The 111,770-nt window shown below is 50.9% G+C and overlaps 5 protein-coding genes across 9 annotated transcripts; 3 read left to right on the forward strand and 2 right to left on the reverse strand.

Moving 5' to 3' along the window:
* Positions 1-1,553: 1,553 nt before the first annotated feature.
* SLC66A1 (solute carrier family 66 member 1) lies at positions 1,554-7,457 on the reverse strand. Its single transcript, XM_082295677.1, has 8 exons — positions 7,150-7,457; positions 6,337-6,524; positions 5,611-5,740; positions 5,044-5,131; positions 3,880-4,028; positions 3,047-3,139; positions 2,421-2,606; positions 1,554-2,148 (listed from the first exon to the last, which is right to left on the reverse strand). The coding sequence occupies exons 2-8, from the start codon at positions 6,504-6,506 to the stop codon at positions 2,050-2,052; spliced, it is 915 nt and encodes a 304-aa protein (XP_082151803.1). The 5' UTR covers positions 6,507-6,524; positions 7,150-7,457; the 3' UTR covers positions 1,554-2,049.
* A 109-nt stretch (positions 7,458-7,566) lies between these two features.
* On the forward strand, positions 7,567-12,051 carry AKR7A2 (aldo-keto reductase family 7 member A2; the record flags this gene model as incomplete). The annotated part of the gene is made up of 7 exons (XM_082295610.1): positions 7,567-7,792; positions 8,701-8,888; positions 9,424-9,528; positions 10,057-10,153; positions 10,252-10,351; positions 10,665-10,794; positions 11,316-12,051. The coding sequence occupies 7 exons, from the start codon at positions 7,567-7,569 to the stop codon at positions 11,475-11,477; spliced, it is 1,008 nt and encodes a 335-aa protein (XP_082151736.1). The 3' UTR covers positions 11,478-12,051.
* A 120-nt stretch (positions 12,052-12,171) lies between these two features.
* MRTO4 (MRT4 homolog, ribosome maturation factor) lies at positions 12,172-14,636 on the reverse strand. The gene is made up of 8 exons (XM_082295611.1): positions 14,595-14,636; positions 14,301-14,359; positions 14,096-14,199; positions 13,931-14,012; positions 13,646-13,713; positions 13,174-13,325; positions 12,663-12,739; positions 12,172-12,474 (listed from the first exon to the last, which is right to left on the reverse strand). The coding sequence occupies exons 1-8, from the start codon at positions 14,620-14,622 to the stop codon at positions 12,322-12,324; spliced, it is 723 nt and encodes a 240-aa protein (XP_082151737.1). The 5' UTR covers positions 14,623-14,636; the 3' UTR covers positions 12,172-12,321.
* Positions 14,637-14,768: 132 nt separating this feature from the next.
* Positions 14,769-26,262, forward strand: EMC1 (ER membrane protein complex subunit 1). Its single transcript, XM_082295554.1, has 23 exons — positions 14,769-14,900; positions 15,017-15,141; positions 15,365-15,430; positions 15,573-15,666; positions 16,288-16,416; positions 16,547-16,673; positions 17,004-17,153; positions 17,470-17,637; positions 17,986-18,057; positions 18,493-18,552; positions 18,764-18,886; positions 19,101-19,197; positions 19,868-19,984; positions 20,805-21,004; positions 21,248-21,397; positions 21,684-21,845; positions 22,086-22,205; positions 22,416-22,553; positions 22,901-23,074; positions 23,657-23,867; positions 24,346-24,430; positions 24,965-25,094; positions 25,288-26,262. The coding sequence occupies exons 1-23, from the start codon at positions 14,794-14,796 to the stop codon at positions 25,465-25,467; spliced, it is 2,985 nt and encodes a 994-aa protein (XP_082151680.1). The 5' UTR covers positions 14,769-14,793; the 3' UTR covers positions 25,468-26,262.
* A 683-nt stretch (positions 26,263-26,945) lies between these two features.
* On the forward strand, positions 26,946-109,719 carry UBR4 (ubiquitin protein ligase E3 component n-recognin 4). Of its 5 annotated transcripts, none has more exons than XM_082295681.1 (107): positions 26,946-27,082; positions 30,640-30,737; positions 31,587-31,690; positions 32,353-32,482; positions 32,589-32,728; positions 33,070-33,172; positions 33,700-33,841; positions 33,947-34,071; positions 34,729-34,853; positions 35,089-35,148; positions 35,278-35,468; positions 35,704-35,803; positions 35,914-36,051; positions 36,528-36,645; positions 37,064-37,251; positions 37,833-37,992; positions 38,119-38,204; positions 39,184-39,353; positions 40,007-40,289; positions 40,870-41,002; positions 41,429-41,508; positions 42,005-42,133; positions 42,587-42,769; positions 42,943-43,065; positions 43,155-43,384; positions 44,008-44,132; positions 44,576-44,673; positions 44,794-44,951; positions 45,644-45,853; positions 46,382-46,483; positions 47,374-47,474; positions 47,652-47,850; positions 47,971-48,159; positions 48,657-48,720; positions 48,910-49,101; positions 49,652-49,722; positions 49,848-49,995; positions 50,449-50,676; positions 50,874-51,044; positions 51,142-51,324; positions 53,284-53,442; positions 54,046-54,198; positions 54,489-54,716; positions 55,499-55,656; positions 56,755-56,926; positions 57,070-57,271; positions 57,512-57,675; positions 57,885-58,101; positions 58,482-58,698; positions 60,040-60,072; positions 61,187-61,250; positions 61,676-61,810; positions 62,128-62,302; positions 62,534-62,671; positions 63,104-63,225; positions 63,802-63,913; positions 64,448-64,578; positions 64,716-64,893; positions 65,083-65,187; positions 65,670-65,825; positions 68,828-68,996; positions 69,822-69,918; positions 70,311-70,418; positions 70,899-71,015; positions 72,669-72,878; positions 73,554-73,703; positions 74,337-74,564; positions 74,646-74,724; positions 75,409-75,651; positions 76,522-76,690; positions 77,239-77,383; positions 78,119-78,204; positions 78,675-78,762; positions 79,275-79,468; positions 80,495-80,734; positions 82,817-82,955; positions 83,447-83,572; positions 83,730-83,858; positions 84,591-84,934; positions 85,210-85,300; positions 85,662-85,746; positions 85,914-86,041; positions 86,708-86,837; positions 87,320-87,477; positions 87,950-88,059; positions 88,577-88,718; positions 89,415-89,496; positions 90,406-90,579; positions 90,990-91,111; positions 91,985-92,182; positions 92,313-92,393; positions 94,603-94,690; positions 95,074-95,201; positions 95,566-95,673; positions 96,075-96,194; positions 97,297-97,487; positions 97,780-97,953; positions 98,424-98,523; positions 99,337-99,555; positions 99,790-99,903; positions 100,318-100,460; positions 100,786-100,911; positions 101,852-102,046; positions 103,824-104,048; positions 107,533-107,623; positions 108,459-108,621; positions 109,281-109,719. In XM_082295681.1, the coding sequence occupies exons 1-107, from the start codon at positions 26,952-26,954 to the stop codon at positions 109,343-109,345; spliced, it is 15,540 nt and encodes a 5,179-aa protein (XP_082151807.1). In that variant the 5' UTR covers positions 26,946-26,951; the 3' UTR covers positions 109,346-109,719. The 5 variants fall into 5 exon arrangements, with proteins under 5 accessions (XP_082151807.1, XP_082151808.1, XP_082151809.1 ...); XM_082295682.1 differs by having other exon boundaries at positions 65,688-65,825; XM_082295683.1 differs by having other exon boundaries at positions 65,694-65,825.
* Positions 109,720-111,770: the final 2,051 nt, after the last annotated feature.

The raw sequence follows: 111,770 nt of genomic DNA on the forward strand, positions 1-111,770 counted from the left end.
TTGCTGTCTCACGGTTCTGCCCCAAGACAAGCCTCTTTTGAAGCTGGAGATGAGTTCTGGAGCCTGGGAGGGGGAGGCTCCTGTTGAGGTTCTCAGTTACCCTCTCCCCCAGGGCTGGTTGTTCCTGCTCAGCCTTTTCTGGTTGAACATTTGCCTCTGCAAACTCCTGGACGCAGGGACAGGGCTGCAGTGATCACCTGGAGGGAGGCGAACCTCAGGAAGAGCCTCCGGAATTTCCAGCCACCCCCGAGACTGCTGCAGGTGTGTAACCTCCTGCTCCTGCCCTGCCTGAGTAAAGTCAGAGTAAATCAACTTCGTACCTAACTCGTGCTTGGGGCACACCTGTGGGGACACACTGTGTGGGATAAATATATATATATATAAATGTGTGTGTGCTCTCCTCCTTACAGCACAGGTTCTTTGTCGAGGTTTAACAAAAGCCAGTATGTGACAGTAATTTAGGGTTGTGAGTGGCAGAGATGAGGGCTTTGCTCATGGTTTGGATTAGTACTGGGTATGAATTGTTCCTCTACAATTCCTAGGGAAAGACAGGAGAGGAAATCCTGCTGCCTTCAGGATGAGGTGAGCAGTTGCTTTGCCTGTGAATCTGGAGGGGCAGAATGGTGAATTAATCCAGGAAAAACCCACTCACTTGGTCCAAGGGGCTCAGAGAGACTGAAAAATACTTTTCCTTTCTGGAAACAGCTCAGTCCCAAGCACTGGCCCAGCTTGTGTTTCAGTGAACCTGCTGGTGCAGCTTGGTGGGCACTGAGCAGTCGGAATCCCATTTCTTGTGAGATCCAGGCTGAGCTGGGTAACCACAGATTGCTGTCCTTGGTGTGAGGACAAAGCAGAGTGACTTCCTTGGGAAGGACAAATGTCATGGACTGGCTGAGGAATCATAAATTAATGATAAGGGTGCTAAAGCCAAAAGGAACACGATGTTGGGTATCAGAAGGGAGCTGGAGAGGGGAAAGGGAAGCAAAAGGAAGAGCTGATAGCAAGTGCAGGAAAAGGAAAGCTCTTGTTTTCACAAGGACAAGGTGTGATAGCTCTTCCTGAAGGGTCTCCAAGCTTTGGTTGATTTTCCTCGTTTTCCCAGGGAGATTGAGCTGCTCATCCCCAGCAGGAAGAGCTCAACACACGGGAGGGAGCCTGGCTACACCTCCGCTCTGTCCTGCTGGAGACACAGCTTTTCCCAGACCACCCCTGCTTCCCATCCTTCCCTGGTCAAGGAGTGCAGGGCCCTGAGAAGGGGATAAACTCATCAGTGTTGGGGATAAACTCATCAAGTTGAGGATAAATTCATCAAGGAGAGACAGCAGGAACCGAAAACCAGAGCGAGCAGAGAGGCAGCTCTTTGGCTGGGGAACAGCAATGGAGCAACTTCACCAAGGAATCTGTGCAATTAAAACATGGGTGAGGCAAAAAATGAGAAGTCAGAGAAATGGGACTGTGAGACTCATTAGGAAAGAGGCAGGAGCTGCCAGGTAAAGCAGCAAAATGAAACCCAGGCAGGCAGGTGGGGAAGGACGTGTTTTATAGACGGGTGAGCCACGCTAATTAAAACAGGTGTGGACTGAACACTTGGGCTCTGCTGCTCCTTCCCCATTGGATCCAGCCCTGGGTGGAAGGAGCTGAGTGGGGAGTTGTGAGGCCACAGTGGTGCTCATGTCTGTGGCAGGTCCATCATCCCTGTCCCCTCCCCACTCAGGCTCTTCCCACATTTTTCAGCACCAAGGAAGCTCCAGATCACCCTCAGGAGTCGCAGCAGTGACTGGGCTCAGCTGTGGGGTACCAGAGCAGCGAAGAGCAACTGAGGTATCCAAAAATTCCCTTTTATCCTGAAAGCATCTTTGGTATCAAAGCGGCACGAGGTGTCCCAGCAGCATCCTGTGCCACCGCCTTGGCAGCACAATGCGTCACCCACGGGCTTGGGGCCTCTCCTCCCAGGAGCCACCAGGATGGAGGGGCCGGTTTGCCCGGCCCTAAGGCCACCTTCCTCACATGCATCCCCCTCCTGCAATCCCTGCGGGGCAGGGCCCTCTGTCAGCTCTCCGGGCTCTCCTCCTGCTCCCTGAGGAGCGCATCCCTCTCCTCGAGGGTTCCGGGCCGTCCTTTCCGATACTCCAGGAACTGGAAGGAGATCTGGGGAGAGGTCAAGGCTCTGCACGCTCACAGGGAGGGTCTCTGCATGCACTGGGTGCCACCACCCAGAGGAAAGGGTTTGTGCCAGGAGAGGTGGGAACGGGATAAGGAGCTCAATGCAAACCAGGGGCTGAGGCACGTCCCAGCTGGTGCAACACCACAAAATCACCCATGGAGCAGCATCACCCCACCCCTCCTGCCTGTCCCTGCCTGTTCCACTCCCTGCAAGGCCCTGCTGGCAGGATGGGATCCCATCCCAGGGGAAAGGATACAACCACGTCGAGGGCCAGGACGCCCAGGCTGCCCACGAGCCAGGGCAGGTGGTGCAGGATGTAGTCACCCCGGCCCTGGCCCGGCTCCGGGTTCTTCAGGAGGACACTGAGGCCGTACAGGGAATTCCCCAGCATCACCAGGGCAAAGAGGAAGTAGGAGACCCCGCTGGTGGATTTCCTCTTGTACTGGGAGAAGAGGGAGAGGAGAGGAGCTTGGCTGCAGCTGCCCTAAATCTCTGTACAAAGTGATAATAATCATCCTCTCCCCCAGCATTAAAAAAAGAGAAGAAAAGAGGTGGTGACTCAATGCTGAGAGTCTTTTAGTTCCCCTTTGGCTTGTAAATAAGACAAAATGAAAGCCCCACCCTGAAAATATTGGTAGGTTAAGGGGGGAGAGGGGAGAATAAATACAGAGAAATAGTGGAATGGAATGATGGGAGATGGGGCATGGGACCTCCGAGCAGAGAGGAGAAAGGAGAACCCCCCCCGAGGAGAAAGGAGACCTTCACCAGAGGAAGAGAACCCCCCCAAGGAGAAAGGAGAACGCCCCAAGGAGAAAGGAGAACTCCCCCAGCCCCCTTTGAGTGCCACGTGAGGAGCCCCAGGGTCCCAAGCTGGGCACTCACGTTGGTGCAGATCTGGGGCACTCGGGAGCACAGGTAGAGCACGGAGGAGATGGAGCCGATGGTAAATCCAATGATTTCAGTCCTGGAGAAAGGCTGCAAGGCAGGGGCAGGGACAAGGGGCTCAGAGCACCCAGCCTTGGCTGTGCCCAGCTCCCCCTCCCCTGACAGCCCGGAGATAATTACAGCTGATCATCATATTTCACTTTGCCACAGGAAAATACCCAGTGCAGTCTGTTATCACAGGATTTGGGTTCATTTGCATTGCTTGGAAAGGTCCTTTTCTATTGCCACTGCAAAACTATTTTGCAAACCTCCCTTTACTTTTAGCAAGCTGAGTTACCGTGCTGCACTTTCTTGCTTGATTTCCAATAATATATATAAATGTGGATAATTGGAAAGAGAATTAAAGGGGAGAAGTCTTCCAAATTTCCTGAAAACAGTCTCTTAAAACCACATTTTTTACAATATGTCCATCCTATGCAGCTACCTGAGAGAAAGTCTGTTTGCAAACAGAGATGTGGGAAATGTGAGGTTTGCTGACTCTCGAGCAGCTCACAGAAGTGCTTGAAGTCTGAAGTGAAAATGCCCTGAAATGTCTGAAATCCTGCAGCAAACTCTTCCTGAATTTTGGAACAATCTCTGGAAAAGTTTTCTTTCTAGTGTCACCTTCCTAGACTGTAACAGTCTCCTGGAAGGTTGGCCCTAAAATAGGAATAACCCCCAACCCCAAAACGCATCGTGGGGTCCAGGGTGGTTTTTTGGCATCACAGCATCAAACAGGACATCCCCAAGCAGATCTCTATCCCATCTCCCAGGTTTAGGAACTGGCTCACCTTTGATCCAAGCTCATCCCCAGGAGCTGACAGCAGAGACCTTCCTTTGAAGGTTCCTGGATCCTCGGTGCTGGCACTGCCCAGGAGGGAGAGGCCGGACAGGGACCCCACGGAGAGGAACACAAAGGCTGCGTTGATGGGAGCGGGGACTGCAGGGAGTCAGACAGAGCCTGATGAGGGAGAACCCAGCAACCCCCAGCAGCCCCGGGGGTTCCAGGACCCCCTCGGGGTGAAGAAACCTCCAAACTCTCCCTTATCTCACCAAGGGATGGGCAGTGGCTGCTGTGGGTGAGTGATGTGATTTATCTCCCAGTGATGTGGCCAATTTGTACCTTATCAGGGAGGAAACTGCTCCTATCTTGGTTTCTTCAGGTTTAGGGCTCTTAAAAATCATCCCCTCTAGAAGATTTCACTGTCTTAGCTCACACGATGGCCACTCTCAAATCCCTGCCACAGCAAGCTCTGCTGTAGCTTACTTATTAGTAGTAATTTATTATTTTTCAGTCATTTTTTAGTGATTATATTCAGCAAAGAAGCTCTCCAGCTTAACAAAACTACGTATCTGATGGGTCAAATATCAACTGATAATAGTGGCTAATAACTTTACATGTCTTTACCATGTTAAATAATTATCCGTGTTTGGGGTTCAGCAGTGCTGGAAAAGGGATTTTCTCTGTTTTCTCTGGCTGTTTAAACCCTGCCAGAGCTGCTCAGGTTCCCTTTTCACTGCAGTTGAACAGACAGGAACTTCCCTGTCAAGGCTGGAGCACTGACCCCAAAACAATTGAAAACTTCCCCCTTTGCTTCCCAGCACTGCCTGAGTCAGGAGTTCTGTAGTTCCCAGCTCCCAGATGGATTTATTTCTCAGGATTTATTTATTTCTGTGCCCAGTGAGGCTCATGGGGGAGTGGGGGGGGGGGGTATTTTCAGCCTGGACACTGTGGGAGGTTTGTAGGGTCTGCAGAAGCCTCAGGCCCAGCCAGTTGTTGGCTCTGGCTCTCCTAAGGGCCCAAATTACCCAAGGAAAAAAACCAAAAAGCCCAGCAAGCAATAAGAGGCATCTAATAACTGGAATCTCCCCAGGCTCCCAGTGCCCCCTGGAGTCTCCCCCTCTCTGTTCCCAGTGCCAAGGGGAGCAGAGACCCCAGCCCTGCCCCAACTCACACGCTCTGCCCCCGCTCTTCACCCGGTAGTAGCAGTAGAGGGAGAGCATCCCCAGGTCTGCCAGCACGTAGTAAATGGCTGTGTACACCTGCGGGAGGGGACACGCTGGGCACACCCGCAGGGACCTGCCCGGGGGCTGGGATGGTCCCTCAGGGATGCTCCCTCCTCTCCCGGGGTCCCTGGGGGAGAAGGGAGTGTCCTGGGATGGAGTAGGGAGCAACCCCGGGGAGGAAAAGGGCAGCAACCCCGGGAGAGAAGGGTATCCTGGGATGGAGAAGGGAACAACCCCAGCGGGAAAGAAAGGAGTAACCCGGGGGGTGAAGAAGGGAGCATCCCTGGGAGAGAAGGGAACAACCCCAGAGGGGAAAGAGGGAACATCCTTGGGAGAGAAAGGAGCACACCCGGGGGTGAAAAGGGAGCAACCCCAGCAGCAGCATTTCTTGGGGGGAAAGAGGGAGCATCCCGGGCAGTTTGGGTCTCTGGCTCGAAAGTGCTGGATAAAGCAGCTCCCAGCCCCTCCCTCCTCGCTGGAGCTGGGGCGTTTGAGAGCCAGCCCGGCCCCGGTACCTGCAGGGGCAGCTGATCAGCCAGGAAGGAACCGATGAGGTTGAGGAGGTCTCCGCCCAGCCACCCCAGCAGGAAATAGATGGAGAGAGCCTGGTCCATGATGCCCGTTCTGCAGGCCTGGTAAAACTGCCTGCAGAGCATTGGGCAGAGGCACAAACATCACCCTCAGCTGGTTCAGCGCTACCTGGGAGCCATCCCCAGGATTCCTGTAGATCCCAAAGCAGTCAGGGGAGGAAAAGCAAGGCCGCATGCTCCCCTGACCCCAGCTGGAACTCCAGAGCCCCACTGCTGCTCACCGGGCGCCCTGTGGGAGGAGCAGGGAGGATGATCCCAGCTGCAGGATCCTCCCCTCTGGTTGCGAAAGAGCCGTAACCCCTCACGTGCCCCTCTGCCACCCTTGTGTCAGCACTTCCAAGCACCCCAGGGCTCCTGGGGACATTCCTTCCGCAGGATGACCTGTCCTGCTGGCCCTGCACGTGCCTTACGTGGGACATTCCGGCTGCCAGGCACAGCAACAGCACCACGGCCGCCACCAAGGCTCTGGGGCTGTGCTGCCGGCTCCCCTCACCCGAAACCCGCCAAGCCCTTGCCGGGGGGATTTAATAATTCTGGCACCTTGTGCTGGCAGGTCGGGTTGGGCCGTCCCCCGGGAAGGGCTGGCCGGGATCTGGGGGCGATACTGCGGGATTTGGGAGCGGTACCCAGGGATTTGGGAGCGGTACTCACGGGAAGGCTGCAGCGATGAAGCAGCCGATGGAGCCCAGCCCCAGGACGACGCTGGCGACATCCCAGCCGTCCTGGGCACACTCGTTGAACACATCCATGATCCAGCGGGAGCCGTTGGGGCAGTCGGAGAGATTCCCGAAGGGGAGACCCCTCCAGCGCCGCGCAGCCATGGAACCGCTGGGATAACGCTGGGGAGAAGGGAATAATACAGATAAAATTAATAACACTGGGGAAAGATAGATCTGTGCGAGAGACAGGGCTGGGGCTCCTCCGGGAGCTGGCTCCTGTTGGAAAAATGGATCGTTAGTGGATAACACACCTTTATTGGCTTCGGGTTTGCATCCGGTGGGAAATGCGGGCAGCCCGGCAGGGTTTGGCCTCAGAGGAGAAACAGAAGAAATGAAAGAAGAAGAAATAAAGAAGAACTAAGAAGGGAAAAAAGGAGGAAAAGAAGGGAGGGAGGAGGAAAAAACAAAAAAAGGAAAAAAAGAAAAGGCAAAGATGAAAAAAAGAAAAGGAAAAAAGGAAATGGAAGGGGGAAAGAAGAAGGAAAAAAGAAAAAAGAGAAGAAAAAGAAAAAGAGAAGAAAGGGGAGAAGAAGAGACGGAGAGGAAGAAGAAGAAGAAAAGAAGAAGAGAATGAGAAGAAGAATTTAAGAAGAAAAGAAGAAGAAGAAAAGAAGAGGAAGAAAAGAAAATAAGAAGAAAAAAAGAAGAAAAAAGGAGAAGAAAAAAGGTGGGGGCGGGGAGGGGAGGGAATAAACAAAAGAAGCCGAAATCCAGCCCAACCTGTCCTCGCAGCACCGGCACTCACCTCCTCACCGACGCGGTTCGGAATTTGACTTTATTTTTCCTTGGAAACCCCCTCTTTTTGAAACTTGGGCTGTTTTTTCTTTGCAAATCCACAACTCCTCAGACACCCGCCGGGTTTCCTTCGCCGCTGTCCCAGCTCCTGCCCTGTTTCTTTCGCCGTTCTCCCAAATCCTGCCGGGTCTCCTCTGCCGCCTCAGGCGCTTTCTCAGGAAGCTGCCGGAAACCGGCAGTTTTTCACGGCCCCGCGGCGGGCAATCAGCGAGCCTTTTCACGAAGTCGCTGCTTTTCCCCACACTCCCTATGGGTTCCCAGCGCTGCCTTTCCCAAAGCCGCCGCTTTTTCCCGAGCTCGGGGCGCTCGGCCCCGCCGCGTGTGGGGCCGGGCGGGGCGCGGGGCGGGCCGGGGCCGCGCAGGCGCGATGGCGGCGCGGGCGGCGATGGCGGCGCGGGCGGCTGGCGGGGCTCGGCCCGCCGTGGTGCTGGGCACGATGGAGATGGGCCGGCGCGCCGGGCCCGAGGCGAGCGCCGAGCTGCTCCGCGCCTTCCTACGCCGCCAATACCGCCTCCTCGACACCGCCTTCATGTACGCGGGAGGCGAGTCCGAGCGCATCCTGGGCACGCTGCTGGCCGGCGGCACCGAGCCCGGTACGGCCGCGGAGGGTGGGCTGCCGTCGGGGGAAAGGGGCTGCCTTGGGGCTCGTGTCTGAGGAAAGGGGGCTGCCCTGAGGAGGGGGGTCCGCTTTGGGAGGCTGACAACTGTCCTTGAGGAGGAGGGACTTGGCGAGGACGCGTTCCGTGAAGAGAGCGGTCTTTCCTCAGTAGAAGGGACTTGCTGGGAACCGTGCCCTGAGGAGAGGGCTCTTCCCGTAGAAGGGTCTTCCCTGAGGAGAGGGTCTTGTCTCTTCTGCCAGGTTGACAGAGTCCTTGAGGAGAAAGGACTTGGCCAGGACTCGTCCCCTGAAGAGCAGGGTTTTCCCTGTTAGGCTAATGCCCTCCCTGAGAAGAGACTTCCCTGAGGAGTTGGGACTTCCCTGGGGAAGGAGGAGGGTGTTTCCTGCTAGGCTGAGACAGTCCTTGAGGAGAAGGGAATTGCCTCAGGACTCGTGCTCTGAGAAGAGGTATCTGCCCTGAGGAGAAGGGTCTCCTCTGCCGGGCTGACTCTGTCCCTGAGGACAAGAGGGCAAGGGCCTTCCCCAGGATGCATTCCCTGAGGAGAGGGATCCTCCCTGCTGGGCTGACTCCCTCCTTGAGGAAAAAGGACTTGCCCCGGGTCCATCCCCTTAGGATAAGGGTTGTGCCTGCCAGGCTGATGCCATGCCTGAGGAGAAGGGACCCCCCTATTAGTGCTGATCCCCGGACCTTGAGGAGCAGACCTTCCCTGTCCGGGGCAGACCCCCAGTCCCTGCAGAGAGGAGCCTCGCCTGCTAGGCTGATGTGATTCCTGAGGAGAGGCACCTTCCCTGGAACACCTCAAACACTTGGGTTATGTGCCTTATCCCCATTCCCCTCCTCAAAGGGGAAACGTCCTTGCTCATTCCTTCTCTCTCTGCCAGTGGAAGTGGCCACCAAGGCCAACCCATGGGATGGGAAAACGCTGAAGCCGGAGAGTGTGCGCTCCCAGCTGGACACATCCCTGGAGAGGCTGCAGAGGAAGAGTGTGGAGCTCTTCTACCTCCACGCTCCCGACCACGGGACCCCGGTGGAGGAGACCCTGCGTGCCTGCCATGAGCTGCACAAAGAGGTAAAGTGCAGAGTCCAAGCCTGGAAAATCCTTGATTCCCTCCTTCCCACCACTTTTAATAAACCAGGGCTGCTTGTTGTGCCCATCTGCAGCTCTGGGTTTGTGCAGCTGTGGCAAGAGGAGACAGAGCCCAGGGCAAAGCCGAGCAGCCGCTGTTCTTTGTGTGCTCACGTGGTGCACTTTGTTCCCAAGAGCTCTTGGAAGCATTGGAACATCTGAACTTTGCTTCCAGCCCTGTTAATCCTAACCTGTCTGGGTTAGGATTAGTGCTGGTAATGGGTGAAGAACTCCTGAGTTTCATTTATCTGCTTATGTCATTTAAACTAGAAGATGTGAATTCCAAATGAACAGCAAATGGGAAATATTTTTGTCAGGTCTTAATAATTCATGGTCTGTCAGAAAAGGTGGACAGGAATTAACCCTTCTGGACTAAAATTTAGTCACTGACTGTCCTTTTCACTGTACCCATCTGTGCTGTCTGGGTCCAGATGAACTTTGAAACACTGGAACTGAATTCCCTTTCATTCCTCTGCAGGGAAAGTTTAAAGAGCTTGGCCTGTCAAACTACGCCGCGTGGGAGGTGGCAGAAATCTGCACCATCTGCAAGTACAACAACTGGGTGATGCCAACTGTGTACCAGGTGAGGGAGGGGGGAATCTTGGATTTGGGCTCCCCGAATCTAGGACCAGCCCCCAGTGTCCCAAATATAAATGCAGAGAAGGAATCTGCTGCATTTAGTCTGAGAAGTCACAGAATCACTGAGGTTGGAAAAGATCTCCAGTCCAAACTGTGACCAATCCCCACCTTGGCACCCAGCCCAGAGCATTGAGTGCCACGTCCAGGCGTTCCTTGGACACCTCAAGGGATGGGGACTCCAAACCTCCCTGGGCAGCCCCTTCCAAGGCCTGACAGCCCTTTCAGTGAGGAAATTCAGGAAGCTGAGCACGGTCGCTGCTCAGAAACAGCTCGGTGTGTTCGTTGCTGGAGCCAGTGACTCCCCTGGCATGGAACTTAAATTATTTGCAGTCCTTCAGCGAGTGTTCCTAAGCAAATCATAACCTTGTGTGAGCTGAAGCTGCTCTCCCAGATGAGTATGGCCAGGGAAGGGTGGGAAAAGGCGGATGCTGTGCCCTGAGCTCTGTTCCAGGCTGTCTCCCACCCGGTGCAGGGAATGTACAACGCGACCACGCGCCAGGTGGAGGCCGAGCTGTTCCCCTGCCTGAGGCACTTCGGGCTGCGCTTCTACGCCTACAACCCGCTGGCAGGTACAGGGGGCAAGGCCAGGCTTTGGGCCAAAGCCCAGTGGAAGAGGGGCTGTGCAGAGCTGGCCCATCCCTGAAGCTGCTGCTCCCTTCCTTCGCAGGGGGGCTGCTGACCGGCAAGTACAAGTACGAGGACAAAGACACGAGCCAGCCCACTGGGAGATTTTTTGGGAATGACTGGGCTCAGGCCTACAGGGACAGGTATGTCCTGAGCTGACAGATGAGCAGGGATGGCTGCATTAAAAAAACACTCTAATAGGCAGCTGAGAGGAAGCAGATTTGCCCAAAGTTTGGGAGTATGTCAGCACACATGCTTGGGGCTGTGGTGTGTGACTGAGCTCTGCAGGGTGGTTTTTAGGCTAAGCTTCCTCACAACTTCCAAGGGAGATTGCAGAAGTCCTCAGAGGCTACGAAGAGTTGTCTGAGGTTTCCTGAAAGCCTTTTGATTGGAATATAGATGTACCACTGACTAGAGGTCCCAAGGCCAATAACAATGATTTTTTTTTTTTTGCAGGTACTGGAAAAAACACAATTTTGAGGGAATTGCACTGGTAGAAAAAGCTCTGAAAGAGGCTTATGGCTCCACTGCACCCAGCCTGGCGTCCGCTGCACTGCGCTGGCTCTACAACCACTCCAAACTGCAGGTGAGAGCTTCACCTGGGCACTGCTGCCAGCACTGGGCACTGCTGCCATGGCTCACAAACAGGGAAATTTCAGTGTAGTGTCTTTTCATCCTGTGGGATTGTGGTGTTCCAAGGTGAATATTGGTGTACAGACTCTGCCAGGCAGCAGGAGTGAGGCAACTCATTGCCTTTCCCCATGTGGTCAGAACTGGAAGATTTTAGGTGCCAGTTACTGGGGTCTTGGCTTCCCACGCACTCAGCTTCCCTGCGAGGAGAGGACTCGCCCTTCACTGGACTAGGAAACTAATGTTTAATATTCCCCATCTCCCCTAAATGTTCCTGTAGCCCATCATAAAGTAGGACTTGGCAGCTTTTGAGGAGTTGGCATGACCTGAGGAAGTCCAGGCCTAGTGAGCAGAACTTGTGGTGTCAGTTGCTTAATTGCTGGGTGTTCTTTAGTGGAAAGATGCTTCGTTTGGCCCACAGTGGCTTGGGAGGTGAGCTTCCTTTTGGGATCAGCACCACCTCCCATCTCTTTCCAGGGTTCTCTTGGAGATGCAGTGATCATCGGGATGTCCAACTTGGAGCAGCTGGAGCAGAACCTCAACTACAGCGAGGACGGTCCCCTGCTGCCGGCCGTGGTGCAGGCGTTCGACGAGGCCTGGAACTTGAGTGCACACGACTGCCCCAACTACTTCCGCTAGGGACGGCCTGGGACACCCGGCACAGGCTCTGGGAACTCGGGAGAGGTACTCCTCACCCTGCCCTCCCACCCACGTCTGGAGGGCTGGAGATTTTTCCTGAATCAACGAAGCTTTGTAGGATCCACACCCGTGCCTCAGTTGTTCCTCCCTCCCGGCCCCTCAGCTCTCCCAGCACACCCCGTGATTCAGGATGCAGCTGATCAGGAAAATGAATGTGTTAACGAGGTGAAAGCCCCTGTTCTGCTTTAATGTGAAATCTTAAGTAACTACATACAAGAATAAAACCTCTTTTTAATGCAGACCCCATCTCTGACCTGCACCTGGAACCTGGCATCTCTTTGGCAGCACTTGGGGCCTTTGAATCACAGAATTCCAGAATGGTTTGGGTTGGAAGGTCCTTAAATCTCATCTCGTTCCACCCCCTGCCATGGGCAGGAACACCTTCTACTATCCCAGGGTGCTCCAAGCCCCATCCAGCCTGACCTTGAACACTTCCAGAGATGAGGTAAAATTCCAAGGATTGAGCTAAATATCTTCTTCCGTGTCAGAATAACAAACTCTCAGCATCTTTCCTATTGTGCTGTATCAAAGTTGCATTACATTTACACCCTTTCTGCCCAGTTTTCATGTTTGAGGTGGCATTTCCTCAGATCCCAGGATCCACCAACAGCAACAGGCAGCAGTAACAACCAGCTGGAGTTTTACATAGATATTTATATAAATATTAAAAAAAAGCGTAGTCAGGTCATTTTATATAAAGATCATCCCAGTCCAGGTGCACCCAGGAAAGAGAAATATGCTCCTCTTTTTGTCCCTAAAATAGAACTCTCTGGTGTCCAAGCTGTTAGTCCTCATTGCTGCCATCGTCGTCATCCTCCTCTTCCTCCTCCTCCTCCTCTGCTGTGTCTCCCACGAGCTTCTGGAAGTCTCCCGTCTCAGAATTCCACAGAAACTTCATGGTGACTTTAAACTCTGCCATCTCGTAGCCAAAGAGTTTCTGGGAGAGGAGACAAATCTGTCATTCCTGCTTTACTGTCTCCATGCCCAGCCTAGCAAAACAGTAAATTCCGCTTCCAGGTGGGAAGTGGAGCAAAGCAGGAACCAAATTAATTGCTGCTGAGTTTTAGGAGTTGTGTTAATTAATTATTAGTTGTTTTGTGTCAGGAAGCAGGGCCTGTTACTCACCAGTACACGGGCCTGTTCCGGGGTGAGAACATCCCCTTCCTTGCACACTTCGTAATCCGAAAGCAGCGTCACCACTCCTGCAGAGCAAAACCCCTGGAAATAGGCTCCCAGGCACTGGGAACTCCCCTGGAATGTGGGGGGCAGAGCCAGGACCCTCTCCAGCACCACCCCCTGGAGCTGACACCTTCCCAGGCAGTATCAGTGCACCCCACGGAGATGGGTGAGATCAGCTCCAAAACCCCACACCTAGTTCCTGAGTGGGTTAATCCGAGCTGTTTCCACTGGAGAAAGGTGGCATTGTGGAGAAATCTGAGGGTTTTACTCAGCCTTTGACACAAGTTTGGGAACAGCAGCACAAGGACATAAGGACTCCTAGCCCCAGCCCAACAAGGACAAAGTTGTCCCTGAGGTTTTCTCCAGGCCTAAACCCCACTCTGTATTTAATGTTCTCCGTAAGAGCTCCCAGCTGCACCGACAAGCCCGGAGCTGACCCTCCCAGCCCCTGCTGTACCTTTCTTCAGTGCCGTGGGCAGTCCCAGCTGCCGCAGCTGCGGCTCCATGGAGTGGGGGAACTGCTCCAGGGGCCCCGTGTCCAGGCTCACCCCGTACGGCGCCTTGTTCCCAGCGCGGGCAAAGTCCAGCTCCCGGAACTTGGAGAACCACCTGGGACAGAGACGGGCAGGGAGAGCTTCAGCTGTGGGAGAACAGCCCTGGGCTGAGGCAGGGATTGAGGCACAGCCTGCCCTACAGTCCTTAAAGAGGCTGTGGCTGCCCCATCCCTGGAAGTGTCAAAGGGGGTGGAATGAGATGAGCTTTAAGGTCTTTCCCAACCCAAACCCTTCCACGATTCTGCCCAGCTGTCGCAGAAATGGCTGACAAAGATGAGTGGAAAAGGCCCATGAGACCATCCCTGCTTGAAGGGAAGCAGCAGGGAGTGAAGGGCTTTTGTGGCAACAAAGAGGCTGTGCCAGGCTGGTACTTACTCATCCACCTCGTCCCTGGTGCGGTTGGTGAAGAGGAGCCCGACCTCCCCTCTCAGGTGTTTGCTGACCTGGAAGAAAGGAGCATCCATGGGGACTGGGGAGCACCGGGGACTCGCCTGCAAGGGCTCAGTCCTGCACAGCTCCACTCACAACAGAGCCTTTGTGGCAGCACATGGATGGGTTCAATTAAAACACCCACAGAACGGTGACCCCAGGACGTTATTCCAGGATGTGGAATACGCCAGGTGAAGCTTTAGGACACCCAGAGGAACCCCCAGCAGGTACCTTGTGCAGGTTCTCCTTGTACTCGCTGCTCGGCTCCCGGCCCAGCGCCACCATCATCACCTTGTTCTTCCCGAAGAAGATCCTGGCCCAGGAGGAGCAGGAGAAGGATGTCAGCCCTGGAACTCATCCCCTTGGGCATCCCCCGGGCACCACCCCCCTGCCCACCTGCTGTGCTTCCAGGCGTTCCGCACATCCTTCAGCTTGTTGTTCCTCATGTTGGCCACGGAGAAGACGAAGATGTACTTGTAGGTGTCCACACAGCGCCGCAGCTGCGAGGGGGCCGTTACCGGGACAGGGACGGGCACAGGGGGCGGGGGGAACGGGGAGGACAGGGAGAGGGGAGAGGGGCCCGGGCCCGGGCCAGACTCACCTCGGCGATCAGCGCCTGCTTGGCCTCCAGCCCCTTGCGGGGCGTCCGCGTCAGGGACACTGCGGGGAGCGGAGAGAGCGTCAGGGCGGGATGGGGAACAGGGCGGGGAAGGGGACGGTGATCGGGAAGGGGACGGGGTATGGGCAAGGAGTCGGAAGGATGAGGAAGGGGATGGGAGATGGGATGGAGAAAGGGATGGGGACAAGGGATGGGAAAAGGACGGAGAAGGGAGTGGGGAGAGGGACGTGTCCGGGCAAGGTGTCCGGGACCGGGGCTCGGGGGTGCCGCTCCCACCTTTGCGGTCCCGCTTGGACTTGGGCATGGTTCCGCCGTGCTCCGAGGCCCCCGAGCGGCGCGCGGGCTGCCGGGAGCGGGCGGGACTGCCCCGCGCGCTGCCTGCGCTCCCCACGGCGCTGGCGCCCTTTCCCCGCGCAGGCGGCAGTGCGGGCGGTCCCGCGGTGCCGAAGGCCCCCCGGGCGCCGGGGCCGCTGCCATGGCGGCGAGGCCGGGGGTGCTGCCGCCGCCGCTGCTGGTCCTGCTGCCGGTCCTGCTGCCTTTGGCCGCCGCCGTCTACGAGGACCAAGTGGGCAAGTTCGACTGGTGAGCACCGGGGGTCCCGCCGGGCTGGGTCCCCCCTCCCGCGGACAGGCCCCGCGCCCGCCGCGCCGCTGCCGCCCCGGGTCCGATCTCACCGGCGCTCCTGTTCCCTCTCGCAGGAGGCAGCAGTACGTGGGGAAGCTCAAGTTCGCCTCCTTGGAGGCCTCGCAGGGCTCGAAGAAGCTCGTCGTGGCCACCGAGGAGAATGTAGTAGCCGCCCTGAACTCCCGGAGCGGCGAAATCCGTGAGTGCGGCGGCTTTGGGGCCGAGGGTCAATGCGGTTGTGCTGGCTTTTCCTCCAGAAAGGTTAATGCTGCGGGTTGGGCCGTGGCGGGCGGGAGGGTTCAGCCGGCAGGTTAGAGCTCTGTCTTAGGACTGGCTCTGTGAGCAGCCCAGGTTTAGGCATAATAACACAGAAACGCCTTTGTGGGATAAACGCTGTTTTCCTCCGGCCCTGTCTGTTGCAGTGTGGCGCCATGTGGACAAGGGCACCCCGGAAGGAGCCATCGATGCGATGCTGATCCATGGGCAGGGTAAGGGGAACGTGCCGGGGCTGGCAGCGCTCCTGGAATGCGGAGCCAGAGTTAGAGCACAGGCTGGACCTGCAGAACCCATCCCTTCTTTGGCCCACGGTGGGTACGTGTTCTGTGTTCATCCCCCTCTCCTCCTTTCCAGATGCCATCACTGTGTCCAATGCTGGACGAATTCTGCGTTCCTGGGAGACCAACATTGGGGGCTTGAACTGGGAGACCTCCCTGGACACTGGCAGGTGGGATTTCCTGTCTGCACGGGCTGTTTCTCCTGGTAGTGCTGCTCTGGGAAGGAAAAAAAGTGGGTCATGGTCTTGGTCTGGGCTTGCATTGTGGAGAAAGATTAGTCAGACGTAGAGTTTCTAAAACAAATGTTGGGTGAATTCTTTATGGATGCCTGAACCTTGCACAGAATCCCAGAATCACAGAGGTTGGAAAAACCCTCCCAGACCATTGAATCCAACCTGTGCCCAATCCCCACCTTCTTCCCAGCCCAGAGCACTGAGTGCCATGTCCAGGCCTTCCTTGGACACCTCCAGGGAGGGGGACTCCAAACCTCCCTGGCAGCCCCTTCCAAGGCCTGAGCACCCTTTCCAGGAGGAAATTCCTCCTGATAACCAATTTTAACCTCCCCTGGCACAGCTTGAGGCCATTTCTTCTCATCCTGCCCCTGTCCGTGGGAGCAGAGCCCAACCCCCACCTTGCTGCCCCCTCCTGTCAGGGACTTGTGCAGAGCCACAAGGTCCCCCCTGAGCCTCCTTTGCTCCAGCCTGAGACCTCTCAGCCACTCTTGGTGCTCCAGACCCTTCCCCAGGGTAAAATAGGAAAGTAATCCCCTCACTCCTTGTGTCTGTGCTCAGTTTCCAGGGGGCTGCCCTGGTGGGGCTCCCCGAGGCGGTGAAGTACGTGGCAGTGCTGAAGAAGGCGGCCCTGTCTCTGCACTACCTGTCCAATGGGCACCAGAAGTGGGTGGAACACCTGCCAGAAAGGTGAGAACACCTGGAAGGAGAGGTGTGAGCCCCTGGCACGGGGCAGAGGGACAGGGGCTGCACCTGCCTTGTGCTTCTGCAAACAGCAGTGTCAGAAGGTGATGTTTGGTGGTTGCTGCCTCTCTTGCAGTGAGAGCACTCAGTACCAGCTGCTGTATTCCCGTGGGACTGGAGTGATCCACGTGGTTGGCATCGTTCCCCAGAGCCACCTGAACGTCTTGACGTTCAATGTAGAAGACGGAGAAATCACCAAACAGGTAGTGGAGCCAAAATGCTGGATTTGATGTTAACCAGTGCGCTCCCAACCCTGCGGTGTGGTGGGCAGAGGAATCAACTGTGGTACAGAGAACCCTCCCTTTCACTGAGGCATTGCCTCCAAACTCAGGGATTTCATGGCTGAATGTCCTGAAAGCCAAACTGAATTAGACTGGCAGCTGCTAGTCAAGATTGTTCCATAACCCTCAGGCTGACAGGTAGCTCCTCCCAATCACGGATAAAAACAATCCTGCCTTAAACTGCTGTTGGTGTGCACACTGTTTCTGTGAGGGCTGTGTCCTGCTGAGCCCTGGCTCTGTGTGTCTGTGCAGGTGAGGGTGGCAGCCCCGTGGCTGCAGGCCTTGGAGGGCTCCTGTGGCGTGGTGGGGGAGGCGGTGCTGGTGTGTGCGGACACGGCCACGCGCTCGCTGCGCGTCTGCGCCCTGGACACGGAGCAGGACATGAGGCACATCCCGCTGCAGGTGAGGAGTGCTGCAGGAAAATTCCCTGTAATTCCTTGCCCAGCTGCTCTGGTGCCTGACCCAGCCTGCTGGTGAACTGGGGAGTGATTGGAGGTGGGGGATCGTGATCTGTAAGTTGAGGGGAGGGTGGGAAAGCTTTTTGTCTGTTACTTCTTCTGGATCGATGTCTACAGCGCTTTGCTCAGGTGGAGCCTCAGCCTCCCTGCTCCTGCTCTGTCCCCTGACCCAGGGAATCTCTCACTGCTGCTGAGGGGAGGAAGGTGTTGGTCTCAGTGAAGGACAACTCTCCCAGCACACGTGCTTGTCTCCCTTGCAGTCCCAGGAGCTGGAGTTTGAAGATGACTTCCAGGCCAGGATCTTGGCCACTCAGCCCAGTGTGACCAGCGCCTCACGGACTCAGTTCTTCCTGCAGCTGTCCCCAAGCCATTTCTCCCTGCTGCAGTACAAGCAGGGGCTGCTCAGCCACCTCCGGGACTTCCAGCAGGTACCCAAGACAGATGTACCAGGGAGAGGGCCAAGTGCAGCTGAGCATCCTTCGAACTGCTGGGCCAGCTGGCAGGTTTAAAATATCTCAGTAACTCTGAGCATAATGGCTCAAAAACCTGTGGCAGGCCAGCTGTTCCCATCTCTTTGAGAAGTACTTTCAGTCTTTTTTTTTTTTAATTTTTTTTGTTTGGGGAAACAATACAATTTAAAATTTGGCTGTGACAATTCATATGTTTTTAATTCCCCTGTGGTTTGATTTACTTCACAAGTCATTTTTGGTGAGGTTTGAGAGTTTCTTGAGGTTTTTCTTTTTAATGATTTCATGCTATTTTTTTTTCCTTTCCAGGCAGCTCTGGTGAGTTTTGCAACAACCGGGGAGAAGACGGTGGCCGCAGTCCTGACGTGCAGGAGTGAACTGGTCAGCACAATTCCTGTACTCTGGGACCAGCCCAGCCTTGGCAATGAGCACTGGGGGTGGGTTCCACAGGTGTTTCACAGGCCCAGGGATGGGGAGTCCCTTGAGGAAGAGGAGGATTTGATAAGTTTCAGTGATAACACAAGCAGGGCTTGATTATGTCCAGCTCAGGCTGTGTCTGGCTCAGTGAATGTCCTGTTTCAGCCCTGTGGAAGGTGGGCATGTGACAAGGAATTGGCTTTAGTGATCCACAGAGGATTTCAGTTCTTGGGTATATGAAACACAGTTTCATTTTTATCAGAAACAGAACAGGAGAGAGCTGTTTCCTGCCTGATGTCACAGGCGAGCTGAGACTTGTCAGGCAGTTGGAAACCTAATTTTTTTATGCTTTTACTGGCGTCTGAAGCCATGTTACATCTCTTCTCATCCTCGCTTCAGAAACCTGGAAGCTCTGATGGCCTCCATGCTGGCAGTGCTCTGGAGGATGCCCGGAGGCAGGTATGGGCTGCTCTTGTTCCCAAGTTCTTGTCAGTCCATTTTATTCCTTTGCCTGCAGGAACAGAATGACAGAGGTGTTATACCAACTATACAACCTAAAAATAAGGCCTAAAAATATCTTGAAGCCCCAGTTCTTGCTGGGCATTGAATCCTGCTGCAGAATTTGGTGTGATCTGTGTGTAACCCCTGTTCTCTGCCCTGTTTGCTACAGGATTCCTTAACCTGCTCCAATCAAACCTACAACATAAATCTCTACCTGGTTGAAACTGGGCAAAGATTGTTGGATACCACAATCACCTTTAACCTGGAGCAGGGAGGGGCCAAGCCACAGCAGGTGAGCAGGGAGGGGTTGTTTCAGTCCTTACAGTGCCATCCCTTCCCTGATTTGGCAGGATGGGAGCCCTTTAGCCAAGGGGAAAAGCATTCCAGGGATTACAGCATCACCCTGCCTGCTCTGCTTTCACCTGATTCCTGCTTTCTCCAGGGAGATGATGTGATCATTAATCTTGTTGTTTTCCTTGCCTTTTTTTGTTTGGTTTTTTTCCCAGCTGTACATCCAGGTTTTCCTGAAGAAGGATGACTCCGTGGGCTATCGAGCCTTGGTGCAGACAGAGGACCACATGCTCATGTTCCTGCAGCAGCCAGGTAACTCCCACAAACAGCTTCCTCCATTCATAACAGTCACCAGGAGAAAATTCCACGTCCTCAAGGATTATATTTTATCATTTCTTTCCTTGGAAGCTGAAAAAATTATTTTAACTCTTCTGAGTCCCATGGAAGACACAGGAGACTCTTTCACCCTCGCCCAGACAAACAGTTCTGCCTTGTTTTGTGTGGGCAGAGCTTTTGGATTTCAGGAGGTTTCTGCAGATTTCAGATCTGTTCATAGGATGAGAATGTAAGTCCTGGTGTAGATCTTCCTCAAAGGTTTTCAGAAAAGATCCTCATGGCAAAAATGTTAAATTTGCAGAAAGGATTGAAAGTCCCATCTCAGTGATGGGAATTCTCTGGGGCTGTAAAGGAATCCAGGAGTTCACGCTGTGATTCTCTTGTTTTAAATGGACTCAATGACTGTAACCCTTCTGAAACACCAGATTGCTTTTACTGACCCTGATGTTTTCTTCCCAGAAGTGGCTCCAGTTGCATGAAGGATTTGTCTTTTATGAAACAGTTAATTTAATGATATTAGATACTTAGACACTGTTCTGCATTTCATCAAGAGGCAGTTTGAATTTCCAGGTTGCACTCTTACGTTGAGTGAGTCACTTCACAGATATTAAGTTGATTTTTGATAAGATTCTGCTCTTCTTTCCAGGAAAAGTTGTATGGAGTAGGGAGGAGTCACTGGCAGAGGTGGTGAGCCTGGAGATGGTGGATCTGCCGCTGACGGGTGCGCAGGCTGAGTTGGAGGGAGAATTTGGAAAAAAAGCAGGTGAGTTTAACAGAACTACCTTTGTGAGTTTGTTTTCCTTCCTAAATAAATGTATGTATTGTTTTCTCTTTACTCTGAGCTGAGAGATTAATTTAAATCTCTACTGATACCAATTAAAATGAGCAGAAATAAACCCTTTTCTGACTAAACTTTGGATATCCAATCCAGATGACCTGAATGTATTACACTGTTACATTAAGGAAGCAGTCAGCAGCAGTAGGAGGGATTTTGGCCATGTCTCCTAAATGTTTCCTGTGACTCTTTCTGGAAGACTTGTTTCCAATAGCTTTTTTTTTTTGCTTTGTTTTGTCTTTCCTTGCTGTCCTGGATGCAGCCATCCAAGGTAACCCCATCCTGCATGGAGTGTGCTCTGCTCCTGCCTAATGCTTCCTGGTGCCACTGGTCCCCTCTGCTTGCTCTCGTTGGGGCTGAAACAGAGTTGAAATCCAGTGTTTTGGTTATTCTAAGAAGTTAAATAAAAGCCTTGGTTGGGCAGAATTAAGTCTTTTTAATTCCTCTGGATGCAGAGGGATTTTTGTAGAGGTGGGGGAGCTCTAGGTGGGCACAGTGAGAAGGAGCACGAAATCCTCTGCATGAAGGTTTGCTTTCCGTCGATCAGGGTGTATTTTGGAATGAGTGTGGAGTAGGAAAGGTTGGTAAATGCCAGAGTCTGTCACAGAAATGGCAACTGTAACATTGCAGAGTGGGAGGCAAGGAGTTACCCCAGGTTTGTGCATGGCAGCGTTTGACACCATAATTTCAGCTCTGGGTGGGACGTGTGTGTTTTCCCTGCTGTTGTCACTGTGGGTGCTGTCTGCAGATGGTTTGCTGGGAATGTTCCTGAAGCGACTCTCATCCCAGCTCATCCTGCTGCAAGCCTGGACTGCTCATCTCTGGAAGATGTTCTATGATGCCAGGAAGCCCCGGAGCCAGATTAAAAATGAGATTAACATTGACAATTTGGCCAGAGATGAATTCAACCTCCAGAAAATGATGGTGATGGTCACTGCCTCAGGGAAGGTGAGGAGGCTGGGATAGGAATCTGGTTCTAGGCTGGAGCAAAGAGTCTCAGCTCTGAATTCCCAGCCCTGTTTTTAGCCAGTCTTGGACAGAAATCATGGGAAGATGCACAGGATTTTCTGTGGTGGCTTTAAAGGGGGGACTAAGACCCAGCTTTCTTTGGGATACGACAGAGGACGATGCAGTGTTTGAATAGGAGAGGTGTTTCCCTAAACTTCGGCTTTCCCATGTGTTTTTCCTCAGCTTTTTGGCATTGAGAGCAGCTCTGGCACCATCCTGTGGAAGCAATACCTCAGGAATGTGAGACCTGGCTCCTCCTTCAAGCTGATGGTGCAGAGAACAACAGCCCATTTCCCCCACCCTCCACAGTGCACTCTGCTCGTGAAGGACAAGGTGAGGCCCTTTCCCTGCCCCTCCACTGGACAGGGCAGTAAAACATCTTCTTGGGCATCATTTGGTTGTCACTGATGGGAGGGGAGAAAGATCTGGAGGGAAGCAGACACAGAAGCCTAGGAAACCTAAAAATGATCATGGCTGTGATGGACAAATGTGTGTGTCCAAACAGAATATTTTCAGGATGGAATAGCTGAACCCCAGTTATGAACACCAGCAAGTAACAGTTAGAAAAACACCCTTTTTTTTGACTTAGACAAGAGGTAAAACTTAACCTGTTTTTCAGGAAACCAGAATGAGTTTTCTGTACGTCTTTAACCCCATCTTTGGGAAGAGAAGCCAAGTAGCTCCTCCTGTTCTGAAACGTCCAATTCTCCAGACTTTGCTTCTGCCTATTATGGATCAAGACTATGCCAAGGTGCTGCTCCTGATTGATGATGAGTACAAGGTAAATTGCTTTGCCTGGAGGCAGTTTTCTTCACATTCTGGTTAATTATTCCCCTCCCTTTCGGAGCAAGATGGAAAAAATGCTATTGAGCCACATTTCACGCAAAACTATGAGGTTATTCTGGTAAGACAGACCTTATCTTGATAAACATGTTAGAAATCGTCTTTCTGGCTCATTTTGGGGTGGTTTTTTTGTCTGTGTCAGTTGTTTTCAACCTGTGTTTCAATTCTCTTTTTCCAGGTTACACCTTTCCCAGCCACTAAAAACGTCCTTCGCCAGTTAGAAGAAATAGCCCATTCCATCTATTTTTACCTAGTTGATGCTGAGCAGGGAAAACTCTCTGGATTCAGGTTGAAAAAGGTATGGAGGACCCATTACACTTCCCTAAATGCCCTGTGGATAATGGCAGATCTCCATTTCTTTCACGGAGCTTTGCTCAGAACTGGAGCGTTCAGCCTCAAAACGCTGTGAAACTTGTGAAATCCCAAAGCAAGCAAAGCTGCATCCTGCTGGTGGAGATGGTGTCCTTGGAGGACAAGATCCAAGCTCCCACGTGCTTTTTCCCTGCAGGACCTGAGCACAGAGGAGAGCTGGGAGGTGGCCATCCCCACGGAGGTGCAGAGGATAGTGATGGTCAAAGGGAAGAGGTCCAACGAGCACGTGCACTCCCAGGGCCGCGTGATGGGCGACCGCAGCGTCCTCTACAAGGTGCTCCTGCTGCTCTGTGTGGGCTTTTTGTTGAGGGATTATCCCACAGGAAGGTCCCAGTACCATTCCCTGCTGCTACGTTGGGATGAGCTGCCCTGTCGTGCCACTTTTGCTTTATGGGCACCAGTGTCTCTGCAGAAAAACGCTCATTTTGGAGGTTTCTTTTCTGAAATGTTTTCATGCAGCAGTTAAGTCAGTCAGGGTCTGATACTGGGGAAATAGCAGCTTGATTTCTTGAGGTGATTTACACTAATTTGTTCACAATATGTCCAGGGCCAGATGAAGTGCAGAAAGGAGGTGTCTGTGGCACTGATAGGGGGTCTCAGCTGTTTCTCCTTTGTCCCTAGTCCCTGAACCCCAACCTGCTGGCCGTGGTGACCGAGAGCACGGACACGCACCACGAGCGCACCTTCATCGGGATCTACCTCATGGACGGGGTCACGGGCAGGATCATCCACTCCTCTGTGCAGAAGAAGGCCAAGGGGCCCGTGCACATGGTGCACTCCGAGAACTGGGTGGTGGTGAGAGCTGCTTCTTGTTTGGGGTGACCCCTAAAAGCACAGGCTTGAACAATATTAAGGTGATAAAAAGTGGTTACCTGTAGTGAAGGTCCTTCATGGTGCAAAATGCACACGTAATGCAGGACTCTGACCATTTTATAAGTTTAACAAGCTAGCAAGCTTAACAGAAATCATCCAGTTAGAGGCACAGTTAATTAAGTAATCCCCTCTTTTGGTTCTGCCCCCACTGCAGCCCCCCCTTGCTTCTCACCCCCCATTTATTATGTCTGTGATATATGGAGAAAATGAGATGTCTTTGGATCACTCTAGAGCAGAGACTAAATGAGATTCCAGCAAGGTTAGCTTATTGTTCTGAAATCTAAGGGGAGGGGTAGGAAGGTACCACAGTTCGTTAAGGAGCTATATAAGTTTATAGTAGTAGTCTAGAGAGCTACAAATACATGGAAAATGTGTAAAAAGCAAAGATCTTCTGGCATCAGGGGCAGTTCCTGAGTCTGCATGGAGGCAGTTTTCTGAGCACCCTCTGTGATTTCCCTGCACCTTTGGCTGCTTCCCTGATTCTCCTAAAACTCCTGGTTGCAGTACCAGTACTGGAACACGAAGGCGCGTCGGAACGAGTTCACCGTGCTGGAGCTCTACGAGGGCACGGAGCAGTACAACGCCACAGCCTTCAGCTCCCTGGACCGCCCCATTTTGCCTCAGGTTCTCCAGCAATCCTACATTTTCCCCTCTGCCATCAGTGCCATGGAGGCCACGATCACCGAGCGGGGCATCACCAGCCGCCACTTGCTCAGTGAGTACCTGCCCCGTGCGCAGTGGGCAGCGCTGAAATCCAAGCAAAATGCGCTTTGCTGCCAAAAACCCGTGCCTGGGGGTCATCCTGGGCTCCTGCAAGTGCAGTGATAAGCACCAGGAGAGTGTTTCTGCTGGCTGTTTGGAAAATGGTGTCAGAAATGGCCATGGAGTGCCAGAGTTTCCAGTGGTGCCCAGAGCAGCAATGGCCATAAACTAAAACCCAGTAAGTTTCATCCCAGCGTGAGGAAGAACTTTTCCTTGAGGGTGGCAGAGCACTGGCCCAGGTGCCCAGGGAAAGCGTGGAGTCTCCCTCTCTGGAGACATTCCAAACCCACCTGGATGGATTCCTGTGCCGCCTGCTCTGGCTGACCCTTCCTGGGCGGGGGGGTTGCACTGAGTGATCCCCAGAAGGCCCTTCCAACCCCAGCTGTTGTGGGATTCTGTGATTTTTAAGATGCTTTTCCTTTAATGCACAGTTGGGCTTCCCTCCGGGGCCATCCTGTCCCTTCCCAAGGCTCTGCTGGACCCTCGGCGCCCAGAGATCCCGACGGAACAGAGCAGGTAGGGAAGGAGTGAGAACCTCTCTTCCTGGGCTGCGGAGAGGGCTGGATTTTGTGTGTCATACGTTGTGTGGAGAGCAGCAACTCCTTCTGGCTGGACTCAGGGCAGTCTTTGCATGGAATGAAGGGTGGTTCCTTCAAGGTCAAAGGTTGGACTCGATCTTGGAGGTCTAAAGGATTCTGTGTTTCTGTTCCCAGTCTGGGATGATGGGATACTTTTGTCTGTATTACAGCAGGTCAGTCATTAAACCAGCCTGGGCTCTGTATTCTTCAGGAGGAGCAGGCAGAGGACCTGGATTTTTTGGAGTTACACTTATTTTTAAAACTTTCAAAGCCTGAAAGGAGGCAGCTCTTGTTTAGCCTGACCTGGCTGATAGATTGGATTTTCATCCTGCAGCAGTAATGAATCTGCACTGAGAAAAGCTGCCAAATGTGCTGGTTTAGGTCAGCTTTTGATAATCAGGGTAGGAAACACAGGTGACATCCCCTGTGGGCTGCTTGGCTGGGGTTTGATGTCTCTTGTGGTGCCTTGCAGGGAGGAGAACCTGATCCCGTACTCGCCAGACGTGCAGATCCACGCCGAGAGGTTCATCAACTACAACCAGACCATCTCCAGGATGAGGGGGATTTACACAGCCCCCTCTGGCCTCGAGTCCACGTGCTTGGTGAGTGCAGGGTGGAGGCCTCAGTGTGGAATCTGGGAGTGGATTCCAATGTCAGGGAGCTCTGTAACTCCCATAAGGCGGCTGCTCACAGCTTAAACATCGTTCCTTTCCATCAGAACTGTAACCCTGAGTGCATCATTTTGGGGTTTTATGCTCCAAGCTGCATCCCCAGCTCCTGATTTCACCCCTGCAGGTTGTGGCCTACGGGCTGGACATCTTCCAGACCCGGGTGTACCCCTCCAAGCAGTTTGACGTGCTCAAGGACGACTACGACTACGTGCTGATCAGCAGCGTCCTCTTCGGGCTGGTCTTTGCCACCATGATCACCAAGAGACTGGCCCAGGTGAAGCTGCTGAACCGGGCCTGGCGCTGAGGGAGGCCCAGCCTGGAGAGCAGCTGGGCTGGGACTGCCTGGAGGGCTCTGCTGGGATCCCAGCCCCCCTGAGTGATGGATCCAAACGCCTCTATTCCATTTGGCTGGGAGATATCTGTGAGGAAAAGCTGCTGGTGGAACAAAACCTGCACTGCCCACGTGTCTCCTGTGAGGAGAAACAGAAGAGATGAAAAATAGAGACTTTTTTAGTCTGTTCTGACTGAAAAAGAATGTCCCAAACCTCCCTTGAAGCCCCAAAATCAGTCTCCCTGATGTTGGTGAAGAGATTATTAAGGATGTGTGTCCTGCCCATCCTGGGCTCTCCCTCAGTGCCAGCTGTGCCCCACATCTGGCAGAGACGAGGGGTGAGGGTTGTTGGCTGCTGACATGTGGTAACGGGCTCCTGGTGTGGGGAAGAGACCTTGGGTGATTTCCTTAGGAAAAACGTTGGGAATTGGGTGTCTGTCAGTGGGAAGTGGCCTCATGGAGCCACTGACGAAGCTGCAGAGCAGTGGGAAGAATTTGAACCCAAAGTCTCTCCACGTTCTTTATTTATTATGACAACATCAATTCCTTCCCATTTGTTTCTAAATTCTCCTGCATTTTTTTTGTGTGCAGCACTGGGGTTAAGGTGGGGGTGGTTCGGGAGGAGGAGCCTCTCAGCGTTTCCCTCGGGATCACGGCTCTGCACTCCGGGGTTAAATTGTTAAGATACCGTTTGGCATCGAGTTGTTCCCCCAGGAGAGGCTGTGTCCCCCCCGCCCCCTCCCAGTGTCCAGATCCCAAATAAAAGCTGCGGAGCAGGGAGTGGGTTTGGGCTACTGAAGTGTTTCTTGGGCTGTTTAAAGGGTTTGGGGCTATTTAAGTGGTTTTGGTGGGGCTATTTCGGTGGGGTTTGGGGCTATTTAGGGGATTTGGGGGGGTATTTAGGTGGTTTTTTGAGGCCCTATTTAAGTGGGTTTTGTGGCTATTTAAGTGGGTTTTGGCAGGCTATTGAGGTGTTTTTTGGGGACCATCGACGTGGGTTTTGGGGCTGGTTAAGTGGTTTTACGGGGCTATTTCAATGGGATTTGGGGTCTATTTCGGTGGATTTTGAGCTACTTAAGAGGGGATTTTTGGCTATTTAAGTGGGGATTTTTTTGGTATTTAAGTGGGGGCTGTTATTTAGTTATTGAAGTGTTTTGGGGGACTCTTGCAGCGGGGAGTTTTTCGCTGTTCGAGTGTTTTTGGATGATCTTTGGGTGACTTTGGGGTCGCTCCAAGCCCTCCCTGGCCCGGGCGGGGGCGCACAGGGCGCATGCGCGGCCCCGCCCCCGCGCCGCCTTCCCCGCGCCGCGCACGCGCCGCGCGCCAAAGTTGCTGACTCACGCAGTGCGCACGCGCCCGCGCCGCGGGCCAATGGGGCGGCGCGACGTTGCGCGGTCGCCGCCCCGCCGGCAGGGGGCGCTGTGCGCGCCGCGGCCCCCGGCCCAGCGCAGCCCAAGATGGCGGCGGGCGGCGCGGGGGCCGCGGCCGGGCCCGGCTGGGACGTGGCCGTGCGGCCGCTGCTCTCCGCGTCCTACTCGGCCTTCGATATGAAGGAGCTGCCGCAGCTGCTCGCCTCGGTCATCGAGAGGTGAGGGAGCGCGGGCGAGGGCTGCCGCCCCTTGGCGTCGCCCGCTCAGGGGGAGCGCTGGGGGTGCTGCTGCGGGAGCAGCTGAGGGGCGGCTGAGGCGGGGCCCGGCACGGTGCCCGGCTGGGTGTGAGGTGCCCGGTGCCGGGCTCGGTGCCCGGCAGGGCAGGCGGCGGGGCTGCGGCTGCCCGGGCAAAGCCCCGAGCTCCGTCCCCGGCTCCTCCCGCTGTCCCGGGGCCGCAGCTCTCGGAGGTGCCCTCGGGCCCCATAACGGGCTGAGGGTGCTCGCCCGGCCGCAGCACCTCGGACAGGCGCCCGCCGAGAGGCTTCGGGACTGTTCTTGTGGTTTTGCTTTTGTCCAGGCGTGTCACAGTTTGCCCGGTTGGGCCGTGGGAAGTGTTGTCTCACCGGGCTCTGGGGGGACCAGACTTCCCTCTAAGTCTTTACCACTGCAATACTTTTGCTATTTTAAATACAAATAAAGCAGAACCAAATCAAGTCTGCCTTGTCTTAACCACATAGGTTTGACTCTGAGCATAAGAGTACTTAATTCAACTTACAGCTTGTTTTATGATCTAAAACACGAGATGTGAATGCTACATCACGCTCAGTTACAGAGATCTATAACCCCGGCCACAGCAAGTTGTTAGGAAACATAAAATAAATACTGCACTGAGGAAGATGATAAAATAAAGCCTTGTGGTCTTTTGCTTAATGTAGAATGGCTGAGTGTGCAGTGGATGCTTTAGACTCAAAGAGTTCAATTCACAGAGTTCTGTGCCTGCACACACAGAGCAGTTGTTCCCCCAGAAGCTGCACGCTCAGTGTTGATGCATTTGGGCGGTTCTTTGGCCAGTCTTTGTTTTAGGGACCGTTCCAGTGTCACTTTTCCCCAAGCAGCTCTGCTGTCCCTTTGCCTAAAGTTCATTAGTGGAGTGTTCCATCAAAATATCCCAGGGACACTCGAGTGGATCCACTTGAGTTCTGGGAGAGGGCTGCTTCCTCCTTTGGAGGGAATGTTGGTTCTGTGTTCCACTTGAGACAGCAGTTCGTTGCCTTCAAGCAGCGCTTCCTGAGGTTGGAGTTGTGTGTCTGATGATCTGGCAGGATTTGGGCTCTTGCAGGATGGTACTTTTTGTTTCATGCCTTGGTGTGGCGTGCTAAATGACAAAGGAATAAATACGACTTGTTCGTGTCTGGAGCTGTGCTTTTCTGTGCTGAACAAGAATCTATCTTTAGATTCCTGACAGAAAATCTTTTATCTGTTCAAGTTATTTTTAGAAGGCAGTCGCTAAGCTCTTGATGGTGTCAGCCAACCCCAAAGTGGCTGGATTTCCCCTTAAATAAACTTGCTGAGATGGCAGTGAAATCACTGGTATTATTCTTTTCAAAATAAATCAATAAACTCCTTTTTTTAAGTACTCTTGTATTTCATTTATAAGTGTAAGGTTACTGGTATTCCTCTGTTAGCAGGTGTCTTCAAGAATTGATAGAAATTAGTCCCTTATTTGACATAAATGATGGAAATGCTGACTTGGAAGGGTGCAGCTGGAGAGGACCTCTGGGTGTGTGAAGTCACTCCAGGCTGGTCTTTGGGGAAGGAGTTTCCACAGGGGAGAGAGAACTCCTGCACCTGGAGCAGTGCCTTCCCGAGGAGGAGGCTGCTTTGTGCCCACTGCCCTAAGGGGCTGGTCAGGGCTGGGGAGCAGAGCTGAGGCAGGAGGTGGGATTTGGTGCTGATTAATGTTGATAGTGACACGCAGGCTTCTCCTCAGCCGGAGTAATGAGTTTCCCTGGGAAGCAAACCCCTCTAAATAAGACACAGTACAGAGGCTGAAAGTCATTATTAAATCTCACTGTATGCTCACAATAACGCTCTGGCACATCACAGATTGAGCTGTTATCTTCTGTTGATGGTTATTTGCAAGGATTGATGATTTCTTGACAGCAGCCTTCCACTTCACATTATCATAACATCCACAACGTGTTTTAGTAAAACTCAAACCTCTTATTGCCCAATCCCTATCTCGTGCTGGATTCTGCACCTCTGTGTTCTTTATGCCCTGTGGGCACTGTGCATTGCACAGCTTGACCTGTGCAGTAATTTAGGAGCTGTCAGCCTCTCCTGTACTCTGTTATTCCCCAATTGTTCTAATTTGTTCTCTTAACAATACTTACATACCTACTGCTGCTGGGTTTGAGTTGGGCCTGAGAGGTAGGTGAGCAAAATTAGTGTCTGAAAAGGAGAGAGCACGGACTGTTTCGCATGTTCAGTCTCTAGGCTCGTTCCTCACCAGAGCAGTTCTGGCAGGAGAGGGTGAGGTGAGGCCTGAGGTATTGGAACTCGGTCGTGTGACGCTGCTGAATATCTTCCAGTAAAGCCTCTCTCTTCATTTTCTGTTTTTCTATTTCAGCTTTCTAGGCAGACTGAATAAAACCTCAGACTTAGGAAATCAAACTACAAAGCTGATGAGTATTTCTTTCTGCTCGTTTTTGTGGAGAAATTGTTCTGTTCCAGAGTTGTTTCTGTTTCAGCTGCATCTCCCTTAGAGCTGGAAACGATGGCTTAGGGTGGAAAAAGGGAAGGTGACTGGGTATGAACTGGGCTTTGTTCAGGTCAGCAGGGAATGGTGAAATCGTGGTTGGAGTTGGGTACAGCCTGTGCCATGGGCTGCTGCCCTCTGCTCCCCACCTGCCCTCCAGGAATAACCTCTGTCCCACAGGTGGAGAAGCCTGGCTTGGTTTGGAGAGGCAAAGTGAAGCTGAGTCAACTAATCTGTTCTTCCAGCTTGCTTGTTCACATCACTGCATGAAAATGTGAAAGAAAGTAAATTGATCATTCGATAGGCAGATATGCACATCCCTTAGTCTTGTCACAGGAAAAACGAGGGGCAGAACGAGATGTGGAGGCAGAGCAGTTTGTGTTCTCCGTGTCTGTGCAGGTGGGATGTGGTGGGACACCTTTAGGGTGTCACCTCTGCCATAAAAGGCTGATGTCCGAGGTCAGTGAGTCTCGCTGAGAGGCCTCAGGGGCTTTGCCTTACCTGGCCAAACCCTCCCCTCCCCAGGTAGTCGCAGGGGCTGTGCCTGTGTCTGTTGTGGTTCTGCAGTTGCCTGGTTTGATCCCTCTGATTTGCACACTTGCACAAACTCCAGTTGCCTCCATGCCATGACAGAAAGGGAATGCCTGTGCTCCAGGCCTGGCAAATCCTGCTGGCGTTAGCAGAACACACAGTCCAGGCACTCTGGGCAGCTGAGTTTAGGACAACTTAAAGGTTAATGAGCCTCTGGCAGGGAGTGCAGCTGGTAGAGCCTGACCTGTTGATGCTGTGGAGGAGAAACACTGGCAGCAGTGGAACTATTTCCTTAAATTTCCTGTGCGGACAGTGATGCTGATGCCGTGATCCGTCTGCGGCTGGAGGACTCGGTGCTGGGGACACAAGGGTTGTGTTCCCAGAGCTGTCATCTTGCCTTGCCCCTGTCACTGGACTCATTGGGGTGCTGGGTGGTGCTGCTGCTGTGCTGGGTCCAGCTGACCTCTCTCCCCTTCTCCGTTGCAGTGAATCTGAGATCCTGCACCACGACAAGCAGTATGAGCCCTTTTACTCCTCCTTCGTTGCACTTTCCACACATTACATCACTACTGTGTGTGGTCTCAGTAAGTGTTCCTTTGCTTCTCGTGCTCCTGTGTAATGACTGGGTGCAGTAAAAGTAAATCAGAACTGTTGATTTTTGTCTTTGTTTTTTTGCCCTCTTGCTGAATCAGACTTTAGGGCCAGTGTTGCTGGCTTTTGTACCACAAAATGTCAGTTCTTATGGAAAGGGAAGCTTGTTGATGGGAGTATTTGGCCACCAACTACTGGACAGCAGTGCCTTTTTGGCTGCTTATTCATTGACCGATCTAATTTTTGGTCAAGGGTTTAAATCCGTTTTCAGGATTTTTAGATTATCCTTCAGCAGTTAGAACGCTGCTGTCCCTGGAAATGTCCGAGGCCGGGTTGGCCGGGGCTTGGAGCAGCCTGATCTAGTGGAAGGTGTTCTGGCCATGGCAGGGGGTGGGACTGGATGGGATTTAAGGTCCCTTCCAACCCAAACCATTCAGGGCTTCTGTAGTTATGTTACTGCGTTGGAGTTAGTGATCAAAACATTGTGACTCAAAATATTTTCTGTTATTTTGGCTGACAATTTAGCAATTACAACAAAAAAATGGGTTTTGTGAACTTGTTTCATTTCTTCAGAGCTTCTGTCACCATTAAATAATGTTGCTGGGGAAACTGTTTTATCTGTCTGAATTCCCCTGTCTGGCAGAAGGAATTATCCTTCGCTTTGCTGACATTTCTTAGGTTACATTGTAATGAGACTGAGTTTATATTGCATCTGTGTCAGGCAGGGTAGATTGAGTGTGTACCCACACTGTGGAGCTTCCTGCTTTACTGACAGCATTGGGAGCTTATTACACTGGACTATTTTAAAACTTGCTCTGAATACAAGGATCTGCTTTTTTCAGTACCAAGAAACCAGTTGCAGTCAGTGGCAGCTGCCTGTAAAGTCCTGATTGAATTCTCCCTGCTGCGGCTTGAGAACCCAGACGAAGCATGTGCTGTTTCACAGGTGAGCACAGGTTTGGACCTCCTGGGCCAGTGTCAGTGTGAAAATGGACTTTGGGCTCTAATTCTGAAATAATCTGCTCTAATGTTCAGTGCATAAAGCAAAATTAATGAAGCTCTTAAAATATTTAAAGTTACACTTTGGTGGACACTGATTCCTGCTGAATCTTCCCTCTGCATTCTGTACTCAGAATCAAAGCTTGCTCACAGCTCGAAGTAAAGGTGACCTGAAGCCTCGGTTAATTCTGTTCCAGTTTCCTACACTCTGGTTTGGTTTTGTGCAACAACCTGGATCACAGCTATTTGCTGAGTTTTTAAAGATGTTTTCTTGCCTGCTTGTATTTCTGTCTTGTGGGAAAGCTTAAATCTGTTTGAAAGAGGGAAGGCCTGTGAGGAGTGTTCCCATGATGTAGCGTGTTGTAGCAGAGAGAGCTTTTCCAGGTGTTTTCCATAAGAAGCACAGGCAGTGTCAGTGACCTGGATTACCTGCAGTCAGGGATGTGTCAGGATCCTGGGGGGGGAGAGCAGAGTGGCTCAGAGCTGTTGCAGTGGCCTCGCCAGCTGAAGTTGCATTACTCTTAATCCATCTGCTTAGAGTAAACGATACGGAGGAGTGATTGGAATCAAGAGAGTTTAAATGGTACTTGATGTCTCTGTTTTCTGTAGAAACACCTCATTCTGCTGATCAAGGGGCTGTGCACGGGCTGCAGCCGCCTGGACCGGACGGAAATCATCACCTTCACAGCAATGATGAAATCAGCCAAGCTGCCTCAGACTGTCAAAACCCTCTCTGATGGTAGGGAGGAGGCTTCAGCTGTGTGTGTTTCACTGCAGCACTGCAGTTAGGCACAGAAAATCTGGGGTTTGCTGTCTGAAATGGGGGTTTGTTGTTTTCCCTGCAGTTGAGGACCAGAAGGAATTAGCCTCCCCGGTGAGCCCGGAGCTGAGACAGAAAGAAGTGCAGATGAACTTCCTCAACCAATTGACATCAGTCTTTAACCCCAGAGTCTCATCATCACCATCAATCACAACAGAGACACAGGTAAAAAATCCTCTAAAACAGAAAGAGTCTGAATTTCAACGTTAATAACCCAGTGCGGGGAAGGACAGAGGGCTCTAAGTGGTACTTCTTAATACAAATGTAAAAAGAATCTTTCTTAAAAATGTGAATCCTGCTTGCACGTGATCAATGGCAAACAACCAAAAACTGTTTGTGCTGTATTGGCAATACTGGATTTGCTTCCTAGTGGAAGGCGGTGTTCAGTGACATCCATGGCTGTTTGGAGTTGTGCTGCTGATACATCTCGCTTCTGTGTAGAGACTTAGAGAAATACCGTGTGGTTTTAGTGCCTCCATAATATATTTTGTATGTGCTTGCTTTAGGTGGAAGGAGAGAGCGAGGATCAAGCTGCCACAGATCAAACCTCTGCAACAAAAACCAAGAGCATATTCATTGCTCAGAATGTGGCCAGCCTGCAAGAACTTGGTGAGAATCAGGTTTCTAGCTTGGGACCAAAAGAGTGCTGGAAAAATCTCTGTCCAGTGTTACATCTCACAGCTCTGAGTGGGAAGAAGCTTTCTGACCTAAAAGGTTCTCTGGGTTGCTGGTGATTGCCGAGGGAGGTTGTGGCTGGAATGAAGTTTTCATTGCAGAGATGAGCTCAGTGTATTTGTGTTTGGAGGGGTAGATAAGGTAGATGATATGACATACGTTATGGGATGGATTATTGAGCAGATGTGGATTAGAATCACAGGATCCTTAAGATTGGAAAAGACCTTGGGATCATCAGGTCCCACCAGCTGGACCTGGTGTGCCCTGTAGCATGGACACAGAGCTTTGTGACACCCGTTACAAATGTGGGCTGGAAACTTCACCAGCTGGTGTTGTAAAACAGCCTTTATCTTATTGCCTCATCCCTGATGGCATTTTCTCACCACCAAGAGCAATTAAGTCAATTATTGAGGACCGTTAGGGCTGAAGCAGTGACACAGCCCTGCTGCTGTGGTTGGCAGGTGGCTCTGAGAAGCTGCTGCGCGTGTGCCTGAACCTGCCGTACTTCCTGCGCTACATCAACCGCTTCCAGGACGCCGTGTCCGCCAACTCCTTCTTCATCATGCCCGCCACGGTGGCCGACGCCACGGCTGTGCGCAACGGGTCAGTGCCACCCCTGCTCGGGGCGTCTCTGTGTGCCTGGGGCAGGTCACTGTGCTGGCAGGGCAGCGCTCGCTGGCCCGTCCTCACCGTGTGTCCTGCCCGCAGGTTCCACTCGCTGGTGATCGATGTGACCATGGCTCTGGATACGCTGTCCCTGCCCGTGCTGGAGCCCCTGACGCCCACACGTCTCCAGGACGTGACTGTTCTTGCTCTCAGCTGTCTCTATGCAGGTGAGTGGGTCTCCAGTAGTTCTTTAGAGTCTTTTGCTCTGCTTTGTTACCTGTGTGCTGGAGGCTCAGCCCACAAATAGCCTTTATTTCTCATGAATTTGAAGCTCTGCAGCACAGTGTGGTGACTGGGTTAATACTGAAGTTGTTACTGATACGATCTGCCACTGTTCCTGTCAGTATCTAAGAAAAAGACTGAGTGACTCAACATCTTAACAGCCTGTAATTTCTGTTCTTTCTTTTTATATTCAGAGCATAATATATTTTTACTTTAGGCTTCAGCTTAATTTGTTATAGCCCCAAATCAGCCTTGTTTCCCAGGAGTGGTTTAAGCACACCAAAATCCTGAGTGTTTAATTGGTATGGGGGAGACTTTAAGGAGATGAGGCACTTGAGAATGAAGATTGTCTTTAAAATGGTATTGAATTACATGGTAAAACATTACCTCCTTTAACTGTTCCCATGTGTTTGTGTAGGATAAAACTTCACTCTTTTGAGGGTACTAAAGATTTTTAATCTTTCCCTGTCATACTGAGCATTCCCTGCTCCATCAAGTTGACGGACACGTTCAATACCGCTTGTCTTAATGTGCTAAATAGGAACATTCTGTCCCAAGATTGGCTCTTCCTAAGAATGTCCCCTGCACTTGTTTTCCCTGAGGTGTGAGCGTGGCCACCTGCATGGCCATCCTGCACGTGGGCAGCACCCAACAGGTACGAACCGGGTCGACGAGCTCCAAAGAAGAAGATTATGAGAACGATGCTGCTACTATTGTACAGAAATGTGTAAGTAAATGACAGAGTGTTCATTGTTTTCCTCCTCAGCAAGCAAAGAGCACAGAATTTGTCTTTATTTGCATTGCAATACACAGCTGTGATTGATTTTGGGACATTAACCTTGCTGATAAAGGAGTTAAAGGGGTGGCTAATTGTAGAGGGTAAAATAAAATTACATTTGGAGTTTTTATTTTCAATTGCTGTCTGGCGGGGTGCCTTACCGTGGTTTTGGGTTTATTTGCAGCTTGAAATCTATGAAATGATTGGACAAGCAATCAGCAATTCACGCCGTGCAGGGGGTGAGGTAAGATTTCCATCTCGGGAAGCTTTTTCGCTCTTTTTGTGCTGATGTACTTTGGCATTTGGATTGACAGTATTTTATCTTTTTGGTGCTTTTTTCTCCCTCCCTTCCCCTTGACTTTTGGCACGATAGCATTATCAGAACTTCCAGCTGCTCGGGGCTTGGTGTTTGCTGAACAGCCTGTTCCTCATCTTGAACCTCAGCCCCACGGCCTTGGCTGATAAGGGGAAGGAGAAGGATCCCTTGGCTGCTCTTCGCGTCAGAGACATCATTGCTCGTACTAAGGAGGGCGTGGGGTCTCCCAAACTGGGACCTGGGAAAGGGTATGTGACACCCCTGCAGGAATCATTGTCCAGGGATCTAAGCAGGCCCAGCAAGCGGCTGCTGTGGGGTCTTGTTGGTCTCTTGAAATTTTATCTCTCATTGCAATTCACGTCCTGAGTCTTGGGAAGAAGAGAATTTGTTGTCTCCAGTTTAGCAAAGCAGTCACTTTATTTCATATTTATTTCTTTATTATTTTCCCCCTGAAATGCCATTCTGTCCTTTCTTTTCCTGCAGGCATCAAGGGTTTGGGGTGCTGTCAGTGGTGCTGGCAAATCATGCCATCAAATTGCTGTCATCTCTTTTCCAAGATCTGCAAGTGGAAGCATTGCACAAGGTATGCAGGTAGCATGGACGTTGTCCTGAGACATTCTCCACTGATACACACTTGGAATTCTCCCACCAACTTCTCTTTCTTTCAATTCAATTTGAAATTCTGTTCTCCAGGGCTGGGAGAGCGACGGCCCGCCAGCAGTGCTGGACATCATGGCTCAGAGCACGTCCATCCAGAGGATTCAGCGGCTCATAGACTCTGTGCCGCTCACTAATTTGCTGCTGACTCTGCTCTCTACTTCCTACAGAAAGGTAGGAACGGCACACAGCTAGAGAACTTCCAGAGCTCAGCCACTCCAAGTTATCATCACTTTACAAACCTGGGCCTGTGCTGAGAACGTACGGTTCTTCTTTCAGAAGCTGTCAGCCGGGGCCTCTCTCTTTCCTCTTTTCAGAGATGTAAATTTGACAAATTTGTGCTAATGAAAATGCACTTTTTTTGTAAGTTCAGTGGTATTTGTGATTTTAGTGGAAAGATGAAAAGGCTGTGTTGATAACAGATGCTTTTATATTAGAACTGTTACTTCAAGTGTCGCTTACTAACTTGACATAGATTGTTTATTTTCAACCATTCTGTGTAATTTTTAGTACAACTTAAGCCTTGAAAAACTTAATAAATTAGTTGAGACAAATTCACTAGAAGAAAATTAAAAGGCATGAGGAAGTTACTCTTATTTTCAAATTATTATCTTCCATAATCATAACATTTTCCTTGTGCTGTTCTTTAGGCCTGTGTCCTGCAGCGCCAGAGGAAGGGCTCCATGAGCAGCGATGCCAGTGCCTCCACTGACTCCAACACTTACTACGAGGATGATTTTAGCAGCACTGAGGAGGACAGCAGCCAAGGTAATAGTTTGTAGCAACTCAGGATTTTACACTGCTTTTCACATTTAATGGAAACCTGGCTACTGTGCTGTTGCCTTCTCAGACTGTATGACTGGTAACACTGAAAATACAGAGCAGTTTGTGAGGTCTGTGTGGCAGAAGTAGTGCTGACTGCACTCTTTTGTGTAAACTGAAGCCTGAGTGGCTGGGATTTGGCAGTATTTGCTTAAGAAGAGAGTGGAAATAATTTCTTTGTGTAAACTCCTGCTGGACCTCTGTGAAAGAGCTTTGCCTTGTGATTTGGAAAGAAGAAATGAAGATAGCAGACACCTTAACTGTGCTCATTGAAATTCTGTTTTAGGCCTTTTTCAGGCTGCGTAGTTTTATAAGGTATTTGCTTATGAGAGTATGGGTTTGTTTTTCCTGCCCTGTGTGCTAGATGACGACAGTGAACCAATCCTGGGGCAGTGGTTTGAAGAGACAATCTCTCCCAGCAAAGAGAAAGTGGCCCCACCGCCGCCCCCTCCACCCCCTCCTCTGGAGAGCTCGCCAAGGGTGAAGAGCCCCAACAAGCAGAGTGCCGGGGAGAACGGGAACATCCTGGCCAGCCGCAAGGATCCCGAGCTGGTACGGCCGGAGCTCGGTCCCGGGGAGCTGCGGGGGCTCGGGGCAGGCGCTGCTGGGCTGTGGCACCGTGCTCCTGCCAGGGACAGCTGTGCTGGCAGCCTCCGTGGGAAATGGCAGGCGGCGCTGGTGCGCTGCTCAGGGGGAATCAGGGACTGTCCCGGCTGGGGAGAAGGATGTTTGTTCTCTCCTGTCAGGTGGAATGTCTCAGGATTTGTTGCTGGCAGGGAAGAAGAGGCTGGAGATTGTATCTGTTTGGGTTACAGAGGGAGCGGGAAAAGCGGGGTAGAGCTGCAAGTGAAGTGACTTGCTGACAGATGCTTTTAGCTCCAACTCCACTGGGTAAAGATAAAAATAAATACTGCAGTAGAGAAGTTGGAGGCCTCCAGCCTTCTCAGAGAGTTCTGGAATCAGTCCTGGCCCGGAGAGCACAGTGCATGGAGCTGGATTGCCATGAGTGCACCTTTGCTGCAGGGGAGGGCAGGTTTAAGGGACTCGATTTATTTTGCTGGTGGTTTAGTTTTGGTTTAATGTTAACCCTCTGCTTTTGTTGCTTCTATAGTGTGTTTCTCTTTTCTTTTCAGTTTTTGAGCCTAGCTTCAAACATTTTGAACTTTATCACTTCTTCTATGCTGAACTCCAGGAATAACTTCATCCGCAACTACCTGAGCGTGTCCCTGTCGGAGCAGCACATGGCCACGCTGGCGAGCATCATCAAGGAGGTGGACAAGGATGGCCTGAAGGGTGAGTGGGCACAACCTCTCTGGTAGAGCTGTACAGCTCAGAGGTGTCTCTTTTTTTAGTTTCACGTCAAAGTTTTAGATACTGGAGAGCAAAGGTAGTGAGTGGCTCTCGATCCGTGTCTTACAGGCACGTCAGATGAGGAGTTTGCTGCTGCTCTGTATCACTTCAACCATTCCTTGGTGACCTCAGATCTTCAGTCCCCTGCCCTGCAGGTGAGCTGGGGTTGAATGCATAAATAAAATTAAGAAGTGGTGGTGTCTGTTTATGCCTCTATGTGGGTTCTCCACATCTTGAATAGCGTGTTGGCTGTTCCATTTGGCCCTGAGTATATTCTGCAAAAAGAGGTTGGAATATTTTGAGTCCTATGGTTTGAATGACCTTTGCAGTCATCCAGCGCAAAACATCCTGCACAGTGTAAACTTAACATCTAGAGTTCAGACTAATCCACTGAACTCTGAAGGTGATGAAAGCTGAGAAGGAAATGAGTTTGTGTATTTTGTCTTGGAGAGTTGCCTCTATCCATGAGTTTATCAAGAGACATTCCTACAGATTTGCTCTGCTGTCAGGACTGATGCCAAAAGGCCTTGGAATTCTCTCAGGAGAGAATCAAATTAATCCTTTTGCTTTCCTGTCCTAACTTTGTAGCCTCTAGGTTTCTTTGCTGGGTCATGGGATGACCTGACTTAACCCTGTCATGGAGGTTACAAACCTGCTTCACCCATCACTGAATTCAATTCCTATACTTTGTTGGCTGTTTCCTACTGTATTTAAAACACTCTGTTGACTGTTAATTTTTAAAAGCAGTTGGACTTTCAGCAATCTGCCTTTTTACTCTCTTAGAAAAGAAGCAAATGTTACTGTGATCATTTAAAGAGCTCTTCTTCCAAATTCGCAGATACTGAGCACAGTAGCATAACCTTTCCTGCTCTGATATTGCAGTGAATGAGAAAAGCTCATTAATGCCATTTTTCCTGCATTGGTGTTAAGAGTTTGTTGTGTTTAGGTGGCAAAGTGACAGCATTGAGTGTCCCTCAGCAGCTCTGCCCTGTATCAGACAGGAGAGCCATTGCTGTGTGAGCAGAGCTGAGAGCCCTGCTGTTTATTGTCATCTGTATGCTCAGATCATACTTTTAGTTAATTAAAGCATCAGGTAGGACTTGCCTCTTTCTAACAAGCCCCTGTTTGTTCCAGAACACACTTCTCCAGCAGCTGGGAGTTGCCCCTTTTTCTGAAGGTCCGTGGCCTCTCTACATTCACCCTCAAAGTTTGTCGGTGCTGTCCCGACTGCTTCTGATTTGGCAGCATAAAGCCACTGCCCAGGGAGATCCTGATGTTCCAGAATGCCTTAAAGTCTGGGAAAGGTGAGATCATTTTATGTGAAGCTGAAAATCAGTCATCTCTTACCTCTCTCATTTCCTGTCAAGTGAAAATTCTCTGGGCCCAGCATTCCAAGTGTGTGAGTTCTCTGATCTGGGATCCGTGTGGTGCTGGGAGGAGCAGAGGCTCAGTCTGCTGTGCTGTGGAATCCTTCACCCAGAGCCCAGGAAATGAGACCTGCAGTCAGGAGTTAGGTGGGAGGAGGCTGAATTGCAGCAGGGCTGGCTGTCAAAAGGGAAGGAGAGTATCTTATCTCAGCAGGTTTCTGCTAGGTCCTGTAAGGATGGTGCCAAGATTGTTCCTCTCTGCCATTACCGGGATGTGAAAGTCTCTGAGGGGGTTTAGGTGGTTTAAAGCTCTAATGAACAGCCTTTCCCAGGGAACAGGTTTGAATCACCCTTTCTCCATCTGAATGATTGTTCCTATTTTCCATTAAATATATTTGCTGCTAATTTAATTTCTGTAGGTTTTACTGCTCTCACAGTCTCATTCCAATACATAAAGTAGCAAACCATTTGTGAAATTGCCAGTATTAGAACAATAAGCAGAAAAATATAACTAAGCTCTAGTTAAAGAGATTTTAAAGAGGGATGTAAGAGGAAAACTAAACTTGACAAACTTCCTCTCCTGTTGCCAGGTTTGTGGGCACCCTGAAGCAAAACGCCTTGCAGGGGACTCTCCCCAGTGACACAGAAGATCTGAATGTGGAGCATCTCCAGCTGCTGCTGCTCATTTTCCACAATTTCTCGGAGCGGGGCCGCAGATCCATCATGATGCTCTGTATCCAGACCATCGTGGAGCTGACAGCAAACATGGAGACCCAGCAGTGTTCTGTGCCTCTTATCGTGGCACGGCTGCTCTTGGTGTTTGACTACCTGCTCCACCAGTATTCCAAGGCCCCCGTGTACCTGTTCGAACAGGTAAGATTTTGACATCTGGATATTTAGTTGGTCACCCAGCAGGAATCTGAAATGGGCAGTCATTTGGTGTGTTCTACCTGTGACCCTTGTGAGTAAGTCAATTTTGATGCTGTTACCAAACTTTGGAGTTCCAGGGAATGGTTAATTATTGTGGCTGGTTCCTAGCAGCAGGTTCAGTTGGAGTGTAAATTCCTGGCGTGACTGGTGTCTTAATGTATCCTAGTAAGGACAGGATAGTTGTCCCACCATATCTTTAAAATCTTGAGTATTTGGCTGTTTAGCTCACAAATACCTTTTGTACCATCTCCTTGCTTTAGCATTTCACTGTGGAGGTTTTTGGCACAGTTCTCGTTAATGGGATGGGATGGTGCCTTGTGCCTGGCTTTTCCAATTGTGGGAAGCTTGGCCATGGATTTAAACTGCTCAGTCCAGAATAAAAATCATCACAGAGGGTCCAGAGCTTCCCCCAGAAGTGTGGAATGTTGTGTTTTGAACAGGATTGTTTCGTGGTTCTTTCTCTGTGGGGTGATATTTTCCCCCAGCCCTCAGTTTTTGGTTTTGTTTGGTTTCTTTAATTCAGGTACAATATAATTTGCTGACTCCACCCATTGGCTGGGTGAGTGGATCCCAGGACAGCAGCAGACGAACGTCTGTCCCACTTTATCATGGCTTTAAGGAAGTGGAAGAAAACTGGACCAAACACAGTTCATCAGGTAAGAAAGAAAATGTAAGGAATTTTTTAATCCAAGTTTTGCCTTTATTTATAAATGAGAGCCCTTTCTGTGCCTTGGTCTGGGCAGCTTTTCCTGCTTTTAATGGGCATAGTTACAATAGGTAAAAATACATCTGATAATGCCAGAATTGTTTTATTAAACAAAATTCAAAGTTGTTCTCATCTAGGAGCATGCAACAAGTAATTAAAAATAAGTATGTGTTTATTTTGCCAGGATTGTAGGAGTAGGAAAACTTTGGCTGCATGTACCACAGGTTAGAGCACCCATAATGTGTCATGGAGCTGGCTTGGACTCTGGTAGTGGTCTTAAAATGTGGAAGGTTGTGGGGATGGAGAAGAGAATATAACGTAATGTGGCCTATTTAAACTGCCACTTTGAAGGGTGTTTTCTGTTCTCAAATTCCAGACTCGGCTCCACAGCCCAGGTTCTACTGCATCCTGTCTCCAGAAGCTTCTGAGGATGATCTGAACCGTCTGGATAGCACGGTATGGCACTGCTGGTAGAGAGTTTCTGGAGGGCCATGGGGTTTGCCAAGTGCCAGGGAAAACAGACAAGAAGGAAAGACTTATTTAAACAGAGGATTGGGAATCTTTCACTAAGTGGTGGAAAGAAGAGTGGCCAGATAAGATAACACGGGATTCCTTTTTGCTCCTAGTTGGATGTCAGGGCAGTCACTGTGCAAAGTCTGTGAAGATCTGTTGTACTTGCAGGAATGCTTGGGATTCAGACTGACACATGGCATTAGAGTTGTTTTCTCATCACTTTGCTCCAGGTTCTCCCTGGGTTTTGTTTCCTCACTACATGTGTTGCCATCAGGGTTATGGGCTCTCTCTCCTGCCTGCTCCTTATCCCCAGTCCATTTGTCCTCAGTCCCGACAGAACCTCTCCCTGAAGTTTATTTTGCGTGGTTTTGGGCTGTGGGTATTCTGAATGCTTAAAGAGCTTTTCAAAGCAAGGGTCCTGACTTGTCATCTCCTGCAGGTTTGTGAGGTCCTTTTCTCCAGGGCTACGAAGTACGACGAGCTGTACGCAGCCCTCACCTCGTTACTGGCTGCTGGGTCCCAGTTTGATACCCTCAGGAGGAGGGAGAACAAAAATGTCACTGCACTGGTGAGACTGTCTTGCTGTCTGTGTTGAGGAGTAGCAAGTTTTCAAACTTAGTATTTTCAAGCAAAGTGTTTAACCAAAGTATTTTGGACTGTGCTTGGAGTAAGGAGGAGCTTGAAAATCTCGAAACTAACCATAATGTTCGTGGTGGCTACACATCTCTTGAGTTTTTAATTCCTAGTGTGCTTTCAACTTGCTGTAAGTCCATGGTAATTGCAGGAGGTGTGGCTAGAACACAATTAAACAGGAGAGAATTGTATAACTTTTCCTTTTTCCTTTCTCACTCCTGTGTTCCGTATTTTATTGTTTAATATGACAGAAACTCAGTCCAGAGCATGTTCATCTGATTTGGCACATCTGCAGGAGTGTGGAGTCCCTGAGGAGATAGTTCAGTAGCTGTAATGATGGAAACTGCAGTCTTTCTGTACTAACTTTTCCAACTGTTCCTCTGTGTAGGAAGCCTGTGCCCTTCAGTACTACTTCCTGATCCTGTGGCGGATCCTGGGGATTTTGCCTCCCTCCAAAAGCTACATGCACCATTTGGCCATGAACACCCCTGAGATGAGTGACTGTGACCTCCTGCACACCCTGCGCTGGTCTTCCCGCCTGCAGATCCCGTCCTACGTTGTGTGGATCAAGGTACAGCCTCAGCTCCGTGGGGTGTGTGGAGATGGTGACAGTGAGAGTGTCAGTCTCCTCCGTGCTGGCTGCACGTGGGGTTTGTTCTGTGGGAACTTGGGCCTGTCTTTTCTAAACTGGTTAATTCCAGAACACTGTTCAAGCATGATGGGTCTGGGTTTTGGCATTTGTAGGATCACCTTATCAAGCAGGGCATGAAGGCTGAACATGCTGCTCCTCTTATCGAACTGACCTCCAGCAAGTGCATCTCAGTGAAGTACGACGTGGAAATAGCAGAGGAATACTTTGCTCGGCAGGTGAGGTGGTGGGAGTGCAGCTGGGCACACGGAACTCCTGCTTCTGTGGAATGATCTGCACTTACTGTTCCATCCCTCTCTATTTTCAGATCTCTTCTTTCTGCACTGTCGACTGCACAACCATTCTCCAGCTGCACGAAGTCCCCAGTTTACAATCCATTTACACCCTTGATGCTGCAATCTCCAAGATCCAGGTTTCTCTAGACGAGCACTTTTCCAAGTTAGCTGCAGAAACTGATCCCCACAAGTCCTCAGAGATAACCAAGAACCTCCTCCCTGCTACGCTGCAGCTCATTGACACTTATGCTACATTTACCAGGTACAGCCCTTGGGATTTCCAGCAGGAATACCATTTCCTGCTGTGTTTTGGGCTTTCTCTGCACTTCATGTGTTGTTTTCTTAGAAGTGCCTGGGAGTTTTGTAGTCCAGAGTAATTGCTTTATGTCGTCTAGAGGGTCCATTGCTTTAAAAGAATAACAAGTAGCTTCTCAAGCCAGGCATGGGACGTTGTTGTTTCTGAGTAGCCTCCTTGGCTGATCTTCCAAGGCTTCCTTGCAAGTTTTCAAAACCAGCTTTTCCTCAAAAGATAAAGCCACCCTCTAGGATAGTGCTACTTAAGGTTATTTCTCTGGGATAATACTGAGGCTGTCAGACCATCGAGAAAGAGAGGGGGGCTAATTCTTACATTAAAAATCTGAATTCTTCTAAACTCTCGTTGGAACCTGTGTAGAAGAAAGCAAAAATAAATCAGCTTTTTCTTTTTGGGCACTTCTCCTGGTAAGTAGCTTAGAGGGGATAAAGCCCAGAACTCCCTTAGTGGTGTAAGATGAAGTGTGGGGCAGAACTTCAGAAGTTTGTGTTTTATCTGTCACTCCATTGACACACTTAGTTCTGAGCTGCAGAGCTGATTCCTGAAGTAAATCCTCTCCATGCTGCCTGCAGATCCTATTTGCTGCGGAGCCTCTCAGAGGAGGGTTCCTCGGACAACAAACCCTCCGAGGAGAAGCTGCGGGGCTACGCCGCTGTCCTGGCCATCGGCTCCAGCCGCTGCAAGTCCAACACTCTGGGTGAGGGGCAGGGCATGGGGTTCAGGGTGCCTCCTTTCTGCAGGTGAATCTTTCCTCAATACTGCCAATACCCAATTTCAAAGTGATCTCCACCTCTCTGTTCAAACGCGTGAGTTGTGCTGCCAGCACAGCGAAGTCTCTTCCTTTCAGTACCTTACCAACTGAAACAGTTGGGCAAACCTTGAAAGGATCAGTATCTTGTGGATTCCTCTGGATTAGTGAAGTGCTCTTATAACCATATTGGAACTGGTGGCATGGAATAACAAGGGGAACTATGAAATGTTAGTATGCTCAAGACTTCTGTGAATTAGTATTTGTGCCATGTTTTCTGCAGTTTTAATGAAGTGGAGGAAGCTGGGACACCCTTAAATAAAACCTCGGGATGATTTTGACTTGTAGACCCGTGAATTTATTCAGTGCATGATTGTTCTGTGTAACTGCAGGTCCGACCCTTGTCCAGAACTTGCCATCAGCTGTGCAGACCCTGTGTGAGTCCTGGAACAACATCCACACCAACGAGTTCCCCAACATCGGCTCATGGGTGAGTCCAGCCTCAGGGCCTGGTCTGGTGTGACTGCAGCTGCAGGAGTTGCTGGGAATGGGGGCACTGTGTGGCTCTTTCCCAGATCCAGGGCTCTGATGTGTGTGTGTCCCTCCCCAGCGCAACGCCTTTGCCAACGACACCATCCCTGCAGAAAGCTACATCAGCGCCGTGCAGGCCGCCCACCTGGGCACCCTCTGCAGCCAGAGCCTGCCCCTGGCAGCCTCCCTCAAGCACACGCTGCTGTCCCTGGTCAGGCTCACCGGGGATCTCATCGTGTAAGTCAGGCCTGTGTTACACTGTGTGTTCCGTGCCCTGCTGGGTGCATTGCTCCGTGTCCTCCAGGGCTGACTTCAGGCTGTGTCTGTGCCACACTTACTGACCTGGTGCTGGTTCTGACCTAAACCTTCCAGTTCACAGTTCCAAATACTAAATGAATGACAGACAGTCTTTCTGTCTTCATGTGATATCTCCAAAAGTCGATCTCCCTGAGAGAAACCTTTTTATCAAATATGGACTTGAAGAAACTGGGATATAAACTGACACAGTACGGATCTAATTAATTCATTCGTGTTTTGTGTATCATTCACTCGTGTCAAGTTTTTAATGTGTAAGGAAAAGGGAAATGCCATTTTTTTACCAGGGACTTAGTCTAAAATACTCTGAAACCAAAAAGTAGTTGTTGACACTGCAAACAAGCCCAAAAGCCACAATATGTGACAATGGGGCTGTCTAGGCAGATGTTGTAAGTGTATATATGCAAAAGCAACGTGTAGAATTTTCCAAAGGAGAACTGTTTTTCTGAGAGGGAAATGGCTGGGCCAGTGTATTGATCCCACCTTTCTAAAAATGGTTTCATCACTCACTTGCATTCAGAGTTGTGCCTCACTTGATGTGAATTCTGGTTTCCAGCAGGGACGTTCTGGGACACGTCATGCAGAGAATTAATTTGTGTCCTTTTCTTTCCAAGCTGGTCAGATGATCTGAACCCACCCCAGGTGATTCATTCCCTGCTGCCCCTCCTTCTGGAGACCAGCACAGAGAGTGTGGCAGAAATCAGCAGCAACTCCCTGGAGAGGATCTTGGGCCCTGCGGAGTCCGATGAGTTCCTGGCACGTGTTTATGAGAAGTTGATCACAGGGTGCTATAACATCCTGGCCCATCACTCTGACCCAAACAGGTAACAGAGCTGTGTGCATAGCTTGGCTACAGCAGTGTTGCTTCTGGAACGGAAAAAATCAGCTTATTTTTATCTGTTGAAAAGCTTCTACTTGTATACTATAAATATGAGATATTTTATCCACATTACCAGAATTGTGGAGAAGGGGTGAGAGCAAGAGAAAATGGGGAGGAGTAACACCAGAAGAGACTTAAAGTGTAAAAAGAGCAGCTCTTAATAGGAATTTGCGTGTGAGGTGTCTGAAAGGTCTGGATTATTCTGGAGTTCTGACTGGGACTTCCCTTAGAGCATCATGTGTCCCTTTGTTCTGAACTTGGTGGATATGTTGGTGTTTATTCATCAATTGTTTTTCTCCTGTCTCTTGGAAGAAGAGCTGCTTTCAATTGGTGGAAAATTTACTGGAATTGTAATAGCAAAATGGATCACTTCTGGCCTCTCAGAACTGTTCTGATTGTTGAAATTGTTTCTGTATGTTCTTATTTGATCCTCATGTATTTGATCCTTATCTATTCCTCTTTTAATCCTCAGTGGCCTGGATGAGTCCATCTTGGAGGAATGTTTGCAGCATCTGGAGAAACAGCTGGAGAGCAGCCAGGCCAGAAAAGCCATGGAGGAATTCTTTTCAGAAAGGTGAAGCACCATGGAGGTTGTAGCCCAAGGACTTCATTTCTCATCCTTTTTCTGTTAGCTTGTCCCTGTAGACACCAAGGTGATGTTAATGCCATTGTGCAGGAAAATACAGACTGTGTAAGGTCAGGATATCCTTCAGGCAGTGCAGGAGAGTGGGAAGAGACTGGGGGGGAGAGGACCTGGGTCTTTGTCCAAATCAAATACTCAGCAAGTCCTCACAGCGATGATCAGTGGAGAATCTTGCAAGATGATTGTTCTGTCCCAGCAGGTTTCTGAGAGATGCTGCTCCATAAGGCACTTACAGACCAAGCTGCAAAATCCCAAATTCTCTCAGTTCTTCTCTGGGGCTACAGGTTGATAATTTTAAGGGTGGAGGTGGTGGGTTGGCCTGACTTTGAATCATGAAGACAAATTGTGCTGGCAGCAGCCTAGAACAGCTATGATAGAAATAGCCTAGCACACCCACAGTGTTCTGAGTGTGAGGTGAAGGAGAGGAAAGGCTTTCTCCCTCAGAAAGCTGACCATTGCCTGATTTTTCTCTCTATTTGTTCAACAGTTTAGAATGAAAGCAGCCTGGTGGCTGTACAATGTTAGTATGGAAGGGAAAGATAGGCAAGAAAATCTTGACTTTTGGTTTGCAAAGCAGTTCAGGCCCTTTTGTGACTCGGTATGTGGAGACCACTGAAGTGCTACTGAGGAGCCCATTCAGGAGTTTTGGTCCGAGCTGGGTTTGCTGTTTGGCTGAAAGGAATTTCTGTGGTTTGGCTGCTGAGCAGTGTTAACACAAACTCCTGCCAGTCTGAAACGTGAGGGCAGATACAAGTGGAGCCAGTGGAAAAAGGGAATGGGCTGCTTTTTACAAAGCTGATTTAATTCCCCGCTCTGTGCAGTGGAGAACTGGTGCAGATCATGATGGCGACGGCCAACGAGAACCTCTCAGCCAAGTTCTGTAACAGGGTGCTGAAATTCTTCACCAAGCTCTTCCAGCTGAGTAAGTGCTGCTGGCATCTCCTCCGTTCTGCCTTTGCCACTTCACATTGTTCTGGTATTGTCTGAGATTGGGAGGAAGCTGTGGGAGGGAGTGGAGTCACAGCTCCGCGCTTTCAAGGAAAGCCATTTCGCGAGTGTTCATTGGAGCAACTGTCACTGACAGAAACTTTCCCCCCAGCTGAGAAGAGCCCCAACCCCAGCCTGCTGCGCCTCTGCGGCTCCCTGGCTCAGCTGGCCTGTGTGGAGCCTGTGAGGCTGCAGGCCTGGCTGACCAGGATGACCATGTCCCCACCCAAGGACTCGGACCAGCTGGATGTGGTGCAGGAGAACAGGCAGCTGCTGCAGCTCCTGACAACTTACATTGTTCGGGAGAACAGGTAAAGCACAGCCTCGGTCCTGTCCTGTGTGCTCTGTTTGTTCTTGAGAGGTGCACATTTTCTGTGAGTTGCTGCTGGTTCTTTGTGGTACCTGTGTGAAACTGTCCTCTTTTTGCTCAGCCAAGTGGGGGAAGGCGTGTGCACTGTTCTGCTCAGCACCCTGATACCAATGGCAACGGAGATGTTGGCCAATGGGGATGGCACGGGCTTTCCTGAGCTGATGGTCGTCATGGCAACTTTGGCCAGTGCAGGACAAGGGGCAGGACACCTCCAGCTTCATGGTGCTGCTGTGGACTGGCTGGGCAGATGGTAAGAGTGAACTCTGTGCTGCTGATGCTTCATTTGTGGGGTGTTCTTCATTTCTTTCCTGGTTTTTTGGGGACAGAAATTTGTGTTCACAGATACTCCCTTCTCTCTTAGTTTACTATTTGTTGTTTGAACTATGAAGTGTCTGAGGGAGGCTGATCTGTGTCCATCTGTTCCAAACAATCACATTTTTTCTTTCTTTTCTACTCTGGATAGTCAAATTACTGCATTTATACGTTCCCCATTGTTAATCTAAAGCAAACTGAGTGCTTGAAGCTGTTGGTCAGGACTGAGTTTGTACTTCCCAAAGGCTCTCAGCTGCAATGAGGGGTTTTGGGCTTCCTATCCCTGGAAGTGTCCCAGTCCAGGCTGGACAGGGCTTGGAGCACCCTGGGATAGTGGAAGGTGTCCCTGTCTGTGGCTGGGGGTGGGATGAGATGGGCTTTAGGATTCCTTCCATCCTAAACCATTCTGTAGTAATTCCCAGTTTTGTGTTGCAGTAAGAAATACCTGTCTCAAAAGAACGTGGTAGAAAAAATGAATGCCAACGTCATGCAAGGGAAGGTAAGACTTGTGCTGGTGCTTCACTTGCAGGAATGAATCCCAGGCACGAGTTCAGCTGGCCTGGTTTGGTTTCATGGTAGGAATTTTAAAACCATTTGGCCAGGGAGGGACTGTCCTGTTTGCGTGCCCTGTAGCTGCTCTTGGGGGATGTGAGCGTTGCTCTGATTTTCCTTCACTTCTGCTCCCCAGCACGTGACCATCCTGGAGTGCACGTGCCACATCGTGTCCTACCTGGCCGATGTCACCAACGCCCTGAGCCAGAGCAGCGGGCAGGGCCCCAGCCACCTGTCTGTGGATGGGGAGGAGAGGGCCATCGAGGTGGACTCCGACTGGGTGGAGGAGCTGGCGGTGGAGGAGGAGGACTCTCAGGCTGAGGACTCGGTAGGCAACGGGCACAGGGGATGCTGCAAAGGACAGGAGGGTTTATTGTGCACCTCGCAAACCACTCAGTTTGTAAATTGAGATTTTGCTGTTTATTCCTGATGTGAGACTGAGTGACGAACCCTACTTGTCAGTTCCTTCCTGCCTAGATCTCTTGACTTTGTGATGTCAACAAAAGTTAAATTTTTATTTTTTTAATTAAAGGGAGAAATGAAGTAAAACGGGTTTGTTCCTACTGGTTGCTCAATTACTAGTTTTTGTATCAGCAAGCAACTTTAGAGCTGTTGGGTGGTGAAAGAAAAGCTGTTAGAGTGTGTTCTTTAAGATTTTTTTGTATCAAATTTTTGTTACTGTTTCTTTTTCTTGTTAACCGTTTCATGTTACTACAATGTGTCACCATCTGCTCTCTCCATGTGGTTTTGATTCCAGCTGCCTCCTTTTAGCTCAGTGGTACTAAAACTTGCTATTCCTAAAATGCTCGTTTGGGGAGTTTATTCTGTACTGTAGCTGCAGTTATAACACCTTCCTAAAACAATTTTCTTCTGGATAGGATGAAGATTCTCTCTGTAATAAGCTCTGTACCTTCACCATCACTCAGAAAGAATTCATGAATCAACATTGGTAAGAATCTCAAGCTTGTGTTCAGAGTTTCAACCTGGTGTTTCTGGCCATTGGGAAGGAAACCGGTGTAGTTTGTGAGCCTCAAGGCACTGCCTGTCAAAACTCACCTGGCTTATTTTGGGCAGGTACCACTGTCACACTTGCAAGATGGTTGACGGGGTTGGTGTTTGCACAGTTTGTGCTAAAGTTTGTCACAAGGATCATGAGATTTCTTACGCCAAGTACGGATCCTTCTTCTGTGACTGTGGAGCCAAGGAGGATGGCAGCTGCCTGGTAAATTCTTTATGTCTTCAGATTTTTGAGTCCTTTGCAATTTTCTATTCTGCAGTAAGTTATGTCAGGATTTTAGATGGCAGGAGTGCTAAGGCTTGAAGGCTTTGACTTTATAATGAACCCTCAGAATTTACAGCTCGCCTGGAAATTAATTTTTTTTCACCAAACAAGAGCATTGGCAAATAGGTGTCCTAGTGGCTTCTGGAATTCCACCTGCCTTTACAGAATTTGCTGCACAGCAAAGAACACCTTTTCCCATGTTTTCCACTAGCAGCAAACAAAGTAATTGTGTCTTAAATATGGAAATTTTTTAGTCCTTGGGTGGAGGGTCACATGCAGGATGTTATTTCTTTAGAACTGTGCTCTAATTGCTGCTCTTACAATCTGTATTCACTTCATCAGTAGCCAGGTTGAGTCTGGTTTGGGCTTTTAGCATCACTCTGTCATTCCCAGGCGCTGGTGAAGAGAACTCCCAGCAGTGGGATGAGCTCTACCATGAAGGAATCAGCCTTCCAGAGCGAGCCCCGCGTGCCCGAGAGCGTCATCCGCCACGCGAGCACGTCCCCTGCCGAGAAGGCCAAGGTCACCATCAGCGAGGGCAAGGGCCCCGACGAGGAGAAGCCCAAGAAGAGCAGCCTGTGCAGAAATGTGGAGGGCTGTCGAGAGGAGCTGCAGTCCCAGGTATAATTGTCAGCTGCTAAACAGAAATGGGTTATGGTGAGGCTCTTGGGCAGGCCAGGTTGGTTATCAGCTGAGTTGTTTGATTTTTAGGCTGAGAGGGGTCATAAAGGAGTGTCAGGCTTTAAAAAGCAGTTGATGTGCAGCTCCCATCAGGAGCATCTTGTTCCTTGTTTGCCTAATCTGTTTGTTTCTTGTAGGCCAACTTCTCCTTTGCCCCTTTGGTGCTGGAGATGCTGAATTTCCTGATGGATGCCATCCAGGTCAACTTCCAGCAAGCTTCAGCCATGGGGAGCAGCAGCCGTGCCCAGCAGGCTCTCAACGAGCTCCACACTTTGGACAAATCGGTAGAAATGACGGATCAGTTGATGGTACGGAACAAAAGAGATTAACAGAGTGTGCATGGGGGGAATGGCTTTTAAACAGAGACGTTCCAGTGACACCCTTTGGGTGCTTTCCCTTGCTCAGGTCCCAACCCTTGGCTCTCAGGAAGGCGCCTTTGAGAACGTGCGCATGAACTACAGCGGGGACCAGGGCCAGACGATCCGGCAGCTGATCAGCGCGCACGTGCTGCGGCGCGTGGCCATGTGCGTGCTGTCCTCGCCCCACGGCCGCCGCCAGCACCTGGCCGTGAGCCACGAGAAGGGCAAGGTGAGCCCCCTGCACGGAGCCCTGGGCTCCTGAGGGAAGGGGAGCAGTGCTGGAGCTGCTGGGTTCCTGAGGGAAGGGGAGCAGTGCTGGAGCCACTGGGTTCCTGAGGGAAATGGAACAGTGCTGGAGCTGCTGGGTTCCTGAGGGAAATGGAACAGTGCTGGAGCTGCTGGGTTCCTGAGGGAAGGGGAACAGTGCTGGAGCCACTGGGTTCCTGAGGGAAATGGAACAGTGCTGGAGCTGCTGGGTTCCTGAGGGAAGGGGAACAGTGCTGGAGCTGCTGGGTTCCTGAGGGAAATGGAACAGTGCTGGAGCTGCTGGGTTCCTGAGGGAAATGGAACAGTGCTGGAGCTGCTGGGTTCCTGAGGGAAGGGGAACAGTGCTGGAGCTGCTGGGTTCCTGAGGGAAATGGAACAGTGCTGGAGCTGCTGGGTTCCTGAGGGAAGGGGAACAGTGCTGGAGCCACTGGGTTCCTGAGGGAAATGGAACAGTGCTGGAGCTGCTGGGTTCCTGAGGGAAGGGGAACAGTGCTGGAGCTGCTGGGTTCCTGAGGGAAATGGAACAGTGCTGGAGCTGCTGGGTTCCTGAGGGAAAAGGAACAGTGCTGGAGCTGCTGGGTTCCTGAGGGAAATGGAACAGTGCTGGAGCTGCTGGGTTCCTGAGGGAAAAGGAACAGTGCTGGAGCTGCTGGGTTCCTGAGGGAAATGGAACAGTGCTGGAGCTGCTGGGTTCCTGAGGGAAAAGGAACAGTGCTGGAGCTGCTGGGTTCCTGAGGGAAATGGAACAGTGCTGGAGCTGCTGGGTTCCTGAGGGAAAAGGAACAGTGCTGGAGCTGCTGGGTTCCTGAGGGAAATGGAACAGTGCTGGAGCTGCTGGGTTCCTGAGGGAAAAGGAACAGTGCTGGAGCTGCTGGGTTCCTGAGGGAAAAGGAACAGTGCTGGAGCTGCTGGGTTCCTGAGGGAAATGGAACGGTGCTGGAGCTGCTGGGTTCCTGAGGGAAATGGAACGGTGCTGGAGCTGCTGGGTTCCTGAGGGAAAAGGAACAGTGCTGGAGCCGCTGGGTGCCTGAGGGAAATGGGAACAGTGCTGGAGCTGCTGGGTTCCTGAGGGAAATGGAACAGTGCTGGAGCTGCTGGGTTCCTGAGGGAAGGGGAACAGTGCTGGAGCTGCTGGGTGCCTGAGGGAAATGGAGCAGTGCTGGAGCTGCTGGGTTCCTGAGGGAAGGGGAACAGTGCTGGAGCTGCTGGGTTCCTGAGGGAAGGGGAACAGTGCTGGAGCTGCTGGGTTCCTGAGGGAAATGGAACAGTGCTGGAGCCACTGGGTTCCTGAGGGAAATGGAACAGTGCTGGAGCTGCTGGGTTCCTGAGGGAAATGGAACAGTGCTGGAGCTGCTGGGTTTCTGAGGGAAGGGGAACAGCGCTGTGCAACAGGCAGGACTGTGGTTTGTTCTGCCCATCCTGAGATCTGGTGTGAAGCCTTGCGTAGCTTAGGGGAATGTCTCATAGGAAAAACTCTTCAGGGAAAAGAACTCCTGCAGCAGGAAGAGCGAGAACAACTCACTGCCATCACCCACCTCACTGCAGGCACTTGAGAGGAGGTTGGAGTCAGGTGGGAGTTCATGACTCAGTGAAAGGACAAGAGGAAATGACCTTAAGGTGCGCCAAGGGAGGTTCAAATTAGTTACTATGAACACAAATTTGACTACAGGAGTGGTCAGGCATTGGAATAAGTGTCCCAGATAGGTGGTGGAGTCACCAGCTCTGGAGGTGTTCAAGAGGTGTCTGGACATGGGGGATGTGGTTTAGGGGTGATCATGGTGGTGGTTGGACTCAGTGATCCCGTGGGTCTCTTCCAGCCTTGATGATTCTGTGGTTCTGATTCTGTAACTGGGATCTGGAATTGAAATGCCTGACTCCCTCAGTTACAAAGTCAGATAACTGGGTTCATTCTGTGGTGCAGATCACAGTGCTCCAGCTCTCAGCCCTGCTGAAACAAGCCGACTCCAGCAAAAGAAAACTGACCCTCACCCGCCTGGCATCCGCTCCTGTCCCCTTCACTGTGCTGAGCCTGACTGGGAATCCCTGCAAGGAGGACTACCTGGCTGTGTGTGGGCTCAAGGTAAGTTCCTGCCAAACGCTTTTCCAGGGAGCTGCAAACATCAGATCAAAGCCAGCTGTGTTTGTTTCCTCCGAGGAGTCAGCATGGAACTGCCTCCAAAGCTCTGTCACTAATTTAGCTCCCGATTCACTTTCCTGCTAGGTAGATGAGGCAAATGAAGCAGGACCTGTATGAACAGTATAATTAATGAGACAGTGTCTTGAAATAGTATTTCTTAGTGTATTTAGGCTGATTTTGTTTTAAGAGAAGAGCCAAGGTTTAGTCATGTCAAACTTAGTGTGTTATAACTAGTCTGTAGCTATTGGTGTTCTTTGGCAAGGACTCCTCTTCTTCGTATTCTCTCAGATTTAGATTCAACTTTCCCAGTGCCGAATCTACAGATGTGTTATTTAACTGAGAAAAAGCTGCGCTCTCTGTAGCTTTTTTTGGATTTTTCTTCTCAAACCTTCATGTCAATTTATCTTTAATGCAGGAAATCTAGATTTAGATTCTTTAAATCATTATTTGCCCTGCGAGAAATGCTGGCTTTTAACTCTGTTCTTGGCTTCAAAGGTTCATAAACATTTTGTTCTTATATTTAACCGAATTTCTTGATTACTCCAGGACTGCCATGTGTTAACGTTCAGCAGCTCTGGATCAGTCTCTGATCATTTGGTGCTTCATCCCCAACTGGCCACTGGGAATTTCATCATCAAAGCCGTGTGGCTGCCTGGATCTCAAACAGAGCTGGCCATTGTCACTGCAGACTTTGTGAAGGTATATCTGGTCATGAGCTATTGATGATACAGCTTCTTGCAGACATCAGAGTCTGGATCCTCGTGGAGTTGCATGTGGGAGAATGGGATAATATTCTTAGAAACATAAATTTGGGATGTTTGGGCTGTTCTTGCAGGGAAAAGCAAAACCAAAGAATTCAAAGAGCAAAACCCCAAACTGTAACATCTCATAGGGATTCCCTCATCTCAGCTCTTGTCTGTTTGCACTGTTTTGTTAATTACTGCCTTGATAATTGTTGTAGTTAATTATTTCCTTGGTTCTTTCCACAGATTTATGATCTCTCAGTAGATGCCTTGAGTCCAACTTTCTACTTCCTCCTACCGAGTTCCAAAATCAGGGATGTCACTTTCCTGTTCAACGAGGAGGGGAAGAACATCATAGTGATCATGTCCTCTGCTGGGTACATCTACACACAGCTCATGGAGGAGGCCAGCAGTGCCCAGCATGGACCCTTCTATGTCACCAATGTGCTTGAAGTCAATCACGAGGACCTGAAGGTGCTGGTGACTTCCCTTTCTCTCTTTTTGCATCTTCCATTTGAAGGCAGAAGTTTCCTTCTTTTTTTTTCCCTTCTCCTTTTAAGCCCCCCGATCTAGATCAAGGAGCTTTCTCATTCCTCTAAAGAGAGAAATATCCTTACAGTAAAAGGAGGTGGGGGTGAAAATTAAACCCCTTGATCCTTTCATCTAGAAAATGGAGCATGCTTTCTGTGGCTGGCTCTGAAGTCGTGCCCAGCAGGATTTCTCAGCAGGGAGATGGCTTCAGAGCAGTGCTGCTCTCGGAGCAAGGCACTCCAAAGGTGCAGGAGCAGAAGGGATAAATCACCATTGCTGGGGCTGGAGAGCTGGAGTGAACCTTTGTTTCTAGTCTGGGGGTGACCTTTAAAATCTCTCCAGTGTTTTTACCCCAGCCTGCTTCAAAACAGGAATAGATGGGAAGGAGGCCCTCAGGAAGGGCTTTTATGAGCTGGGAATACAGGGAATGCTCCATGTGAGACTGTCACACGGCGCTGAGGCTCACAGCTGTGGGAGCTCAGGGTGTTACCTACAGCCTCTGGGTGTGAAGGCTCAGCATCCCCTTCCAGAGCCTTTGAAGTGTCTGATGGATGAGTTCACCCAGGAGTTCAGCTTAGAAAATTGTCATTTAGGGCTCTGTTCTCTCACTGCTGGGGAGGAGGGGCGGCTTTGGCAATAATTCCATCGTAAATTTAAAAGCCTGACAGAGTGTTTGGGGATATTTGTGTTTATGTTAAATGTTGGCATTTCTCTGGATCCCCCAGGACAGCAATGGCCAGGTGGCAGGAGGAGGGGTGTCAGTCTATTACTCCCACGTGCTGCAGATGTTGTTCTTCAGCTACTGCCAAGGCAAATCCTTCGCAGCCACCATCAGCCGGGCCAGCCTGGAAGTGCAGCAGCTCTTCCCAATTAACATCAAGAGGTGAGGATCCTGGGGGAGACTCCCTGCATTTCTATTTCTTTTCATTATTAATAAATATTGCTTATTATTAAACATTCCCAGCTCTGAATGGCCAAACCTCGTGGTGAAAATTCCCTCTTGGCTGATGATTTCTTGCTGCTTTTCATGGTCCTTCTGTCCTAATGGACTTGGATGATCCTTGGTGGTCTCTTCCAGCTCAGGAATTCCATGGTACCCCAGTTGCAGCAGGATGATTAGAAACCAAAGCTGTCTGCTTTAGCAGTAGGCCACACATGCATTTTGTCTTCCCAGCAGGATTTCAGAGCAGAAAGGTGTCTGCAGAGCAGTGGGGCTGCACAGAGTGAGCTGCTCCTGGTGCAGCCGCTGGGATTATCGGCCCTCGCCGAGGTGGCCGAGCAGGAAGCCTTCATTTCCTTTGGGCACCACTGCTGCAGCACACCTTGTGCACTGTGCGTGTTAAGGCTGATTTTCAGACTCCCCTGGGGGAAAGCAATCTCTTACTCTATGAATGTGGCAAGAAAAACCAGTTCTGTTGTGTTTTCTGATACACGGTGCTGGGCACGCAGGCCGCAGACTCTTCACTAGCCTGACAAAAAGCCACTGTCACAAGTGGGCTCTGAAGGAGGGTCAAGTTCCAAGAGCTCCTGAACTCCAGTCCAGTTTGGCTTAGTCTTTTTGCAGCTCTGTTTTCACTTTTTCCAGTGAGCAGTCACACATTCTCTCCTGCATTGACTTTTGCTTACTGCTGCTGGGTGTGTTAAAACCTGGAACTGTTCATCTGTTCAGATAAAAAGATTCATGAAAGCCATTTATAAATTATGTCCTCGATTTGGGGCATAAAATGCAACACTGAGCAAGTTTTTCCTTGAGCTTGCAGAGGGGGATCAGGACTGAGAACTGGGATGCTCATGCCTTCTGTTCACTGGTGACTGTGTGAGGTTTCTCACCTGTAAAACAGACACTGTTCATTGGTGCAGTGCTTGAACCCCTGCTCAGGACGAAGCTTTAACTGACTTGAACACGGTGAAATTTGCATGGTTTTGCTTGTGCTGCTCTTTAAATGAATGTCATTGTGCTTATGTGCTTCGTCTCTTGCAGTTCCAATGGTGGCAGTAAGACTTCTCCAGCCCTGTGTCAGTGGTCTGAGGTGATGAACCACCCTGGCCTGGTGTGCTGTGTCCAGCAAACCACAGGTGTCCCACTGGTGGTGATGGTGAAGCCGGACACCTTCCTCATCCAGGAGATTAAGACCTTGCCAGCTAAAGCAAAGGTTAGTCAGAATTCCCTGTATTTTTGACCCTTAACATTTGGTTTCTTGTTCTATCAACCAGATCTCCAGTCTTAGCAGCTTCTCTAATGCAATGAGTTTGTTCCTCCAAGCGAGAGTTGCCAAGTCCTTGCTTTGCCTTGCAGATCCAGGACATGGTGGCCATCCGTCACACGGCCTGCAACGAGCAGCAGAGGACCACCATGATCCTGCTGTGTGAGGATGGCAGCCTGAGGATCTACATGGCCAACGTGGAGAACACGTCCTACTGGCTCCAGCCCTCTCTGCAGCCCAGCAGTGTCATCAGCATCATGAAACCCGTCCGCAAGCGCAAGGCAGCCGCCATCAGTAAGGGCTCCTCACGTGACCTTTGTAACTAATGGAGATGTAAAGATTGATCAGCATCATCCAAATACTTTAAGCATTCACCTCTGACAATTACCTAAGCACTGGCTAAGTGGGTAGAATGTTTCCATAGATGTATACAGAAATAGTTTCTAAAGGAGGCCAGTTGTTTCTGTAGGTTTTTTGCCACAGCTTTGCCTGTTCAGAATGTCTTTTGTCATAAACATCTCTCTCCCCTTCTAGCAACTCGCACATCCAGCCAGGTGAACTTCCCCATTGACTTCTTTGAGCACAACCAGCAGCTCACAGACGTGGAGTTCGGAGGCAATGACCTGCTGCAGGTGTACAATGCCCAGCAGATAAAGCACCGGCTCAATTCCACGGGCATGTACGTGGCCAACACAAAGGTAAGTGGGGCAATCTGGGGACTCTTTCAGGCTTCTGGGTGACATTATTGTTCATTATTGTTCACGTTGATACCATGCCTGGCCTTAAGGAGTCTGCTTTGTTCAAATGACCCCGCACAAATACCGTAATTCAGTAAACAGCGGAGGCACCTCTGCACAGATTGCTTGGCTTCAGAGGGGGTTTTTGAGCTGTGGTTTGTTCTCTGCAGCCTGGGGGTTTCACCATTGAGGTGACCAACAACAACAGCACGATGGTGATGACGGGCATGCGGATCCAGATCGGCACCCAGGCCATCGAGAGAGCTCCCTCCTACCTGGAGATCTTCGGCCGCACCATGCAGCTCAACATGACCCGTGCCCGCTGGTTCGACTTCCCCTTCACCCGGGAGGAGGCCTTGCAGGCTGACAAGAAACTCACCATCTTCAGTAAGGCTTTGTGCACTGCTTGGTCTGACCCACAGATGGTTTTGTTTGGGTGGGATGAAGCTGCTTGACCTCACAGCAGGGAGTTGCCATGATCTGTTTGTTTACCCTTCAAAACCAGTCTGAGGGGGGAGCCCTGAACATTTCATAACTTTGTTTATGGCCCAGTTTCTTGCTGCAGTGAGTGAATGGTCAGTGGTTGAGCTCAGTGATTTTGTGCTGAGGGAAGAGAAGGAGAATGGCTTTGCAAAGGAGATGGCACTGTCAAGTGACTGTGTGTTAATGGCAGTGTAATTGCTGTCCTGGCCCTGTGAAACGACACTGGTTTGTATCCAACAGCAACAGTTTTCTCAGTTTTTAAGAAATTTCTCTCATCACTACAGTTGGGGCTTCTGTGGATCCTGCTGGAGTCACCATGATGGATTCCATAAAAATTTACGGCAAAACCAAAGAGCAGTTTGGCTGGCCTGATGAGCCCCCCGAGGACTTCCCGTCTGCTTCCGTGAGCAACGTTTGTCCCCCAAACCTCAACCAAGGGAATGGCACTGGGGACACGGAGTCAGCTGCCCCTGCTGCTGCCAGTGGGACTGTCCTGGAGAGGTATTTCCACAGTCTTTCTTTGATTTCTTCTTGGAAATGGGTCGTTGTTGTGACGGGCACTTGGGTGCACTTGTGTGCTTTTCCTAAGTGGGAGAACTGGAGGGAATTAGTGAGTTGTTCTGACTGCCTTACAAAGCAGCAACTGAAAACAGTGATTATCTGGGTAGGAGGGTTAGTGGTGGCTCTTGGTTGATCTGGTGCAGTAGATGGGTAGATCTGTGTGCATGCTTGTGCTGCCTAGTTCATGTTTTAGCAGTCTCGAGGAGCTCAAAGGAATTTCTGCTGCCTTGGTACATTCTCTCATTTCAAGCTGGCCCTTTTTCATTATCTAGAGCTCGCAAAGGTCAGGCTTCTCTGAAGTTAAGCTCAGTTTTGAGGAGGGCTTTGTGTGTGACCCTTCCTTAGGCTCGTGGCTCCCACCAACTTGCCCTGTAGCCCACATGCCTCAGGCTGAACTGTTGTGCTGGGGAACGTGTTTGGTTTTCCCCCTTATCCCTGCTGAGAGCCAAACCCCAAGGTTTATTCACCTTTAGTGAATAAATAGAACTTGTGTTCATTCTTCTATCCACGCTGTGTTTTGCTTTGAGCTCATACAGTCTGTGTCATAAGGGTTGTAGAAAGCAGCAAGGACAGGAGGGAAACAGCTCAAAGAGGAACTGGTACTGCTGAAAAATGAGCATTTTAAAGGATACATACACTGCTCCACTGGGAGGAAGTGGTGGTTAAGTTTGTCTGACTGAAATTCTCGGGTAAAGGGTCAGGGCTTGAAGTGCCAGTCAGGCCCAGTTGAGGGACCTGTTCAGCCACCCTTTAATATTTTGTCTAATAGTACGTGGGATTTTTTCCTGTGTTTATTTTCCCTTTCCTTCCCTCCTCTGCTGTGACATCCCCACAAGATGTCCCTCTTGGCATGGACATGCTCTCTGGTTTTCCAGAGCAGTGGGATTATATTCTAAAAATTCAGATAAAAAAAACTATTCTTCCTATTTGGTGTTGGCTTCTAAAGGGCCTCTGGAGTAGGAACAGCTAATGGCAGGCAGGAGGCAGCTTTTCTATCCAAGTTTGGTGTCTGAACTCGAATTTAAGCCTGGGTGGTGCTTTAAGTGGTGCTTTAAGTGGTGCTTGGCTTCTCTGTGTGAGGTGACCTGGCTCCTCTCTGTCTTTGTTTTGCTCCAGACCGGTGTGTGCTGCCCAGGTAGAAAGACCCTGCTTAGACTGACGCTCCCCCAGCTTCCTGATTTCCCCATTTAATTTGCCTTTTGCTTAGAATGTGTTCTAGGGAGTTTTTCTGTGAGCTTTACACATTTTTTTTTTTTTTCCTTTTTCTTTGCTCCCCCAAAGTTCTGACACTGAGTCCCTAACCACTCTGGACCGGTTAGTATGGCATCCTTTTCTCTGCACGAATGAGTGTGTGTCAGAGAGACAGAACACATGGTGTGGCTTTTGGTGACTGGGGTTTTTTTGTTTTCCAAGTGACATTTGCTTCTTTACATTCTGGTCATTGCATGGCAGATGGTTTAGCAAATGTAAAGATGAGGTGGTTTGCAGATTTTTGCTGTACACAGCGCAACTGTTGCTCGTTTGACAGACTCCTCTCTGCTTTGTTCCTTACTTGCGCCTTCTTATCCCACTTCTATTCCCCCCAAGCTTTATGAGGGTGGCTGTGGGGAGGGGGATGTTATTTATCACTACCACACCAGACAATTGTTCCTTCTGCCTCATATCCAATCCTACAGTGTTATTTCTCCCCTTAATGCTCTCTCTTCCCTGCTTTTTCCTGTATCTTCCTGCTCCTTCTGGTGTGTCAGGTGGCATTTCAGGTAGTTCTACCTGGGGGTATGGAGCGCTGCTACAGGGACTTTGCAGCCACTTGTAAATCAGGTTTTCCCTCGGGAGGAGTGTTTTCCCAGCCTGCCTTCCCACTGTCCAGAGCTTGAACCTCAGCATCCCTCCTCGCTTGGGGTCACACCCAGTGCTCCGAGTTAATTTCCCTCTGGAATATTTTGTGCTGAAACTCCAAACTGGAAAGAGCAACCTGTGTGAAAATAGCAAGCGAGTAGAATGTTGCTCCCTAGCAAAGTCGGTTCCGCTTTTTCCCATGTGTCATAGCCAGCCTTGATCTGCAGTCATCTGTACGTCTGGGGGCCATGGTGAATTGGGACTGTCAAGACAATCCAAGTTATCCCTGCTGCAGGCTGCGTAAGGAAATGTTTTATCCTCTTTGGGAGAGAAAAGCCCCTGTCTTTCAGCTGTGGATTATTAAAGCAGTCCTAAGTTTGTCTGTGAGCGTGAGCCAGGTTTAACTCTGGTCTGTAACACAATGAAATGATATGCATGGTGCCTGTGGCAGGTTTTATCATGCTTTGATTTTGTACTTGGCATTCGTTAGCTGTCTCTGAGCTACTCATGACTGTAGCCCGCATAAAGCAAAGTGCTAAGGAGAGAGAAGGGTTGCTGTACTCAAGCCTGCTTTCCTCTCTCCCTCCAGGCTAGTAGTGAGTTCTTTAGAAGCGCTGGAAAGCTGCTTTGCTGTGGGACCAGTCAACGAGAAGGCAAGTAACTTTCTGAATACATTCCTGAGCTTTGGAGCTGGGGAAGGAGGGGCGAGCTCAGCACTACCTCCTGCAGCCCCGGGGGCCTGATAGGAGCAGAGCCGCATCCCTTTTGCTCAGAGCACTGATCTGAAAGTTGCCTTAGCCAAAAGCATTTGAAACTAGTTTAGAATGACAATTGGCATTTGCATTTAGCGCTGGTGGGCTTGTTGTGCTGAGGAGTGAGGAGTGACCTCGTTTACAGAAACAGCAGGGTAGCAGCCCATAAATCTCTAAAGGACTTCTCTTATGTAGACATGTGAAATGTTCCCTAAATGTCTAACAGTAAATCAGAGGAGGCTGTCAAAAGGGTATTGAGGGGAGGGAGCTGCAGGTACTCTGAGTGATGGTGAATATACTGAATAATGGGGTTTGTCTGTTCTTAGGAGAAGAATAAGATTGCAGCTCAGGAACTGGCTACTGTGCTGCTGTCCATGCCAGCCCCTTCCAGCGTGCAGCAGCAGACCAAGAGCCTCCTGGCCAGCTTGCACACCAGCCGTTCAGCCTACCACAACCACAAGGTACTGCCCAGGGCATGAGGATCTGGGGGCTCCTGGAACTTGCCAGGTCATAGCTGAGGTGCAGCACAGCCCTAGAGAGCCCTTCCTCCATGCAGTACAAGCCTCCTGCCTCATCTCCCTTTAGCTCCTGCTGCCTGCCCTGCTGGCTTTTGTGTTTCACCAGAGTTGTGTGATTCTGTGACCCTTTAGGATTAGTTGTCCTTCCTTAGATGACAAGTGCCGGATTTCCGCAGGATCTGCCCCGTTGTTGTACTTCAGCTTCTTCCTCGTGCTCAGTCAGTTGTTTTTCTTTGCCTGTGTTATCTTTCACTCTACAGGATCAAGCACTACTGAGCAAAGCCATTCAGTATTTGACTTCCTCAACCAAAGAAGGAAAGGACCTTGATCCCGAGGTGTTCCAGAGGCTGGTCATCACTGCTCGATCCATTGCTATTATGAGACCCAACAATCTGGTTCACTACACGGAATCAAAGCTGCCACAGCTGGAAACAGGTAGATAAGTCTGTAATTTTCTCTAAGTTTCTGTTGTGATAATTGAAGCTGTGCTGGGGTGTTGGGTTTCTAGTGACAGGGAATGTATTTTGACACGTTTGGTAGGTGTGTGATATCCTGGTGGTGAGAACATCAAAGCCTCTGAAAAAAGCCATTTCAAATAAACTTGGTGTTACCCTCATTAAGGCTTTCCCCTGCACATTTCTGAGAGGTGTTTTTTAATCTGTGCAGAGAGTGAAGAAGGGCAGGAGGCCCAGAAGCACACAGAAGGAGAGGGCTGCACCTTCATTACCCAGCTGGTGAACCACTTCTGGAAGCTCCATGCATCAAAACCCAAAAACGCCTTCCTGGCCCCTGCCTGCCTGCCAGGTGGGAGAGCTCTTCCTTCGCTATTGGCAAGCCTGTGTCTTCTGAAGGGGCCTGATTTAAGTTTGTAAGCAGGGAAAATGACTTGTTCAGTGCTAGTGGTGCACTGAGAGCTTTGTGATGTGGAGCTGCGAATTCTGCTCCGAAGCTTTTGTTCAGGGGGATGTGCATTGTGCCAGGAAAAAGGGACTGATGATTGATTTACCCACATTTGGCTTTGTGGGTGGTGGTAGAGGATATTCAGTGGTGCTGGTATATGGAGTTCACAATATTCCATCAGACAGGCAAAGCTGGCTCAGTCTGGACTGAAAATCAATATATTTGTGCTGTTAACATTGTGCCTGGAAATCTGCAAACAAAATGCTTCCTGCAGTGCCTCACTCTGTGCTGAAATACAGAGAGAGCTGATTCCAGTCCTGCTTTTATTCCTCTCAGGTCTCACTCACGTTGAAGCCACAGTCAATGCTTTGGTGGATATTATCCATGGATACTGCACATGTGAGCTGGACTGTATCCATACAGCATCCAAGATCTACATGCAGATGTTGCTTTGCCCAGTACGTTATCTTGCTCCGCTCTCTAATTGCACCAGGGGAGGTTTAGGTTGGACATCAGGAAAAATTCCTTCATGGAAAGGGTTGTCCAGCCTGCCACAGGCTGCCCAGAGCACTTCTTGAGTCACTGCCTCTGGAGGGATTTAAAAGTGTAGATGTGGCACCTGGGGACATGGGTTAGGGGGATTGGCAGTGTTTGGTTTATGGCTGGACTCGATCTCAGAGGGCTTTTTGAACCTAAGTGTTGCTATGATTCTATAATGTGAAAATAATTAAATGTGGGTAGAACAAGAATACGTAGTACAGACACAAAATGCAGCCAAAAGCACCCAGCCAGAGCTGAATCAAGGAGAATTCTCTCTCTCCTTGTGTTCCAGTAATGTTTGCCATGTGCTGCATGTGAAATTACAAGTGTTGCTCTGTGGCTCCTGAGGGAAACAGGGAGCTGAGGCAGCGCCTTGTGCCCTACATGAGCCATGGCCAAGGAGAGTCACAAGTGTATTTTTAGCCATCTTTCCCAATGCTGTGAATAAGGACTGAGAGCTTCAGCAGTGTAATGATGAACTGTTAACCCTGCAGGACCCAGCAGTGAGCTTTTCCTGCAAGCAAGCTTTGATCAGGGTGCTGAGACCACGGAACAAGCGGAGACATGTGACCCTGCCATCGTCCCCTCGCAGCAACACTCCCATGGGTATGCCAGGGCATCCCTCTGCCTTCAGACCAGCAAGGCCTTCTTGACTGGTCAGAAAGGACAGGAAAAATAAAAGTAGTCTTGTTATAAATCAGGACGTAAAAAAGACTAAAATCAGCCTTTTTCTTTTGCTCTTCCTTGCCCCTTAAACCCCTTTTAAAAATTTTATTTAATAAATGCTCACCTTTTTGTTGATATTCTGGGATTCAAAGAGGATATCTCTCTGATTATCCCCTTTCTGATATCTCCCCTTTCAGCGACAGGAAAATCTGATCATTTTATCTAGAGAGCAGTAATCCAGAGTTAGTATTTCTATGCATGTTTGCAGGGTCTAATAAATCAGTCAAAGATGTGTGCAGACCAGAATTAGAGCATCAGAGCTCCATCCAAGAGAGGCTTTTTAGTATTGAAGCAAATTCTAGGTGTCAGGGAGTCTCTTGGTAACTGGGGGTAGCTTGGGTTTTTCCCAGCATTAACTGCCTCACTTGGGATGGGATGAGCTGTGCATTTATGAACTCATGCTCTGCCACTCAGGAGATAAGGATGATGATGATGATGACGATGCAGAAGACAAACTGCAGAGCTCTGGGATAGCAAATGGAGAGCACATCCGACAGGAGAGCCAGGAGCAGAGCGAGGTGGATCACGGGGACTTTGAGATGGTGGTGAGTCCAGAGCTTCTTGTTGGAGCCTTTGAAGTGTGTTAGGACTTGAGTTAAATTTAGTTCTGATGAACCTGCTTGTAGTGCTCCATTACTGGTGGTGGTCTGGGGAAAGCTCTCACTGTGTTTCCTCTCCACAGTCCGAATCCATGGTTTTGGAGACTTCTGAGAATGTGAATAATGGGAACCCTTCTCCTCTGGAGGCTCTCCTGGCTGGAGCAGAGGGCTTCCCTCCGATGCTGGATATCCCTCCAGATGCAGATGATGAGACAATGGTGGAATTGGCTATTGCCCTGAGCCTGCAACAGGATCAGCAAGGTCAGATGTGGGCATTGTTGGCAGGCAAAAGGGGGATGGAATCTGGGAAACTGGGAAAGAAATGAAGCAAAGCTGTTGGTGTCACCACCAGTGAACCAAAGACAGCAGAACTATGAAATGTACAGAAAATGCCAGAACTAGCTACATTCTCTAAAAGAAAGATGCTCATAACTTGTGCTCTGCTTGCAGGGAGCAGCAGCAGTGCCCTTGGACTGCAGAGCTTAGGACTGTCTGGCCAAGCTCCCAGCTCCTCCTCGCTGGACGCCGGAACGCTCTCAGACACAACGGCATCAGGTAACTGTTTACTGCAAGGAATCAGCTTTTTCAGATTTTGACCGAAATAATGCCTTAAAATTGGTTTGCAGATATGGTTTGGAAGAGCCAATTATTACTCTTGGCTTCTTGTATTTATGAGAGTGTACTTACAGCTTTTCCCTGCTTTGATGGACTCTCACTGTAGACTTGTGAGGAAGTTATTTCCTCTCTTTAAACTAAAGCAGACAAAACAAAGCATGTGCTGTATTTCCCTTGCATTTATAAACAACCAGACACTGTTCTTTAGGTACCTGTGCATGCCTGTGTGTTGGATGAGAAGGTTTCCTCTCGGGATGTCTCTCCTCCACTGCTTTCAGCAGCCTTAATTGTCCTGCTGCTCGCCCCAAGCTCCCTTTCCGTTTGTAGCTGAGCCCAAACCCAAAGCCCGATTCCCGCGGCCCTTCCCCATAGCGTGAGCGTCGTTTGCGGTTGTTCCCAGGCAGTGTTTTTACTTGTAACAGCTCTCTTTATTCTCTTAGCTCCAGCGTCCGACGACGAGGGCAGCACGGCGGCCACGGACGGCTCGACGCTGCGGACATCGCCCGCGGAGCACGGCGGCAGCGTGGGCTCGGAGAGCGGCGGCAGCGCCGTGGACTCGGTGGCCGGGGAGCACAGCGGTGAGTGAGCCTTGCTGCACCCCTGCTGCACCCCCTGCTGCACCCTGCTGCACCCCTGCTGCACCCCGCTCCTTCCCTGCTGCACCCCTGCTCCTTCCCTGCTGCACCCCCTGCTGCACCCCCTGCTGCACCCCGCTCCTTCCCTGCTGCACCCCGCTCCTTCCCTGCTGCACCCTGCTCCTTCCCTGCTGCACCCCTGCTCCTTCCCTGCTGCACCCCACTCCTTCCCTGCTGCACCCCACTCCTTCCCTGCTGCACCCTGCTGCACCCTGCTCCTTCCCTGCTGCACCCCTGCTCCTTCCCTGCTGCACCCTCTGCTGCACCCTGCTGCACCCTGCTGCACCCTGCTCCTTCCCTGCTGCACCCCGCTGCACCCTGCTGCACCCCCTGCTGCACCCTGCTGCACCCCCTGCTGCACCCTGCTCCTTCCCTGCTGCACCCCCTGCTGCACCCTGCTGCACCCCCTGCTGCACCCCCTGCTGCACCCTGCTCCTTCCCTGCTGCACCCCTGCTCCTTCCCTGCTGCACCCCCTGCTGCACCCCCTGCTGCACCCCGCTCCTTCCCTGCTGCACCCCGCTCCTTCCCTGCTGCACCCTGCTCCTTCCCTGCTGCACCCCGCTCCTTCCCTGCTGCACCCCTGCTCCTTCCCTGCTGCACCCTGCTCCTTCCCTGCTGCACCCCTGCTCCTTCCCTGCTGCACCCCACTCCTTCCCTGCTGCACCCCACTCCTTCCCTGCTGCACCCTGCTGCACCCTGCTCCTTCCCTGCTGCACCCCTGCTCCTTCCCTGCTGCACCCTCTGCTGCACCCTGCTGCACCCTGCTGCACCCTGCTCCTTCCCTGCTGCACCCCGCTGCACCCTGCTGCACCCCCTGCTGCACCCTGCTGCACCCCCTGCTGCACCCTGCTCCTTCCCTGCTGCACCCCCTGCTGCACCCTGCTGCACCCCCTGCTGCACCCTGCTGCACCCCCTGCTGCACCCTGCTCCTTCCCTGCTGCACCCTGCTCCTCCCTGCTGCACCCTGCTCCTTCCCTGCTGCACCCTGCTCCTCCCTGCTGCACCCCGTGCTGCACCCTGCTGCACCACTGCTGCACCACTGCTGCACCCTGCTGCACCACTGCTGCACCCTGCTCCTTCCCTGCTGCACTCCTGCTGCACCCTGCTCCTTCCCCGCTGCACCCCGCTGCACCCTGCTGCACCCTGCTCCTTCCCTGCTGCACCCTGCTCCTTCCCTGCTGCACCCCTGCTGCACCCCTGCTGCACCCTGCTCCTTCCCTGCTGCACCCCTGCTGCACCCTGCTCCTTCCCTGCTGCACCCCTGCTGCACCACTGCTCCTTCCCTGCTGCACCCTGCTCCTTCCCTGCTGCACCCCTGCTGCACCCCTGCTGCACCCTGCTCCTCCCTGCTGCATCCTGCTGCACCCTGCTCCTTCCCTGCTGCACCCTGCTCCTCCCTGCTGCACCCCGTGCTGCACCCTGCTGCACCACTGCTGCACCACTGCTGCACCCTGCTCCTTCCCTGCTGCACCCTGCTGCACCACTGCTGCACCCTGCTCCTTCCCTGCTGCACCCCGCTCCTTCCCTGCTGCACCCTGCTCCTTCCCTGCTGCACCCCGTGCTGCACCCTGCTGCACCACTGCTGCACCACTGCTGCACCACTGCTGCACCCTGCTCCTTCCCTGCTGCACTCCTGCTGCACCCTGCTCCTTCCCCGCTGCACTCCGCTGCACCCTGCTGCACCCTGCTCCTTCCCTGCTGCACCCTGCTCCTTCCCTGCTGCACCCCTGCTCCTCCCTGCTGCACCCCTGCTGCACCCCTGCTGCACCCCTGCTGCACCCTGCTCCTTCCCTGCTGCACCCCTGCTGCACCCTGCTCCTTCCCTGCTGCACTCCTGCTGCACCCTGCTCCTTCCCTGCTGCACCCTGCTCCTTCCCTGCTCCTTCCCTGCTCCTTCCCTGCTCCTTCCCTGCTCCTTCCCTGCTTCTTCCCTGCTGCACCCCACTGCACCCTGCTCCTTCCCTGCTGCCACAGCCTTGCCCACCATGGGAGCATGTGGGTGATTCCTGGCCCAGAGAAAATCTCAGTTCCCAGTGGCTGCTGCCATCCATCATTTTGTGGGTTCTGCCCAAGTGCCCACAGGTGCAATATTGGCTGCTTTTCATGGGTCTCTGGAAGTGTGGAGTCTGCAGCAAGTTTTGCTGCGCTGTAATAACAGAATAATCAAATCCCAGAATGGTTTGGGTGGGAAGGGACCTTAAAGATCATCTTGTACCAACCCCAAGGCAGGGACAGCTCCCGCTGTCCCAGGCTGCTCCAAGCCCCATCCAACCTGGCCTTGCACACTGCCAGGGATGGAGCAGCCACAGCTTCTCTGGGCACCCTGTGCCAGGGCTTCACCACCCTCTGAGTAAAGAAATTCTTCCTAATATCCCATTTAACCCTGCCCTTGTTCAGCTTAAAGCCCCTGGTCCTGTCACTCTCTCCCCATATTACAAGTCCCTCTCCCTCCTCTTCATAAGTAGCATAAGTACCCAGTACTCTTTAAGGTACTGGGAGGCCACATCAAGGTCTCCCTGGAGCCTTTGCCTCTCAGAATGCCTAGAGCAAGACTGAGAGAATTCACTATGCTGCTGGGTAAGTTTGGATGAGATAGGATCAATTCCTCCCTTTTTCGTTTGGGACTGATACCCAGGTAAAATTATCACAGACTCTTATTTAAAAAGTTGTCTGCACTGCCCATCCAAGCCTTGTCTGAGTCAGTTTGAATGACTTCTGTGGGATCAGTTCAGTTTGGGCCACAAACATGAGGCTGGCAAATAAAAGATTTCTACAGATGCCTCTTCAGCCTCTCTTGTAGCTTTAAGAAGAGGACCGAAGCCAGCATCTCCTCAGAACCACGAGTCCAAAGTACAGCTCAGCTGTGCTGGTGGATAGGAAGCAGGCAAGGTGCTTGTTGAGTTGTGCTGACATTGTCTTTTCCTCTTTTCCTTTCCTTTCCCAGTGTCTGGCCGGAGCAGTGCCTACGGGGACACGACAGCCGAGGGCCACCCGGCGGGGCCGGGCAGCGTCAGCTCCAGCACCGGCGCCATCAGCACCACCACGGGCCAGCAGGAGGGAGAGGGCTCCGAGGGGGAAGGGGAGGCAGAGGGGGACGTCCACACCAGCAACAGGCAAGAGGCTTTGTTTCCTCTTCAGGAGTAACACCGGTGCTCTGGGGGTGTTTGCAGAGGAGGGGGCTGCTGGAATTCCGGGAGCGCGATTTGCGACCGCTGGGTAACGAAAGTGAGAAGTCAGAAACACAGACTAGAGCAAACTGCCAAATCATGGAATCATGGAATATCCTGAGCTGGAAGGCACCCACAAGGATCATCCAGTCCCAACCCCTGGCCCTGCACAGACCCCCCCAACAACCCCACCCTGGGCATCCCTGGCAGCGCTGCCCAAATGCTCCTGGAGCTCTGGCAGCCTCGGGGCCGTGCCCATTCCCTGGGGAGCCTGGGCAGTGCCCAGCACACTTTGTGCAATCACCACATAATGTGGTGCACACACCCAGTGTGTGTCCCACAAAACTGCTGCCTCTAGGAAGTGATGGAAAAATCCTGCATGAATCTAGTTAACACAGAATCACTGAGATCTTGGGAGCCTGTGAAAGTCACTGTTAGGACAGGAGCGTGTGCAAGAGTCCTTTGGGAGCATGGGCGGTTTTTCATCCTGTGGGAGCTCAGTCCCTTCTCCAGTGCAGTGTGGAGCTGATTTGCAGGATGTTTCCATGCAGTTGCAGTCTCCAGGTGGCCAGGCCTAGGCAGGAGGGCTCCATTGTCAGAGGTGCTCTGCATCTTTGGCATCACTTCCCTGAGAAGTCTGAGGGAGCCCTCTCCTCCCTGAGAGGATTTGATGATTTAGGGTTTCTGGGGCAGATTGCAGTGCTGTGAGGGAGGTCCTGCTGGGTGTGATGTGTTCTGTGGCGTGTCTCACTCCTGCCTCTGAACCCCCAGGCTGCACATGGTCCGGCTGATGCTGCTGGAGAGGCTGCTGCAGAATTTGCCCCAGCTGAGGAACGTGGGAGGGGTCCGGGCCATCCCCTACATGCAGGTGAGTGGGGAGGGCTCAGAGTTGAGCCCTAATCGAACTGGTCACTGCTTTCTGTTTGCACGTGCTTTTCTCTTGCTGCCCAGTCACAGTGTGAGTCCATCTGTTGCTCAGCATTCCTTACCACAGATTTTTGCTGGACGTGTGCCCTTTCTCAGTGTGACTTTACAGCTGACTGAGGAGCCTGAGGGCTCCAGTCCTTGAGCTCCAGTGTGGTGGGGAAGGTCTTTGGGGTTTATACTGAATGTTCATATTAGGGTGTGATGGCACAGGCTGGATTTGGGAAAGAACACAGATAAATCAAGATAAAATCTGTGTTGTTTTGTGAAAGGTAACTATTTATCTTGAAAACATGGAAACTGCCCTCTAATAATTCTCTTGACTGCTCTTCCCAGGTTATTCTGATGCTCACAACAGATCTAGATGGAGATGATGAGAAAGACAAGGGAGCTTTGGATAACCTCCTGTCCCAGCTGATTGCAGAGCTGGGCATGGACAAAAAGGTAAAGTGCAGTGTGGGCACATGCTCTGAATCTGCTCCTTCTGGACAAGGTTTCTTTCCATGGAGGAATTAAATGCTTGGGAGTTACAGAAACATTGCTGTGTGGATGTGTTCAGGCAGTTTATTCCTCTTGCCCCCTTTCACATAAGGTAGAAAATGACATGAGTGGAACTCCCACTGTTTCCTGGGTTTGGCATCCAAAAGTGAGCATGAAAATTTGTTTTGCTGGAATTAAACTCTGAGAACAGCCATGATCAGTAAATGCATGATTGACATATGTAGCTTTTCATTTGTGTGGGACTGTTCCCTGGCAGCCAGGCCACTGCCTACCCTTCTACTGAGGCATTTGTGCTGCTTTTTTAGTCTTACTGCTTGAGCTTAAATTAGAAATGCTTCCCGAGGATCAGAGCACTGAACTTGAGAGGCTTGGGACACTGCTCAGCTCTGGGATTTAACAAGCAGGATGTGTCTTCTCTTGCAGGATGTGTCCAAGAAGAACGAGCGCTCCCCCGTGAACGAGGTGCACTTGGTGGTGATGAGGCTGCTCAGTGTGTTCATGTCCAGAACCAAGTCAGGATCCAAGACTTCCATTTGTGAGGTACATTCTCCAAATTGCTTTGTCAGGGGATGGTTTTGTCCCCCCTCTGCTCAGCTCTCACAAGACCCCACCTGGAGCATTGCACACAGTTCTGGTGTTCCCAACATGAGAATGTGTGGAACTGTTGGAGAAAGTGCAGAGGAGGCCACGGAGTTGCTCAGGGGACTGGAGCAACTCCCCTATGGAGACAGGCTGGGAAAGCTGGGAATGTTCAGCCTGCAGAATGTTGTGTGGAGACATCAGAGCACCTTCCATGGTCTGAAGAGGCTTCAGGGAAGCCAGAGAGGGACTGTTCATCAGGAACTGGAGTGACAGGACAAGGGGGAATGGATTCAGACTGAAAGAGAGGAAATTTAGGTCAGATATTGGGAAGAAATTCCTCCCTATGAGGGTGGAGATTGCCCAGAGAAGCTGTGGCTGGAAGTGTCCAAGGCCAGGTTTGACAGGGCTTGGAGCAACCTTGGATCGTGGAAGGTGTCCCTGCCCATGGCAGGGGTCGGAATGGGATGGTGTTTAAGGTCCCTTCCCACCCAAACCATTCCATGATTCCATGATGTGCTTGGGGGACTTTTGTCCATCAAAAAGCTGCTAACTGAAAAATCCTGCAGAGGGCTTTAGAAAAATTTACAGGGAACCTGTAATGTTACCTGACTCTTGTGGAAAAAGAGTTTTGAGACTGGGACTGGAGGAAGCAGCCATGTAAAGACAAGTGGATGCTCTTGTTTTGTGCACAGTTTCAGACTGAGCTCAGGGCAGCACATTAATGATGTTACTTCAAACGGTCTGGCAGATTTTTCCCTTGCATCTTCCCAGTGCTGAAGGGGTTAAAGAGGATTTGTAATGTGATTATTGGAAAGCAATATGCTGCTGTGTCAACGTAAAAGTCGCTAAGAGGATTCCTTAGATATTTGTTGCTAAAAGGTACAGTAATAAGGCATAAAAAGCAGTATGTGTGGTGGGAAGGAGATTAATAAAAAAGCATAGAGGTTAAAAAATTTAGTCTGAACTGCATCAAATTTTAATGAGCTTATGAGCTGTGGGGTTTGTTTGGATTTACAGGGCTGCTTTAATAGTTTTATTTACAGTAGCTTTTTCTCCAGCCTTTGTTATTCACTTGAGCTTCCCACAGAAATCAAAGCTCCTCGTCTTGCAGAATGCAGGTGGAGCAATACCTGGGTGGAGCAGAGCCTGTGAGCGGCAGCTGCAACAGGGGACTCTTTCTCTGCCAGGATTCACGCCCAGCTGGCCAAATCCCAGATAAACAAATAGAAATCCCAACTTAAAAAAAAAAAAAAAAGAAGAGGGGGGAAAAAAAGGAAGGGAAAAAAGCCCTAGTCGTCTAATCCATAGCAGAGTGGCCTCTGGCACATGTGTCGAGGGGAGATTAGACTTAAGAGGAGATTTTATTTGTTTTCCTTTACTAAGCACTTGTTCAAAAGAGTCTCTGTAAATATTTGAGTTGCTTTTCATAAACACAAAAAAAACCAAAAAACCCCAACCTCAAACAAACCCCAAACTTAAAAGCTGCCTGCAAAGTTTCATCCAAACCTGCTCTCTTGCCCACACTGTCAGCAGGTGCTCAGGGCTGCCCCAGCTCTCCCCACTGCAGCTTCCCAGGTGTGTTCCTGACCCACCTCCTTCCCTCTGTTCCAGGCTTCCTCCCTGATCTCCAGTGCCACGGCAGCTGCCTTGCTGAGCTCTGGTGCTGTTGATTACTGTCTGCACGTGCTCAAGTCCCTGCTGGAGTACTGGAAGAGCCAGCAGAACGACGAGGAGCCTGTGGCCACCAGCCAGCTCCTGAAACCTCACACCACTTCCTCTCCCCCTGACATGAGCCCCTTTTTCCTCCGCCAGTACGTGAAGGTGAGTCCTGCCCCGTGCTGGGAGCTGGGCAGGGCCTGCACTGAGAGGAGGCTGCACAGAGCTGGGAAAAGCAGCCCTGCACAGCGAGTTTGCCCTTAGTAGAGCAGCCAAAATGCAGCTTTTAGCACAAAGTCACAACGGGGAGTGCTCCGAGTTCTCACAGGGCAGCCCAGCTCACTGCATCCTCCGGCGCACTCCCAACCCGGGTGTTCTGTGGAGCTGCTGTCCCTGTTCCTGGGAGAATTGTTAATCATCCTGAAGGGGAGCTGCTCCAGCCCCTGACTCCTTGTGCTTGGCAGGCAGAACTCCTGAACTTAGTGTGGCAAGGTAGTGGAGCAGTGGATGGGGATTTCCAGAGTAATTCCCAGGCTTGTTCCACCGCTGTGGTGCCTTTATGCCATGGGCTGGGGTTGGTACAGGTGCAGTGCAAAAAGCCTGATTACATGTAAGAATGTCTCCTAAGCTGAAATGCTTTATTACTCCAGACTGGCTTAGCTGCCATCCAGTTCAAGGCCTTGTGCAGGTTTTTATTCACCATTTGGGAACATTCTTTGGGCTGCAAAGGGGCAGAAATCCATTGTTTTTAGAAAATCAGCAAAAGCACCCTGTCACTCGTTGTGACACTGCTCTGGCTGTGCTCAGAGCCAGAGCCTGAGGGATTTCTCTTGCTTCCAGGGTCACGCTGCAGATGTTTTTGAGGCCTACACTCAGCTCCTGACAGAGATGGTGCTGCGCCTGCCCTACCAGATCAAGAAGATTGCGGACACAAACTCCCGCATCCCCCCGCCCATCTTCGATCACTCCTGGTTCTACTTTTTGTCTGAGGTAAGCAAGAACGTGATACACCTGCAGATTTCCACAAGGAAACTCCAGTAATGATTTCTTTCATGGGAGATATGAGCTTTTGCAGAGCTGATCTCGGCTCCATCTTGTATTTTTAATCCCCTTGAAAGAAGGTGAACTCTTGGTTTTGTGTTGTTCCTGTTGAACAGGAATCTGTAGGAAAACATACATGAAAAATAAGGTTGCTGTTATTTCCTGGAACTCAGTGGTTGCTGCCACAAAGCTTAGAGAGAAAACCTGCTGTGAGATGGAAAAATGTAACATTGAGCTCAGCGGTTGGAACTTGGGCCTTAAAAAAGAAATCAGGAAGATATTTGGAGTTTGTCTTCTCAGTTTGCTTCCTACTTTGCATAACAAGTTATCTTATATTTACACAAATACGAGATAGGATTTCTTAATTAGGCTTGGTTGGTTGTTTATTTGAGGTTGGAGATGACAAGGGGTGGTTTTCAGGACGCTGCAGTGTTTCTGTGCAACGTTTCTTCTGCCTGGGACTTACAGTACCTTAAAGCTGGGTGAATGCTTCTCTCATTTCTTTCCTTTTTGGAAGAAAACACACTTTCTTACTGCCCAGTGTGCCCCTGGTGAGCTCACTGCCCTGGCTTCTCTCTGCAGTACTTGATGATCCAACAGACGCCGTTCGTGCGCCGCCAGGTCCGCAAGCTGCTGCTGTTCATCTGCGGCTCCAAGGACAAGTACCGGCAGCTGCGGGACCTGCACACGCTGGACTCGCACGTGCGGGGCATCAAAAAGCTGCTGGAGGAGCAGGGCATCTTCCTGCGGGCCAGCGTGGTCACTGCCAGCTCGGGCTCTGCCCTGCAGTACGACACCCTGATCTCCCTGGTAAGGGAGGGGGCCGTGGAGTGGCGTTGGGGTGCCAGGAATGCTGATGTGCTGTTTGATCCCATCCCCTTGTGCCCACAGATGGAGCATTTAAAGGCTTGTGCAGAGATTGCCACGCAGAGAACAGTGAACTGGCAGAAATTCTGCATCAAGGATGACTGTGAGTTCTGTCTCGACAGGGTTTGGGGAGCAGTGGGGTTGTGGTTGGGATCAAGGCAGCTTGGATGGGGAGGCTCAGCAGAGAAGGGGAGACGCAGCTGAGAGCCTTGATAGGACTGAACTGTTTCCCGTACTAATTATCCCAGTGCCCTAATTGCATCTAGGCCTTGGCTAAGGAGCAAAATACAGTGTAATGGATAACTTAGGGGAGCAGGAGATCTGTGTTCTCTTGCTTGTGCTGCTGCTGTCCCAGACAGTAATTTGGGATGAGCCACTTTCCCTGGTGCATCCCCATGTTAGGCTTCTGTTGTGTAAGGGCAGGACAGTTCTGGGAGTTTGGTCCTCATGTACAAAGGATTTTTGTTTAGGTTGGGGTTTTGGTTTTGTTTTTTCAATTCAGGCTGTAATGGCATGGAGCTGTGCCAAGGCAGGGTTAGGTTGGATATCAGGGAAGGTTCTTCCCCCACAGGGTGCTGGGCACTGCCCAGGCTCCCCAAGGAATGGTGACATTCCCAAGGCTGCCAGAGCTCCAGGAGCATTTGGACAATGCTCTCAGGGATGCCCTGGGTGGGATTGTTGGGGTGTCTGTACAGAACCAGGGGTTGGATTCTCTCCTTGTAGGCCCTTTCCAGCGCAGGATGTTCCATGATTCTGTGATTGAAACATTTTCTCCTTCCCTCCCCAGCGGTTCTCTATTTCCTGCTCCAAGTCAGCTTCCTGGTAGACGAAGGAGTGTCCCCGGTTCTCCTGCAGCTGTTGTCTTGTGCTCTGTGTGGCAGCAAAGTGCTGTCTGTGGCTTCATCCTCTGGATCTTCGAGCACCTCTTCCACCTCTGCCCCTGCAGCATCAGGCTCCGGGCAGGCGGCAGCACAGAGCAAATCCTCCACCAAAAAGAGCAAGAAAGAGGAAAAGGAAAAGGAGCGAGAGGGTGAGGGGCAGCTGGGCCCTGTCCTGTGGTTTTAGGGAGCAAGTCTGCTCCTCACAGCCTTTCTTACTCTGTTTAGAAAGAACTGGGTGATAAATTCCACTGTTGTGAAGGGTCAAGGCTCGTGGCAAGGGCCCCCACAGCCACAGTTAGGAGAGGGGAACAGTTTTCCCGTGTGTGGATGGGACTAAGGTGAAGCAGGTGTCCTGAGAGTTGGTCTGAAATCACATGCTGAGGACATCCCAAACTCACTGTGTTTTTTGCCTTGAGTGGGTCTGAAGTTGTCTAATGGTGTTACCTAATCTAGTGATGGAGCAGCTCCCACTTAACTTGCCTGTCCTGGGCTATTGGAGGCTGAAATGCTCATGAGGATTAAAACAAATCCTGGAGATGCACACCCAGTTAGCTCTACTCTTCAGGGATTGTGTTCAGACTTGTTTCCTCTGGCTGCCTTGGAAGCTCTGCTGGAGCCAGGGCTGCTGCTTAATGAATATCCACAGTCCTGGGAAAGTAATTAAGCTTCCCTATAAAAGTCACAGGCATAAATTCTCTCTTGGCTTTTCTTCAAGGAACCGCTTTGGCTTTCACCATCAGATGGTTCTCTGTGAGTCTTTTCAGTGCCTCATGGTCAATCCTTTTCTTTTTATCAGGATGTGTAGCACATTTCTCACATCCTCACTGGCAAGTTTTCCAGCAGTTTTTCTCCTGTTGGTCAGGAGTACTAGGTTATATTTCTGAAAAAGACAGGAATGTTAAACTTAACATTGGCATTTGTCTGTATAATCCTGGCTCTGTGATCTGTGAAATAGGAGAGTGGCCTGCCTGTGAGATGCTGCATTTCTGTTCTCCCTAAAGCCTTCCCTGTGTCCCTAGGTGAGGGTTCAGGCAGTCAGGAGGACCAGCTGTGTACAGCCCTGGTGAACCAGCTGAACAAGTTTGCTGACAAGGAGACCCTCATCCAGTTCCTGCGCTGCTTCCTGCTGGAATCCAACTCCTCCTCAGTGAGGTGGCAGGCCCACTGCCTGGCCCTGCACATCTACAGGTGAGCTGGGCAGCCTGGCCTTGGCCTTGGCCCTGCCCTGGGGCTGGGTCAGTGTCAGAGCCCCTCTCCTGAAGGACACTGGAGCCTACAGGTGTTGCCCCCCTGGAATTTCCCTCACTGGTTTGCAGTTACTGGGATGGAGGTAGAAGTTGTGACCTATCCATGATCAATCTCAGTTGTCATCTGCAAGGAGCATTTTATTTGTGTCTGCACAATCTGACTCCTGATGTGACCAGGAGCTGGTGCTCATGGGCAAAGAGAATTTCTGAGGCAGATCCAGACTCACACTGTGAAAAGTTGGGAGTTGTGTAAGGAAAGGAGCACTTCAGGGGGCTGGACTCCTTCAGAGCTCTGTTCACTTGTTGTGGGACCAGCTGCTTTCATTTTGGAGTGCTGGAAAACAGCTGGGTTCAAGTAATGGTGGGATTTAGCTCTGGGAGCTCTGCAGGATGATGATTTCCCAGTTTGGTGAACTGGAGCTTGTGTTCTCCTTCTGCACAAGACCTGTGCCATCTTCAGGAGCCTGACTGTCTGTATCCACTCAACAGGAACTCCAACAAGTCTCAGCAGGAGTTACTGCTGGATCTCATGTGGTCCATCTGGCCAGAACTGCCAGCCTATGGAAGAAAGGCTGCCCAGTTTGTAGATCTCCTGGGATACTTCTCCCTGAAAACACAACAGACTGAGAAAAAGGTACAGTGACATTCCAGAAAGGAGGTACAGCATCCCAGGTGCTCATTTATGGTACAGCTGGGAGAGATTTTCTGTCAGAAGAGCTTCTGGGTGAAATTGTTTGTGTTCCTATGTTAAAAAAAGCAGGATCCTCAAAAAATTTGGAAGTGTGGATTTTTGTTTTATTGTTTTGGGGGTGAAATTATCCTGGTGAGTTTTTTATTTATTGAGAAAGATTAGAGAGGAGTATGGGACAACAGTAAGGGGAAAGAGATACCAGATAAGGAGACAAAAGTGACAAAAGAGAAGAATTTCTAAGACTTCTTTCCCACTGGGTTTTTTTTGTGGATCTGGCAGTTCCAGTTTATAGATTTTTGATATTGCAACTCCTAGAAATCTTTTGTAACCGTGATTTTTGAGCGAAGGAAGTGTTGGCCTCTTCTAGGGGATCAGTGGGATTGAGAACAAATAATTTAGAGCCATTGATACTTGAATGAGTGTGGTTAAAGAGCTGGGAATGCTGTACAAATCTTGGCAGGCATTTGCAGTGATTGACTGACAAACAGCACCACTTGTGTAAATCTCTAATTTTAGGACCGATTACAGTCCTGGGTAATGATTTAAACATGTAAATTCCTGTGGGTGTAGTGTGTGCCTCGTCTGGGGGACCTGGAACACCGCAGGAGGAGGGATATTTGTGTCTGTGTAGCAATAAAGCATTGCTTTGAGGAGTGGCTTTTCCTGGTTGTGTTTCAGCTGAAGGAATATTCCCAAAAGGCCGTGGAGATCCTCCGGACTCAAAACCACATTCTCACCAACCACCCCAACTCCAACATCTACAAGTGAGTCACTTCTGCCTTTGATCCATGTCCCTGGAGGGCTTTCCAGCTGAGCTCCATCCACGGGGGAATGCACAGCTGTGCTGGGGATGGACCCTGCTGAGGTTCCATCTCTGCTGGGAGAGCAGCAGAGTCCTTCCTGCCAGGTGGAAACCTGACGTTCTGTGCCCTAGCAGCAGGGCCTGGCTTTAGCTCTTCTGCTTTCACTGTCAGTAAATGTTATAAAATCTTAGGCCCAACTGAGAATAAGAGATTGCAGATTTAAGTGTTGTGTTCTTGGTCCCACCTTGGCAGTTGATAATTACAGTGAAAATGCTGTTTTAACTAAAACCAGTTTTTTCCAGCGTGATTTAATTGTAACAGTTCTGTTACACATTGTGACTGGGGGAAATTAAAGCAATTCTGCTTGAATGGCCTGTGTTTAAACACAGCAAATGCCCAGTTCTGTAGTCAGTGCTGTTCCCTCATTCCAGCACATTGTCTGGGCTCGTGGAATTCGATGGCTACTACCTGGAGAGTGATCCTTGCCTTGTCTGCAACAACCCCGAGGTGCCTTTCTGTGTAAGTAACCCTGGAATCACAGAATCATGGAATATCCTGAGCTGGAAAGGGCCTACAAGGAGAGAATCCAACCCCTGGCCCTGCACAGACACCCCAACAATCCTGCCCTGGGCATCCCTGGGAGCGCTGTCCAAATGCTCCTGGAGCTCTGGCAGCCTTGGGAATGTCACCATTCCCTGGGGAGCCTGGGCAGTGCCCAGCACCCTGTGGGGGAAGAACCTTTCCCTGATATCCAACCTGACCCTGCCTTGGCACAGCTCCAGCTGCTCTGCAGGACACCAGCTGTAACTGCTGTTATTAAATCCTTCCCAGTGGTAGAGATCCCAGCCATTTCCAGCTGTGCTTTCCTGTGTCCCTGATGTTTTGGGATGCCCTGAGACAGGCAGTGTGTCCTTGGTTTGTCTCCCCAGTAGCTCAGGGATCCCAGCCATTTCCAGCTGTGCTTTCCTGTGTCCCTGAGGTTTTTTGGGATGCCCTGAGACAAGCAGTGTGTCCTTGGTTTGTCTCCCCAGTACATCAAGCTCTCCTCCATCAAAGTGGACACGCGCTACACGACCACGCAGCAGGTGGTGAAGCTCATTGGCAGCCACACCATCAGCAAGGTGACAGTGAAGATTGGAGACCTGAAACGGACCAAGATGGTGCGAACCATCAACCTCTACTACAACAACAGGACCGTGCAGGCCATCGTGGAGCTGAAGAACAAGTATGTTCATCATGTTTGGTGTGCAATCTCGAATCCGATTTGTTCCCTTGGCTTCTCGTTTTCCCCAAGGTTCCTCCTTAGACTATCACTCATCACTCTCAGCCCACATGGAGTGGGGTTGTTCTGAATCCCCTACAGTTGTTGAAGAAAAGATCCATATTTCTTCTGAAGCTTGAAAAATGTCCATAAAATCTGTGAATTCCAACTTTGTCCAGACTCGCTTTTAAGCACCTGACTTAATTGTGTGGGAACCAGTAGTAATACCAAGAGCACGTCATGGGTGGTTTGACTGCAAAAGGGATTTGGACTTTGCAGCATGTCCAGGAATGCTGAAAGCATTAACATTGTTTGTTTGAAGCCACAGAGTAGAATTAAAATGAGAAGTTGGATGGTCTCACTCTCAGCTCTGCTTTACCTACCAGAAATGGCTCCTTTTCAACACGCTGCTCAGTCTGGAGCCAGTCCTGCTTATGTGCTTCCCCTCCTTACTTCTTGAGATGTTCTCACCAGAATCAGATCTCTCTGGCTTAGGGATTAATCTGTGCCCGCCGCTTATTGCTTATTTGAAGTCTTAATCCTCTGTGACATCACAAGTGGCTGCTGTGGAGAGGATTATGATGTCACAAAGAGAGGATTCTGACTTCAGGTTGAGAATAAGCAGTGGGAGCAGATGAGATCTTTAAGAAATAAATATCCTGTTTTCATGCAAATGTCCTTACTAATAAAAAAATGGAGGTGAAAATCCCTAGAAAAATGTCTGTAGAATTAAAGTTTTTCCATGAGGCATCAACAGCTCTTTAATCCCAAACAGTCTCTCTCTCTATGAAGAGGATAAAGGCTTAAAATGTATTTCTGGCTACATATCATGTCAATACAGAAGCTAAGGAAACGAATCCTAGAACTGCTCTCCATTCATCCCAGTTAAAGGAGATTTGGAGCCGAGACGGTTCCATTTGGCTTCTCCTCACACGTGGGTGGGGAGGGAACTTCCCTCTGGAAAACCTTCCCTTCCCTCCCCTCCTGCAGGCCGGCTCGCTGGCACAAGGCCAAGAAGGTGCAGCTGACGCCGGGCCAGACGGAGGTGAAGATCGATCTGCCCCTGCCCATCGTGGCCTCCAACCTGATGATCGAGTTCGCCGACTTCTACGAGAACTACCAGGCGTCCACCGAGACCCTGCAGTGCCCGCGCTGCAGCGCCTCGGTGCCCGCCAACCCCGGCGTGTGCGGCAACTGCGGCGAGAACGTCTACCAGTGCCACAAGTGCAGGTCTGTGTGTGCCCAGAGTCACTGTGTGTGTGCCCAGAACATCTACCAGTGCCACAAGTGCAGGTCTGTGTGTGCCCAGAGTCACTGTGTGTGTGCCCAGAACATCTACCAGTGCCACAAGTGCAGGTCTGTGTGTGCCCAGAGTCACTGTGTGTGTGCCCAGAACATCTACCAGTGCCACAAGTGCAGGTCTGTGTGTGCCCAGAGTCACTGTGTGTGTGCCCAGAACATCTACCAGTGCCACAAGTGCAGGTCTGTGTGTGCCCAGAGTCACTGTGTGTGCCCCCAGAGTCCCCAGTGTCCCTGTGTGTGCTCCCAGTGTCCCCAGAGTCATTGTGTGTGTGCCCAGAACATCTACCAGTGCCACAAGTGCAGGTCTGTGTGTGCCCAGAGTCACTGTGTGTGTGCCCAGAACATCTACCAGTGCCACAAGTGCAGGTCTGTGTGTGCCCAGAGTCACTGTGTGTGCCCCCAGAGTCCCCAGTGTCCCTGTGTGTGCTCCCAGTGTCCCCAGAGTCATTGTGTGTGTGCCCAGAACATCTACCAGTGCCACAAGTGCAGGTCTGTGTGTGCCCAGAGTCACTGTGTGTGTGCCCAGAACATCTACCAGTGCCACAAGTGCAGGTCTGTGTGTGCCCAGAGTCACTGTGTGTGTGCCCAGAACATCTACCAGTGCCACAAGTGCAGGTCTGTGTGTGCCCAGAGTCACTGTGTGTGTGCCCAGAACATCTACCAGTGCCACAAGTGCAGGTCTGTGTGTGCCCAGAGTCACTGTGTGTGTGCCCAGAACATCTACCAGTGCCACAAGTGCAGGTCTGTGTGTGCCCAGAGTCACTGTGTGTGCCCCCAGAGTCCCCAGTGTCCCTGTGTGTGCTCCCAGTGTCCCCAGAGTCATTGTGTGTGTGCCCAGAACATCTACCAGTGCCACAAGTGCAGGTCTGTGTGTCTCACTGGGTATCCCCAGGGTGTCCCCAGGGTATTCCCAGTGTCCCCAGAACATCTACCAGTGCCAATGTGCAGGTCTGTGTGTCCCCAGTGCCACGGTGTGTCCCCAGAGCATGTACCAGTGTCACTGCGTGTCCCCAGTGTGTGTAGCAGTGCCACCAGTGCAGGTGTGTCCCCCAGAGCCCTGCCGGGTGCCCCACACCCCTGCCATGTAAATCCCCCACTCTGGTTAATACAAGCACAATCAAATTAGTGGGGAAGTATAAAACAGGCTTACAGGGATTTAATGTAATTCAGGCTAACAAAGGGAGCCTGTGAGCACAATACTCACGGAGCTGAAGTTTCACATCAAGCCCTCGAAGTTCACACCACAGAATTCCCTGGAGCAGGTTATTTTTGGCCTGCCTGGGCTGGAGTTCAGCTGTGGGATTGCAGGGGTTCCCCCAGGATCGCTGGCTGGGGCTGGACAGACAGTCCTATTCAGGGCTTTTGTTGTGCTCTCCTCATTCAGAGCAGGCTCAGGGGTAATTTACTGTGTGCTATTCACATTTCCACTGGGGCCTTAGAAATCCTTCTCTTTTGTCACTTTTGTCTCCTTATCTGATATCTCTTTCCCCTTATTGTTGTCCCATATCCCTCTCTAATTCTCACGGGATTCGAGGTGTTTAGCAGGCTCTTTCCTGGTGGCTGCTGGCGGGTGGAAAGGTTTCCACATCCCTTCTTGAGTTCTGGGAGCTGTAAATCAGTTCTGCCGTGCTGGCCTGGTGTGCAGTGGGGTAGGGAGTGCTGCAGTCAGTCCCACTGCAAAGCCCAGCCCCTACAAACCAGAACAGTTCCTTTATCTGTGTTCTCCTAAAGGACACAGTGCCCCAGCCTGACTTTCTACTGGGAATTGCTGCCATTAAAGTAGAATTGTTAGGAATAAATTTTGTTCCTGCTTTTTCCAGCCAGAATGTGGCACTGCTGTAAGGATTTCTTTTTGTAGGTTTTGATTCTCATGTATTTCCCTTCCCAGGGCAGTGTGGTCACTGAGACGTTTTAAGAGTCACCCACCTTTTTTAGCTGAGTCTGTTCAGTTCATTTCATTGCCTCAGTTGCCTCGAGCTGCAGGTTTTGAGCTGCTGCCTTGCCTTTCAGGTCCATCAATTACGATGAGAAGGATCCCTTCCTGTGCAATGCCTGCGGCTTCTGTAAATACGCCCGCTTCGACTTCATGCTCTACGCCAAGCCCTGCTGCGCTGTGGATCCCATCGAGAACGAGGAGGATCGCAAGAAGGTGAGGCTGGAGCTCTTGGCCAGTGTGGGGACAGCAGGGGTCCATCCCCTGTCAAAATCAGTGCTCCTTCAAGGTGCTCTCTGACTGATGCATTCCGTATTTGTGTCGTGCTCCACCAAATGTGAAATTCTTCAAAAGCCATCATTCAGTGCCTGGCTTATGAGCTGACTGCATCTCTTTGCCTTGCTGTAGAAGGGGATGGTTTGAGTTATTCTGTTTGCTTCCCATCCCACCTGAGAAGCCCTGCTAATGATGAAGAACCCGCTGCCTCCATGTCCTGTCCAAAGGAGCAGTGTGCTCAGTGGAGTGTCATGTCACAGGGTGTGCTCGGTGTGGTGTCACCAGAGTGCTTCTCAGGGCAGAACCAGGCTGCAGGGTCACTATTTAGTGATTTCCCCCCTCCCCCAAAGAAAGGCAAAAGAGAAGACTTGGAGCTTAGTGTTGTAGTTCTGAATATGAACAAAGAGTTTCCTTTCCTTTTTCCTTCGCAGGCAGTGACAAACATCAACACTCTGCTGGACAAGGCTGACAGGGTGTATCACCAGCTGATGGGACACCGACCACAGCTGGAGAACCTCCTGTGCAAAGTGAACGAGGCAGCCCCTGAAAAGCCCCAGGTAACAGGGGACAGGTGGAGCTTGCCCAGACCTCCAGGCTGGGACACGCTGGCCTTGACACTGCCCAAGGCACTCCTTGCCTCAGACGCTGCTCTGCAGTTGTTAGTTTTGTGTGGAGCCTCCATATGGGATTCCTCTTTGCTTTCCCCTGTTCCAGGATGAGTCAAGCAGCAGTGGAGGGATCAGTTCTACCTCAGCCAGTGTGAACAGGTACATCCTGCAGTTAGCCCAGGAGTACTGTGGGGACTGCAAGAACTCCTTCGATGAACTTTCCAAAATCATCCAGGTACGATGTGCTTTGGTTTGGATTTGGGTCAGGTGTTCATTAGAAATAAAAAACAAAATGTTGCCATTCTTCATTTAATAATGTCACTAACAACAGGTGATCAGCTGCATCTTCTCAGGGAAATAATAAAACAATAATTTCTAAAAGCTATGTATTAATTAGTAAAAATGCAGCTAGCTTGTGAAACTGGTTTTCTCAGCAGCTACATCATGGAGAGCAGGAGACTGAACAGATGGTTAATTAAAGAGAATTGAATTTTTGCATGTATCCTAAGTGTTTGAAAACACACCAGTCTAAAAGGTGACCTACAGAAGCGTTTTATAAATTAAATCTATTTATTTGTGTTCAGCAATTCACATAAAAGAGCCCTGAAAAACCTGCTACATGATGAATGCCCTTTTGGCTGTGATATTTAAGCATATTAAATATATTTAGCTCTTTCTATATAGAATAAATTACTCTGACTTGCTCTGCCAGTATTAACAGTAATTAATACCATGGATTTGTCACATTTCCAGTGTTACATTGCATGTAGTGTAAACAGCAGGGCAGATAACTGGGAGTTAGGCTGATACTCCTAATGGATTTCCCAAGTCTGCCGTTGCCATGAAGGATTTCAAGTTTGAAAACACTTGGTTAAAAATGTTTGTCCACAAAATACGCAGTGAAAATAACCTGTGCCAGGGACTGGCATCATGTGCCAGCTCAGAATTACCCTGTCTGTGTTCCCAGAAAGTGTTTGCCTCCCGGAAGGAGCTGCTGGAGTACGACCTGCAGCAGCGCGAGGCGGCCACCAAGTCCTCGCGCAGCTCGGCGCAGCCCACGTTCACGGCCAGCCAGTACCGCGCGCTCTCCGTGCTGGGCTGCGGCCACACCTCCTCCACCAAGTGCTACGGCTGCGCCTCGGCCGTCACCGAGCACTGCATCACCCTGCTGCGGGCCCTGGCCACCAACGGGGCCATCCGGCACATCCTGGTGGCCCAGGGCCTCATCCGCGAGCTCTTCGACTACAACCTGCGCCGGGGCGCGGCCGCCATGCGCGAGGAGGTGCGGCAGCTCATGTGCCTGCTGACCAGGTGAGAGCTGCGCCGGGCACTTCCCTTCCCCATCCTTCGGGAAGGAAAAGCCTCGCAGGAGGAGCTGCCTCAGAACCACAAAGTGCTCTGGGCTGGAAGAGACCTCAGAGGCCGCCCAGTTCCACCCCTGCCATGGGTTTATCTTAGACAGCAGAGTGTAACCTCCAGCTCCTACCCCGCGTGCATTTGTTGTCAGCGAAGGTGAACTCCCAGGAGCTTTTGGCATGTGGTACAAGCAGAGCGTAACAGTGTTCTCTTTTTCCTCCTGGAATCAGGGACAATCCAGAGGCCACACAGCAGATGAATGACTTGATCATTGGGAAGGTTTCTGCGGCTCTGAAGGGACACTGGGCAAATCCAGACTTGGTGAGACATTCCAATGTTTTCCTGTTTCTTTGTTCTGCCCCTCTGCACTGCTGGTGTATTCTAATCATTGCATCTTCTCTCTTATGGTCTGTTTGTAAGAAAAAAATTGAGACTTGGTAGGAAATGAGGTAAATGTCAGAGTAAAGCACAAAATGTTGTGTACAGATACATGCTGAAGTTTCCTCAGCCAGTTCCCTGCCTCGCCTTTGGTTGTACCTCTCCAGCAGGTTACCAGTCACCCCAAGTGTGCATGGCATTAAATCAGTTTAGCTCCATGTGTCTGGAACCTGAGTTTATTAAAGATGAGAAGGCAGGAAGGCGTGGGGCACCCCCAACACCTCAGACACCATCTGTGTTGCAGGCGAGCAGCCTCCAGTATGAAATGCTGCTGCTGACAGACTCCATCTCCAAGGAGGACAGCTGCTGGGAGCTCCGGCTGCGCTGCGGTGAGCTCAGAACCGGGCAAAGCGTCATTTCCCACTGCTGTGCCCAGGGCCAGGAAATACAGGGAGATTTCTACCTCTAAACCCATTTCATGTGCTGTGTAGAGCTGTGGAGGTGTGTCCTGTCTGCAGCTCTCACAGGATAATGAGCATCCCTGTCTGTCTTTCAGCTCTCAGCCTCTTCCTGATGGCAGTGAACATCAAGACTCCGGTGGTTGTTGAAAACATCACCCTCATGTGCCTGCGCATCCTCCAGAAGCTCATCAAGCCACCTGCTCCAACCAGCAAGAAAAACAAGGTACTGCCTTAGAGGCTGAGCAAAACACTGAGAATTTGCTGATTGAAGTCTGGCACACAGTGATGAATTAGTTTGTGAGGAAGCCAGGACTTGCTTTTCCTGGTCACTGTTCCTGGGGAAGCACAAGCCCCGTGACACTGCTCTGTACACACTGCAAATTACAGGTGGCTGCTTTCTATTTTTCACTGGGTTTTGGTGACTTTGACCGTTGCTGTTCATGCTTTGCTTTTTCCCCCTCAGATCTGAGGCACGAGGAAAGAGCTGCTTCAAAGCTGCAGCTTGGTTATTTTGGGCAGGCTTTTGGTGCTTTCAGCAGCTTTGTAGAATCAAGTACCTAATTTAATAGAATCAAGTGCTTCTGACTCAGATTTTTAAATACAGAGCTACAGTTCTCATAAAAATATATTGATTGACTGCTATTGATTTTAATTTAGGATTAGATTTGCAGGAGAGAAGGTATTCTGCTTTGATCTGCCTGTCTGATAATCACAGGTGGATGTCAGAGATGGGTTTACTCTCTCTTAGTTCACCGTTAACAGACACTGTATTACCCTGCTGCTGTCCGAGAGCTGCATGGCCCAGCCCCAGCGATTCACCTCAGGAGTTGCTCTTTGGGAGCAGACTGTGGCTTTCTGAAGAATCACAGAGCTTTTTTTCATTTGCTAGGATGTGCCCATGGATGCTCTCACCACTGTGAAGCCTTACAGCAACGAAATCCATGCACAAGCTCAGCTGTGGCTCAAGAGGGACCCCAAAGCATCGTACGAAGCTTGGAAAAAGTGCCTCCCTGCCAGAGGTAACCCCTGTGCCTGTGACCTGCTGCAGTTCTCTGCAGGAACATGTGTGTCCCCCCAGCTTTAATGTGGAATACGCTTCTGTGGAGTGGTGTTGGCTTCTGTCCCGTGACATCTGATACCATCCTCACACTTAGTCCTTAGACTTGTAGCACTGACTTTTCCAGGCTGTGTTGCTCAAACCCTAAGCAGAAAATGCATGAAGAGAATCAGGGCATTGTAAACAATGAAACTTGTTGCTTGTTTAAATTGATACCAGCCAGCTGGAAAGCTGATGGAATTCCTTGAGAGAGGCTCTGGGAATCGAATGAGGCTTGGAATTGAGCATGGCTCCACACAGGAGTTAAAATGGCAGCAGGGGGAGATGGGAGGCACTGAGCTTCCCAGCTGAAGTTTGGCAAGTTCCAGTGAGAAGACAAAAACGCTCTGGCAGTTTGCAGTTCATGACTGTGACAGTTCTCTTGGGCTCTGCTCAATATTGCAGGTGCAGATGCCAACGGGAAAACTCCCAGCAAAGCTGAGCTTCACCAGCTCTACTTGTCAGAAAAATATGTCTGGAAGTGGAAGCAGTTCATGAGTCGCCGTGGGAAGAGAACTTGTCCTCTGGATCTCAAGCTGGGACACAACAATTGGCTGCGACAGGTAAAGGTGGGGAGAGCCCCGGGGCAGAGTTCAGTCACAGAGTGTGGCTGGTTTGCTGCAGTTCCTGTGCAGGGGTGTTTGGGGAGGCTGGGACTCGCTGCCTCTAGTTCCAAGTCAGGTTTGCAGCTGTGTTCCCCTAAAAATGCTGCATCAAACATTTCTCTGGGAGTCTGTGTGTTCCTAAACTCCGAACCTCTCATTGCCACGGTGCTCCTGCCTGCCTGATGAGCTGCACCTCTGAGGGTCACGGACCAAAGCTTTGCCCTCGTGTGTGTGGATCAGCAGGTCACCCACGCCATGCACTCTTCAGACACTCTGGTGCTGAGCAAAGCAGGAATTGTCACAGAACCGAGTGCTGGGAGAGCAAGAAACGCTGCCACCAGCTCACCCAACAGCCCCAGCCTTTTTGTGAGCTGTCACAAGTTCATCTGTGCCCATCAGTCTGACCTGGCTTTTCCTGCCCCCGCCCCAGGTGCTGTTCACTCCTGCCACCCAGGCTGCCAGGCAGGCTGCCTGCACCATCGTGGAGGCCCTGGCCACCATCCCCAGCAGGAAACAGCAGGTCCTCGATCTCCTCACCAGGTATTCCTGTGCTGCCACACCTGACAGCTCCACGAGTATTTGGATCAGAATCTCTCCCTTCTTGCAGCTTTTGTCACACCTCTCCCTTGCATACCTCCAGTTCAGGGGTCTTTTTGAGCTGGATTTTTAATTAGCTGAGAGGGTATAGATTTAGGGAGACTTGGGGTTTGCTGCCTGGCAATGAGCTGTTGCAGTCTGTGCTTTTTCCAGAAGTAAGGATCTGTTGTTCAGCTGTGTGGCCAACATTTCCCCTGCCTCTTCAACAGCAAAATAATAGGGTGAAATCTTCCAACTCCTGGGACATAACTTAGCCCAGCTCATGCTGACAGCACAGTCAACTCCTTTTTGGGACAAATACAAATTTAACCAGGGAGTAATGAATATCAGTGATGCTGTTAGCAAGGACCACAGGGAGGATGGATTTCTGGAGGCTTTTTCTTTCTTTCCATGGTGTCCTTAAGCTGGAATGCCTTTTGTTGCTGTGAAGGGGTTGTCAGCTTGTGTTTCTCTTTCACAGCTACCTGGATGAGCTGAGCATTGCTGGTGAATGTGCTGCTGAGTACCTGGCCCTGTATCAGAAACTCATCAAACCTGCCCACTGGAAGGTCTACCTGGCAGCCAGAGGGGTTCTGCCCTATATTGGCAGCCTCATCACTAAGGTGTGGATTTGTGTGCAGGAAATGACCTGCTAGCTTGGCATTTTTCCCTTTGAAATTCCATCCCTTTGTTCAGTGCCCTGTGGCTGACCCTGCCAGGGTTCTCAAGTTCACACTCCAGTGCTGTTACCTCTGAACAGAGGGAGGCCACGGGGGTTTTAGCCCCAGCTGGAGAATTCCTCAGCACTTTAATTAAGTGCTCTGGGATTATAAACATTGCCGCACTGCCTTGGCACCAGCTCAGAGCTGGAAGCTGTTGTCCAGCTCCCAGACTGGACTCTGAGAGCCCTGAGGGACAGGGAAGGATCAGGCGTGCTGCCATGGCTGGAGTGGGAATTGCAGCCTGTTGGAGAGGCAGCACACTGAGTTTGCAGTGTTCAGAGTGGTAGGAGTCCTCTGTGGGGATCCCTGCTGCACTCCAAACAGGCAGGTGACACTCTCCATATCAGTGGTGGCCTTGAGTCCTCCTAGAGGGCCACTAGAGCCGAGCAGTGGTGGCAGGAAGGTGCAGGGAGAAAATGAGTGGGATATTTGTGGCAGTTTTCCTCTCCTTTCCCCCTTCCCTCCCTGCTGGTGTAATTGTGCTTTCTCTGTGCCTGGCTCAGTTTCTGGGCCGAGTTCCTTTGCACCCTGTGTTAGACACTGATCATTACTGGCGTTGCAGGGTCTTGGCCTGACAGGCTTGTTCATTATTTTCAGGAAATAGCTCGTTTGCTCGCCTTGGAGGAAGCGACACTCAGCACGGATTTGCAGCAGGGATATGCCCTGAAGAGTCTCACAGGTACTCAATAGTCCTGCAGCAGGGTTGCAGCTGGGGTGCTCATTGTTCTCTGACAGCCTGTAGCAGAATTTCAGAGAGATCTCATTCAGCTGTGTTGCCATTATCAGCACTGGATTTTTGCCATCGATTTAGCACTTAATCTCTAAATGGATTTTTCCATATTTCCTATGGTTAGTAAGAGTTTTTAGCTGAACTGTGGTAACATATCAGGCAAGCTTCATCATTTCACTTTATTACATAGTACAGTCCCTGGCAGCACTGTAAACCCTGCTGCTTTATTCCTACCTGTTGCTCCTACCTCCCTGTTCCATGGGAGCTTTATTTCATCTTCTAGGGTGTATACCCTTTTACAAAAATTTGTTGGAAATGGAAATACCTCAAGAACTAGGTCATTGTTTATTGTATCCTCTTTCACATTCTTCAGACATTAGTGGGTGAATTCACAAAGCCTGGCTTCTTGCAAGTGGCAGCATGTTGATCAGTGTGTCATGGGAAAGGATCCTTGTGTTTGCTGATTCTTTACTTTATTGTTGGAGTGACCAGTTTGGTGATGTCACTGATAAGTCATGTCACATCGTCAGAGGGATTAGAGGTGTTACAAGAGGAGCAATCATCTGCTTTTGGAGCAGCTTGCAACAGAAAAATGCCAAAGAGTGCAGAATTTTGTATCAAGCACTTAGGACACTCCTTGGGCCCTTTTCTCATTCCCAAACTATTCTTCCATATGTTACAGTTTACAAGACAGGCCGAGGCTTTTGCCTCCAACCACTCAGTTCACAGGAGTGAGCTTTAGACCACAGCCTGATGGGAGTTGGAACAAGCCATCTTTATGATACTGTGCCCTGTTTGCTGCTATGAAATCTAGAAATCCAATTCTCTCCCGCCTCCTGAATTTTGGTGGCTTTCTAGGTCTTCTCTCTTCCTTCGTGGAGGTGGAGTCCATCAAAAGGCACTTCAAGAGCCGGCTGGTGGGCACGGTGCTCAACGGGTACCTGTGCTTGAGGAAGCTGGTGGTGCAGAGGACAAAGCTGATTGATGAGACCCAGGACATGCTGCTGGAGATGCTGGAGGACATGACAACAGGTAAAACCACCTGTGTTCCAGAAATCCAGCCTTTGGATCAACCAAGATGAAAAAGCAGAACAGCCACACAAAGAACTTTTCTAAATGACTGCTGTAGTCAGGGGGGTTCATGGCTTCAGTATTTCCTGTTGGCACAGAAAAGTTGAATAGCATTTCTAGTCTCCTCTTATTTCCAGGAATCTCAGCCTCCTCCTGTTTATGGGGCTGTTTTACTGCAGCCCAGTCATGCAGAGGCTTTCCTAGTAACCCTACCAATAAATCCCTTTCATCTTTCACCGAGGGGATTCGCAAAAGAAGAGAGCACCAAAGCGTGGGGCTGACTGCAGGAGGATTTATTGTGTGTGCTGAGTTCAAGTGGAATCTATAAAATTGACTCCAGTGTCCATTTTAATGCTCCCTTTTGTTGGCAGGCACAGAGTCTGAGACCAAGGCGTTCATGGCAGTGTGCATAGAGACCGCCAAGCGTTACAGCCTCGACGACTACCGGACCCCAGTGTTCATCTTCGAGAGGCTCTGCAGCATCATCTACCCTGTGAGTGGGGCAGGGCTGCACCACCAGGAGAGTCACACTGCCTAAACAGAGCCAGGGAGTGCTTTGGGAAGGGACTTGAAGATTGTCCAGTGCCACCCCCTGCCATGGCAGGGACACCTTCCACTATCCCAGGTTGCTCTGAGCCCCGTCCAACCTGGCCTTGGACACTTCCAGGGATGAGACAGCCACAGCTGCTCTGGGCACCCTGTGCCAGGGCTTCACCCTCATAGGGAGGAATTTCTTCCCAATATCTGACCTAAATTTCCCCTCTTCCAGCTTAAACCCATTCCCCCTTGTCCTGTCACACCAGTTCCTGATGAACAGTCCCTCTCTGGCTTCCCTGGAGCCCCTTCAGACCATGGGAGGTGCTCTGAGGTCTCCACACAACCTTATGTTCTCCAGGCTGAACATTCTCATCTCTTCCCAGTCCCCTGAGCAACTCTATGGTCTTCTCTGCACTTGCTCCAACAGTTTCATGTCCTTTTTTTGTTGAGGAGGCACAGAACTGTGTGCAGTGCTCCAGGTGGGGTCTCATGATAGAGGGGGACAATCACCACCAACCACCTCTAGCAACCCTAGATCTGGTTCCTTTTCCCCAGGAACAGCAGTGTCTGCAGTCATGGTTTGCCATTAGCCAGTGCAGAGCTCTATCCCAGTGTATCCCAGTGTATCCCATTTGGGAGGTCGCTGTTCAAGTTCCCTGAGGAATTTGGTTGCTGAATGATCTTGGAGATCCTCTGAGTGTGGCGTGCAGAGCAGATGCACCAGTGGGGAAAGGAGTGAAGGTTTAGGGACATCCTGCCATAAAAATGCAGGAATGGGAGCATGGTTAGGGAAAAACTTACTCGCTCTGTCTCTGCTGCTAATCTTTAGGAAGAGAATGAAGTCACCGAGTTCTTTGTCACTCTGGAGAAAGATCCCCAGCAGGAAGACTTCCTGCAGGGCAGGATGCCAGGGAATCCCTACAGCAGTAACGAGCCTGGCATTGGGCCTCTCATGAGGGACATCAAGAACAAGATCTGTCAGGACTGTGACCTGGTGGCTCTGCTGGAGGACGACAGCGGGATGGAGGTGAGAATTTCTTGAGGTGGGGATTTCTTGCACAGACCTGTGGGATGCCGGTTTTGGGCAGCTGGTGGTTGCTGGGGTGGTGATGCAACAACCTGAGCTTGTTCTTGACTTGTTCTTCTCTCCCTTTCAGCTTCTGGTGAACAACAAGATCATCAGTCTGGATCTGCCTGTGGCTGAGGTCTACAAGAAGGTGTGGTGTCCCACAAACGAGGTGTGTGTTACCTTTGTACATGTTAACAGCACAGAGCACCCGTCCTTCATACCAACAAAAAAAAAAGGGGAAAACATCAAAATCACACGAGTCAGGATTTATTTCCTGGCATGTAATTTACTGGGTGTAACTGCTCAGCACCTTTTGGTGCTCTGTTAGGACAGATTGTGCACAGCCCTGCAACGTGAGTGATTGCAGAGCACTGCCCCAGGTGAGCTGTGTCCTGTGTCACGTGTGACTCTTCCTGAGGAACAAACTCCCTGTGTTCCCTTGGGGAGAGCTGAACGTTGGCGCTGCCTTTCAGAGCACATTTCACACTCCATCTGCACACGGCAGTTCCATGTGTGTGTACACACAGGGACACCAGATTGCTCATCAGTCTGTGCTTCGGGGACGAACCCAAGTTATTTATGCACAGAACATCCAATGGTTCTCCATATTTGCACTTCTGCTCTTGTGTTTTTCGTCAGCATCTCAGGCACTTGGCAGATTCATCCTCCCAGTTTGCTTTTCATAGTATTTGTTGAGTGTTTTTCACATGAAGAAACGGACCCAAAAGTCTTAAGGGTCCAGTCCCTCATGTGCTGAGCTTGTTCCAGAGGTGGATGTGGTCCAGACCAAGCTCTTCCCTTCTTTCCTCGTAGCCACTAAAATGAACTCCCAATGAGGCCATCAGGCTCAATCTTGCCCACTACAAATAGGTTTTTAGAGGCACTTGAGATCATACAACAAGACTGATTTGCCCAACATTTCTTGGTCATTCCTCATTTCCTCCTGGCCTCAAATCACCTTTGAAACCTCAGTTTCCTGAAATCATTTGTGGGAAGAATTCAAACAAAGTGCCAGTTAGCAGTGAATGAAGATAAAATGGGTCTCATTAATGCTTTATTTCAGTAACAAAGCCTTCAGTACTGCAAAATCGAGCCCAAACCTTGTGAGAGGGATAATTTTTTAGCGAGGTACCAGCCTGGAAAGGGAAGTGAGGTGCCGGTGTTAATCCGTGAGTTCTGATTTGAATTCTGATCCAGTCTCTGGTGGAAATGATCCCCGTGCTGCCCCTGGGAGCAGCGAGGAGCTGTTCCCGTGGGATGCCAGGCTGGAGCTGACGTGCAGCTCTCCCAGGCAGCAGCTCTGATGGTGAAAGGCAGAGTTTGCTCAGCATTCCTGTGGATGAACAGCTTTCATCTGTCTTCCTTTGTGAGCACCTCCTGGAGCCGCCCGTTCCCTGGGAGCGACAGGCGCACAAGAAACGCAACCTCAGGCCCCTTTTTGTTTCCCTTGTCTCTCAGTGGCTTTTTTTGTTCATCTGCCGTTTTACCAGGGCCCCTGTGGTGTTAATTGCTGGTCGCCAGCGTGGCCTTTGAGCAGATCTTCCCCCCGGGGCTTTCCCTGTGCTTATGTATTTGCAGTGACATTAAGCACTGCTTATTCCACATTAGGCTTAGCACGATCCCTGACAGGTTTTCTCTTGCAAGGTCTCCTGCTCCCAAATCTGGGATTTTTCTTTTCTGCTTTTTATTCAGACCTATGGATTAAAAATGGAAAGTTTTGTGATATGCTGTCAGTATTTCCAGCTGGAAATGCATCTGGAAAACTGTCCCTTTCTCAGGGTAAAAGCACGGCTTTTTTGGCTGCATCATTTCAGTGAGGTACTGTCTTACTGAAAGCTCATTAAATTGCCTTTTTACTCCTCCTCCCTTTGCCATCACTGCAGATTTTATCTGTTTGAAAGCATTCGTCCAATTAGCCTGTCCTGCTTCATTTCCTGGGCTGTGCCTGCTCCCTGTATTTCCCAGGTATGCTGTGCCATACTCTCTGAGGAAAGGTTGCCATGGAAAGCAGGTGTTCCTTTGCAGATGAACCCGTTTTCCTTGGCTAAACCTTTCACTGGTGCTGAAGGAAACCTGGAGGAGATGTAAGGAGGAAGAGACTGTTTATTACCAGTCTGTCAATTAATTGGCAGTGCCAAGAAAAGCTGGACAGACCATGGGATGAGTTACTGATGTTTTTGCAGGTGGCTCAACTGTTGTTTTTAATTCATCTCAGGAAGGGGAGAATGAGGGAGTGAAAGATTTCCCTGTGTTACCATCCTCGGGTGAAACAGCACGAGGGAGAGCTGGGGCTGCAGTGTCTGCACACCCTGAAACCAGAACCAGGCTTGTGCACGAGTGCCCAGAGATACAATTAATGAAAAGCTCTGCTCTTGCAGGGGGAGCCCATGAGGATCATTTACCGCATGCGGGGGTTACTGGGAGATGCAACGGAGGAATTCATCGAGTCCCTCGACTCCACCACTGGTAATGCATTTGTCTGCTGAAAGCTGGGATTAGATTTGAAATCTGAGGTTTGCTGCAGAGCAATGACATTATTATCCTCACAGCAGTGAGCTTAAAGTTGATTGACGTTGCTTTTGCTGCATTTACCTGCTTCACCTCGAGTGAAGGAGGATTTTAACAGCGCTTTAAAGCTGTGCTTCAAATGTGAGCACTTGCATGGCACGGGGACCATTCTGCCCAGCCCTTCTTCATCTTCCTGCTCTTAATTCTTTTTGAATTCCATACAACTGAAGTGACTTGAATTGCTGGTAAATGCGTGCTGCTCTACGCCCCATTTCTGCTTCCACTGCACGAGCGTGTCCCTGTGGCTGCTCCTGTCCTCACCACCCCTGTCTGTCCTGCAGATGAGGAGGAGGATGAGGAAGAAGTGTATAAGATGGCAGGAGTGATGGCCCCCTGTGGAGGCCTGGAGTGCATGCTCAACAGACTGACTGGGATCAAGGACTTCAAGCAGGGCCGGCACCTCTTAACCGTGAGTCTCCCTTTGGCTCTGGGGTCAGGAGTTACAGGGTGCAAAATGCCACAGACATCCATGAGGTTTAGACAATCTCCTTTGAGCTCTCCCATTCCTCTTGGTTAACAATTCCTTACAGAATTTGAAGTGTGTAGAAGCTGAGGAGTTGGTAAGACTAAATCCTGTCTCTCTCTAGCGTTTCCTGCCTTGGCCTTATGTGAAAACCAAAGCTGTGCTAAGATGTATATACAGATGTAAAAATCTGGGCTGAACTGTACCCCAGAAGTGTAATCAGGTGTATTACTGGGTGCTTTTAGTTTCAGCAAAATCCCCCCCTCGTTGTGCAGGTACCACAGAGATCCCTTGTCTGTGTTTTCTGTAGGTGCTGCTAAAACTCTTCAGTTACTGCGTGAAGGTGAAAATAAACCGGCAGCAGCTGGTCAAGCCAGAGATGAACACTCTGAATGTCATGCTGGGGACTCTCAACTTGGTAAGGACAGCCTCGGCTTCCAGAAGTGTTTATTCCATGGATTCCCATGAATTTAAGCCACTTCTGGCTGCCCTGCTGCCTTGTGGCAACTACGAGAGATGGGAAGTGTTGCTGTGCTGGCATGCAAATGATCCCTTGGACGTTCCCACCCTAAACCAGTGACTGCTGGTGTTCCAGTGCCTGCTCCCACTCAAACCAGTGCCTGCTGGTGCTCCCCTGAGTGCTCCCACTCAAACCAGTGACTGCTGGTGTTCCCCTGAGTGCTCCCACTCGAACCAGTGACTGCTGGTGTTCCAGTGCCTCCTCCCACCTCAAACCAGTGATTGCTGGTGCTCCCCTGAGTGCTCCCACCTCAAACCAGTGGCTGCTGGTGCTCCCCTGAGTGCCCCCATGTCTTGCAGGCTCTGGTGGCTGAGCAGGAGAGCAAGGACAGCGGGGGAGCAGCTGTGGCCGAGCAGGTGCTCAGCATCATGGAGATCATTCTGGATGAATCCAACGCAGAGCCTCTGAGCGAGGACAAGGTGAGTGCCCGGGGCCTTTGCCTGGAATTCAGGATTGCACATCCCTGCTCACGGGGATGCTGAGCTCCAGGAGCTGCAGGGGGGTGCTGATGGAGTCTGAGCCTCCTTACCTTCTGGCAGGTCTTGGGGAAGGGCTCCAGGAGGGCCCTGAAGCAAAAGCACTGCGAGGCTTTGTTAGGATGGGTCTTGCATGGTTGGGTGAGGGTTGTTAGGCACTGCTTGGATCCTTTCCTTCCTGCTTTGGGCCACAGGCCAGGGAGAGACAAGAAAAGACACAGCTTGGCCTTGTTTTTTGGAGTGTTTTTGTATGTGTTGAAAACATGATTGATTTTCCAGCTAATTGAGAATAAAATGAATCTCAACCAGACTGACAACAAGAAGAGTTTCTCACTCATCTTTTGAAGCTGTGGGTGGACAGGAATCTGGTGTGCTTTGGGTTGGAATTATTAGACTTTTGCCTGGAAAATGCTTTAACAGTAGGTGGAATAAGGCAGCTGTCAGCTAGAGGAGTTGATACTGATGCCTTGAGGTGGCCACCTGAAAGCAGAGGCTAGACAAAAATAAGAGAATAAAAGGAGATATTTCTTTGAAGGGCCTTCAAAGGCACACCCTGGGCAGTCCAAAGGCTACACCCAAGATGGACCCTGGGCCACGGGTTCTTCACACTTTTATAAGTTCAGTCCATTTGCATGTCAGGGTTAATTCTCCAATTATAATTTCAGTTAATGATGTAATTACCCCAAGTCTGCCCCTCCTCTTCAGAGCCTTTTAGTTTGCACATTTTGGGGCCTGGGACGATCGAGGTGTCCTTGAAGAGCAAACCTAGAGAGGCTTTGTTATGTCTGACCAGCGTGAGAGAACAGCAGCTACCAGGCCACACTTCAACTTCAGAGTGACACACCAGGCAGTACAGGACTTGAAAAATCTAAAAGTTAAAACCTAAGGCATCAATATCATCCCACAAGACCTTTGGGAACGAGGCTGGGGTTTATTTTTATCAGCAACTACCCCTTCACAACTGGAGTAGTCCTCCAGCTACCAGAGTGAGGATTTTCCTGTCGATTGATTCCTGAATGTAAATCCTGCTCTTCTTCCTTCCCAGGGCAACCTGCTCCTCACGGGGGACAAGGACCAGCTGGTGATGCTGCTGGACCAGATCAACAGCACCTTCGTGCGCTCCAACCTGAGCGTGCTGCAGGGGCTGCTGCGCATCATCCCCTACCTGTCCTTTGGGGAGATGGAGAAGATGCAGATCCTGGTGGATCGGTTCAAGCCCTACTGTAACTTCGACAAGTACGTTGGCACAGTTCAGCTAAAAGCCCCTGAAATCAGCTCTACTTTATTTCCTCACTGGTGCTTACTCCAGTGTAATGCCAGGCTTCAGCTTCCTTTCCTCTTTCACTTCTAAGCCATTTTTGAAAGAAATATGTGAGCTCTAGCTGGAGAAATAGGTCCTTAGAGAGTATTGTGAGGTGACAGGGGCCTGAGTGGCTTTTCTGAGTCTCTGAGCTGGGGCAGCTACATCATGCAGTGATAATGAAAATGAGAATTACAGGCAGAGTGACCATTTCTTCTCTTTGTTCAGGTATGATGAGGAGCACAGTGGAGATGATAAAGTTTTCTTAGACTGCTTCTGTAAAATAGCAGCAGGAATAAAGAACAACAGCAACGGCCATCAGCTGAAAGATCTCATCCTGCAGAAGGGAATCACACAGAACGCCCTGGATTACATGAAAAAGCACATTCCCAGTGCAAAGAAGTAAGAGTCACTACTTAATGTGTGTGGTTAATGTGTGTGACTGTCCTGGACATCCTCCTCATTCCATCCCCACAATCTCCCAAGAAATCCATGAACAAGTGCACGTTCAGGAGCATTCAGAGGTCTGATGAGGCAGTGCACATACAGGGATGAGCTAAAAAGCCTGAAATCCTCCCATTTGATACCCATCCAAGCTGATTCCTTGGATATCACCATCCTCGTGTTTCCTGCCTGTCCCCTCCTGTTGCACAGCAACAGAGTTTTTGCTGTTGGTGGCCAGCTCATGGACATAAATTCCCCAGGCTAAGAGTTGGCACCGTGGCTGTGCACAGCATGGAAGTGGGAGTGTGGCTGTCCCTTCATTAATTAGCTGACAAGGGACACGGGGGAGGGAGTCCTCCCTGCATCCTGGAGCTGTGCTGCTGGCTGGGACACTGGCCCTCAGCTGCTGCCTCTGGTTTTCCATGCAGTTTGGATGCAGACATATGGAAGAAGTTCTTATCTCGACCTGCACTTCCTTTTATCCTGCGCCTGCTCCGAGGCCTTGCGACGCAGCACCCTGCAACACAGGTGAGGAGACTGCCTGGGAGGCACGGGGGACGTGCCTGCATGGTCACTCTGCTTTGGGCCTGGAGCTGAGGGTTAATTCCTCTAAGAGTTGGTTCTACACTCATTTGTCTTGGGTTTTGTCATCCTCACCATAGCTGGAACAGTTTTGCTCACTGCTTTTCTCTGCCCGAAGATGTTGGTTCTAGTCTGATGGGAATTTTCTTAGGGGGATAAAGCAGAGAGAAGATCCAGTTCTCCTGATCTTACCTGTTCCAAGAATATGAAAGCCTGTTGGGAATCCCAAAGTAGGCATAGATATGGAAGCTGTTCAGGTATTCCCTGGGCAAGTTCTGCCTTTGCAGAGCATCCTCTGGGTTTTGTGTGTCACACAACAAGATTGGGAACGTGACTTTGTGTCTTTGTCTTGATGCCTTGAGCCTCTGCTGGGCAGCTTGGGGCATCATCTGGAAAAGTCAGAGATTCTGACTTCAGTATTTCCTCCTGCTGTGTGGTGTGAGACTGACACACCGATGTGAAAAGAAGGTAATTATTGATAAGCTCCTCAGGGCGTGTTTGTTGGTGTTTGAAGGCATCAATACAGTGTCTTACCACAAAATAAATGTTTTATCCAACATCCCCATCTGAGCTCTTGGTAATGGCCAGCGGAGAGGCAAATTGCCCCAGTGTTACACACAGCTTTAGGGCTCAGGGGCATTAAAAAAGGAAGGAAGACACTTGTTGCAGCTCAGGGCTGCTGTCCCTGTGGGATTAGAGGGGACAGGCCCTGTCCTGAGCCCCTGTTCCTGAGCAGTGCTGCGTTCCCATCCCTGCCAGGTGCTAATAGGAACAGACTCCATCACCAACCTGCACAAACTGGAGCAGGTGTCGAGTGACGAAGGGATTGGGACGTTGGCAGAGAACCTCCTGGAGGCACTGAGGGAACACCCCGAGGTGAACAAGAAGATCGACGCCGCGCGGAAGGAGACGCGCGCCGAGAAGAAGAGGATGGCCATGGCCATGAGGCAGAAGGCCCTGGGCACCCTGGGCATGACGGTAATGGCTGGGTCGTTCAGGGGCTTTTCTTCCTGCCCTGCTCAAAGTGCCTCAGCAGGAAGTGTGTAAAATGATTTCTTGATGGGTATTGCAGAGCTCCAGCCCCCAGCTTGCCTGGTGCTGCCGGAGAGGGAACACGGCTGCTGGGAAGTGGGATGGGCATTCCAGTGCCAGTGGTGGGGCTGGTGTGGTTTGTCATTCTGTTTAACCTGCTTGAGCTTTTCTCTCTTCCAGACAAATGAGAAGGGCCAGGTGGTGACCAAGACTGCGCTGCTTAAACAGATGGAGGAGCTGATAGAGGAACCGGGACTGACCTGCTGCATCTGCCGGGAGGGATACAAGTTCCAGGTAGTGGGAGCTAAAAGTTCCACGTCATGGTGGATGGGAGATGCAAGTTTCAGGTAAAGGGAGATTCAGTTTTCAGGTGAAGGGAGATTCAACTTCCAGGTGAAGGGAGGTGCATTTTCAAAGCCCTCTCACCTCCTAAGGGGACTTGCCAGTGTCTGGCTGCACAAGTGTTGGCACTGGAAGATCAAGAAGTCTCAGGGTTGGTTCTTGAGATCAGTAATTCCAGAGGTGGCTGGGAAGTGGAAGTGTGTTTTCAGTGAATACAAATATCAGTTTAAGCAGTTTAAACACAGTATCAGTTTAAGCTTGAGGTTGAGACTGGGAGAGATTCAATTCAGTGTGGTGTGGAAAGAGCAGGAAATGTGACCTGTTGCAGAGCTGAGTGGTTTCTAAGCCAGCTGTGTGTCCTTGCAGCCCACCAAGGTACTGGGGATTTACACCTTCACCAAGCGCGTGGCACTCGAGGAGTTTGAGAACAAGCCCCGCAAGCAGCAGGGCTACAGCACCGTGTCTCACTTCAACATCGTGCACTACGACTGCCACCTGGCAGCTGTGAGGTACGGGCTGCCCACAGCCTGGGGCTCAGGGCCTTTCAGGGTGGTTTGGGGTCACGACACTCACCGTGGAACTCGGTGTGGGTGGGCTTGGTTGTTGGTCACTTTGCAGCCACTTCTCTGTCAGGGTCTGCTTTGATATTCTTCCCTTCTCTGTCAGGGTCTGCTTCCACAGCTTCTCTCAAGGCTGGCCTTGGCAGAGTCCAGGCCTGGACTCTGCCAAGGCCAGCATTGAGAGAAGCTGTGGGCTTGTCATTTTTGGGATGTTTCCTTAGACAAAAGCTTGCATCCTCCTGACTTGCCCGCCGTGCTCCCTTTCTCCGTGCAGACTCGCTCGGGGCCGTGAGGAGTGGGAGAGCGCAGCCCTGCAAAATGCCAACACCAAGTGCAATGGGCTCCTGCCCGTGTGGGGGCCCCACGTGCCTGAGTCTGCTTTTGCCACGTGCTTGGCACGGTGAGTACAGAGAGGTTCTTCCCCAGCTGGTTGCATGTGGGTGAGTCAGAGCCTTGCCACATACTCCTCTGAAATCTTGGCATCAGGGGTGGTGCAGCTGAATCTTGGTAAAACGGAGCCATTTCAGGTTCTACCATCAAGAGTGAATCTCCTAAAAAATACAGGTGTCTGTTTGCTCCTTGGCTTTGTGTAAATAATTTCGGTGCCTCCTTAGCCCCCACTCACTGCTGAAGGTGCAATGTTGATTCATTTGTATGAAAGAAACCTTCTGATGCCAGTGGATTCCCTGGGGTAGATTTCCAGACTTCTCTGGGATGGTAGTGAGGTATTTGAGCACCTACCTGGAGCAGATGGAGATGCTGTTGGCAGGATTCTGGTTCACCTCGTGCTGGGTTTGTAATGTCACATTAGAAATTTTGAACCTGACAGGGTGTAGGTGTAGATGAGGTATTGGGAAGAAAGTCTTCCCTGTGGAAGGGTGTGCACTGGCACAAGATGCCCAGAGAAGCTGTGGCTGCTTCATCCCTGGAAATGTCCGAGACCAGGCTGGATGGGGCTTGGAGCAAGCTGGGATAGTGGAAGGTGTCCCTGCCCATGGCAGGAGTGACACTGGATACTCTTTAATGTCCCTCCCAATCCCAGTGTGGGATTCTGTGGGATCAGGAGTGGTAACCTCCTGGAAGCATTTCAGCCAGGGAGCTGTATCCGAGGTCCTGGACATGGGAAAACAGTATTGATGAGTGGATAGATATCTGCAGATGGAATTGGATTTGCCAGAGTGAGCCGAGAGGCTCCCTATGGGGAAGTTAATCCAAGGTAGCAGGGGCTGCCCTTGTGCAGCCTCTTCACTCTCTAACGCTTCTCTGGGCCATCCTTGCTCGGCTCCTGGGCTGTGCTGTGCGAGGAGGAGCCTGCTGAAGGTTTCCCTGCTGTTTTGCAGACACAACACGTACCTCCAGGAGTGCACGGGGCAGAGGGAGCCCACGTACCAGCTCAACGTGCACGACATCAAACTGCTGTTCCTGCGCTTCGCCATGGAGCAGTCGTTCAGCATCGACACCGGGGGAGGCGGCCGGGAGAGCAACATCCACCTCATCCCCTACATCATCCACACCGTGCTCTACGTGCTCAACACGTCAGTGCCACCCTCACCCTGCCCTCCCTCAGCTCTGAGTGCTGCACTCTGGGCTCTGCTTTGTGCACGGGGCAGGAAAGATGGGAAATCACACAAAGTTTTAGGAGGAACGGGATTGCACATCTTAAGTAGGTTGTTAAGGATTTACATTGTTGGGAGTGAAGCCTGGACATGCTGGATAACAGGGAGCCTATTGAGTAAAAGCAATTGGGAATTAGCTTCTCTTTCCATTCTAGATGTAATTATTACCTCTGGGGTGAGCAACAGGGTTATTACATTAAAGAAACTCTGCCAGCTTAATTTTCTCCTGAGCAGGCAGAAGAGACACTGTGATGAAGTAATTGTTAGTTGAAAACTTAACCCTGATATCATTTTATTCAGTGTTCAAATAACACAGTTTTGTTTCCAGATTTGACATCCTGGAATTCTCCTGGAGGAGGGTTCAGGTCCATCAGATTTTCCTGATATTTTTAGTTTTTTTTTTGGGCTATCATTATTATTTTTTACCAATAAACAGCAGTGCTTTGGCACTACATTGAGGCTACATGGCCACATCCGTAGGCACCCAGATGCTTTGGAATGCATGAGCTGGTTCTGATCCTGCAAAAATGGGATGCCCATATTTATCCTCTATTTGAGTAGTTAGATATTAGTAAGTAATACTAATTAGATGAGGGTATAAATATTAAAATACGCACCAAGGTCACTCCAAATGCAGTGCAGTGAAATCCTTCTCACGTTCCCGCCTGGAACTAATCAAGGTTTTGGCTGTAATACAATTTGTCTTTTGTTTTTAATATCTATCTCCAGATCCCTGTGCTATTGTTTTTCCAGGCCTTTGGGAGACAAATAAATGGAACTATTTGTTTCATCTTGTTAGGCTGCTGTTAGCACCACAGAGCCCAGAACCCACTGGGCAGACGTGGAAAAAGGCCTTCTGTACTTCCCAGACAGAATTTTTAATACGAAATGGAGAAAACAAAGAGCTACTGCTTGGCTCCCAGCTGCATCTTCCAGCAGATGAAAAGGTCACACAACCCTGACAGCTTTATCTGCTGGGATGCTGCTTGATGTCTGATAGGGAGAGTTTAGTTTATCTCACTTAAAAACCAAGGGTCTGACCTGGCTGGCAGCCTCTTCCTGGTGCAGCAGAGCCGCGGGTGTGGTGAAGTGTGATGCAGCTTCCCAAAGGCTCCTGTGGCACGTGGTTTGCACTGTCACTTCTGGGGTGTCAGGACTCCTGGGACACTGGAGCTCTGGGGGAAAGGAGGAAGGTTGTAAAATGGTATTGATACAAGCTTGCAGTAAGTGCAGTGTCTCTGGGGTTTGGGTTTGGCCTCTATCTTCCCAGGGGTTGCTTTTGCACTAGAGGAGTTGTGTAAATGGATCCGGGTTGGCTGCAGGAGCTGCAGTCGCTGTGCGGTGTCCCATGGGAGATGGTTCCACTCCAGTGCCCGGCCTGGCTGGCCTGGCTCCGTCTTTTTTCTCCAAAAAAAGGGAAAAATACCTCTACAGTGGTGTTGTCTTCCATTGGGGCAATGGCAGCTGCCTGGCAAACCTCTCTAGTGGCACCCACAGCTCCAAGGAAAATGTGTTTGCTGGGCTTGCGTGCGTCACTGGGAGCAGATCCTCAGCCAGGGGATGAATTAGGGGGAGGCTGGTGGTGCCCAGCTGTTTCCCTGGGCAGGGGGCATGGGCAGCCCCCCCGAGCTCCTGGGGAGCAGCAGCTGAGCCCGCCGGGGCCGGAGCAGCCCCTGAGGCTTTCCTTGTGTTGCAGAACCCGGGCAACCTCGCGGGAGGAGAAGAACCTGCAGAGCTTCCTGGAGCAGCCCCGGGAGAAGTGGGTGGAGAGCGCCTTCGAGGTGGACGGGCCCCACTACTACACCGTGCTGGCCCTGCACATCTGTCCCCCGGAGAGGTGGAGGGCCATCCGCGGGGACATCCTGCGCCGCCTCCTCGTCACCTCCCACGCACGCGTGGTGTCCCCGGGCGGAGCCAGCAGGTCAGTCCCCTCCCCTGGCTGGGCACCGCTCCTGCCGCTGGCACAGAGCCCCGCGGGTCACTGGCACTGTCACAGAGCTTGTGTCACCGTCACAGAGCCGCTCGTGTCACTGTCACACCCGCTCATGTCACTGTCACAGAGCCACCGCAGCTTATGGAGAGCGTGTAGTTTACACCGCGTGTTAACCCCTCTGAGTAACCTTTGCACTCAGTGCTGCAGAGCTGCAGAGTCCCAGCCAGGCTTGGGTTGGGCTGGGCTGGGCTGGGCTGGGCTGGGCTGGGCTGGGCTGGGCTGGGCTGGGCTGGGCTGGGCTGGGAGGGACCCAAAAGCCTCCCCATTGCCACCCCCTGCCATGGGCAGGGCCACCTCCCACAGCCCAGGTTGCTGCAAGCCCCGTCCAGCCTGGTCCTGAGCCCAGGGCTGCAATGAGCAGGAGCACTCGGTTCTGGGTGTTCTTGGAGTGGATCAATGAGCTGATCAATGGAAACAATGCTTTTCCTTCTTCCCTCCCCCAGCTCAGCACTGCAGCAGCTCCAGCCATGAGCTGTCTCCGAGCTGTGCCTCACTCCCTGTTTGCCTCGCTAAAGAAGCTCGTTCTGGGCCCTTTTGATCAGTGCTCCAGCCTCCCTCAAATAGAAAAATAGAAATAGAAATCAAATGCCGTTGCTTTTTAAAAAGAAAAAAATCAATAGCAGCTGTCAGGCACTTGAAGCACGAGAATAAGTGGCTGTGCCTGCCTGACAAAGGCACAATATTTCCAGAGAGGGAAAGGGAATTCCGGTTTCTGAAAGGATGATTTGAAATAGCTGTCATAATTAGGAATCAATTCATTATTATTCTAAGTCGCCTTAAAGGGCATTCTTATGTTGATGACATTAATTAGGTGTTTGATAAAGTCATTACATTGTAGTTGTACAAACCCAGCATGAACCAGTGCTCTTGGAAAAAGGAGAGAGCTCTGAAAGGGGCTCCTCTATTGATCTCTGTGCTGCTTTCGAGCTCCCCCTGGCTCCTGTTCCCTGTTTCCAGCTCCCTGTCTGAATCCTGGGGAAGAGGAGGGGTCCAGCAGATCCAGGAGATGTTGTCCTGGAGGCCCAGGGGTGTGCAGCTCTTCCTGTGGGCTGGCAGAGCAAAGCAGGGGATGGGTTTGCAGCTTTTTAAACCCTCACTAAATGGTTCTGTATTGGAACAGGCAGAGGCAGGAACTTCCAGCTAAAGCATCCAATCTCTGGAATTTCAGGGGAACACACTCAGAAATAGTGCTCGGGAATTATGTCAAGGTTTATTCAAGGGCTTTCTTTAATCTCTGCAGACTAAGGGAGCACAAAGCCTCCCTCTGATAAAGCCTCTCAGAAATTGCAATATGGCAATTCTGATTTCCAAGGGCCGTGCTTATTTATTCTTGTGGAGAATCAGGAAGAGGGCGATGGCTGGTGAAGCGCTCTGCAGATAAGTGCCAATATCTGGAATTTGTAGGCTGAGGCCGAGAGGAAGGCACCGGCTGTGACACCAGGGTGATGTCTGCATGCAGAGGATTAAAATGAGCATTCCATGGTCAGGGTGTTGTCTGGGAGCAGCTCCGTTCCGAGAACAGCAGGGTGAGGGCTGGGGCCGCTCAAGGACTCGCTGCTACCTGTGAGTCTCAGAGAGGGACAGGAGCTGCTGCAGGAGCCTCAGTGCATCTCAGAGCAGCTGAGGATCCGCTCGAGATCGGACACATCCTGCCAATCCCGGGAAGCTGCAGCAAGGCTCTGCGTTCCCTCATTCCAAGGCAGCAAATCCCCACATTCCCTGTCCTCTGGGGAGGTGCCCACCCAGCTCCTCAGCTCAGTGTCAGATTTGGGGAGAATCGAGCCCAAAAGGGCTTCTGGCTCTGCCAGGAGTGATGGGACCACCGGTACCAGGGGGGAGATGCTCAGCAGCTCCCTTGTTTTGGAAACACTTCCCGTTTAAACCCAAAGATGAAATTACCAGGATGGACCCGGCTTTGTTCTGGTTTTGTAATGTAATTTACAGATCCCAAGGAACTGATCCGAGTGTTCATTGCTACTGAACCAAGAATTCTGGCTAAAAAACCCTACAGATGTTTTTCAGTGTAGGTTTCTTCTGGGGCTTGAAAGGAAAAGATCCTTCTGATTTTTTCCCCTTTGCTCTTCACTGTGACCTTTCTAAAATGCTCCTGGGGGAAGTGAGACTTCCCCAGTGTCCACGTCTGGCTTTCTGCTGGCAGTCCCTGTCCAGCTCCCAGGAATGAAACACAGCAGCTCCAGAAGGTAACTACAGCCCTAACCCACAAGGGCCTTTCAGTTTTCAATTAAAGGAGCAGACTCCAATTAGATCAAACCCATTCACATGAAAAGAAAAGTCTGGCTTGCAGTATTTGGGAGGCCAGAATTAGCCTCGCTCTAAGTTGCTCTTCATCCCGTGGAAATTTAGTCACCTTTACTAATTGGGTTTCCTTTAAATAATTAAGCTGAGCTGTACGAGCAGGCTGCCACCTACTAAGATGTCTGTTTTCAGGGCACACACACAAATGGAGCCTTTAATAAGAGCAGCAAAATGTTCATTTTTCCCCCAAAAAGCCCCAGCCTGGGGCAGGTTGCAGTTGGGGCCCCCTGTTGTGTTGCTGACTCACAGCAGCAGCAGCTGAGCTGGTCCTAGGTGCACAAAAAAGGGCTTTTTGTTTTTCCAAAGCTCCAAAGTGTTGAGCAGGAAGCAGCACGTGATGGGGCAGATGTACCTGAGGAGCACAGGCAAGAAAATTCCAAACCCATTAGAACTGCTGGCAGGAGGTTCCGCCTTGCCAGAACCTGTTTGTGATTAATCCTGCAGACTTTGGGAGCTGCTGTCCCAGCACAGCTCTGCACCTTTTAGGGCATTCCTAACGCTCTAAATCCAGATGCTGGATTTCCAGAAGAAGTCCTTTCCTGGCAGGAGAATAACCAAGGAGATATTAAATGGAAATTCCTCCATTTCTTCGAGGACGAGATATTTCCTCAGAGTCTTGCAGAAATGCTTTGATGAGTTAGAAGCACAAGGCTGTTCTGTCACTGATGCCTCCTGTGTGTGAGACCTGGGTTTGGTTATTCCTTCAGGAATCTGCTGTTCTCCAAGCAGTGAACACACAAACAAGGGCTGAACATTGTTTTTTCCTACTCTGCTGTTGGCTTCCTCTGCAGTCTTAGCCCTCCACGTCCCTCTGTGTTCGTTTCCTTCCTGTGGAATGAGGTTTTACTGGCAAACCTGCTCTGGCCACACAGCACAGCTGGAGCAAAGGGATTGCCCAGCCTCAGGAATTGTGGCACAGAGAATCTCAGGTGCCCAGTGTGTGTTTCACGGCCAGGGATAGCCAGCCAGGCTCACTCAGAGCCATCCCCTGCATGTCCCTGCTGGGCTCTGTGGCTGTTCAGCTTTCCTGCAGTTCATCAGGGGGTTATCAAAGCCTCATAGAAGGATTAACTCCAGCCTCATTTCCTTCTCCCAGACTGGCAGATAAGGCTGTGAAGGAATACGCCACGTACCGCTCGGGGCTGCTCTTCTGGGCACTTGTAGATCTCATTTACAACATGTTCAAGGTAAGGAGAGCACTGGGATTCCTCTACTGCAGCCCCAGTTCAGCTCTAGCAGCTTTCTCACCTGAGCAGCTACATGAGTTTGAAACAGAAGGCAAAGGGTTTTTTTGAAGCCCCTTTCTCCAAGGTCCTTGGAAACAAAACTTCTCAGAATCCCAGGATGGTTTGGGTGGGAAGGGACCTTAAAGTCCATCCAGTTCCACCCCTGCCACGGGCAGGGACACCTTCCACTGTCCCAGGCTGCTCCAAGTCCTGTCCAGCCTGGCCTTGGGCACTGCCAGGGATCCAGGGGCAGCCACAGCTGCTCTGGGCACCCTGTGCCGGGGCCTCCCCACCCTCACAGGGAAGGATTTTTTCCTTCTTTTTTCTTCTGCACCTTGTAAAAGCAGAAAGGCCACAGGAAGCTGCCTGTTCTCTTTGTACCCCTTGCAGTTCAGTATCTGAAGAATTGAGAGACTTTCCCAGCTGACAGCACTCCTGTGCTGTGTATTTGCTTATTTTTCCTGTTCATTGTTCATGGAAGGAAGGACATTCCAGGCTGTGCCAGGGAAGTGGTTGGGTGAGGAAGGAGGTGGGGGCAGAAAGAAACCTGCAGCTTCCAAAGAGGGGTCAGTACTCGGGGTGAGAAAATGCCCAGGACCTTGTTTCATTCTGTAACAAAAGGTCCTGAAGTTGCACTTGGGGAATTTCTTCCTCTGGTGGTTGTTTGCAAGAGGCAGGGATAGAAATCCAGGAGCAATGGGAGAAGGCACCAGGGTTTGCAGTAACTCTTTTTTTTTTTTTTTTTTAATTAAATAATTCTTTTTTGGCCTGATTTGGTGTCCTTGTCCCCTGTCAGAAGGTGCCTACCAGTAACACAGAGGGAGGCTGGTCCTTCTCTCTGGCTGAGTTCATCCGACACAACGACATGCCAATACACGAGGCTGCAGACAAGGCCCTGAAAACCTTCCAGGAGGAATTCATGCCAGTGGAAACGTTTTCCGAGTTTTTGGATGTGGCTGGTGAGTGTTTGCTTGCCCTTTTATAGGCTGCCTTGTGCAGCTCGTGGCTGGAGACAGCAGCATTCCTGCCACTGCTGCAGCCTGTGGGGGTGGCACAGGGAGAGGAGGGACACCAGCACTGCCCAGCCACGGCCTGAGCTGTCCCAAACCAGCTGGGACACACCTGAGCAGCCCCAGGCAGGAAAATCTCTCCCAGCTGATCCTGCAGGTGCCCCCTGCTCTGTTAAACATCTGTAGCACAGCTGGGAGGTGTTTGAGGGGTGCTGGTGAACAGATGTGACCGGGCACCAGAGGCGGCAGCTGGGTGCAGCCAGAGTTCCTCCCCAGGGATTTTGGTGCCTCCAGGAGTCAGGAGGTGCTGAAAACCTGCAGGGAAGCTGCTCTTTCTTCCCTCAAGATCTGTGCCCCAGGCCAGTTTCTCGCTGTCCCACACAGGGAGCAGAGCTGGCTCCCTGGAGCTGCACAAGAGCAGTTCCATGTGGGTTTAATGGACACATTTCAGTCCCTCCTGATGCATCCAACAGGGTTCACCCTCCTCGTGTCCAGCCTTAAAATAACCCTGCAGCTGTCAGGAGCTCACACATGGCCCAGCACAAATCCCTCGTGGGGGCAGGACAATCAGGGGCTGATTCTTCTCTCTTGTCTTCTTCTGTTCGAAGGACTCTTGTCAGAAATCAACGATCCCGACAGCTTCCTCAAGGATCTCCTGAACTCCATCCCCTGAGCCGCCAGCACGGAGAAGCTTTGGGCAGAGACTCCATCGCTTGCCTTCCACCCCTCAGTGTCCCTCCTTGTGCAGTCTGTCCCTTCCCTGAGGAGTGCTGCAGTTTTTTGTTGGAATATTTTGTTTTGTTTTCGTTTTTTGGTTTTCTTTTTTGGTTTTTGTTTTTTTTTTTTATTTTTATTTTCTACAATTTTTCTTCATGGAGTGATTTGGAATTTAGATTTGTTTTATCTTGTGTTTCAGCGCTTCTATCTGTAAAGCCCTGTGCATTCAAGCTGTTTGAAAGAACTTGTACAGAGAGGAATCCAAACCAGTAAATCTTAATGCTTTAGTGTGCACCTCTTTGAAGTTAAATAAATCGAACAAATGGGTGAGCTGGGTTTGACTGGTGCTTGAGCCACCCAGGAGCCTCAATGCCAAGGTGTTTCTCACTTTTCCTTCCAGAGCTGCTGCTCTGTCCAGCCCTGGCTCTGGCCAAGGAGCCCCAGAAGCAGAAGGCTCCCAGAGGGAGCATCCATGGGATGTCCAGGGCCTGTCCTGGCTCCGTGTCCCCTCTCCATGGAGTGTCCAGGGCCTGTCCTGGCTGTGTCCCCTCTCCATGGGGTGTCCAGGGCCTGTCCTGGCTCCGTGTCCCCTCTCCATGGGGTGTCCAGGGCCTGTCCTGGCTGTGTCCCCTCTCCATGGAGTGTCCAGGGCCTGTCCTGGCTCCATGTCCCCTCTCTGTGGAGTGTCCAGGGCCTGTCCTGGCTCCATGTCCCCTCTCCATGGAGTGTCCAGGGCCTGTCCTGGCTGTGTCCCCTCTCCATGGGGTGTCCAGGGCCTGTCCTGGCTCCGTGTCCCCTCTCCATGGAGTGTCCAGGGCCTGTCCTGGCTCCGTGTCCCCTCTCCATGGAGTGTCCAGGACCTGTCCTGGCTGTGTCCCCTCTCCATGGGGTGTCCAGAGCCTGTCCTGGCTCCATGTCCCCTCTCCATGGAGTGTCCAGGACCTGTCCTGGCTGTGTCCCCTCTCCATGGGGTGTCCAGGGCCTGTCCTGGCTCTGTCCCCTCTCCATGGAGTGTCCAGAGCCTGCCCTGGCTCCGTGTCCCCTCTCCATGGGGTGTCCAGAGCCTGTCCTGGCTCCATGTCCCCTCTCCATGGAGTGTCCAGAGCCTGTCCTGGCTCCCTCTCCCAGGCTGGACCCAAAGCTCGCTGTGCCTCTGATGGACGGCCTCTCTCGGGGGGCTGCTCCCATCCCTGTCCCCTCTCTGGGGACACTCCCAGCTCCAGCCAGCGCCTGTCCCAGAGCCCTGCCCAGCCCCACTGCCCCCCTGCTGCCCTGCACGCCCTGCCCTGAGCCCAGCACTGCCAGGGACAGCCCTGTGCCCCACCTGTGCGTGCGGGAAACTCTCCTGGCACAGCTCTGCTCTGCTGTAACCAGCTGCCACCTGGTGAAGCTGGAATCTAATAAAGCTTTCCCTGGCTTCCTCATCTCTGTTTGAACTTGAATTTCCTGACACAGTCCCATCCCAGAAATAATAATAATAATAATAATTTTAGAGGCTGAATAACTCCCCAGCCCATTTGGTGCCTGTTGTTAGTGTTGGCCACGCGCTGGGATCTGGCAATTAGCAGAGGGGTGAAGGTGCAGTGTTTTTGTTCTCACCTCCGTGGGGGCTGATGTCACTCCTGGAATTGCTGCTGAGGAGGGGAACTGGGCAGGAAATGCCCCGGAGAGGTTTGGGTTGGTGTCCCACGAGGGACTCAGGGCTGTGGGTGGGTTGGTGGCTCTGCCTGGCTCTGTGAAGTCCGGGAGGGGCTGGTGTGGGGTTGGCTCTGTGGAGCAGCAATCCCGCACCTCTGCTGCCCTGGAACCACATCAAAGGGCAACCACACCTCGCTGTAAGCCCTGCAGAGCCAGAGCTAACAGTCCTCTCTGCAGCCAGCAGCTGGGCTGGTGCAGGGTGGGCGCAGGAGTCACTCACGGCTCCGCAGCCTGGGCAGCGCCAAACCCCTCTGCAGGCAATGACCTCCAGAGCTGCCCGAGTCCCGAGAGCAGCAGCGACAGCTCACAAGGAGCCTGGGCTTCGTGGCTGTGCTTCTAAAGGCTCTCAGCACGGGGCACGACTGAAGCCCCACCACGTTTTGGCTTTGCCATTTGTGCGAGGGGAGTGGGGAAGCTCCACACACGAGGTTTGGGAGCCGGGGGGAACACCGGGCTGCCTTCCTTCCCCACTCCGTGTCCTTCCTGACAAAACCACATCTGTTCCCCTGCAGCCACAGCCTCGGGGTGCCCTCAGCTCCTCTCCCCAGCTTTGCCTGCCTGGCCAAGGAAGAATGTTACCCTTGGCAGGACCTTCTGCAGCTTTCCCAGCCAGGGAGCTCCAGCACAGCTCAGGATGGAAATCCTGGTTTGCTCCACTTGTGCCGGCACAGATCTTCTGTAAA

The sequence above is a fragment of the Coloeus monedula genome (genome assembly GCF_965178545.1).
Source record: "Coloeus monedula genome assembly, chromosome: 22".
Lineage (NCBI taxonomy): Eukaryota > Metazoa > Chordata > Aves > Passeriformes > Corvidae > Coloeus > Coloeus monedula.

Excerpts from the sequence above, each read along its gene's own strand:
- UBR4 (XM_082295681.1), top strand. The coding sequence starts at position 26,952 with ATGGCGGCGGGCGGCGCGGGGGCCGCGGCCGGGCCCGGCTGGGACGTG. Across the intron at positions 62,672-63,103 it reads GGCCCCTGCCTGCCTGCCAG|GTCTCACTCACGTTGAAGCC; the intron begins GTGGGAGAGCTC and ends TATTCCTCTCAG. Across the intron at positions 65,826-68,827 it reads GGTGGCCGGGGAGCACAGCG|TGTCTGGCCGGAGCAGTGCC; the intron begins GTGAGTGAGCCT and ends TTCCTTTCCCAG.
- SLC66A1 (XM_082295677.1), bottom strand. The coding sequence starts at position 6,506 with ATGGCTGCGCGGCGCTGGAGGGGTCTCCCCTTCGGGAATCTCTCCGAC. Across the intron at positions 2,607-3,046 it reads TGCCCCAGATCTGCACCAAC|TACAAGAGGAAATCCACCAG; the intron begins GTGAGTGCCCAG and ends CTCTTCTCCCAG. Across the intron at positions 2,149-2,420 it reads TCCTGGCCCTCGACGTGGTT|ATCTCCTTCCAGTTCCTGGA; the intron begins GTATCCTTTCCC and ends ACCTCTCCCCAG.
- EMC1 (XM_082295554.1), top strand. The coding sequence starts at position 14,794 with ATGGCGGCGAGGCCGGGGGTGCTGCCGCCGCCGCTGCTGGTCCTGCTG. Across the intron at positions 14,901-15,016 it reads CAAGTGGGCAAGTTCGACTG|GAGGCAGCAGTACGTGGGGA; the intron begins GTGAGCACCGGG and ends TCCCTCTCGCAG. Across the intron at positions 18,553-18,763 it reads TGGAGGATGCCCGGAGGCAG|GATTCCTTAACCTGCTCCAA; the intron begins GTATGGGCTGCT and ends TGTTTGCTACAG.
- MRTO4 (XM_082295611.1), bottom strand. The coding sequence starts at position 14,622 with ATGCCCAAGTCCAAGCGGGACCGCAAAG. Across the intron at positions 14,360-14,594 it reads GTCCAAGCGGGACCGCAAAG|TGTCCCTGACGCGGACGCCC; the intron begins GTGGGAGCGGCA and ends CGCTCCCCGCAG. Across the intron at positions 12,475-12,662 it reads CGGAACAGGCCCGTGTACTG|AAACTCTTTGGCTACGAGAT; the intron begins GTGAGTAACAGG and ends CTCCTCTCCCAG.